A 122,863-nucleotide genomic window follows, 5' to 3' on the forward strand; every position below is an offset into this window, starting at 1 on the left:
GCTGTCACTGTAAAGGAGTCAGGGAATCACACAGCAAAGCTCACATTACCAGTTCAAACTGGAGTAAAGAATGGCCTGGTCTTGAGAGGTAGCAGAACAGCAGTGCAAAGTGCACTGAAATCTGATAAGATTAAGAGAATTCAGCAGCCTCACATGGGTATAGAAAAAATGTAAATGGCAAGCATAAGCTATGCACATGGAGCAGCTTCATGAGTACTCAGAGATAAAGAAAAAACATTAAATGAGCTATTTCTTAAAAATATCAACCTAGCAAAGAATAGAACTCATGCACACTGCAGCCATAATCTGAAGTAAGCATAGATACATTCAAGCTTTGCTTTTCTGGCAGAGACTACAGTGCGGTGTTGGATCACTGTCTGCATTTCCCTGTGGCCATGCTCTAGGGAATCTAACACCGAGCATCTTGCTATGCCCCCTGTGTCTGCATTTGTGTCCTGGAAGGGGCATTAACAAGCCAGCTAAATCTGTTTGAGCCACTGCCCTTTCTCCTCCCTCCCCACTTGCAGGGTCTGGATTGAGGTTGAGGAGACAATAGGCACTTGCCGTTAAGGCTGCCTGGAGGGGGTGGAAGCTGGACCCCCAGCCTCACATTTCAGAGGCGCGACTGCACATGTCAGAGGCTATGCAGTTTGCCTGCCAGACAACATTTGGAACTGATTGGCAGCATGTGAATAGCTAATATGCCATTGGGCCCTTCAGTTTGCAAAAGGGGAGCCTATAGGGGAAGACTTAGAGAGCCACATGTTCTCTGTTCTTTTCCTGACAATCACCCACTTGTTCCTGTCTTCAGGGCAATTAGCTTCTTTCGTCCCAGCAGCATAGTGCTTGGATCTCCATCACAGCAGCGTCTCCCTCTCTCTCACTTCCTCTGATTTGGGATACAACTTTTGGATTATTCCTGCCCTTTGGATTACAAATACAGACTCAGAGCATTGCTTCATCCCACAAAGGTGTTGGTGGTTAACAGCTGGGTGGTTTGTGAGTAGCTCACGCCGATTCACTGCGTATTCCTCAGGGTTATAGCTTGTTCACCTGTTGGTTAGCTCCATGCTGAACCCCAGGGTTCCGTTTCGCTGCCCAGGCAGCACTGCTGATTCTTTTGTGTGTATGAGAAGTTTCCAGTTTGCTCCTCTGTGTTCTCAGTTCTGATTTCTCTAGACTGTTACTCTGCCATTTATTAGCATCCTGTGGTGTGTCATTAACCTCCCATCGACCAGGCCAACGAACCTGGCTCCAACTGGCTCGGGAAGGTAGTTTTTTATATTTAACACATCATATTCACATTTTATCATATTTCCAGCACATCAATTTACTAAAAACTAAATCAGTTTGCCAGGCAGAGAAGGGGGCTGAGTAGTGAGCCGTGGGTCAAAGAACAGGAGTTTCAACCATTTTCAAGGGCTGACTGGTGAGAATCCATCAGGTAACATCTAGTCACAGATATCCTGTATTGCAAAGTCTGCTGAAAAATGCTATGTGGTAGTGAGAAAAGTTCAGTTCTCTCCACACACACAAACCACGGCTAACTCAGTCGGAGAAGCAAAACGGGAAAGGGCTGGATTTACAAGCAGAATGAAATGCAATGAATGTATACACAATATACAGTATTTACAGCATAGACAAAAATATACAGCAAAGAATGTAACACAGAAAACTCCCCCGGATGGAGGAGGGTTCCCCCCCAAGCCCCCTTTCCCCCTTCCCAAAAAGGATTAGAGAGAAAAATGGATATTAAGGGAAATTCTGTTAGTTCAAAGCTGTTGTTAAGGGAAGAAAAGAATCAGTTTCTTATCTCAGTAGTCCAAGGCCAGAACTGCCAGGAAGAGCAGAAAGACAGCAGCTGTCCAGACTGCGACTGAAACAGACAGAACTCAGAGTAAAACCTTAAAGTTACATTCCCACTGATCTACCAATGAAATTCGTTTAGAATTATCTTTGTTTTCCTTTTTACACCAGTGTTCCGCTAGAGGGTTTCAGTAGCTGTCCTTTTCCTTAAAGGCACAGCCTAAAACTGTCACAATGCTATTAAGATATCTGAGATTTGTTTGAAAAGCCACCAGATCTAAAAAACATTCTTCTGGTATGGAGGCTTTCTGGAAGTCTAGGTAGACAGTATCCACAGTCTTTCCCTCACCCAGTACTCAGCTCATCTTCTCACAGAAGATCACCAATCATCTCACTTTCTCTGGCTTCTCCTTCCCCAGGACTCCCACCTCTCTGCCTATGCAGTTAAAAGGACCAATGCAGCTCTCCCATGAAGAGAAGACACTGCTGGAGGGAAGCGGGGGTGGGGGGCATGTTGGTGCTGAAGTAGGTGAGGATAGGCAAGTTCTGTAAGGAGCAGGTAGGAGCTGAGCCTGGATTGTGTCCAGGACAAGGTAAAAATGTGCGGTGGTAAGGTAAAAATGTCCTAGTAAACAGTCTGCTTACTGTCCCACTGGGAGCAGATTTAAATGTAGGTTCGCTTTGCTGTCTCCTCTTTGGCCATGTCTGAATGGTGACTTTGTTTATAGCACTTGTTTTCACATACCACTAGAGCAGCTCATGCAATGTTGAGGCAAGAAAGTGTGAGAGTGATCTTAACTTTGCAGAACCTCTACAAAGAGAAGAAACTATGTCCAATGGTACCACACTGTATCCTGAGGTACCTTTCCTAATCCTGAGAGATGAACTCTGTGGCCACTGTGTTGTACCAGAGCACTACAGGGATAAATAGAGGTTTTGCTGTCTTAGATATGAAGCTTCAGTAGAGTATTCAACTCCTCCTTCCAACCTGTCGCTTCTCTTCCTTAGCTTTGGAACGGTTATGTTGCAGTGCTAAAGGTAATTTTCCCCCCACTTCCCTACTGCCCTCTTGCACTTAATGTTCTGCTGCAACACCTTTAGGAGAACTACAGCATGTTCCTGTGTTCCTTTATCAACAGCTCAGTGACTGCTTGCTGGAGACAGCATGCTTGACTAGGTGGGCCTTTGCCTTTGAGACTTGGCCTCACACCTTCTCACCCTTATCTTAAAATTAAAGAAGACAGAAATACTTTTGCAGGTTAAGTTCCATGTGAACACTGCTGCCTTCAGCACTATATTCTCCCACATGTATGACTCCAGAGCCACATGTGTAGCTCTAAGAGGAACTACTGCCTAGTTGGCTGCTGAAACCTGTGTGATCAGGGAGGCACAGCCACTGAGCAGTGGAATACAAATGCCTCATAGGAGAAGTCAGGGAATTACCCTTCCATTGCTAGTGAAAGTGACGACACTCCTCAGTTACACAACTGCAAGTCAGGAAAAGCAAGCTTGATTGGGGTTGTGGGAAAATTAACCTGACTTTCTCCCAGGCCTCAAGGCATTGTTCCGGGGGCAGAGTAAGGTCTTTGGCAACCTTTTTACTGTGTATTTCAGGATGTTTTAATGCTTTCCTTGCTTCAAAGGTTACTTGCAAAAAAAAAAAAACAGTTTCTGGTTGCTTCTTCCACATATCTGAGGGTTGTTTGAAAACCTCTTGAGTAACAGATCTATAATTAGTCAGATCTTGTTTGCTAAAGAAGTCTGTGCCTAATGGGCAAACAAATAACTTAGATTTCCATCCAACAGTAGCCAACTTTAGCCAAAAAAATCTGTTAATTTCAGAGAGAGATGGAATAATTGACTCAGCTTTAGTCTGCTTTGAAAAACTCAAACAGCTGTTTCAGAACACTGGCAAAGAAAGGAAATTTAATCGGACTCACTGAATTGGGAATTGTTGGTTTCATGTGTGAGATTTCAGAGTTATTTATTCTTTTCCAATATATAGTGGGTTTGGCTTTTTCACCCCTTAATTAACAACTAAGGTGTTTTTAAGTACTTGAAGGAACATGCTTTCAAGATGTGTGTGACAAAGATCATAGCCATCAAGGAAATTAGAAAGTAGTGACCCTATTACCACTGAGATTAAAAAGGAAATGAGGGTGAGGACTTGTATGGCTAGATCTAAGGAGACTGATCCGGCCATGTTCGTACAATCACACAGAAGCAAAATAAGGGTTTCTCGTTGATGCAACTTTCTTTGGCATTTAAATTTGAATGGGTAATGTTTCCCTTTTCCCCCATTGCTATATAATGTATTCAGTTGCTGCTGCCATTAACCTTCAGGCAGACAGAAAATCAGTGCAGACTGATGCGTGATACACTGTTAACTGGAGGTAATTGCCCTTGCCCTCAGCTTCAGATAAAATATTGCAAGACTTTATTTGTTATAATGGGAGTGGGAAATTAATACAGCTCAGAAAAGCCATGTTCTGTCGTCTGATGGTAAACTCCACTTTTTTGGGGGCACAGGTGCCTCACAGTGCAGGGGAAGGAGTTAGAGAGCAATGTCCGGAATGGTATGAGATGCGAAGGGAGCTCTCACCGCGGATGCTGCCGACGCTCTCACCGCATCTCGTGTACCTGCCAGGATTCAAACCCGCTCTGCTGCCGCCCCTTCTTCACCTGTGCTCAGCCACTCCCTTCGCAGGCCTTCCCAGGTCCACCTGAAGGACACTGGGGCGCCCCGGATGACAGTGACCTGGCTACCCGTCCAGGGCCCCTAAGCCCCCCGGCTTAGAAGGGTCTACGCTCCCCTGATGCCCTCTAGCGCGGCGGTGAGAGGAACTGTCCCTCCCGGGTGCGGCCGTGCGCGGCGCACCAGGGCCGCACGCCCCTCAACCCTCACTCACAGCTCCGGCGGAGCCGCTGCCGAGGGTTAGCAGCAGCGAGCGGAGCGGAGCCGAGCCCAGCCGAGCGCTCCGCGCCGCCCCTCCGCACAGCGGCCCCGCAGTGCCGCCGCCCCCCGCCCCCTTCCCTCGAGCCCGCCGCCACAGCTGCCCCCGCCTCGGCCTCCGTCTGCCGCCGCAGCCGCCCCCTGCTCGGCCTCCGCCCGGCGCCGCGCACATGGCCCCGGCCCCGGTAAGTCGGCCGGGGGGAGCGCGACTCCTTTGCGGCCGCCGCAACAAAAGCGAGGCGGCGCCGGGGCAGGCGAGCGGTGCTCCGCCAAGTAAGGGGCTGGGGGCGCCGGGCTCTGCCGAGCCAAAAGCGACATGGCTGAGGCGCCCGAGGGAGCCGGGCTGGGGGAGTAACGGGGTCGGGCATCCGTCTGCGGCCCTCGGGCGGGCAGGTGGCAGCGGACCGCGCCCGCAGGACGCGAGCACGGCCGGTGAGCAGCCGGCGGACACTGCGGAGGCAGCGGCTCCGCCGCCTTCGCTCCCTTCTGCCCCCACCCATCCGGTGGGAGGGAGAGCAGGCGACGAATGGCCCGGGGGCCGCGGCAGGGGGCTGTTGAATCGTGGAGGGCCCGATCGGAGCGATCTGACGAGGAAAACTGCTTGGTGTGCTGAGACCAAATCTGGCAGCCTCGGGCGTCTACCGATTCCAGGTGGGCGGTCGCGACAAGCAGGGCTGCTGCAGGAACTCCCCTGGCGGTGCCTTGTCCCTGGGGCTGGAGGAGCTGTCGTTGCCCACGCAGCTGTAGGGGACCTGAAGCCCTGGTGCCACAGGCAGGGATCTGGCAGCTTTGGCCTTTCTAGGGAGAAGAGAGCGATCTGGTGTGCAAGGGTGAGGCCAGGGCAGCCTGCGTTTGGTCAGGGATCCCGCCCAATAAGGACTGTGCACTGGACAGTCCTTCATGAAAGCAAGCCAACACTCTTGTTCAAAGGTTTGCACATTTCCCACCTGTGATCTACCTTCGGCTTCAGGAAAGATGATGCTTCTCAGGACAAATGGAGAGCCTTCTTCAAAGAAGCTCTTCCTCTAACGACTTACTTCCTTGGATAGAGACAAGCCTACATTTCACTCAGCTGTGTTTGTGTCACTTAACAGGCATCCCCCACCCTCTCCATGGGGAAGTGCCTGCTTGGTGCATCCTTGAGGAGAGCTGCCTTTGGTTCCTTTCTTCTCATAGCTCTCAGTGGAAAAGACTGCAAGAAAGCATGCAGAAAGAGAAGTGAATAGGGGATTCCCCATAGGTCTGAGGTAGCTCTAAACCCATTCTGAATGGAGATTTAGAAAAACAGAGCTGGTCTCTGAAGAGTTCCCACTACTTTGGGCAGCAAGTGCTGGCCCTAAGCAGCTTCACATATATTTAGTTACAGGTATGTCCAGTATAAAAGGAACAGCACTTCAGAGTCTCTGATTTTCTGAGAGACAAGAGGAGGTTCTTAATATGAGGTTTTTAATGTTCTGTATGTTTCACACCATCATTTCAGAAGTAGATGACAACTGTGTGAACACTAATACAAGGAGAACTGCAGAGCAGTAGTTCCCTTGCAGGGTAAGGCCCTCCTGCATGTAGAGAGCAGCCCTGATATGTGTGTGTTGTGTGTATGTTCACATACATACCTCCAAAGGTGACTCTTCCTTTAATGCTCCTGAGTGTAAACACCAGTATTTGATGAAGAAAGGGCAGTGCTCTCACGTGAATGAATGCATTTGCTGACACAACAGACCCCATCTCTCTGCCAGCGACACAGAAGCGGTGGTGGTGGCACAGCCCCAAGTTGGAAAGATGATTGTTTTCCCATCTTGCCTTGCTTATGCATAGCCACCTCCCAGACTAAACACCAATGGATGAATGGTGTGCTTGGGAGAGGACAGTAGCTGTTCAATACAGTTATTTCCAAAAGGATAAACCTTTCTCTTTGAATCCTGAGCACTACCATTGCACATGCCTGGGTTTTCCCATGAACTTGGAAAAGATGGATTTCCCCCTTGTTTCCCACGCTGCTGGCCTGGCCGATCCTCCATTGCTGCTCACATTTCACTGCCCTGGATCAGTGCTGCTTGCTTGCTGAGACACACTTGTATTCTTCAGGGCCACCAGCAGCTTCAGGGCAGCAGCTTGCAAGTCTTCCTCACCTACTCCATCCCCTTCATCAACAGCTGCTGAAGTGTGTGAACTTTGCACAGGAGAGTATCTTGTGGCCTTGGGAGGAGATCCTGGATGTCACTGGTGGGCAGCTGTCCTTGCTGCTGGCCACTGGCTGTAACCTCTTTGGCTATGACAGATACTTCCACTTCAGGGCTGGAGTGGCCTGACTGAGCAGTTGTGGGAGACATGGGGAAAAGGGGCTGGACACTAAGATGTTGGACAACACACCATCACTGCCCATGGTCACTTCATTGAAGGCTTGTTTACTGCTCAGCTTGATTTTTCTCTCTCCTGGGCATACAGTCCTCTGTAGAGAAAACATCCTTCTGTAGAAGCAGTGGGTGTCAGGAGCTGCCTTCTCCTTTCCTTATCAAGTCCCCCCATAAGTCTCTTGTTACTCACAGTTGTCTTTCTCTTTACTTTCCTTCTAGCCTGCATGAATCATCCTTTCTCCTCCTGTAACCTTGTCTCAACTTGGTTGGGAATGGAAACTGGAGATAAAAGCTGAGGTGGTTCTCAGGGGTTCATTTTCTTGATGAATACCTTTTACTAAATCTCTTCTCCAAGTGGATCTATGTAACCTAGTCAGTGTGATTTGAATGCCCCTGGAAGATGGGCTGCCTGTGGCTCTTTACTGTCATCCTTGTGTTTTGGCCTCCTGTTTTCCCACTTCCTCATTTTCAGGAGTCTTCCTTGTGCCTGTTGCCCAGGGTACACCATGGTCGTCAAGGAATAGCTAAGTAGCTCACCTCAATGAAGCACTTTTTCCTAGTACTGTGGTGGAAAGGTGCAGAAGTTGGGGAAGAAAGTTGTTCCTGGCAGTGCAGAGCATATGTGACCTAGGAAAAGGCAAATAAAGACAAAGACTCAGTGATAATTCCAGTGCTGGGGTCCCACTAGCCCTCAGCAATAACCTCACTGTCAACTGACATCCCTCCATGGAAACCCCCTGCTATTTGGGTGCCTCCCAGAACTGCAGCAAGAAACTCCACTGCCTTTTGGTCATCTCCATGACCCAAGCTGTGAGAGGAGGCTGGTCCCAGGGACACATCTGGATGCAGCTAAATGTCAGAGAGGATGCTCATGAGCAGGTGTCTTCTCATCATGGGACTGCTAGGCCTCCTCTTCCCTGCAAGCTCCTAAGTCTGTCTCCTTGCAGTGATCAGGTCCAGAGCTAACTGTGCAGGACTTCCATCTATCAGCCTGTCCTTGGGAATCGTGGTCAGCTTTATCCTCAGGGGTAACTCTGGTTTTCGTGCTCATCCAATCGTTGAACCAGGGTTTCTGGCATCCGCACAGTGTCTGAGGCAGGCAGGCAGTGCTGGCAGGGTGAGCAGCTCAGAGGGACCTGAGGAACTGGTGGAACTCCTGGTCAGAGAGTGGCATTCCCAGCTGCAGGTGTGCAGTGTGCTGGGGATAGTACGTGACTGAGGGACCTTCACCAAAGCTCTGGAGATTGAAATCTGGAACTGGGACAGCCTGTAACAGCCTGAGCCCCTGTGCTGCCAGGAGTGCCCCCTGCACTGCTTTGTCCATCTATTTGTGTCTTTCTCCTGGCCCTTTATGCAGGATATCTGGGGGATGTGACACGGCTGCTGGTGTCACAGACACCCCTCTTCCTTCCTCCCACCCATCCCTCCATCTGCCCCCCCTCCTGCCTACTATTGGGCCACATGCTCCCTGGTGCTGGCTTTCTGCTGGGGAAAGCAGTGGCAACCACCTTCTTGAGGCTGAGTTTGGCCATGGCCCACTTCTGTGGCAGTGGCATCTGCCCCCCTCCTTGCTGTGCCATCAGGTCCAAATTCAGAGAAAGCTTCCATGGAAGATGTTTGGGTTTGGTGGCTTTCTGTTCTCCATGCCTCTCCTGTCTTCCCAAGACCTTTGGTCTCAGTGGTGGCTCACCTGCCCCTGGGCAACTCCTTTGGGGCTGTTGTCTGTGTTGTCACAGGAGCTTGGTGTGACCTGTGGCTTCTCCATGCTACAAGTGATTTCCCTCATTCGGCCTTGTAAGGACTGGGTTAGCTCATCAGCCAGGACACTGCCTAGAGACTCAGCTTTGTCCACATGGCTGCTCTGGAGACCAGTGCCTCATCCATGCTTGGTGCTCAGGTGCTCCCATCTTGCTTAGGCAAAGCTGTTTCCCACCCAGCACACAGCCTGCCTTTCTGCCATGTTGCACAACCTGCCTGTGGCCCTGCACAGCTCCAGGTGCCTTCCTCATCTGCTCTCTGCCTTCTTTCGGTGCTCACTCACCATTTTAGGGTTCGTGTTGACCACGCGTTTGCAGCAGCTTTTGAATGGTAGCAGGAGGGCACCAAACCAAGAGATTTCTGTCCTCCTAAAATCAGCAGGGCTGGTTCAGCAGGGTCAGGCTTGTCTGCAGAGTGGCCCTGCCTCATAGGTGGAGGAGGGGAGCTTAGGGGAAAAGAGACTTCAGCTTTCCTGCCTCTTACGTGGGATCAGAGCCTGCAGCTGCTGCCTGAGGAGTCTCTGCAGCCTCTTCCCCAGGGGGGATGCCCACTGAATTCACTGTGGAGGAGGTGGCAGGGAGCAGGAAGGAGCTGGCTGACTCAAAGCCAGCAAAACCTTAGCTCTCCATTTTTTCAGGGGCCTTCTTTTACCACCATGGTGTTAGGCAGGTGGGGAGATCTTCCTCTCCCTCTACACTCAGGCGGGCCTGGCAACCTACTTCTGTTGTGATCCTCTCCTCTGGTGTGCCACTGAGTAGCCAGCTCAGCTGGTTTCTCATTTTGTAAGAAAGAGATAGTGGCTTAACATCTGTGTTTCTTAGGAACAGCCAGCCATGAGTGGTTGTACAGTTGTTCCTAGCCTCATGGTGGGACTCCCATCTGACCAAAACTGGGCAGCACCATAAACTGCAGAGCTGGCATCACATCTGCAGCCCTTAAGCATTTTCTTTCTGTAACCTGTACATTGCTAGGCCATCACTGAGCCCTCAGCATCTCAGAATGCCTCTATACAAATACCACTGCACAAATGCAGTGCTAAAGCTAACTGGGTGACCTAATTTTCCATCCCCACTCCCACACAGCATGCTTCTGCTCTGAAAAGAGATCCTTGAGAAGGGGACCGCACACTGGCCGTCAGAACTGGCCAAGCTAAACCATGGTGTTCATGCATAAACAGGTCTGTGTGGCTGGCTTCTGCTGCTCACCTCTAAACACCCATCTGGAACATAGGATAGGAAATTCTGCCTTTGGACTGCTACTGTCTACAGTATATGAGCAGACCAAAATCTCTTCTTTCACCCAAACCTGTACATGGCTGACTGGGCCACTGAGAGCAACCAAGCACAATACTCCTGTGGTAAAGGCGAGAAACAGGACTCCAGACAGAGGCAGAGAGCAGCCCTGTTGTGAAGGTAACGTTTTCCCTCTGACTGCAGAACAGAACTGCATTAACTGCATCATGGTCCCATTTAGTTCACTACAAAGAGGAGTGAGGGAGAGAAAATGGTTTGAGGAATTGCTATTTTTCTTACACAAAAATCAGCAGGGGGCATTTTTGGTCTGGGAGTGCAGCAGGAGGGATATGCTTTCCACCACACATGCAGCTGACCCTGCTTTGCTCCAGGAGCTGGCCCTGGTTACTGAAGCCAGACAGCGGTGTGTGTGGCAGAACAGTCTGAGCCTGACTCATGCTGCTGGGTATGATTTTCTCTTGGTCTAGGCTGCGTTTGTCTCCTAAATAATTCTCCTGTAATCTCACTCTATAGCACTGCTACTGCAATGGGTATTTACTACATCTGTTTTCTTTCCTCTAATCAGGAGCTGCAGTCCCTGAGTTGGTTTTAACCTCCTGGATGAAGAGAAACAGTTTTGTGTCCAGAGGAAGCTAAACAGCAAGACAGTAGAGAGATTGCTCACAGGGTGAGAGAATAGTAGAGGCTGTCTGGAAAGGGAGGAGCTGAAAATGTGGTGTGTAGTCTCTACTCATCCTGCCTCCTGTTCTCATATTGTGTGGATTCTGCTTTCAGGAAGGTTCATATGCAGGGTATGATAAAGATCAAAACCACTCCTGGAGTATGTAATACCCTTTCCAAAAGACCCTATCCAGAAGAAAACCAAATCCTGTGTACTTCTCAACAGAGACTATACTTAGAAGGTTATGAGGCATAACCAAAGTGTGGCTTTTTGTTCCTTTCACCCTGACACTATTTCTAGTGGTTTATTGGTTATTTCACTGCCTTGAGGGGCATGCCTTGGGCCAGTGCTGTAACTTTATTTGTACTGCAAATGTTTTTCAGTCCCGAGTGTTTAAAAAAGAACAGCGACTTTGGGACTTGGTGTGGCGGTGTCTGCTGAAATCTGCAGATCACCTGAAACTAAACCTGAGGGCTTACTCCTGCTGCATTCACCTCATGTTCATTGTTAGTACTGTTCACTCTGGAAGGTGACAAGACCATGGGTGACACAAAGGGAAGTCCTGTGAGAGCTGAGCTGCATCAATTTCCCTCCAGAATGCTCATAGGAAGTACCCTTGAGGAAGCTGATCAAAGACAGGACTGCAAGCAGGAGCTAGAGACAGAAAGTGAAGTGGAGACATCTTTAGGAAAGAGCCAGGGAATGGTAATTCCCTGTGAGATGGAAGTCTGGGAGCATGAGGACAGTGGTAGAGCTCACATCAGCAAGGTTCTCTTTGCTGGGGACAAGCCAGACCCACTCACGTATAGGGACAGTGCCATTTGGGTTCAGCAGATGGGAGAGAAAACCTACGAGTGTCCCGAGTGCAGGAAGAGCTTCAGCCGGAGCTCGTATCTGAGCCAGCACCAGAGGATCCACCTGGCAGAGAAGCCCTTCAGCTGCTCCGAGTGTGGGAAGAGTTTCACCCGCAACTCAGACCTCGTCAAACACCAGCGGATCCACACGGGGGAGAAGCCCTACCAGTGCAGCGAGTGCCAGAAGACCTTCAGCCAGAGGTCCAACGTGATCAGGCACCAGCGGACCCACACGGGAGAGAGACACTACCGCTGCAGCGAGTGCGGGAAGAGCTTCAGCCAGAACTCTCATCTCATTGTCCACCAGAGGAGCCACAAGGGGGAGAAACCCTTCAGCTGCCCTAGGTGTGAGAAAAGCTTCAGCGACCGCTCCTCCCTGATCATACACCGGAGAGTCCACACTGGAGAGAAACCCCACGAGTGCCAGGAGTGTGGGAAGCGTTTCCGGGACAGCTCCGCCATCATTCGGCACCAGCGGATCCACACGGGAGAGAAGCCCTACGCCTGCAGCCGGTGTGGGAAGCGCTTCCGGCAGAGCTCCTCGCTGGTGACCCACATGCGGACGCATACGGGCGAGAAGCCCTACAAGTGCCCTGTCTGTGGGAAGGGCTTCAGTCAGAGCTCGGCGCTCACCACACACCGCCGGACCCACAGCGCAAAGGCCTTGCCTGCCTACCGTGGTGGCCTCCTGCCCAGCCCCTACCAGTGCGTTGAGCGTGGCCGGAGGCGCAGTGACCGCTCCACGCTGGCCAGGCACCAGAGCCTGCATGCCGAGGAGCAGCCTCACGTCTGTGTGGAGTGTGGGGACAGCTTCCGACGGAGCTCAGCACTCAGCATGCACCTGAGGATCCACCGTGGGGAGAGACCCTACCAGTGTGAGCAGTGTGGGAAAACATTCAGGCACAGCTCAGCCCTTGCTGCCCACCTGAGGATCCATGCAGGAGCCAAGCCCTATGAGTGCGGCGAGTGTGGGAAGTGCTTCCGCAAGAGCTCGACGCTCACAGTGCATCTCAGAATCCACACAGCAAAGCAGCACTGCAGATGTGCTGTGGGGAGGAGAACGCTCAGCTCCCTCTCACTGCTGCCGTAGGGCTGGAGCAGGTGTTCGCAGCAGGAAACAGAAGCAGTGCTTAGAGGTACCTGGAAAAAGTGAGTGGTAAGAATTATGGTTGGAAGAGACTGACTGGAAACTAGTGTCACGGCTGGGTGCTTAACCCCAGCAGCACAAAAACACTGAGGAGATCTGGAAACAGGAAGCTGAGCCTAAGAGCTAAGCCCTGGGAGTTTAGGAAGTGTACTGAAAGCCAGAGGAACAGGCACCAGTTTCTGGGTGAATCAAGGATAGTGGGTATGTGGTAAAATAACAACTCAGAGAATGAGGCTTGTAAAAGAACTTCTCAACTAAAGTCAAAATAAAAAGTTCCAGGTTGGTTCTGACTCAAAACTTTGTCTTGTTAGACACCGAGTAGTCTAAGGAACTCTTTGTATTATTTCCCCTGATTTTTCATGAATGTAGTGTGTTTACTCAGTGTTTCACAAGGTGCTTACAAATCTTGAGTCTAAGAGTTTGGAGCTGGACTTGAACCTATTTGTATTTCCTTGCTCTTTTCCAAATCTCAAAGGGGACAGTAAGTCCTAGCTCTGCATGCAAAGCCTGAGTGACACGAGAGCTGAGTAATGCAAAACTGCTCTGGCTATTCCCAGGCATTTCCAGTGGGAATGCTGCCCATTACTCGTCTGTGGTAGCTTCTCCCAAACTTGTCCTTGCTGGTTTAAAACATCTATGGGGGCAGGCTGAGAGAGTTGGGGCTGTTCAGCCTGGAGAAAAGGAGGCTCTGGGGAGACCTTAAAGCAGCCTTCCAGTACCTGAAGAGGGCTACAGGAGAGCTGGGGAGGGACTTTTGACAAGGGTTGGGAGTGACAGGACAAGAGGGAATGGAGGGAACTGCAGCTTGAGGAGGGCAAATTTAGACTGGAGATTAGGAAGAAATTCTTGACAGGGTGGTGAGATGCTGGGGTGGGTTGCCCAGGGGGTTTGTGTATGCCCACTCTCTGGAGGTGCTCAGGGCCAGGTTGGATGAGGCCTTGAACAAGCTGGGCTGGTGGGAGATGTCTGTAAAGGTTTAGCGCAAGGGCTAACATGTCTGCTCCCCTAACACAAAAGTGAGGGGAAGAGTGACACACACAGCTTAGGGGTGAGATAAAGAGTTTAATGTAAGATATCAGAAGCACAACACGCAATTACCTTAGCTAATAACCTAATTAATCTAATAATGCAATGCCTGATTACTTTAGCTCAGCCTTTTGCAGAAGCAGCACAGCGAAATACAGGGAAAAAACAAACAGCATAGAACAGAAACCCAAACCTAGAGCTACCCAACTCCCACCCATTCCACTGCCATGCCTGCAGAAAGACAACCCCCCAAGACCCCAGAACCCAGAAGCAGCAGGCAAAACAGGAAGCAGGCATGACTGCAGCATGGTGGGATAACAGCAGCAGGTTCAACTCAGCCCATGACACAGCACGGGGTTTGGAACTGGATGATCTTTGAGGGGCCTTCCTTCCAAAACCATTCTATGACTCTATGAATCTTCCAACTCAGGACATCACCAAAAACATGGGAAAAAATGTGGCCTTACCTGCTTTAACCAAAAACCATTTCCCCGTTAGATGTCCTAGTGTGAACTGATACATGGGGTACTGGTGGTCCAGGGACTGCAGTTTTGCAGTGCTTGGTACAGGAAAGTACCCTGCTTTAGCTCATTCCTGTTTGTAAAGTATAAGCATGCCAAGCTCAGTGTAACAGAATTACTACGCTTGCATTTATTGCTATGCTACCGACCGTGTCTTAGAGGAACATCCTCCACACTGCTCTCATGACCACCTATGTGTTTCCATGCTAAAGAAACGGTTTTTTCCCCTTTTTTCTTTTCTCTCTGTATATTTTTTTTTGTTTTGTATTTTTTTTTTTTTGTTTTTTTTGTTCTGTATGAAGGGAGTGAAATTGTAGAGGGGTTGGCCCCACACTGAGCTTGCTGTGGCAAGGAACTGTGAGGGGCAACCCGACCAGCAAGGGGAGGAGGCTTGGCCTTCTCCATGCCCAAGGCCAATGAATAGGCATGCAGACATCCACCACAGGGCTGCTGGCCCCGAGGCAGCGGTGCAGGCACTGATGCTTCACCGACAGCAACGGAAGAGGAGGAGGGGTTTAGGGAAAGGCACAAGGTGCTGTCAGAGGCAGCACAGCAATACTCGAAGTGACTGCAGAAGACTTGGGTCTGTTCTAGGTGTCGTGCAGAAGTCACACAATCATAAAATCATTTAGGCTGGAAAAGGTATCTAAGATCAAGTCCAACCGTTACCCTAGCCCTGTAAAGTCCACACTAAATCGTGTCACTAAGCACCACGTCTAGAGCCCTTTCAAACGCCTCCGGGGACGGCGACTCCCCTGCGGAACCTCAGCCCATTGACCCAGCCCGGCCAGGCTGCTAGTCGCAAGCAGGTGCCACTGGCACCCCGCTGGGTGTCACGTGCGAACCCACGAGAGGGACGTCAGCAGCGCTAGAGCCCGGGGCGCGCCGCTCCTGACCGCCTCTCACTCCACTCATCACCGCTCCTTGGGCCCTGGGCTCCAGCAAGCTCCTGAGGGCCGCAGCACGGCGCCGTGGCTGGGCGCCCCCGCACTGCTCTGCACGCAGCAGCGCCCAGCTCGCCCGCTCCGTGCCCGCTCCGGGGCCGTGCCGGCCTCACCGCTCCCGGGGACGCCGCAGGCCTTCCGCTCGGCGCCGGCCGTCGCCGGGGCGTCACGGGAAGGGGGCGGGGTGTCACGGGAAGGGGGCGGGGCGTCTCCGGCGCTCGGTTCGAAGCGGGATGGCGGCGGCAGGCGCTGGGGTGGAGGCGCGGCCCGCGGGCGGAGGCCGGTTTCCCTTCCCCTACACGCCCTACCTCATCCAGGAGCGGTTCATGGCGGCGCTGTACAGCGCGCTGGAGGCAGGCTGCGTCGGCATCTTCGAGAGCCCCACGGGCACGGTGAGGCGGCGCGGCGGCAGGACGGGGCTGCCCGGGGCGGTACCCTGGGCAAGGGGCTAGGCCTGGGGCTGATGACGCTCAGGAGGGGCTGGCACCCAGCGGGGGATCCTGCGGCGCGGCTCCGCGGTGTGGGTGACGGCCCCCGGCCCTGCCCGGGCCCTGCCCGGGCCCTGCCCGGGCCCTGCCCCGGCCCTGCCCCGGCCCTGCCCCGGGTCTGCCCCGGGTCTGCCCCCGGCCCTGCCCCGGCCCTGCCCCGGCCCTGCCCCGGCCCTGCCCCGGCCCTGCCCCGGCCCATGCTTTTTGTGTCCTACGGCAGGGAAAGTCGCTGAGTCTCATCTGCGGGGCCCTCTCCTGGCTCCGAGACTTTGAGGAGAGAAAGCGGCAGGAGGAGGCGCGACTTCTGGCGCTGGAGGACAGCGGGCAGGAAGGGAAGAAACAGCTGACCTCGGCGGAGCCAGGACACCCAGACAGCAGAGACACCGCCGGGGAGCCGGACTGGGTCACAGCGTTTGTGCAGAAGAAAGAAGAGCGAGACGTGGTGAACCGGCTGAAGGTTGAGAAACTCTCATATCACAGTCTCACAGTATCACTCAGGTTGGAAAGGACCTCGAGGGTCATCGAGTCCAACCTATCAACACAGACCTCATGACTAGACCATGGCACCAAGTGCCACATCCAATCCCCTCTTGAACGCCTCCAGGGTCGATGACTCAACCACCTCCCTGGGCAGCACATTCCAATGACGAATGACTCGCTCGGTGAAGAACTTCCTCCTCACCTCGAGTCTAAACCTCCCCTGGCGCAGCTTGAGACTGTGTCCTCTTGTTCTGGTGCTGGTTGCCTGGGAGAAGAGGCCAACCCATTCCTGGCTACAACCACCCTTCAGGTAGTTGTAGAGGGCAATGAGGTCTCCCCTGAGCCTCCTCTTCTCCAGGCTAAACAACCCCAGCTCCCTCAGCCTCTCCTCACAGGGCTGTGTTCAAGGCCTCTCCCCAGCCTTGTTGCCCTTCTCTGGACACCTTCAAGTCTCTCAATGTCCTTCCTAAACTGAGGGGCCCAGAACCGGACACAGGACTCAAGGTGTGGCCTAACCAATGCAGAGCACAGGGGCACAATGACTTCCCTGCTCCTGCTGGCCACACTGTTCCTAATGCAGGCCAGGATGCCATTGGCCCTCCTGGCCACCTGGGCACACTGCTGGCTCATATTCAGGTGGCTGTCGATCAGCACCCCCAGGTCCCTCTCTGTTTGGCAGCTCTCAGCCACTCCGACCCCAGCCTGTAGCTCTGCATGGGATTGCCGTAGCCAAAGTGCAGCACCTGGCACTTGGACTTGTTGAATGCCATCCCATTGGACTCTGCCCATCTGTCCAGTCGGTCGAGGTCCCTCTGCAGAGCCCTTCTGCCCTCTAACTGTATGTAGAGGATGGGGAAAATAATAAGGTGTGAGAGAAAGGCTGATATCCTGGATGATGACTGGAGAACACACGAGGCAAACTTGGCTTGTGGCCTTTGTTGTTGACAAGGACTTTGTTTCGGTTAGGAGGGAAGAGGCACTGCCGTGTGGATTGCATAAGGCAGGAACTCCATTGCTCTGATGACAGCAGCATGGCACAGGCCGGCACCGGCAGGAAGGGGCTGGGTAGTGACAGCTTTGCTTCAGAGTTAACTTTTTTCTGTACTCAGGGCATAGGAAAATAATGATCCCCAGGGCTTAGGAGTAGATACACTTCATCCTTTGTTCAATCTCCCCTCATCTAGGAAGAGCAGCTGAAGAGGAAGAGGCGGGAAGCTCACCTGGAGCAGCTTCGCCACAAGGCGCAGTTAAAATACGGGGTGAAGAGGAAGGTGAGGCACCTGTGGGGAGCAGGCCTCCTGCTTCCCTCACCTCCAGCCACGCTCACGCTTGCTTGTGCTGGCAACTTCACACTCAAGCCTCCAGCACATCTGTCTGTGTATTAGGTTGCTGAAATTTGCCATCCAGAGTTTTTGGTCAGATGTTCTTTTTAAAATGCAGCTGTGGCAAACAGTGCACAGAGAATTGTCTGTGGCAGTGTTGGTGTGTGGGTAGCCAAGAGTGGGGGCTGGTTCCCATGGCCTTATAGCCCTCTGCTTGTGGTTTCAAAATTGTAATGCTTGGATTTTTATCGCTCTCTGTTTTTATCTCTCTGTTTTAAGAGCATATTTGAACACTCTACTTCTGGAATAAAATCTACAGAACTGTCATTAAATTTAAGGTCATGCAAACAGAAGTCACCCTCCCCCCAAAACCAAACAGCCAGCTCAGGCTTTGGTTGTACTTTGCTTACCACTGGGGGGGGAAGTACTTTTTGTTTACTTCCATAGCAAAGGTGCTTGTGTTCTTCAGAAATGTACTTCTGTGAAGCTCATAGATATTTTCTCCTGTCCTTAGATGGGTGACTGCTCTCAGTACTCTTGGCTTTGAGAGCTTTTGATTGGTATAAATCAGCTTACTAGAAATACCTGCTTTGGGTCCCCAGACAGGCAGGTTTATTAGGCTAGCAGGCTATTAATTTCTAACGTGCTCTGTCTCAAGTACTGCATTATGTTTTGGTCAGCTCCTGTCAAAAGCATATGGCAGGAATGACAAATTAAAAAGAAGTGGAACAAAGAACTTTTGCCTCTTAAAAAAGGATAAAGCATGTGAAATGAGAAGCACAATAAAGTGCAAGAAAGCAAATGAAAGTAATACTACAGAGATTGGGAACAGCAGCTGATTTCTCTCCTCTGTAGCGCTCACTAACTGCATTTCTTCCTAATGCCATAGTAAAAAACCGCCACTGACACCAGAAGACTTTGTTTCCAGTGCACAAAGTTAGTAAGAAAGCCACTCTTCATCAGTTTAAGGGCATTTCTGTGGAGGGGTAGGGCTGTGTTAGGGTATGAACTGTGCCACAAGACTAAAACAGCAAGAGAGGTGCTCTGCATTCTAAAACAGCTGCTGAGCTTATCCTAGCTTTCAGTTAAGTGTGGGCAGAGTGTATGACTTATGCATGTTTGGCTAGGTTTATCTGCACCCTTTTTTTTCTCAGGCAGACATCTTTCATGGACCACTTTGAGCAAACGATAACATGAATTTTGCCATCAGGGCCTGTTATTTCAGTGGGCCCTTTGCACAGATACATGTTTGTGGACAAGTCTTTGGCAACAGCTGCGTTCTGTGGGGCTGAACAGCCTTAAGCACCCTTGGTGTACTTGCTTGTCCTACTGGGGCTTCACCCAGCAAGCCATTCCCAGTGTGATGTGTGAGAGACTGTGCTGTCTTCTGAGCTCTCTGGCATGAGGCAATGTGCCTGCTGCCTCTCGTGCTGTATGAGAAACGATGTGGTTGTGTGTTCCGTGCAGAGAGCTGAGGAGGATGAGACAAGGCGACTTCTGCAGCTCAGCAGAGAGGTTCTGTCAGAGGGAGCTGGAGTGGATGTGCTGGAGAAGCTGGACCACAATGAGGAGGAGCTGATCCTTGCTGACTATGAGAGCGATGAAGACAAGAAAGTGATACCTGGGTAAGGACAGGGGCTGAGGGGGTTCCGTGCCAAGGAAATGTTTTCTGTATAATTTTTGACTTGTGATTGTGTGGATCTGGAGTTTCTTCCTCATCCTAGCTGGGGAAAGTAATGCTTGTTCTGGGGGTTTGGTGGCTTGGTTTTGTGTTTGGTTTTGTTGTTGTTGTTGTTGTTTGTTTTGTTTTGTTGTTGGGGTTTTGGGTTTTAGTTTTTTAAGCTTTTGTTCTGCTGATTGGAGTGCCCTGAAGTATTCCCTGGCAAAGAGCATCTTTCTTAAATTGTGTGGTGGTGTCCTGCCTTTGTGCACACCCAGTTTCCCAAAGAATGCTTCTGGATGCTGAGTGAATGACTTGAGACCAAGTTCCCTGCATAGGAAAAGCGAAATGGAACTCAGGGCATTGGAGGAAGCTCTGAGTCCTGCAAATTAGCACTGGCATCTTCTGATAATCTACAAGGAGAGATGCTTGTGTTTCTGAAGAGCCAGGTTCAGCAGGAAAAGCCCTTGCAGACTTTTTTCCTCTCCTATGTTTGCTTTCCGCAAGAAGCCAGAAGCCATACTTCAGTGTGAGAAGTCAAATACATTTCAAATACAAATTCACTAATTAGTATCTGGGCAGATCCTTCTGCCTTGAAAACTGCAGACACTTCACTGCATTTATATCTAGCTTATCAAATATTAAACTGCTGTTGCCTTTGATGAACTCTGTCTATGGCAGCTAAATATCTTCCCGAAGCTTTTCTTTATGCGACAGCTTGAGGGTGATAAATTTTCTCTGAAGGGGAAATATTAGAAAAATAAATAAGCTCACCAAGTAATAGTATAGCACTGAATGTGTTATGCACAGGGCTTAGAAGCCCCAGATTTAAGACACAGCCCTGCAGACCTTTTTCTCTTGAAGAGCATGGTTTGCCTTGACCGTGCACACTGACACTATTCTTCAGAAGCTGATTTTTTTCTCTTACTTCCTGAGTTAAGATGTGAAGCTCTTGAGAGGACACAAACAGGAGATGACCGTTTGAGGCTGTGCCTTGAAGAAAGGGACAGTGCTGGGACACTCTGGCTGAATGGTTTGGAATATTAACAAAAACAATCAGATATTCTAAAGGGATTTCATTGGTGGATTGGTAGAATGCAGTTTTAAGTTTTGAGTTCAGTTGGAACTTTCCTCAGGTCGCTCCTTTCCTTCTCCCTTTCCAGCTCCTCTGCTTCTGGGCTCCCTGCCAGAGTGACCCTGAACAGATAAGGCCGACTAACACTCTGCTCTATTAATCTCCTGCCTTTTTCTCTCTTTCTAACCCTCTTTGGGGAAAAAGGGGAGAGAAGGGGGTACAGGGGGGAACCCCCCTCCGGAGGAGGGGATTTCATTCCTGTATTATTGTTATTTTTTACTTTGCTGTATATTGCTGTGTATATGTTGTAAATGCTGTAAATGGTGTACATGTCCTGCACTCTCCAAATTGCTTGTAAATATAGCATTTTATTCCTTTTGCTTCTCCAGCTGGCTAGCTGTGTTTTTTCTTCCTCTTTGTGGGGGAAGAGGAGGCTAGGCCCTTCTCTCCAAACCACCACAAGACCTCTGTCTTGTAGTAAAGCATCATCTGATTCTAACTGCCGGTGACCTACTGAAAAGAAACTGTTTGAACTTTCTCTTTTCCTAGGCTTGAAGATGATGATGATTTGGAAGAGGAGCATGTGACTAAGGTGAGATGAGGAACATGAACAGTGTGGAAATGAGCAGAGTTCTGGCTTCCTTGCACCCTTGTTGTGTTTCAGAGGGGTTTAGGACCTAGCACCCAAGAGCTGACAGGTTTGTTGATAGTAGCAACCAGTTCTGCTGTGCTCCTCTGCTTCTGGGCTACACTCTCTGCCTAAGCAGCTTGCTCTGCCAGCACTGCTGAAGTTTTGCTGTGGCTTGCTGTAGAAACACTGCAAGGAACAGTTTTTTGTTACTCTCCAATGGAAAGCCCCTGTCTTTGTAGGGACCTTGGATAGTTAAACAGAAGCAAAGGCAAATGCATAGGAGAAAGCAAAGATAAGGCTGTTTGCCTCAGCCGTTGTGACACTCAGATGTGCCTTCCCTTGCACTTTTGAAGGCTTGAGCACCCTGCTAAGGTGTTTGACTTCTTCTTTGCAGGATGGGTTGTAGGTAGAGGGTTAGCTTCCATGTTCTTCTTGTCCGCCCTTTGTTCTTCCTCATTGTAGATCTACTACTGCAGCCGCACTCACTCCCAGCTGTCTCAGTTTGTGCACGAGGTGCAAAAGAGTCCTTTTGGCAAAGACACACGGCTGGTCTCCTTGGCATCCAGGCAGGTAGGTGGGGGTGTTCACCCAGAGTGCATGCTAACACAGTGTGAGAGATTGGGAGGAGATGTGTGGATGCAATGCCACAGGGGGTGTCTCTGGGACTGGCTGAATCTCTCATGGTAAATCGAAAGTAGCCAATGTGTTGTGACACAGCTGTGTGGTGCACGTTCTTCTGCCAGCTGTCTTTTGGCCACTCACCCGTATGGTGTAAACACAAAGATCTGTTGGACCTTTTCTGATGTGGAGTAGTACAGATGTCTGAGTCACTGGGCAGGTGTTCCTCTTGGTGCTCATCCAGCTGTTGTGTAGCATTGATCCATCTCAGTGCACCCTTTCTCACGTTTCTTCTCCGCAGTGTGTTTGGAGCACTTTTGTAGCAGTTGGGATAGGCAATATCTAACTGACACATTTGCTGTTTTGGGATCTGACCCAAGATTGCTTTAAAGAAAACATGTTTTACAGCAAAGGCTGTACAGAGGGCACTCAGCTTCTCACTGACCCCTTACTGCTTCCTCTCTCTGCATGTCCAAGAACCTGTGTGTGAATGAGGAGGTGCGGCGCCTGGGGGCTCTCCAGGTCATCAATGATCGCTGCATGGAGATGCAAAAGAACAAACACGGTAGGAACGCTTCCAGCCTGGGAAAGCAGGCACTGATAAAGCTGGTAGCACAGTCTGGAGACAGCCTGCACTGCCATCAGTTCTAGCAAGAGCTTGAAATGGCAATTTAAAGGAGCAGAGCTAGAGATCCTCAGCACTATTACTTGTCTTGACCTTCAGGCTTCGATGCAGAGATCTTTATTTTCTGAGCGTCTGAAATTGGTCAGGACTTCTGCAACGGAAGGATACTTCTCTTTGTAGCTCAGTACTAGGAATGCTGGGAAATGACACGTGGCTAAATACAGCTGGCAAGAGCAGGGAACTGGAAATGGTACTACTGGGTATTTGTAAGATAGATGATAGGTAAAAATCCGCCTGCCTTAAACCCCAGGAGGTTCTGCAAACCGCTTGCTTTAGGCTGTTGTGTGTGTGGCTCATGGCTTTCTCTTGGCTTCTGCTGTTAGAAAGGAAGAGTGATGAGGAGAAGGCAGGGCAGAAGCGCCGTGCCGGCCGCGCCACGTGCCCCTTCTACTCCTACGAGCAGATGCAGTTTCTCCGTGATGAAGTGCTCGCGGAGGTGAAGGACATCGAGCAGTTGGTGGCTCTGGGGAGAGAGACCAAAGCCTGCCCGTACTATGGGAGTCGATTCGCCATTCCTGCTGCTCAGGTGAGGGCTGCATGAATTGTACCAGTGCCAGAATAAACAAACTGGCTGCTCCCTGCAGTTCTTTTACCCAGTATTGTGGGAGCTTGTGCCCAAGCTGTTGCTCTCAGCTGTGGTTTTGCTGAGGAAGCAAAGGAAAATGAGAATGTCCGTTTGCAGTTAACAGGGAGGCTGGGAGCGTGCCTCAGCATTCTGAACTACTTGGAGGGCTCAGCAACTCTGAAGCAATACTGGCACATGAGTGTAACCTTAACTCTTGCCACTGCTCTTAGTCCTTGCTTGGCTCTCTCTCAGAAGAGGTGCTTTCAGTGCTTCAGGGGAGATTTAGGAGGTAACTTGAGCTGATAGGCTGCAGCATAGTAATTTCTCTTCAGCTTACATCACTGCCCCTCTTGAGCCAGTACTCCTGTCTCTTCCTTTCCTGCAGTAGAAGCAACTCTACTGAATTCATAGTATCATAGTCAGGGTTGGAAGGGACCACAAGGATCATCTAGTTCCAACCCCCCTGCCATGGGCAGGGACACCCCACACTAGATCAGGCTGCCCACAGCCTCAGCCAGCCTGGTCTTAAACACCTCCAGGGACAGGGCCCCAACCACCTCCCTGGACAACCCATTCCAGGACTTCACCACTCTCATGGGGAAGAACTTCCTCCTCACCTCCAGCCTGAATCTCCCCACCTCCAGCTTCATTCCATTCCCCCTAGTCCTATCACTCCCTGAGATCCTGAGCAGTCCCTCCCCAGCCTTCCTGTAGCCCCCTTCAGATACTGGAAGGCCACAATGAGGTCACCTGGGAGCCTTCTCTTCTGCAGACTGAACAGCCCCAACTCCTTCAGTCTGTCCTCACAGGAGAGGTGCTCCAGCCCTCTGATCATCCTCGTGGCCCTTCTCTGGACACCTTCCAGCACCTCCAGATCCCTCTTGCAATAGGGGCTCCAGAACTGGACACAGTACTCCAGGTGGGGTCTCACCAGGGCTGAGTAGAGGGGGAGGATCACCTCCCTTGCCCTGCTGGCCACACTTCTCCTGATGCAGCCCAGGATCTGATTGGCTTTCTGGGCTGCAAGTGCACACTGAGAGCTCATGTTGAGCTTTTTGTCCCCCAGCACCCCCAAGTCTCTCTCTTCAGGGCTGCTTTCCAGCCAGTCCCTGCCCAGCCTGGATTTGTGCCTGGGGTTGCCTCGACCCAGATACAGGACCCTGCACCTGGTCTTGTTGAAGCTCATGAGGTTGGCTTGTGCCCACCTCTCCAGCCTGTCCAGGTCCCTCTGGATGGATCCCTTCCCTCCAGCCTGTCTGCTGCACCACACAGCTTGGTGTCATCAGCAAACTTGCTGAGGGTGCACTCAATGCCACTGTCCATGGCACCCACAAAGATGTTGAACAAGCCTGGTCCCAGGACTGATCCCTGAGGGACTCTGCTTGTCCCTGGCCTCCACTGGGACATGGAGCCATGGACAGCCACTCTTTGGGTGCGGCCATCAAGCCAGTTCCTTATCCATCCAGTGGTCACCCCTCACACCCATGTGTCACCAGCCTGGAGACCAGGATGTGGTGTGGGACAGTGTCGAAGGCTTTGCTCAGGTCCAGGCAAACCACATCAGCTGCTCTCCCCTCAGCTATTAATTTTGTCACCTGCTCATAGAAGGCCACCAGGTTGGTTAGGCAGGATTTGCCCTTGGTGAAGCCATGCTGACTGTTCCCAATCACCTTTTCACTATTCTTCTGAGCCAGTAGTGCCTCCAGGAGGATCTGTTCCATGATCTTTCCAGGCACAGAGGTGAGACTGACTGGCCTGGAGTTCCCTGGTTCCTCCTTCTTACCCTTTTTGAAGATGGGGGCAATGTTTCCCCTTTTCCAGTCTGTGGGGACCGCCCCAAACTGCCAGGACTTTTGGAATAGGATAGAGAGGGGTTTAGCAACCTCCTCTGCCAGTTCTCTCAGCACCCGTGGGTGTATCCCATGGGGTCCCATGGACTTGAACACTTTCAGGTTCCTAAGGTGATCACCAACCTGATCTGCACTTACAATGGGCAGTTCTTCCTCCCCATCCCTGCCATTGTCTTCCATAACATCAGGAGTGTGGCTGGAGGCCCTTGCAGTGAAGACTGAGGTAAAGAAGTTATTGAGTACCTCAGCCTTTTCCTCATCACTTGTGACCATGTCACCAGTTTCCTTTCTGAGGGGCCCACACCTTCCCTAGGCTTCTTCTTCCCATTCATATACCTGTAGAAGTTCTTAGTGTTCCCTTTAACCTCCCTGGCTAGATTCAATTCAAACTCTGCTTTGGCTTTCCTAACCAGGACTCTTGCTGCTCAGGCAGCTTCCTTATCTCCCCCCTGTTCTACCTGTCCTTCTCTCCACTGCCTGTAGAGTTTCTTTTTAAGTAATAGTGTGTCCAGCAGCTCCTTGCTCATCCAGGCAGGCCTCCTAGCATTCTTACCTGCTTTTCTCTTTGTTGGTATACAGAGCTCCTGGACACAGAGACATCCCCAAAGACATCCAATATGGGCGTTAGATGTGGTGGGAGGGTGCCCCGAGTTTCTAAGGATGAGAGCTAGATTCAGCAGCGTGTGCTTCTCCTGTTAGCTGGTGGTGCTGCCCTATCAGATGCTCTTGCATGAGCCTACCAGGAGTGCTGCTGGGATCAAGCTGAAGGACCAGGTTGTAATCATTGACGAAGCCCACAACCTCATAGACACCATCACCTGTATCCATAGTGCAGAAGTCAGTGGCTCTCAGGTGAGTCACATCCCAGCTGTTAATCCTGAGCGAGCTGTGCACCTCTTCTTCAGTCCTTTCTGCTGACAGCTCCTCTTTGTTGTTCGTGTAGCTGTGCTGTGCCCACTCCCAGCTGTCGCAGTACGTGGAGCGATACAGGTGAGGCTCGCGCAGGAAAGCAGCGCAGCGGCGGCCGGCGGTGTTGATGCCATGGACTCTCTCATGTCTGCACAGTCTTTCTTGCTTTTCCCTGGTGGAAGGTTATTTGCAGATGAAAAGCCTCTTGCTTTGTTATTTCTATCTGAAATATGTCTAAGCCTGACTCCTGAGGCTGGTATTAAGCAGTGAGAAGGGAGATGCCCTGAGCATTTTGGCTTTCCCTTATGGGCTCAGTTCCTTTCCCAGTACCTCCCTCTAATCACTTTGTGATGCAGAGTTTCAGTCAGTTCAGTCTTTCATGTGCTCACTGGCATGAAGGTCTGAGAAGGAAACTCTGTGTGGGCTTTGGTTTGTAGCAAATCTTGCATCCTGTCACCCCTGCAGTGGCTGATCATTGTGCTCAGTGCTAACAACTGAATCTGTGGGGAATTATTGCGGCAGGGGCTTGAGGCATCGCTGGCATTGTAATACATGGTAGCTGCTGTGTGAGAATGCTGGTGGTAGGCACAGTGCTGGGGTGCTTGAGGGAACGCTCTGGGGTGAATTTGGGCTGGATCTGTGCCTTGTCACAAGAAGGGAGAGCAAGCCTGGAAGAAATGATTCGTGGTTTCTGTTGCCCCCACATGAAAGGAGTTCAAGTGCCTGTTTCTGCAGCTCAGCTGCTTGAGTTGGTTCCTGAGGCCTAATACCTGTCTTGTTTTTCAAGGAAACGTTTGAAGGCAAAGAACTTGATGTACATTAAGCAGATCCTGTATATGCTGGAGCAGTTTGTGGCTGTGCTGGGAGGTAAGCACACCTGTGGATGCTGATAGACTTTGGGCTAGCATTGTCCCCACTCCCTCTTTGCAGAGGCTGTGGTTGCTCATGTCTTCCCATTTCTCACTGTTTTAACATGGGGATATTGACTGGTGCCTGTCTGAACTCCTCTCTCACTTCATTGTCTGAGGAGCAGCAGATGATGCAAAAAGTTCATAGAAGCAGGTCCCCTCTCTCTGTGAGTGCTCTCTGTCATTCTCTCTAAGTACACTTCTCTTTCCCCCTCTGTTCCTGCCCCTCATCCCCACACTGAGGTAAGGGCTTTCATTAGAGAATGCAGTCTGTGTACAGCTTCAGGACTGAGCCTGCAGAATTGAGATGTGAGGTGGCTGTTAAATACCAGGACATGAAACAGGGTGAGTGGCAGCATTTAATACTGTTCTGGCTCTCAGGATCTAGGTGTGGGGCTGTCCTCAGGTTTTGCCCTGTTCACAGTTGCCTGCCAGCTTGCAGCTGCTGCGTTAAGGAGGGGTGAGGAATGCATTGCAGTCCTTGTCCCTTCATCTTTACAGCAGTGACTACATAGTGTGTGAGCATTTGAATGTACCCACACTGCCTGCTGCTTCCTGCTGCAGAAGGAACATAGGTGCTGTTTCTGAGGATGCAGCAGCAAACTTGGCATACAATGTCAATTAAGAGAGAGCAGGAGCCGATGTTCTATCTGTGTAGCGACCTTTTGCAGATGTGTGGTTACCGCTTGGATTTTGTCCTGGTGTAGTGTCCCCTTCAGCTCAGCTGCTTTATTTTAAGGCAGACCTATTGTAAGCCTTCCTTGAATTGGTTTCATGTTTTACAGGTAATGTGAACCAAAATCCAAACTGTCAGGCTGTTCCTCAAGCAGGTGAGAGTGGAGTGAGCGCCTCGGGCACGCAGCCACCCGTCAGGAGGGTGGGAATGGGCAGTAAAGGGCTGCAGGCCCAGCAGCTAATCATTATTTTTTCTCCTTCTCCACTCCCCCCCCTTTTTTTTTGTGTGTGTTTAGGGACAGTGCTAAAATCCATCAATGACTTTCTGTTTCAGAGCCAGATTGACAATATCAACCTCTTCAAGGTAATGCAAATGTAATCTTCTGCTAGGGTGCAGAGGGTGGTGACTTGTTCAGGGTTATCATGAGAGCTGGAAGTAGAGCCAAGGCCCACATGGCAGAATCTGCTTTCTAGCAGATTCTCTCCACTTCCCCAATGTATAAATCTCTTCTGATGCTGTCTGGATAACTGCTTTAAAGCTGGATGGATGATCTTAGGGTAAAGGGAAGCAAGCAATTAAATATCTAGGAGTGCAGAGGCTATCTGTTGGCAAAGCTAAGCTGGAAGGGCTGAGGATGAAGAAACTGTACTGCTCCCATTCCTCCAGCCTCTAAACACAGCACCTTCAGCATGTGCTTGCACTCTGGAAGCAATGCTCTTGCACTGAACATGCTCACAGAGCTGTGTATCCCTCCCCAGGAGCACAGCAAGTGCTGGGAGCAGGAATGCTGAGTTCCAGTTCCTTGTTCTGTCTTCTTCCACCAGGTTCAGCGTTACTGCCAGAAGAGCCTCATCAGCAGGAAGGTACTGCCCTGGGCCTTTGTGGGCAGCAGTCTTCACACAGTTTCACACACTGAGTCTGAAGGAGGTGCAGCAGCTAGGCTGGGAGCCTGTCTTCACCACCCTGCTCTGTAGGCAAAATGGTTCTTGCAAAAAGCACCATATGGGCAGGTTGGCTTTTGCTTGTGCAGAGGAGCAGCACACAACATGGTGCAGCACAGTATTGCAGGGGGTGCTGATTCTGTGTTGCTTGGCCTCAAACCTGCCAGCCTGCTGGGCTCTGCTGCCCTGAAGGAACAAACATCAGATACTTGTTTTGGTTTTGAATAATGGATGGAGGAGTGATGACAGCTCAGGGCTGTGCTGATGGCTTCTGATTGGGCTGACTTACAAACACCTACCAAGGAACTTTATCAGTGGCAGGCCAGCAAACCTGTTCTTGTCATGTCTGATTCCTGCTGTTGCTAGGCTTAGTCTTTTTGGCTTTTGCTTGGCAGCTTTTTGGGTTTGTGGAGCGATATGGAGGCCCTGCCACAGGTGTGAAGACTAACAAGAACCAGAACTTGGCTGGCTTGCAGAGCTTTCTTCTGACCCTCCAGCAGGGATCTGGCAAAGAGGGTGAGTTCAGACATGCTCTGTTTATGCATCTGTGGGCAAGGGGAGGATGTGGAACCTACATCTGTCTGGGTGAGGAAAGGGGAGATCTGAGGAAGAACGGTGTGCAAAAGCTGTCCTGCCAGGATGGTTTGCAATACATCTGCCTAGGGGACCTAGGTAGCTGTACATAGGCTTAGATCTCCTGAGATCCTTTCCAAGTCAAATGATGATGTGATTCCATGATTACACTGCATGCATTCATGCTCTGCACTGCTGTGACCTGCTGCCTCTGTCACCTGAGCTTCTGTGGGTAGCTCTGTTTGGTGGTGCCAGCAGATCCTTGCCCTGCCCTGCCACTGCCTCCCCCACCCAGCAATGAGACAGATTTTGGGCTCTGACCTTTATTGAGTCTTTGTTTTCTGCTGCTATATGCAGATCCTGTGGAAAGGACACATTTGTATTTCATGCTTAGTCCCTGTCTGCAGAAGTGTGACCTGAGCTGCCTGCCTCTCCTTTCTGAGCCAGCAGGTACCCCCCAGAGCCATCCTCCTGTGGAGGCTGAGATGGAGCAGCTCCGAGCTGCCTCTCCACTGATGCAGATCGAAGGATTTCTCTCAGCCCTGACAAATGCAAACCAAGATGGCAGAGTCATTCTCAGCAGGCAAGGTACTGGAGAAGGGTGAGCTGGGGAGAGGTGGTGTGAGTCACAGGCAGAATGCTTTTCTGGCAGTGAGGGAGGAGGTTCTGAGCTGGGGTGAGCCTGCAGCAACACGTGTGCCACGCCTGGTGCAGGGGGCTGGGCTCAGTCCGATGCTTGTGAACCCAAAGGAGCTCTTAAGCGTGAGAATGGAGGCCAGGGTTTGAAGAGCTCTTCTGCCACTTTGGATGTCTGGTTTCATCTTGCAGTTTATTGTGTTTGTTGTACAGCTCCAGGAAGATTAGGAAGCAGAAGTTAACGATGGGTTGGTGTTACCTGCTGCTGCCTTTGGCAGTGCTGAATAGCAAGTCCATGCTTTGGAAGGTGGGGAGCTACCAGAGTGTCCAGAGCAGGAAGGAGAATCTCTTAGAGGAGGAAAATCTGTGTGTCACAGCTAGTTCCTGATGTTGTCTTTCTCCTTTTCCCAGGCACAGTTGGTCAGAGCAGCCTCAAATTCCTCTTGCTGAATCCAGCTGTGCATTTTGCCAAGGTGGTAGAAGAATGCCGTGCTGTGATCATTGCTGGGGGCACCATGCAGCCGGTGAGGGAATGAGGATGCTGTGCTGAGGGCTTGGGAGGGCTCTGGTGGAATCCACCAGCGGGCATGAAAAGCTTGACCCCATGGGATGTGCTCTTTCCATGGCATGTGTGTGGGAAAAGACCTACCTACCCTTTTATCTTCCTGGTATGGTTTTCCTGCATGAGATGGCACTCTGCCTGTTCGTGCACAAAGCTGCAGGTGCAAGGCAAGTCTGCCTGTGTCAGCCTTTCTTCTCAGGACCATGTGGGCTGAGCTCATCACAGTTTGGAACTAGCATGGATAGCAGGCAGAAGAGCTTGGAAAACCATGGGGTTTTCCATGGGGATAGTATCATAGTATCAGTCAGGGTTGGAAGGGACCACAAGGATCATCTAGTTCCAACCCCCCTGCCATGGGCAGGGACACCCCACACTAGATCAGGCTGCCCAGAGCCTCAGCCAGCCTGGGCTTAAACACCTCCAGGGACAGGGCCCAAACCACCTCCCTGCACAACCCATTCCAGGGCTTCACCACTCTCATGGGGAAGAACTTCCTCCTCACCTCCAGCCTGAATCTCCCCACCTCCAGCTTCATTCCATTCCCCCTAGTCCTATCACTGCCTGAGATCCTGAGCAGTCCCTCCCCAGCCTTCCTGTAGCCCCCTTCAGATCCTGGAAGGCCACAATGAGGTCACCTGGGAGCCTTCTCTTCTCCAGACTGAACAGCCCCAACTCCTTCAGTCTGTCCTCACAGGAGAGGTGCTCCAGCCCTCTGCTCATCCTCCTGGCCCTTCTCTGGACACCTTCCAGCACCTCCAGATCCCTCTTGCAATAGGGGCTCCAGAACTGGAGGCAGTACTCCAGGTGGGGTCTCCCCAGAGCTGAGCAGAGGGGGAGGATCACCTCCCTTGCCCTGCTGGCCACACTTCTCCTGATGCAGCCCAGGATCTGGTTGGCTTTCTGGGCTGCAAGTGCACATTGAGAGCTCCTGGTGAGCTTCTCCTCCCCCAGCACCCCCAAGTCTCTCTCCTCAGGGCTGCTTTCCAGCCAGTCCCTGCCCAGCCTGGATTTGTGCCTGGGATTGCCTCCACCCAGCTGCAGGACCCTGCCCTTGGTCTTGTTGAAGCTCATGAGGTTGGCTTGTGCCCACCTCTCCAGCCTGTCCAGGTCCCTCTGGATGGATCCCTTCCCTCCAGCTGTCTGCTGCACCACACAGCTTGGTGTCATCAGCAAACTTGCTGAGGGTGCACTCAGTGCCACTGTCCATGGCACCCACAGAGATGTTGAACAAGCCTGGTCCCAGGACTGATCCCTGAGGGACTCTGCTTGTCCCTGGCCTCCACTGGGACATGGAGCCTTTGACAGCCACTCTTTGGGTGCAGCCATCAAGCCAGTTCCTTATCCATCCAGTGGTCACCCATCACACCCATGTGTCACCAGCCTGGAGCCCAGGATGTGGTGTGGGGCAGTGTCAGGAGGCTTTGCTCAGGATCTTTCAGAAGAATGAATACATAAGTGTGGGTGTGGTGGCAGGCAGCTCTTCATCCTTCTGTTGCTTTAGTGCCTAAGGGATGGTGTGTTTGTGCTGTGCAGGTGTGCTGTGGGGTGTGCCAGGTGTGCTGGTTAGTTACATTTGTCCTCCTCCTGGATGCAAGTCTCCTGAAATTTCCTCTTTGCTCTTCTGGTGACAAGAGAGGCAAGGAGGATGTGAAGTGCAGGGCCTTCTTTTGGAAGGGTAGCTTTGAAGCCTTCAGACTGCTGCCCAGAGGGGAGGATGTGGTTACAGTCCAAGAAATGTGCAGTGGCTGGGAGTCCTGGCAATGGGTTGTGGAGCCTGGGGAAGTCTAAAACCGGAGTGTGTTGGGCCGAGAGGGGCTAGGGGGGGACCACGGACACTGGATGGGTCAGCTGGTAGGTCTGCCCTGGGCGCTGGGTTCCAGGTTTCTTAGAGAGCAGGCAGGGTGGGCCAGGAACCGTCGGGGCCCTCGGCACAGGTCCGAACGCGGCCGCCGGCGAGCGGCGCCTGGGGCAGGCTGGGCCGCCGGCAGGGGGCGCTGCCGCTCCTCGCCGGTGGCGGCGCTCGGAGCCCGCTGGTGGAGCCGGCGGCAGCGGGGCTGCTCTCGGTTCGCAGCGGCTGCAGGCCGTGGCTGCCCTGCCGGCACGTCTGCAGGCCTTTGCCCCTGCCTGCCCAGCACTCCGGCACACCTCCCGGCCCTGGCTTGTGTGCTTAGCGCTCCCATGCCCTCGGTGCTCCGGTCACAGGGGGAGGCCATGTGCCCCAGCTGGAGCTGACCGGCTCGGTGCTCAAGCAGCAGTCGCAGCCTTGCTGAGGTGGCTCTTGGTGCTTCACAGGTGGCTGATTTCCGGGAGCAGCTGCTGTCCTGCGCTGGTGTGGACCCTGCACGTGTTGTGGAGTTCTCCTGTGGTGAGTGCCGGGCCGGCAGGGGCAGGCTGTGGTTTGTCTGCAGGACCTGAGTACTACAGTTTGACTAAAACGCTGTTGTCAGCACTCTGAGCAACACAGCATCTTTCCTAGGAGTCATGGCAGCAAAGGGGCTGCTTCTGCTCTGAGCTTCCTCAGTGGGCTTGGCCAGTGTCAGCAGACACCCACAGGTGCTCCCCAGGGTGACTGGAGGCCAGTAGAGCTCCTCAGCTAGTGGCAGTGTTGCTGACTCTTGTGGCTGTTGTTTTTTGTTTCCAGGGCATGTGATTCCTCCAGAAAACATTTTACCCATAATCCTCTGCAGTGGACCTTCCAACCAGCAGCTGGAGTTCACCTACCAGACAAGAGACCGTCCCCAGATGGTCAGTCTTGCCTTTGGTAGCTTCCTGGGTAGCTCTTTTGCTTCGCACGTTTCTGTCTTGCAGCACAGTGTGCTCTCAGAGGTGGGCTGATCAAAAGCCATGGCAAGGGAAGTCCATAGGATGTGGGGCAGGTGTCTTGCCAAGGAATTGGGAAAGAATAGCAGCCAAAGAAGTTCTGAGCTGCCTGCTCAGAGGTGGCTGTTGGGGATGAAGAGTACTAACAACATCTCTTTGGCTGCACATAGTTCCTCCATTTGTGTGCTGGGCAGCAGCAGATTTCTGACTGCTTCCATCTGGTGGCTGTGGGGCAGGCTGTGGATGTGGTCTGCCTGGACTGCAGCAAGGCCTTTGACACCGTCCCCCACAGCAAACTGCTGACTAAGCTGTCAGCCTGTGGATTGGACCATTACACTCTGTGCTGGGTTAGGAACTGGCTGGAGGGCCGGGCCCAGAGAGTGGTGGTGAATGGTGCCGCATCCAGCTGGCGGCCAGGCACCAGTGGTGTCCCCCAGGGATCAGTGCTGGGTCCTGTCCTCTTCAACATCTTCATCGATGATCTGGATGAGGGGGTAGAGTCAGTCATCAGCAAGTTTGCAGATGACACCAAGTTAGGAGCAGATGTTGGTCAGTTAGAGGGCAGAAGGGCTCTGCAGAGGGACCTCGACCGACTGGACAGATGGGCAGAGTCCAACAGGATGGCATTCAACAAGTCCCAGTGCCAGGGGCTGCACTTTGGCCACAGCAACCCCATGCAGAGCTACAGGCTGGGGTCAGAGTGGCTGAGAGCTGCCAAACAGAGAGGGACCTGGGGGTGCTGATCGACAGCTGCCTGAATATGAGCCAACAGTGTGCCCAGGTGGCCAAGAGGGCCAATGGCATCCTGGCCTGCATCAAGAACAGTGTGGCCAGCAGGAGCAGGGAAGTCATTGTGCCCCTGTACTCAGCACTGGTTAGGCCACACCTTGAGTCCTGTGTCCAGTTCTGGGCCCCTCAGTTTAAGAAGGACATTGAGAGACTTGAGCGTGTCCAGAGAAGGGCAACAAGGCTGGGGAGAGGCCTTGAGCACAGCCCTGTGAGGAGAGGCTGAGGGAGCTGGGGTTGCTTAGCCTGGAAAAGAGGAGGCTCAGGGGAGACCTCATTGCCCTCTACAACTACCTGAAGGGTGGTTGTAGCCAGGAAGGGGTTGGCCTCTTCTCCCAGGCAACCAGCACCAGAACAAGAGGACACAGTCTCAAGCTGCACCAGGGGAGGTTTAGACTCGAGGTGAGGAGAAAGTTCTTCACCAAGCGAGTCGTTCGTCATTGGAACGGGTTGCCCAGGGAGGTGGTTGAGTCGTCGACCCTGGAAGTGTTCAAGAGGGGATTGGATGTGGCACTTGGTGCCATGGTCTAGTCATGGGGTCTGTGTTGATAGGTTGGACTCGATGATCCTCGAGGTCCTTTCCAACCTAAGTGATACTGTGATACTGTGATAGTTTGAAGCCTCAGGGATGGTGGAGCATGGCAGCCCTGCACAGTGCAGCCCAAACCATGGAGGCAGCAGCAGCAGTTTCTGCACTTTTTCCTTCATCCTTTGGTGGGCCCTCAAGAACCCAAGGCCAGACACTGGATCTGCTCTGCCACTGCTGAACATCTACCAGATGTGCTAACTGCCCACATCTGTGTGATAGGTCCTTTCCATGGGGACAGCAGAAAGGAGCCCTCCTTTCCTAAGTGACCACTGCCCCACAGCAGTAACAGCAACCCTGAACTGGGAGGTGAGGCAGAGCAGTGAATCACAGAATCAGAGAATCAATAAGGTTGGAAAAGATCTCAAGGATCATCAAGGCCAACCTATCACCCAACACCTCCTGACAACTAGACCATGGCACCAAGTTTCATAGTTTCATAGTTTCATAGTTTCATTCAGGGTTGGAAGGGACCACAAGGATCATCTAGTTCCAACCCCCCTGCCATGGGCAGGGACACCCCACACTAGATCAGGCTGGACAGAGCCTCATCCAGCCTGCTCTTAAACACCCCCAGGGACGGGGCCTCGACCACCTCCCTGGACAACCCATTCCAGGGTTTCACCACTCTCATGGTGAAGAACCTCCTCCTCACATCTAGCCTGAATCTCCCCACCTCCAGCTTCATTCCATTCCCCCTAGTCCTATCACTACCTGATATCCTGAGAAGTCCTTCCCCAGCCTTCCTGTAGCCCCCTTCAGATACTGGAAGGCCACAATTAGGTCACCTCGGAGCCTTCTCTTCTGCAGACTGAACAGCCCCAACTCCTTCAGTCTGTCCTCATAGGAGAGGTGCTCCAGCCCTCTGATCATCCTTGTGGCCCTTCTCTGGACACCTTCCAGCACCTCCACATCCCTCTTGTAATAGGGGCTCCAGAACTGGACACAGTACTCCAGGTGGGGTCTCACCAGGGCTGAGTAGAGGGGGAGGATCACCTCCCTCGACCTGCTAGCCACACTTCTCCTGATGCAGCCCAGGATCTGATTGGCTTTGCGGGCTGCAAGTGCACACTGAGAGCTCATGTTGAGCTTTTTGTCCACCAGCACCCCCAAGTCTCTCTCCTCAGGGCTACCCTCCAGCCAGTCACTGCCCAGCCTGTATTTGTGCCTGGGATTGCCTCGACCCAGATGCAGGACCCTGCACTTGCTCTTATTGAACTTCATGAGGTTGGCCTGTGCCCACCTCTCCAGCCTGTCAAGGTCCCTCTGGATGGCCTCCCTTCCCTCCAGCGTGTCTGCTGCACCACACAGCTTGGTGTCATCAGCAAACTTGCTGAGGGTGCACTCAATGCCACTGTCCATGGCACCCACAAAGATGTTGAATAAGACAGGTCCCAGGACTGATCCCTGAGGGACTCCACTTGTCCCTGGCCTCCACTGGGACATGGAGCCATTGACAGCCACTCTTTGGGTGCAGCCATCAAGCCAGTTCCTTATCCATCCAGTGGTCACCCATCACACCCATGTGTCACCAGTTTGGAGACCAGGATGTGGTGCGGGACAGTGTTGAAGGCTTTGCTCAGGTCCAGGTAAACGACATCAGTTGCTCGCCCCTCAGCTATTAATTTTGTCACCTGCTCATAGAAGGCCACCAGGTTGGTCAGGCAGGATTTGCCCTTGGCAAAGCCATGCTGACTGTTCCCAATCACCTCTTCACTATTCTTTTGAGCGAGTAGTGACTCCAGGAGGATCTGTTCCATGATCTTTCCAGGCACAGAGGTGAGACTGACTGGCCTGTAGTTCCCTGGTTCCTCCTTCTTGCCCTTTTTGAAGATGGGGGCAATGTTTCCCCTTTTCCAGTCTGTGGGGACTTCACCAGACTGCCAGGACTTTTGAAATATAATAGAGAGGGGTTTAGCAACTTCATCTGCCAGTTCTCTCAGTACCCATGGGTGTATCCCGTCGGGTCCCATGGACTTGAACACTTTCAGGTTCTTCAGATGATCACGAACCTGATCTGCACTTACAAGGGGCAGTTCTTCCTCCCTGTCCCTGGCTTTGACTTCCATAACATCAGGAGTGTGGCTGGAGGCCCTTGCAGTGAAGACTGAGGTAAAGAAGTTATTAAGTACCTCAGCCTTTTCCTCATCACATGTGAAGTGCCACATCCAATCCCCTCTTGAACACCTCCAGGGATGGGGACTCCACCACCTCCCTGGGCAGCACATTCCAATGGCCAACAACTCTCTCTGTGAGGAACTTTCTCCTCACCTCCAGCCCAAACCTCCCCTGGCACAGCTTGAGATTGTGTCCTCCTGTTCTGGTGCTGCTTACCTGGGAGAAGAGACCAACCCCTCCTGGCTACAACCTCCCTTCAGGGAGTTGTAGACAGCAATAAGGTCTCCTCTGAGCCTCCTCTTCTCCAGGCTAAGCAACCCCAGCTCCCTCAGCCTCTCCTCACAGGGCTGTGCTCCAGACCTCTCCCCAGCCTTGTTGCCCTTCTCTGGACACCTTCAAGTGTCTCGATGTCCTTCTTAAACTGAGGGGCCCAGAACTGGACACAGGACTCAAGGTGTGGCCTAACCAGTGCAGTGTACAGGGGCAGAATGATCTCCCTGCTCCTGCTGGCCACACTGTTCCTGATGCAGGCCAGGATGCCATTGGCCTTGGCTGTCTGGGCACACTGCTGGCTCGTGTTCAGCCTACTGAACCGGTACCCCCAGGTGCCTTTCTGCCTGGCTGCTCTCAGCCACTCTGACCCCAGCCTGTAGCTCTGCATGGGGTTGCTGTGGCCAAAGTGCAGCTCCTGGCACTTGGACTTGTTGAATGCCATCCTGCTGGACTCTGCCCATCTGTCCAGCCTGGCAGGGTCCCTCTGCAGAGCTCTCTTACTCTCTAACAGCTCAATTCCTGCCCCCAGCTTGCTGTCATCTGCAAATTTGCTGATGACTGACTGGATCTCCTCATCCAGGTCCTCAATAAAGATATTAAACAGAAGAGCTTTTTGATGCTGTCCAGCTCCTCTGGAGAGTTTTTGTGGACCTGCCATATTTCCAACATTTTTCCTTCTGTAGCACATGTCATAGGGGAAATGTGATGCTGGGATTGAGCATCAGCTGGAGGGCCTGTCAGCAGCAGCACTCTCCTGTGTTCTTGCAGATGGAGGAGACAGGTCGAATCCTCTGCAACCTGTGCAACGTGGTTCCGGGCGGGGTGGTGTGCTTCTTCCCCTCCTACGACTACCAGAAGCAAGTGTATGCACACTGGGAGAAGACAGGGCTGCTCACACGACTGGCAGCCAAGAAGAAGGTAATTGTGCAGCCAGGGGCAGCTAGGGCTTTAAATGGAGGTTTCAAACTCCCAACAGTTCTCTGTCTTTCAGGCCACTCTCACTGAGGCATTCCCAGAGGGGATGCTGACCTAGCCAGTCCCTGCAGGAATGACTGCGTGGTGCCTCCCAGGCAGCTGACCACTGAGCTGGGCTCTGTGAGATTAAATGCAGCTGTGGGTCCTCCAAGTGCAGGGTCTGTGGGGTGCTTCCCACAACCACCAAGCTCATTCTGGTGTGGCTGCAGGGCTGTTCAGGCCCAGCTCTTACAGGGAATTTGTTTTTCCCAGACTGGGCTGTGTGTCCCTTGAACTAAGAGCTAGGCAGTGGGAGCAGACTGCAGGTGACAGAGCAGAGGGAGAGTTTGTTTTCTGGCAGAGGTGCAGAGGTGAGAACTGACAGAGCAGCAGTGCTGACTTCTGTTAAGTGGTGAGAAACATGAAGCAGGAAGCTGACTGTGAATACATCTTTGCAAGGACTTTCAGGGATTTGAAGGTTGGGCGTTGAAGGTCAGGCAGTCCTCCTGTCTCAGGATGGAGAGCAGTGATGTTGGGCATACACATACCCTGGCTGGCACTCTGCTTACCAAAACCCACACAACTTACCCCAAAGAGCAGAACACAGTCCCAGATACCTTACACCTCGGTGCAGGTGTTCTGGCCTGGGCTCTGCTGTAGGTTTTTGTGGTGGAAGCACCGTTGATAGAGCTGTCACTCAGTGCCCTTTGGGTGTGCTCTGTCAGGGTCCCAAGGGTCTACCTGGTACCCCCAGGGCCTTGTGCCACAGTTGTGCAGCTCCCTTTGCCCCTCCACTCTGCTTTGTTCTGGTTTGGCTGTTGCAGTTCCAGCAAAGCAATTTGGTACAGGTGCAGCAAGTGTGGCTTCCAGCTGCCCACACACAGATCAGATCCCGGCAAGGGAAGGTTGGTCCTTCCTGAGGTTGCTGTAGTGAGATCACACTGAGCCTGAATATACATGACACAGGGAAAATGAATGTAAGTCAGAGGATTAAGCAGCTGCTGTTGAATATGTTAAATAGCTTTGGCTCTTATTTGTAACTGCCAGTTACTCTCCTACTGGAAGACTGATTCTGGCTGGTAAACTTTGATAGCATTTCATGCTAACCAGGGGAAAATGCATCCTTCAGGGTCTCTACTGGCAGAAAGACAGATGTTGCACCTCTTGTTCACTGGCAGAACAACCTGTGATTTAGGCCAAGGTGCAGCACCTACCAGACTGCAGGGGCTTTCAGTAAGTAATGAGGCATGCTGGAGGAACAGAAAGAAATGCTGCTTGGTGTGTGAATGTCAGGAAGCTCATTCATTCACTGGGCAGTGGGAGCTGTGACGTGGAATTAATTGGTGATTCCAGCTGATTGGTCCTGTCACTGTCCTCCAGCATCTCGGAGGGTCTTTAATCAGAGGTGCAAGAGGTGCACATTGATTCCCTGCCTTTCAGCTCTGACAGGACTTGTAACTCCTCACAGAATTAGGGAAGTGAGAGCTGAAAAGGCAGGTTGGAAGGGCAGGAACAGCTGCTGCTGCCTCTGTAGCCCAGTTGAGCAGAGCTGCAGTGAGCACACAGTGTGCTTCCAGCATGGAGGGGAAAGGTGCTGCTCCAGGTGGTCTTCCAGGCAGTTTGCCCTTCTCCAGTCTTAGTTCCATGTACTGTTTAATGGCATGGGACTGAAGTGATTTGCTTGCTTCCTGTTGCTGCACTGATCTTCTGCCTGTGACAGGTCTTTCAGGAGCCTAAGAAAGCCAGCCAGGTGGAGCAGGTGCTGGTGGAATATGCCAAGTGCATAAAGGTAAGCTGAGCTGGCAGGCTGCTGCAGGCTTTCACAAGGAAAGGGCTCTAGCCCAGATGTGGAAGTGTTCCTGAGGCACAAACATCTGCCCTGCTCTGCTCTAAGTTGCTGGTCCCTCTCCTGCAGCGCTGCAGCCAGGCAGGAGGACAGATGACAGGGGCCCTGCTGCTTTCTGTGGTTGGAGGTAAAATGAGTGAAGGCATCAACTTCTCTGACGAGCTGGGAAGGTAAGGTGGCTGCTGGCTGCTCCACGGAGGGTGGGCAGAGTGCTGTGGTGCAGGATGGACACGTTGGCACTGCACAGACACAAGTCCCAGGGATTAAACCAAGGGGACCAAGCCTGCTGTGTGCTGTGAGCCCTAGAGGTGCCACTGCTTTGAGCAGTGCAGCTGGGATGTGCTGGCTGAGCCTCCTTCCATCCCAGCCCCTCTGCAGCTTGCGGAAGGCTCAGAACCGCTGCTCACCCTCCCGCGCTCTGCTGCTGCCTCTCAGGGGTGCAGCGACCTCTCCTGTCTCAGTCTGTTGGCATGAGGAGTAATGCAGTCCTTGGCCCTTGCAGGTGTGTGGTTATGGTAGGAATGCCTTACCCCAACATTAAATCTCCAGAGCTCCAGGAAAAAATGGCTTGGCTTGACAAAACCATGGTGAGAGACATTTAAACCTCTGCCTCTTTCACTGCTGCTTTTCAGTGCTGACTTTCCTCTCTGCACAGGAGTCCCCAGGCTGACTTCAAAGGTGATTTTTTAATTCCTTTGAGCCTGCAGGTGGCCCTAAACACAGGACAGCAGCTCAGTGGAGGGAACCACTCTGGAAATCTGAATTCCAAGGGGAGAAAGATCCCTTTGCCCCAGAGGTGGCAGGGTGGTAGAAGCTGCTTGCTAGGTTCACTTCTTTGCTTGGCTCACTTGTTCCTTCTCACTGCCCAATGGAGCTGCTGTTCCTGGGCAGATGGGGACAAGTTTTCTGCCTTCAAGGGATCTTGGGATGGCTCTGGGTGAATGTTCACCATCATGTTCTGACCACAACCTTTTTTTCTGTCCTTCCTCACTCTGTCTGTGGTCTGCTTGGCCCCCTACTCATTCTGCAGGGGTGGAAGCATTTGCTTCACTGTCATTAAGACTCTCTAGTTGGGTTTACATCTGTCTCATGTTCAATTCTGCCTCTGTCTCCTTTCCAGCCCAGAGCTGCTGGCCAGGCACCTAGCAGAGTGCTGATTGAAAACCTGTGCATGAAGGCAGTGAACCAGTCCATAGGTAATCCCTCCTGGGGACACAAAATGTGACTGCACTGAAGCAGGAGGGTGGGCAAGGTCTGCATCCCCAGTCAGTCTGAGTCCAGGTGACAGGAACATGAGCTTCCTTGCCTGAGGACAAGCACTGGAGTGGTGTGGCCATTTGAAGTGTTTGTGCACTCTGCAGGCAGAGCCATTCGCCACCAGAAGGACTTTGCAAGCATCCTGCTGCTGGACCACAGGTATGGAAGCTCTGCCATCCTCAGCAAACTGCCCCAGTGGATCAGGGAGAGAACCCAGGTGAAAGCCACCTTTGGAGCAGCATTTGCAGAGCTAAGGAAGGTTAGAACTTGGATCTTCCCTCATACTACCAAAAGTGTTTCCTTCCCACTGTACTCAGCTGTACCTTTCTCAAACCTCCCCTTGGGAGTAGTGCCAGGGACAAACTCTGCTTCTGTGTCCCCAGTTCCATCGAGGGAAGTGATGTGGAGCAGGTTGCCTCTGAGCTGGAGCCCTGAAGAGCACCTGAAGTTATGCAAGGTCCTGCTTTTCTCTACTAAGGAGTTTGTGAGCCTCTGCCTTTTGCCTTTGGTGGGTGTTTGCTGTTCAGTATCTGAGTGCTACGACGGCAAGACAGCTTTCAGTACCACAGGCAGGAGGGAAGGTGGCTGTAGGTCTGAGGTGGGTGAGAAGGTAGGGGTGTTAACTGTTAAGGCTTTATTTAAATGGATTAAAGTGAAGTGTGGGCAGCAGACTGCACACATCTGCCTTTTCCTACTGACCACCAACTGTGCAAGGCAGACACCAGAGCCTGTCACAAGAATATGACCTGCTGTTAGCTTGTGCCACCTTGGAATGGCACAGTCAGACTGGTCAGACAAGGGGCAGCTGTGGAGAGCATTTCTTGTCCCTTGCTTTCTGCCTGGCTTCAGGCAGCAAATGGATTCAAGGAGTGGTTCCTTCTTTCAAGGGCAATAAAGGGCATGACCGTGGTAGAGCGCAGCACTTCTCCTTTGGTCATGCTCAGGCACAGGCTCTCCTTACTGCTGAGCTCTGAATTCAAAGTCATTTTCTGTGGAAAATGATAAAACCTTTTCTTAATTATTCTTGGGTTTGTTTTAGAGTAACTTTCTTGACTTTTTCCAGGTCACAGGTGGGTGCCAAAGGGCAGCAATACCAACAGGGCTGGCTGTGTAATCCCACACCTCTGTACTCCCCTAGCTGTCCCCTGCTCTCTCTGCCATCCTGAGCAAGTCTTCTAGGAGCTGCTTTGCCTCCTCGGCAGTATCAGCAGCTTCACAAAGCCCCCCTGACAGGCACAGAGGTGGTGCCCACTCTCTACTGCTGATTAGCTCCATGGGGAAAGAAACAGCTGCTGCTGGGAAATGTTCACTGTGAGGCTCCTGCCTCTTTGGTGGGTGCAAATTACAGCCCCTTGTCTGGTGTCAGCTCTGCCTTAACAGCACTGAGTGCAGCAGTGGGAGTGGGGGGTCCCTGCCTGCAGCATCTGGTGCCCTGTGGTGCTCATTCTAAGTGCTCTTGCTCACTGCTGCAGTGCTTGCAGTGGCCACAGGCTCTGTCCATGGGGAATCCCTTCAGGTCTGGAAAGCAGAGCCTGACAGTGTGGGATTAGAATGGGACACTGCTTGTTTGGCTGGCAGAGCAGCTTCAGGAAATCTCCTGTTGTATTTGTTATGGGGTGCTTCAGTGCTGAGCCATGAAATAGGGTGGAAAAGCTGCCAGGCCCCAGCTGGCAGTGATGTCTGGGCTGCCAGGACCCAACAGAATGCTGTGGGAAGGCAATGCCTTCTCTCCATGGTACCTGTTGGGAGGGACAGCCTGAAGGGAGTCACAAAAGAAGACAGACTCAAGAGGGCTCTGGGTGTCCTGAGCCAGCTGGGCTTTCCCTGGACATGCTCTCGCTTCGGTGTGCTTTCCATTCCTGCTGGAGTGAAGGCTGCAGGGACCTGCTCCCTTCAACTTTATTGAAATGTCAGACAGCAACAGGCAAGGAATGACCATGAGCCAGGCAGAGAAGCCACCAAGTGCACAGGCACCAGGAAACAGACCCTCTCCTTCTGCCTTCTAGCACGAAGCAAGCAAGCAGGACCTCAGCAAGCGAAGAGCTAAAGGAGGCAAGTGCTGCTTGCCTGCAAGAGCTGCTCTGACAGTCACCCCCAGGCACAGCAGGACAGGCTCAGGCCCCTTTTGAGTCAGAGGCAATGCTAGTTCTGATCATCTCAGTACAGCCTGCCCCACTGCCTGCCATCTAAGGCAGATGTGTTGTGCCATCATGAGCAGCAGCATTCAAGATGGAATGTGGCATTTGGGGTGGAGAAGAGCAGAGCAGATAAATGCTCCTCACTGAGACTCCTCAGCAGCAGGTAGCACCTGTGGCTCCTCCTCTTCCAAAAGGAATGTCAGGCTCCTCCCAGGCCAGTGCCCACCCTCCAGGAACTATCTCCAGCCTCCCAAAGGTGCTCAGTTTGAGAGTCCTGGGATTCACAGACCAGTGAGCCTATCTATGACTCCCAGTCATCATCATCCTCCTCCCCGCCAGGCTGCTGTGGGGGTGGCAGGGGCGGTATTGAGTCCGACATGCGCGCGAAGGCCCCGGCAGGGCTGCCAGGAAGGTCAGGGTTTCCAGAGGCTCCTGGCCCTTTCCCTGAAATACCTGTGAGGAAAGGAAGAGCAGCAGTGAGTGGCACTTGGGGCCCAGACAACACAGAGCTGCCCTTAGCAAAGGGGAGGGGGGAAACCGTGCCTCATGCCCCTGTTCCCAGCACCCTGGTGCCCCAGGCAGCAGAACAGCCACAAGTGCTGCCACAGCCCTGTGCAGGGCCTCACTAACTGAAGCTCCACCTGAGCAAGGCTGTGCCCTCCCCTGCCTTCTGCAAGGTGCTATTGGCTGACACTAGTCCTGAATGCTTCAGGTACCCTCATGGGGAGGGGCTTAGCTGCCCCAGCACTGAACTAAAAAGAAGCCAGCACTGTCCCTTCCTTACAGGCAGCTCTCAGAGCCTGTCCTCTGCCCTGGATGCAATGCAGGCCTCCATCAGGACTTGCTCCTTCTCTGGCCAGAGGTCCAGCCAGGCTGGGGCATGCTCACTAGGGAAGGGGCCTCTGCTCCTGTCTCTGGGGCTGTGGCTGACACAACTAAGGTACCAGAAAAGGCCCTCCCTCCTCCCTGAGGGGAGGGAGAAGGCCTCCCTTGCAGGACAGTACCTTTGCGCCTCAGCACCAGCTTGTTGAAGAGGTCTGACATCAAGTCTCCACCTTGTCCTGTAGCTCTCACTGAAAGAGAGCAAAAGCCAAGTCAGACCAGCAGCAACACCAGTCCAAACCAGCGCTGGAGTGGAAGCATTCTCCTGCAGTGGATCTTCAGATTAAAGGAAAACAGAACTCTTCCTCCCTCCCACCACAGTCCAGTTTCCAGGTCAGGAAACACCATGGACCACAGGGCAATGGCATCTGCTGGGGAAGTCTCGGAGGGGATTCCTAGAGGGGCTGGCATTGGCAGCTCCATCAACGCCCTCCCCAGCTACCTACACCAATGTGCTGCCCTGGCTTGGTGCTGCCCCTCTTGGCCCCAGCACTTCCTCTGTGCCCCTGTGCAGCAGTGAACCTTCTCTGCTTGTGCCCTAAGACACAGCAGGGCTCCATGAGGAACACACATGCCCTGCTGGCAGCTGAGCTTCAGCAAGCTGACAGAGCTCTGGCCGAATGGACAACACTTGAGATCCACATGAGCCTGTGAGGAGAAAACAGCTTTCTGCCCTGTGCTCACTGCTTCTGCTTTGCCTCCCTCCCTCCAGGGCAGAGAGCAAGGGAGGATTGTTTCTGCCAAAAAGCTTCAGTACCTTGTTCCTGTTCCTTCTGCTTCTTCTTCTCCAGCTTCCTCTCCTTAACGCTGCGGAGCTTGGCCTTCCCAATGCCGCCGGCCTGGCGGATGGACTCCAGCAGACTGGCACGCCCAGTGGAGGGGTTCACCACCTCCTTTGGGGCTCCCTGGACTGAAGCTGCAGGTACAGACAGGACAGGCACCAGCCACAGGTCAGTGCACCAGCCACAGGCCCAGCCAAATCCCCAGGGCCAGGGCTGCTCCAGCACCTTTGCCAGCCTCTGCCCAGGGCTGCCAGCCAGGCCAGGAACCTCTCTGTGATGGACTTATGCCCAGCCGGCAGCAAGTCCCCCAAGGGGGAACTGAAGCAGCTCCCAAGCAAGCAGGACCAGCTTCCTCTCCCACCACAGCTTCCCTCCTCTGCCAGAAGGCTGGGAAGTCACAGGGAACTGACCAAGGATCTTGGGCTGAAGCCAAGGAGTCAGAGTTGGTTCTGCTGGTGAAGCTGTGGAGAGGCCCAGCCCTTACCTGCAGGCACTGCACTGCTGCTCTCTTCACTCGCTGTCCAGGCTGGCTCAGAGGGGGCCGTGGGCTGGGGCAGGGGTGGTGGAGGAGGCACAGTAGCAGGCACAAGAGGAGGGGGTGGTGGAGGGGGTGGTGGAGGCGGCAGCAGGAGCTCAGCATTCTGGATGTCTGCAAGAGGAAAGAAGTTGCAGCTGAAGAGTGCCTGAGGACAGCACATGGAGAGCTTCAGCTCAGAGGAACAGAGCAGAGTCCTCAGCATGCACTGTGCAGCAGGGCACTCCCACCCTGGGTGGGACCTCTTAATAGCAGGCAGGGCTGGGGCAGGGTTTGAGATTGCCCTACTCTGCCTTCCCCCCCCAGCTCTATCCCACTGGGCTTGCCTAACTTGCCCAGGGGCATCCCAGCAGGCTGCCCTGAGGCCAGGCCCTGCACACCACACTCCCTCCTCCCGAGCTATGCAGGGGGTGAGGGAGGTGAAGTGCCCAGAGCCAGCCAGCCCTTGAGCAGGTTGCAGCTTTGACTCGGGCCCAAGTACAAGCCAGAGCTACCTCCGGTATCCATCCTGAGATCTCCACTAAGGGACTTTCTCCACCTTGTCTCCACCATCCCATAACCCTCATCCTGCATCCCAGGGTGCTGGGTGCAGGCACTGGACAGACCTGGCTGCAGAGGTTCCACCGACTCAGTGCTGAAGGTGGGCAGCTCGGGGATAGCAGTGCTAGGGGCAGAGGGTGCAATGCCAGGGCCCAGGTCAGCGCTGTACATGAGGTCTGCAGCGATGCCAGGCAGGTCTGGCAGGTAGGATGGCACATCAATCTCGGGCACCTGGCCCAGATCCGGCACGTAGAAGTAGTTTTCAGCTACCTAAAGGAAAGCCAAAGAGAAAGCTAAGGCAATGACCACCCCCTTGCTTGCCCTTGCAGCACACCTGGGGAGCAGACCAGGCTTGTGTGCCTTGGGACGACAGCTGCTCATCAGCCACCTCTCCAGCTCTGTGCTCTTGTCCTGTACAAGCTCCCCAGAACTAGAGGCTACCCCCTGCAGACAGGGCTTGGAAAAGGCAGGCTGCAGGAGGAGAGGTACAAGACTCTTTCTAGTTTCTTGCACTTGGACTCTCCTCTCCTGAAGGCCTCAGACACCAACTTCTGCAGCTTAGAGAGGGCAGTGCCTTTTCAGAAGAGGATGGAGCCCAAACCATTTCTGAGATGAAGGTGCAGGAGAAGCACAGTCCAGGGGTTAGAGTTTTGGGTTTGTGCTTAACCCAGGCCAAGCAGTACTGAAGGTGCACTGTGAGCAAAGGCCTCTGTTTGCCATACACTCTGCTGTCCCCTCTGCTGCAATCTGGGGAGCAACAGGCTCCCAGGCATCTTTCCGCAGCCACACATACCCCATGTCCCAGCAAAGCTCCAGCTATTGCCACTACAAGGTGCTGGGGACAAGATCAGCCACCTGCTGCAGCAGCTGCCATGGTTCACTGCCTGCCCCATGCCCCCACCAAAAACAACCCTCTGCACTTGCTGGCTGTCCCTCTGCAGCAGCTGGCACCCCTTCCTAGCAGGGCACAGGCCTCCACCCAGGCACTTTCCAGCCATGACACATCAACTTCAGACTGCACAAGGCTCAGGCCTTAGCAGGAGGGACATTCTCTAGTGATGGAGCCTCCAGAATCCTCTAGAACCGCTGGGTCCAGCAGCAAGGTGATTTCCTGTTGTGTTATTCTCCTCACACCAGGGCTTGGGCAGAGAAACCTGCCACAGTTGAGGGGTTTCTGTCACCCATCAAGCCCAACCCAGGACTTCAGGCTCAGAAATGGGCTTGCTAGTGAGACACCCTAAAGCCAAACCAGCAGAGCCCATTCTCCTACCTGCTCTTCCCCCTACACAAGCCCTCTCCCCTCTCAGAGCTGATGTCCTGTAACCACACCTGCTGGTCCAGCTGTCCCCTTTTAGTGATGGAAAGAGGAGCATCAAAAAGCTTCTCTTCTGTCTCTGTTTCCAGAGCCACATGGGTCTTGGTGACTGCCCCAGCCAGCGGATCCAGGAAAACATACTTCTTGTACCTAAGGGTGGAGAACAAGTATTTCAGTGATACCACTTGCAGAGCCAAGGCCAGACGAAGCTGCATACCCAAGAAGGCCTGGGGGGTGGAGATCTCCTGACTCACTTGTACAGGTGGAACATCCTGGGCCTTCCACTTTCCTTCTGGCCCCATTTTCTTGCCTTTCACTCCACAATCAGGAGGGAGTCAGCTCCCCATCCTGCCAGTGCAGCCTCTACATTCATTCTAAAGCAAAGCTCTACTGCACTGCCATCATTACCAAGCTCCCCACCCACCCACTGCCTGACCTGGGACTGTCCTACAGCCCACAGCAGGTCACAAGTCTCTCCTGGTGATTTGTCACTCAAGGGGCAGGAGGAAAGACAGAAGAAAGCTGTGACTCAGGGGAAGAAAGAAGATCCAGCAGCTGAAAGCTCAAGATGAGCTTAAAGCAGCTCTTCAGTAGGGGCAGAAGGAGGGCACAGGAGGCAAAGCCCAATGGGAGGAGAACTACAGTGAGAGGCAGCAGAAACGCTGAAGTGACAACAGTGGCAAAACGCTGCTGTGAGAACCACCAGCAGCAGGAGCAGAACCCAGGCAGGCACACGGAGCAGGGAGGGGCAGGAGTGACAGCAGCTCTCAAGGCTGGAGAGAAATTCTTACAGGGGTATGACACAGAAGACTGAGTCAGGGAAGGGAAATGCACATCTGGGTTGAAAGCAAGTGAGTGGGGTTCAGATGCAGACAAAGCAACTCCTGCTCAAGGGGAAGATGGGGAAGAAACAGCTGATAGCTGGAAGCCCAAAACCAAACCCTGTCCTAGCAGGAGCCTGGTATGCAAGACATGCAGTCACTGCTTCCCCCAGGGCAGGGAAAACTGGGGACAAGCAGGGGCAGAGGAGCACCACAGCACTGCTCCAGCTCTTACAGGTTCTCAGTGGTGTTGAAGAGCAGCAGGGAGCTGAGGGAGCTGATGTTCCTGGGGAGGCTGCCAAGGCCTTCTTCTGCATCATCCTCCTGGTGAATCTTGGTGCTCACACACACAGGGAAGTACTTGAGTTTCTCCTGCAAGAAGACAGGTAACAGGTGCTCAGACTCTAAAACCACAGCTGCTGAGACCACCCAGCCACCACGACCCACTGTGCATGGTCCACTGCATGGCCTGGGAAACTGCTGCTCCCTCTCCAGCTCCCGAGCAGGGGAGCACAGGGACAGCTCCACAGTCCACACTGTGACAAATGGCAGCAGCTCACACTCACAGCACATGACCCACGGGTGGCTCACACTGAACCAGTACTGCTGTGGCCGTGGATCCACCAGAAAGAACCACTCTGGGTCTATAGCCAGAGGCAGGGCAGAGCACAGCAGACTAAGAAGCCTTTGTTACAGTGTCACAGAACTGTCAGGGTTGGAAGGGACCTCAAGGCTCAGCCAGTTCCAACCCCCCTGCCATGGCCAGGTACACCTCACACCAGAGCAGGTTGCTCACAGCCACATCCAGCCTGGCTGCAAACACCTCCAGGCATGAGGCTTCCACCACCTCCCTGGGCAACCTGTGCCAGGCTCTCACCACCCTCATGGGGAACAACTTCTTCCTAACATCCAGTCTGAATTTACCCACTTCTAGTTTTCCTCCACCCCCCCCAGTCCTGTCACTCCCTGACACCCTAAGAAGTCCCTCATGTCTCCATGCAACTACACTCTCCCAAACACCTGCCACCTCCCCTCTGCTGCCTTCAGCTCATGCTGTCAGAGCTGCAATCCCACCAGTGGGGTATGCAGAGGCCAAGGGAAGCTGGAGTGGCTGCACTGGCATGAGCTGGGGCAGCAGACAGGCAGTGGAACACGTGCCAGGTGGTCCTGCAGGGCCCCAGGGATTCGTGAGAGTTGCCAGCTCTGATGAACTGAAGCCTCTGGTTCTACACTTCATGCAAAACACACACAGCTCCCTCTGGGCAGGGACTTGGCACCCCTGAACTGCTTGGCTTTTACACAGCCCAGGCACTGCCAGCCCAAGCCCAGCCCAGCCCAGGCACTGCCAGCCCAGCCCAACATAGCCCAGGCACTGCCAGCTCAGCCCAGGCACTGCCAGCCCAGCCCAACATAGCCCAGGCACTGCCAGCTCAGCCCAGGCACTGCCAGCCCAGCCCAACATAGCCCAGGCACTGCCAGCTCAGCCCAGGCACTGCCAGCCCAGCCCAGCCCAGGCACTGCCAGCTCAGCCCAGGCACTGCCAGCCCAGCCCAGCCCAGGCACTGCCAGCTCAGCCCAGGCACTGCCAGCTCAGCCCAGGCACTGCCAGCCCAGCCCAGGCACCACCAGCTCAGCCCAGGCACTGCCAGCTCAGCCCAGGCACTGCCAGCTCAGCCCAGGCACTGCCAGCCCAGCCCAGGCACCACCAGCTCAGCCCAGGCACCACCAGCTCAGCCCAGGCACCGCCAGCAGCACAGAACCTGCCACCAGCTGCTCGGGGAGGGGTACTGGGGGTGAAGCTCAATGCTCACAGCACTTTGCAGCAGAGAAAGGGCAGGCATCAGTTCACGAGCCCAGGGACAGCCTGGGATGGACAAACCTCCACCCCAGACCCCTCCCCACACCTTTCCTCACCCCCTGCAGAGCTGTGCCCTCTCCCCACAGCACAGGCGGAGCGGCACCTGGAGCTGCGAGCTGCCGAGCGCTCACACCAGAACCAGCCCGAGCACGAACCAGGACAGTTGGTCAGGTTCAGTAACTGGCCACATTCTTGTGGTTTTCTTCTGTCACAAAACCACTTCAAACGCTCTCCACAGCCTCCTACCGCCTCCCTGCTTCCGGCATCCCTGCTCTACCCCACTCTTTGAGTCCTTCTTCCCTCTTTGTACATGGATGGGAATCTGGAAACCGCCACCGGTGCAGTTTTGAGGCCACATCTCGGAAGCATAAGCAGTTCCTGCTGACTGAAATTTCAGGCTTGAATTCGGTAGCCAGAAACGCTGGGAAATAGCTTAGGCACAGCTCAGTTAACCCACTAAGAGTCTGTGTGACGCTCTGTGCACACAAAATGTCCTAAGAAGAGACCCAGGAGGTTTTGATTTGAAGGTGGTTTTCTGCCCCCCCCAGATAGCAGGTTCCAGCTTGTGAAAACCAGACTGAAGTGAAGAGCTTGAGTTTGTACAGCAGCAAGCCAAAAGACAGAGAGTGTGGAAGCAGAGATTCAGAAACAGAGCTGCTCTTGCTCATTAATATTCATTTCCCAACATTTAATTTGTTGAGCATGAGGGAGCACTGATGTGCTTGCTAGTGCTGCTCACACAGCCCTCGAGCCACACCTAGGGGAGGCTTTGCTCTTTGTAGATTTCAATTAGCACAGGAAGGCTATGGATGCAGGAAGAAACCAACCATTACTTAGGTTTACTTTTAAGCCTCATCTAAGGCAGTTCTAAAAGCACTGAGCACCAGTATTGCTCTACAGAAGCCTTAGAATGAAATGCCACCACAGTGCTGGGCCTGAACAAACACCCAGACCTGATCTGAAACTCAACAGCTGCAGCAGCGAACCCCACAAGGTAACATCACACATGAGTTTCCTTGTAGGGACATTCAGCCCTTCAGCTGAAGGCTCAGCAGCACGGACACACTGAAGCCATGGGGTGTGCCCATGCAGCCTGGGATTTGGCACCTGCCAGCATTCCACCCCCTAGGATGCTGCCTTTCCAGGCCTTTCTCTGCAGCAGCCTACACTCTGGCTCTTCAGTTTAATGAAGGATATGCTCTAAGGGAACTGGGCTGCTACACCAGGAATCTCATCCCCTCCATGCCAGTGGCATGCTGAGGCTAGCTGGAAAGGCACTTCAAGGCAAGTGCTAAAGTGCCAGCTCAGCCTCCTGATGCCCGTGCTGGAGGTCAGACTCACAAGGACATGCCAAGGCACCAGCAGTTCTGAAGCCCTGTGAGGTTACTCCAGCAGTGGGCTGAACTTTTGCTTGGAACTCTTCCCAAGCTAAGGCAGACCATGTCACCCACCTCATTTTCCAGCCTCCTGAGGGACACAGACACAGGTCCCACTGCAAAGGCAGTGCCCACCACCCGAGAAACCTCACCGGGCTGCAGCCTCCAGCCTGCCTAGCTGCTACCACCGCGACGTGCAAAGAAGGCAGCTCCCCAGGCTTACCACAAGGACCTCACCTCTGGCAGTTCTGTCCATCTTACCAACCTCAGAGTGTCCTCTCAACAGCTGAGCTTTCACTTGCAAGGGGTGTGGAGGGAAAGATGACTTGCCCCGGAGGGAAGCACTAATAAAGCAGCTAATGCCACACATTTCCAGCCCAGCTGCTTTCCCTCCAGAGCACCAACTCTTCAGCACTGCCACCACTTGCCCTGCAACTGACAGGATCAGAGCTTGCTCTCCTGGTGGGGCATGTGTGTGAGTCAAGCCAGCAAAGAATACTGCAATGCTCCCAGCAAAGAGGCTCTCATTAGAAGTGAAAACAGGCAGCGAGGCTCTGCTGAAAGCCCTGAATAATTGAGGAGAGCATAAATGCAAACATCAGATTTCCCTCTGTCACATTTCGTTACTGCAAGGCACATCAGGCTCTGTGCTCAGCCATGGCCGGGAAGGGGCCTGCTCCCCTGGAGCGTGGTCAGAGCTCAGCCACACCGAGCCCTGCTTAGTGCATCAGCTGCTCCTGGCACAGCTCTCCATCCTCCCATCAGCTGACAGCCACTCAGCAGCACAGAAGCATCCCCCTGCCCCACAGCAGAGCTGCAGGAGCCGCTGCACGTGTGAGCTTCACAAGAGCAGTGTCTGCTGCGTGAGGGCGGGTCAGCAAGCCAGGGAAAGCTCAGCAGCCCCAGGGGAGGATCCAAAAATGGGTCTGGGTCATAGGAGGGGAAGAGCCAAGACAGACATCCCCCAGGGCCTGCACAAAGTCCCTGTGGTTATGGCAGGCCTGACACAAAGGGCAGAACGTGGCAATGGTATGGAAGTTACCTGGGACTAGAAGAGGTGGCCACAGGCAGGGAGGGCTGCAGGGGAGGGCTGCAGGGGAGGGCTGCAGGGGAGGGCTGCAGGGGAGGGCTGCAGGGGAGGGCTGCAGGGGAGGGCTGCAGGGGAGGGCTGCAGGGGAGGGCTGCAGGGGAGGGCTGCAGGGGAGGGCTGCAGGGGAGGGCTGCAGGGGAGGGCTGCAGGGGAGGGCTGCAGGGCAGGCCATGCACAGCCTATTGCAGCCAGCAGGCAGCTGCATGGATCTGCCGTTTGCTCTCCGCAGGACACTGCTTTTCAGCAGCTGTTGCCCTTCTCAGCTCCCTCCTGTGTGGCTGTTCATTGGCATTAGTCCTTCAGGTTAGGAGAGCATCTCCCCTGTCCTCTCACCACCTACCTCTGCCCCCCCTCCATGCTCTGATGGATGGGGCCATAATCAGCCTGCCCTGGCCAGCCAGCAGTGATGCCACACAGCTCTGCCCTCCAGCACTGCCACAGCCAGCAGGAAGCATAAACCCTGCTGGGGTTTGCCAGCTGTCACTGCTTCCCTGGCCTGCCTGAAATATTCATGACCACCTCACCCTGTGAGGTCTCCATCCACTAAAACTCAGGAAAGTTTACCATGATAAATTATTCAGGGGCAGCTTTATTTTTGGGCACACCAGGATGAGGAAGGAAGTCTCTTTAGGGGTCGAGAGCAGGGAACTTGTCAGGTTGATCCCTAACCTGCCCAGAACAGCACATCTGCTGCTGCTGGCACAGCACACACACAGCAACTTCTAAACTTCAAGCACAGCAACTTTTCCTCCTTTTCTTCCAACCCAGGGACACTGAACCAAACTGTTGGAGAACCCTTTGGCAGTGCTTCCTGCCAAATGTACCACCTCTCAGTCCTCCCTAAGAAGCCCCTTTCTGCCCCTCAATCCACAGGCTAAAAGAGAATTCAAGAGTGCAGGACCTCCTTCAACACCACCAGCTGCAGACATCTGTGCTAAAGGTGCACCTGGAAGACCCCTCTGAAGACCTTGCAACCTACAATAGCTGAACACAAGGGAAAGCAGAAGCAGAACACAAACAAAAGATGCAAAGAAGCAAAATGATTTTCCCCTCCAAGATGCAAAACTCCCTGGGAAGCAGGGAGGGCCAATACCTGAGTGCCTTCCTGGGGCTGCAATGTGCTGTGAAGACTCTTTTCTCCTAACACACTCACATGCACTTGCACCTTTCCCTTCTCTCCATCACTTATATTACTTTTCCAAACAACTATGACCCTGGTCCCAGCTGCCTTGCTATGCACAGCCAAAGCCTGAAGCCCAGCCAGAAGCACCACCAGCAAGGCTGTAGGCAACAGGGGTGTGTCAGGAAGTGGAACTGCTGCAGAGGGCTGGTAGCCAGCAGTCACTCAGAGCACTCAATCATCCAGCCAAGGTCTTGTACTCACATAGCCCTCACAGATTGGAAGCTCTGCAAGCTTCTCAGCCTGACCTCACACACTCACACCAACAGATGGAGCTCAAAAGATGTTCTGCTGCTCCAAGCTGCTGTCCTTGTGCTGGTTTAGGCTGGGTGCTGGCCCGGATGCCACTGCACAGACCACACGTGGGAGGTCCCAAGGGGTGGGCCCAGCCCAAGGGGTGGTCACAGGAAACCAGGTACTCCATTCCCATAATGCCCTGCTCCCCTATAATACATCAGCACGGGGTCTTCACTGCCTCTTTCATCCCCCACTGCTGCCTAGGTAAGATGGGGTGAGCTGCCTCCCCTGGGCCTGCCCAGGCCCAAGGCTGGGGGGGGTGGAAGAGCCCTGGGAGGGGATTTTGGTGTACCCCCAGGTGGGGATGGGACATTCTTGGGTATGTTCTGGGCTCTCTCTCTTTGTCACAGTGCTTGTGGTTCTCTGTAAAACTTTCAGTGTTGTTTTTTATCGGTTTTCTATTCAAACTTTCCATCACTTCTGCAATCCCTTTGTCTGAGTCGTTACTTCTGCCTCTAATGGGCTGGGGGTCTGTCTGCACTAACCCATTACAGTCCTAAAGGCCTTGTTTACCTCACCAGAGACTGACAGCCTCACAGCTTTGCTTTGCTTGTTGATCTGCAGGTCTGCTCTCCTGCTTACCTGCAGAGCCTTCTCATCCAGCACTCGGTGTTTGCTCTGGATCTTGTGTCTTGGCCACTTCTGCTTTGCTGGGTCTTCTGCCCCCGCAAAAATGGAACTGTACTCCTGCAGCCGCTCTGGGGCTGGATACTTAGCACTGGAAAACACCTGTGGAGAGACAAGGAGAGACTGAAAAAGCCCAAAACTCAGCAATCCTGCACTGCAGCAACACAGCCTGGTGGGCATGGCCAGCCTGAGAGTCAGCATGGGCTGTCTCTTCAGGAGGTGCCTGCTCTTCTCTCTCTGCACCAGTGCTAGGTCATAGGCTTGCACAGGCAGGAAGAGAACTGAAACTATTAAACTGAGCAAGAATGAGGAAAGAAGAGTTTTCACTAGCTGTACATGGCTCCCCCAGAGTAAGGTGCACTAAGGAGAGGCTCTCTGACACTACCTTCCATTCAAATAGCCCAAGTGGATACGAGCCTGTAGTGGGAGGGTGCTGGGCTTGGCCCAGAACAAGACTTTGCTCTTTATCAGGGAGAACTTATATAGGCTTCACAAAGTCAGGAACTGTGTGGCTCATGGGTCTAAAAATCATCAACTGGATAAGTCAGGAAGGGGATTCTCAACACAGCCCTGCTCAGCAGCAAGGCATGAAGAGGTGAGTGGGCAGCGACTGCTACCGCCTAGCATCTACTCTTGTCCAGAGCTTACGTCAAGGGTAAAGAGAGAAGGTGAGAAGGTGGAGTGAAGAAGGGAAGCCAGGCAGCCTTCACTCAAGTCACTACCTTAATAGCCTTCTTGCTCCCTTTTATCTTCTCAATCTTGGCCTGGGCCAGTGTGACTCTCTCGCTGATGGCTTGCAGCTGCGCCCGGCTGGCCTCCACCCGCTGCGAGATCCTAGGAGCAAAGCATCCTTCATGAGAGCAAGAACCCACAGCCACAGTTTGTGGCAGCAGCAGTGTCTTCCCTGGGGGAAAATGTGAATCTTGCCAGACTGGATTGTTTCATAGGGCAAAACAGTGCTGTTTGAGATATACTTGTCTTGAGAGCTTTAGGTATTCCAGCACAGAGTTAGGCAGGTGACTGCCCCCTGGGAGTCAGCTCTGGGGAGGTCACACCTCGAGGGTTGTCTCCAGTTCTGGGCACCTCAATCCAAGAGAGATGTGGAGGGGATGGAGCCAGGGCAGAGCAGGGCAAGGAAGCTGGGAAGGGCCTGGAGAAGAAATCTGATGGAGAGTGACTGAAGGAGCTGGGGATGGTTAGTGTGAAACAGAGGAGGCTGAGGGGAGACCTCCTGGCTCTCTAGAGCTGCCTGAAAGGAGGTTGTGGAGAGGTTGGTGCTGGTCTCTGCTCACAGGTAATTAGAGATGGAACAAGAGGGAACAGCCTCAAGCTGCAGCAGGGCAGGGTTAGACTGGACAGTAGGAAGAATTTTTTCCCAGCAAGAGTGGTCAGGCCTTGGAATGTGCTGCCCAGGGAGGTGGTGGAGTGCCCAAGCCTGGCTGTGTTTCAAGGTGGTTTGGATGTGGTGCTTGGGGCTACACTTCAGGGGTGACCCTTCTAGAGTAGGGCTCTAGGTTGGCCTTGGTGATCCTGAGGGCCTTTTCCAACCTGAATGTTTCTGTGGTTCTGTGAGGCTGTTAAGTCTGGTCCATGACCTGCAGTACATTCCCAGTGCTGCTTGAGACACAGCACAGAAAGGTGAAGAGCTGCAGCCACAGTCACTAAGCTTCTCTGCAGATCCTGCTGGCAAGAGAGCCACAGCCAGTTAGCCACTGCCAGCAGACTTTTAATGCAAATGCCAGGCAACACAGGCTAGTGAGCAGAGCTCAGGCCTCACAAAGCTTCAAATGTCCTCTGCTACACTTTGTTGCGTGGCTTTTTGCACAGTGCCTGGCAGCTCTGTGATCTGGTTTCCACATCACAGTATCACCAAGGCTGGAAGAGACCTCGAAGATCATCAAGTCCAACCTGTCACCACAGACCTCATGACTAGACCATGGCTCCAAGTGCCACGTCCAATCCCCTCTTGAACACCTCCAGGGATGGGGACTCCACCACCTCCCTGGGCAGCACATTCCAATGACCAATGACTCTCTCAGAGAAGAACTTTCTCCTCACCTCCAGCCTAAACTTCCCCTGGCACAGCTTGAGACCTTGTCCTCTTGTTCTGCTGCTGGGTGCCTGGGAGAAGAGACCAACCCCTTCCCAGCTACAACCTCCCTTCAGGTAGTTGTAGAGAGCAATGAGGTCTCCCCTGAGCCTCCTCTTCTCCAGGCTAAACAACCCCAGCTCCCTCAGCCTCTCCTCACAGGGCTGTGCTCAAGGCCTCTCCCCACCCTTGTTGCCCTTCTCTGGACACCTTCAAGTCTCCAAATGTCCTTCCTAAACTGAGGGGCCCAGAACTGGACACAGGAATCAAGGTGTGGCCTAACCAGTGCTGAGCACAGGGCACAATGACTTCCCTGCTCCTGCTGGCCACACTATTCCTAATGCAGGCCAGGATGCCCTTGGCCTTCTTGGCCACCTGGGCACAGTGCAGGCTCATTTTCAGCCTACTATCAACCAGTACCCCCAGGTGCCTTTCTGCCTGGCTGCTCTCAGCCACTCTGACCCCAGCCTGTAGCTCTGCATGGGGTTGCTGTGGCCAAAGTGCAGCACCTGGCACTTGGACTTGTTGAATGCCATCCTGTTGGACTCTGCCCATCTGTCCAGTCGGTCGAGGTCCCTCTGCAGAGCCCTTCTGCCCTCTAACTGACCAACATCTGCTCCCAGCTTGGTGTCATCTGCAAACTTGCTGATGACTGACTCAATGCCCTCATCCAGATCATCAATGAAGATGTTAAAGAGGATAGGGCGCAGCACTGATCCCTGGGGCACACCACTGGTGCCTGGCTGCCAGCTGGCTGTGGCACCATTCACCACCACTCTCTGGGCTCAGCCTCCAGCCAGTTCCTAACCCAGCTCAGAGTGCTGCTGTCCAAGCCAGGGGCTGACAGCTTGGCCAGGAGTTTGCTGTGGGGGATGGTGTCAAAGGCCTTGCTGAAGTCCAGGCAGACCACATCCACAGCCTGCCCCACATCCCCCAGGCAGTCACCTGATCATAGAAGGCGATCAGGCTGGAGAGGCAGGACCTGCCCGTCCCAGTCCGCTCAGAGCACATGCAGCCACCGCCTCTGCTGGGTTTGGCCAGGGCAGAGTTAACTTCCTTCACAGTGGCTGTGCAGGTAGCTGGAGAGCACACAGCCTGTCTCTGCTTTCTTCCTTTTGGAGTGGGAGATGAGCAAAACTTAACCTCATGAGATTCTCACTCTTCAAACTGTTCTCCATTTCCCCATCCTTCTATTTCAAACACAGCCTAACAGCTTGCACTTTGTACCAGCACTGGGTACAACGCTGTTCACCCTTGCCCTTGCCTTCCCATACCCTCTCTCTTTCCCAGTGGAGTTGAGTTCTGAGAGTAGTTTCTGCTGCTCCTTTCAGTGCCCATTTCCCACCAGCTGTCTGCAGCAAATTTCACGTGTCACAGAGCTGTGCCCTTGCTTTGGTACAGTGTGAGATGCCTCTGAAGGACTTCAGTCTTCCCTAACTGCCCTCCCCAGCACATTTTCCTACCTGACAGTTCACCTCTTTTCTAGATGTTTTATAACTGTATTGATTGTCACTATTTCCAGTGCTGCTCCTGAGGGCATCTGACTATTTTTACCTTCTTCAAAGCTAAAACCCCAGCCCTTTATTTCTGCTTTGCCACTCTCCCTCAAATCAATGATGCAATTTCCCCTCCCACCTGCTAGCAGACTCCTCTCTTAGAAGAGCTCAACAGAGGCTTTCTGAAGCTTCAAATAAAAGCCAAGTGTCAACTGCCTCTTAGCCAGTACCCTGCTGACTCCTAGACCCAGTTCTGAGGGGCTGACAAGGCTCACGTTTCTCTCTCAGGAGGAAGTGCTAAGCAAACACCAGTGCAAGCTCAGGCCTGGGAACCTGCAGCTGCTGTTCTCCTGTCCACTCCATGAGTGTGTGTGGGTCAAGTGGCACAGCCAAACACCTTGCTCACTGCCTTTCCTGACCCACATTATCCCCAATGTGTCCCCAGGCACCAGGATGTTCCTCTCCCTTCCCACACTTTTCACCAGCTGAAGAGATAGATGAGTTTCTGAGCAATCCCACTCACACTTACCTTCCACCTGCAACCACTTCCACATCTAACATTTGTTCCCTCTATGCCCCACCAAACCCAGGCAGCTTCTTGGGACCTCCTGTGGTGTGTGGACAGCATCAGGGGAAGAGCAGAACACAAAGCAACTCTCAGCCCACAGAGCTGTATCCATCTTTCCCATTTAGTGTTTGCTGGATCCTCTCTCAAACAGGAAACACCTCTGCAAGGAGAACATGCCTGGCAGTTGCTGTGCCCTAGCTGCCACAGTAAGGGTGCATCCAGAAGGGAAAGAGGGAAGACATCTACAGCTCCATACATCCCTGCTGCCCACCATCTATAATAGAGACACAATTCAGGAGAGACAGAGAGCTGCTGGAGAGAGTCCAACAGAGAGCCAGGAGGATGCTTAGGGGGGTTGAGCATCTCCCCTGTGAAGAGAGGCTGAGAGCCCTGGGGCTGTTTAGTCTGGAGAAGAGAAGGCTGAGAGGGGATCTGATCAATGTCTATCAATAGCTGAGGGGTGGGTGTCAAGTGAGGGGGCCAAGCTCTTCTGGGTGGTGCACAGCAATGAGACAAGGACCAATGGATACAAACTTGAACAGAGAAGGTTTCAGCTCAAGATGAGGAGAAACTTCTTTGGTGTGAGGGTGCCAGAGCCCTGGAGCAGGCTGCCCAGAGAGGTTGTGCAGTTTCCTTCTCTGGAGCCTTTCCAACCCCACCTGGATGCATTCCTGTGTGGACTGCCCTGGGTGACCCTGCTCTGGCAGGGGGGTTGGACTTGATCTCTGAGGTCCCTTGCAACCTCTAATGTTCTGTGATTCTGTGAGAGTAATTACAGGCACCCACAGAAGGACAGTATCACGCAGACAGCTCTCTCCCAGCACAAGCTGGGGAAGTTGCCCAGTGTCAGCTCAGGTGTTTCAAACCATTATGACTCTTCTCTGAGGCACCCTGCACTGTCTCCTGAGATTCTTACTCTAGGATTTGACAGGTCAAATCCCACTGACCTCAGGGTAACTGCCAAACCCCTTCCCCTGAGGTGGTACAGGTGCAGGCCCCCAGGACAGGAGGAACACACACCAGTCAACAGAATTCAGGTATTTGCTGCTGAGCAAGGTCACTGTGAATAGAATTATTAAACTCCTCAGTCCAACTCATCCAGATCCCTTCACATGCACGGGCTCCTAAAAGTGCATGACCATTATGCATGTGCAGTTCAAGATCCAGTTGCAGATGCTAGTTAAAAGAGACACTAAACCACACTGATAACAAAAACAAACATGGCAACACCCTCTCATGGTCAAATGTCTGCAGCAGCTGCAGCATTTTCACTGCTGGGCAAACTGAAACTGCTCCAAGGGGTCAACTGGTGTTTGCACAGGAAGGAAACATGGATGGAGAGAGCTGTTCCTGAGGGCTCAGGGGCAAAGTGTCTGAAGCAAGGTGACATTCAGATCTCAGCTTTCATTTAAGGAGGAGTGTTACTGACAGCCATTCGTTTAAAGGCAATTGCAGACAGGACAGGGGGGGTAAGTGTTAATTAATGGCCCACTACTGCCCCTCAGAACCCTGTGCTCAGACAGCTGAAAACACCAGCAGCACGTGAACCTACCCTGTCCTATTAGTCACTGCTGTGTTGTTTTGCTCTTGGTGCTCTTTTCTGCTTGAGAAAGCCCTTTGGTTAGATTCAGTGTGACTCTGGAGCTGCAAAGGAGCAGGAGACACACAGCAACAACCCCTCCCTGTGAGGCCAGCTGCAGGGGGCCTGCAGGAGGAAGGCAGACACATCACCTGCCGCCACAGCCTGGGCACTGCCCCACGCCAGCCTTCCCCCCCACTGCTTTTCTTTGGGGAAGTCATACATGTGACAGATTAAATCTACCCAGGGGATTATCTCTTAATCCATACAGACTTTCATTTTTGATCTAAACAGGCATTAAAGCTGCTCTGATCCAAACTTTCACATTCTCTTGTCCCTCTGCACCTTACTTCCAGCTTACATCTCATTTCCACAGCAGGTCCCAGGAACACTTCCTCCTCCCTCGTGTGCCTCCCTCACTGCACCCAAAGCCTCTGTCCCATCTGTAGCCATGAAGCAGATCATGGGAAGTGATTTCCATATAACTCCTCTGATAAATCTCACAGTCAGGCAGCTACTCAAAGACCTCTCTGCTGGGTCTGCTCCCATAGGAAGAAGATTTGAAGCGCCATGAATTTGGCAGCCATGGTCCTGGCAGTGCCTGTCAGGGGCAATAACACTGGATTTCTAAGGGGGTCTCTGAGCACTCAGCATCAGGAAGGAGTTTAAAATCAGAGCAGGTTTCAGGAAAGGTGGCTGGGCAGAGAGAATTCAGCTGCAAGGAAGCATCACAGCAGCAGGAGACCGTTTGCTGTCTCTGCTGAAGGTACACATCACCTCAGAAGAGACAGGGATGACAAAACTTGGGAAGTGGGAGAGGGAAGAGCCATGCTCCACATCAAGGTGAACAAGAAAGGCAAGGCAGCAGAGGCTGGGAGAAAACCTCTCTAGAATACCAAAGAACTTCAATTTCATGTCTCAGGTACAGAAGTGAGCGATCAGCCAAGGAGAGAGGACGTTAGGGAGCAGAATGAGAGATGAATTTGCACAGGAGGACAAGGCAGCCAAAGTAGTAAGTGGCTTTGTCTTTAAATGATGCTGTACACATCACAGCAAGTCAGGCTCCTGCTCTCCTCCCAGCCCAGCACTGCTGCTCTGAATTTCAGGGTGCAAACAGTAAATTTGGTCTCTAAACCCCAGGCTTCTGGCCTAAAAGTCACACTGGGTTTTGTTGGTTGGGTGGGTTTGGGGTTTGTTTCTTTGTTGCTGGAGTTTCTTTCCCTCCACCAAACTCTGATTATGTAAGCACACACACCGCAGGAGAGGTGACCTAGAAGGGATAGAGTCCGTGGTTCTTGTTACTGTATTACATCCCTGGACTGTCCAAGAAGGTGGTGCTGGAGCAGAGGAACCTGGGCAGCCAACAGCGCCGGCTGCTACCCACCCTTCTGCAGGGCTGGTGCCAGACCCAGCATAATGCCACTACTGAGGAGTTAGATACCAATAAACCTCTAGGACAGGTTTCAGTGGGTCTCTGCTCAGAGAGAGCCACTGCTGAGCAGAGAGTACTTCCCAAGAGAGGGGAAACATCATCCCACAAAGGTGGTGGTGCTGAGGGAGATTCATTGCCATCTGTCTTCTCCGGCTGAGCCACTTCTTTCCTGGAGCCCAGAGGCACATCACTGCTCCTTCTATTTGTGTGCTGCAGAGAAGAGGAAAACCTCAAACTTTCTCAAGTTTTAATTTGTCCAAGAATCTTCTTGACAAAAGGCTTTGATGGCTTCTCAGGCCACTGAAGTGATGGGGAAGCATCAGTGCACAGTGCCTGTAACTCAGGAGTGTGAAGCACAGTCACTAAACTGCCTCTGAGCAAGGACAGAAAGTCTGAATGCATTCTGGCAGGGTAACAAAAAGCAATGCTCTGGGAGGCACTGCAGTGTGCTTCACACACACTCTCTCCTCATACAGCTGTTCCCACACCCTGCAGTGGCCAGCTGGGAGCCAGACATGGCCTGTGAGGAGCCGCTCAAAGCAGCTGGCAGCATCACAGGATAGAGACAGTGTCAAGGAAAGGCCGCTGGGACACTCAGGGTTTCCAGTGCTGCGTTTACAGGCAGTTGACAAAGCTGGCTCACCTCAGGAGCTGGAAGGGCAGCAAAGCCAAGGGCCTGCTTTTACAAAAAGCCTAACATGTCCAGCCACTCAGAGAGCAACTTGTTTGCTTTCTGCTCTTCCCATATTTCAGCAGCTTTTAAAGACTTGCTTCATGTCTAAGTGCAATCAGAAAGTGTTGTCAGGTAGCATCTCTGACAGAAAGCACTCCCAAGTGAGACAGTGCAATCAGCCTTCCTTCCTCCATTAAAGGTTTGGATGTGATAGCAATTAATGCTTATCACACTGATTGCTCCTTGAGCCTGATTTCCAGGTGTTTCAGCAGTCACATGTTGCTCTGCTCCCACGATGCCAAGCAGTTCCACAGAGGTGATCAAGGCTGCCAGGTTACCCTCAGCAGGATCTGGCAGACATCACTCTCCACAGGGCATGCTCTCACAAAAGAATAATCCCACCTTGATTCCTACTCTGCCATTTCATTTCATCTTATGTAAAACCTGGACACCTACAATTGTGACCTAGCATCACAGCACTCTCCTCCACTTGCCCCTGAAGCTTGCCCTACTTCCAAGTAAAGCAGCTTAGCTGTGCTTTTCCTCTTTCCCCCTATATGAAATGAAAGGGTCACAAACAAATTCTTCTTTAACCTTTCAACTCTTTTACTTTCCTCCCACCCAGGACTGACCTGGAGGTGGACAGGCTTTCCTTTTTTTAGAAGCAATGTACAACAAGCAGCAAGCCTGTGCTAGCAAACAAACTGCACAGTCAGAGCTTCTGTCTGAGCTCTGCAGGCCACTTTTGCTCAGACTATTCCAACATTAACAGCATTAAGATATATAAACACAAGAGGTTCTCCCATCATGGCAACAGCTTTTGGGAAGGATGCTCTAAAAGCAGTAAAGGCAATGAAACAGTTCTCCTCCCAGCACTGCTGGAGTTTCACAGGTACATTTTGTGTCTTTCCACAGGCAGGGTAAGGGCAGACACTGACCACCACCATGGAGCAGCTTCCCAGATCTGCAGCCACAGCAGTCTTCAGAGGCCAGGCAGCAGATGCTCCAAGTACAGAGCCATCGAATGCCCTAGCAGGGCTGGGGCATCCAGCACCTCTCTGGGCACCCTGGGGCAGTGTTTCAGCACCCTTATTGTAAAACTTTTCTTCCATATGTGTAACTTAAAGCCACCTTCTTTCAGGGTAAAACAATCACCCTTTGTCCTGTGTCACACAGGCCCTGCTCAGAAGATTGTCTTCATCTTCCTTCTAGGCCCCCTTTGAGTACTGGAAGGCAGCACCAAGGTCTCAACAGAGCCTTCCCCAGGCTGAACCACCCCAGCTCCCTCAGCCTTTCTTTATAGGAGAGGTGTAGCAGCAACTGGTACTAGTATAGAAACCAGCAAAAGTTGCCAGCAATGCCCTATGTAATGGGTTGGGGCAGACCCCCTCCCCACCACAGGCAGAAATGACGACTCAGACAAACATTGCAACAGTGATGGGAAGTTTAAATAGAGAGCAGTGAGTGTGTGCAGAGAGCTAGAAACACAGTGACAAGAGAGACCCCAAAACAGACCCAGAGAGATCCCATCCCCACCTGAGGGTGCACCCAAACCTCCAGGGCTCCTCCTCCCCCCCACTGCTAGGCTAGTCTCAGCTGGCCAGATCTGAGACTGCCCATCCCCCCATGGCCTTGGGCCTAACCAGGCCCATGGCCGGGAGATCTCCTCCCCAGGTACTGGGTGGCGAGGAGGAAGGAAAGAGGAAGTGCCAGACCCCGCCGTGAGACTTATAGTGGTGCAAGGGATCATGGCAGGAAATAAACTAATTTCCTGTGTCCACCCACTGGGCTGGACTTCTGGACACAGGAAACACCCCTGCAGCAGAGGGCACCCAGCCCTGACTACGACACCCTAGTAACTGGTTTGTTATCTATAGAGGCTTCCTCCCCCTTGCAAAAGTCTCACAAACTGAGCCTCTTGTGAGCCCCCCAGCCCTCACTTTTGTAGCTCACTTCTGGAAGCAAGGCTAACCCTGTTTGGACAGAATTCTGCAAGCCTGGCAAAAGTACATTTAGTTTCCATGCTGCTTGAAGTTATGGCAGAGAGCTTGAGCAGATGTTTCGGCACCTTGTAACCTTAAATCCATCGACTGTGTACATCAGGTTTCCCTGTCTCCCACCAAAGCTCCTCTCAGAGTAGCCAAAGATGCTGCTCCAGTGTTCCCCATTGAACAGAAAATGTGCATCACCACACACAAGTCACAGGAAACATAAGCAGTGGAGAAATGCCCCTGTGGTGAACCAGAGCATCTGGGGGCAGGGAGAGCGAACATCCTCAAAAAGGTCTCAGACTCCCCTGGATCACTAAATGCAGAAGAACTTCCTTTCCAGTTCTCATTTGAGAGCTGGGTCTGACTCCACCAAACTACACTGCTGGTACACAGCTTGCTCTTTATCAATGGTATGCTCCACCTTGCCTTTCAACAGTACTCACAGGATTAACACATCTGATCAGAGCCTTCTCCCAGATGGAGTTGCAAGACAAAAGCATGAGCCACCTGCCCAAGCTGATGTTTCTCCTGAGATGAGCAGTGATCAGCCCACAGCAGCTGCCCCAGCTCTTTTAGCCTGGGTCTCACTTGAGCCAAAGATGCCTTACTGCACTACTGAATCCAGAATTACCCAGGCTGGAAATGAACTTGAGGTCATCCAGTCCAAGTTATCAACCAACACCATCTGATCAACTAAACCATGGCACCAAGTGCCTCATCCAGGCTCTTCCTGAACACCTCGGGTCCAGCCAGCATGGATTTAGGAAGGGCAGGTCCTGCCTCTGCAGCCTGATCTCCTTCTGTGATCAGGTGACTGCCTGGGGGATGTGGGGCAGGCTGTGGATGTGGTCTGCCTGGACTTCAGCAAGGCCTTTGACACCGTCCCCCACAGCAAACTGCTGGCCAAGCTGTCAGCTCGTGGCTTGGACAGCAGCACTCTGAGCTGGGTTAGGAACTGGCTGGAGGCTGAGCCCAGAGAGTGGTGGTGAATGGTGCCACAGCCAGCTGGCAGCCAGGCACCAGTGGTGTGCCCCAGGGATCAGTGCTGGGCCCTGTGCTCTTTAACATCTTCATTGATGATCTGGATGAGGGGGTCGAGTCAGTCATCAGCAAGTTTGCAGATGACACCAAGTTAGGGGCAGATGTTAGTCAGTTAGAGGGCAGAAGGGCTCTGCAGAGGGACCTCGACCGACTGGACAGATGGGCAGAGTCCAACAGGATGGCATTCAACAAGTCCAAGTGCCAGGGGCTGCACTTTGGCCACAACAACCCCATGCAGAGCTACAGGCTGGGGTCAGAGTGGCTGAGAGCAGCCAGGCAGAGAGGGACCTGGGGGTGCTGATTGACAGCAGGAGAAAGTTCTTCACCAAGAGAGTCATTGGTCATTGGGATGTGCTGCCCAGGGAGGTGGTGGAGTCCCCATCCCTGGAGGTGTTCCAGAGGGGATTGGATGTGGCACTTGGTGCCATGGTCTAGTCCTGAGGTCTGTGGTGCCAGGTTGGACTCAATGATCTTTGAGGTCTCTTCCAACCTTAGTGATACTGTGATACTGTGATACCTCCAGGGATGGGGACTCCACCACCTCCCTGGGCAGCACATTCCAATGCACAATCTCTCTTGCTGGGAAGAACTTCCTCCTAACCTCCAGCCTAAACCTCCCCTGGCACAGCTTGAGACTGTGTCCTCTTGTTCTGGTGCTGGCTGCCTGGGAGAAGAGACCAACCTCTGCCTGTCTACAACCTCCTTTCAGGCAGTTGTAGAGAGCAATAAGATCACCCCTGAGTCTCCTCTTCTCCAGGCTAAACAACCCCAGCTCCCTCAGCCTCTCCTCACAGGGCTGTGCTCAAGGCCTCTCCCCAGCCTTGTTGCCCTTCTCTGGACACCTTCAAGTCTCTCAATGTCCTTCCTAAACTGAGGGGCCCAGAACTGGACACAGGACTCAAGGTGTGGCCTAACCAGTGCTGAGCACAGGGCACAATGACTTCCCTGCTCCTGCTGGCCACACTGTTCCTGATGCAGGCCAGGATGCCATTGGCCTTCTTGGCCACCTGGGCACACTGCAGGCTCATGTTCAGTCTACTATCAACCAGCACCCCCAGGTGCCTTTCTGCCTGGCTGTTCTCAGCCACTCTGACCCCAGCCTGTAGCTCTGCATGGGGTTGTTGTGGCCAAAGTGCAGCCCCTGGCACTTGGACTTGTTGAATGCCATCCTGTAGGACTCTGCCCATCTGTCCAGCCTGGCAAGGTCCCTCTGCAGAGCCCTTCTGCCCTCTAACAATCAACTCCTGCCCCCAGCTTGGTGTCATCTGCAAATTTACTGATGATGGACTCAATCCCTCCTCCAGATCATCGATAAAGATACTGAGCAGCATGGGGACACCACTGGTGCCTGGCTGCCAGCTGGCTGTGGCACCATTCACCACCACTCTCTGGGTTCAGCCTCCAGCCAGTTCCTAACCCAGCTCAGAGTGCTGCTGTCCAAGCCAGGGGCTGACAGCTTGGCCAGGAGTTTGCTGTGGGGGACAGTGTCAAAGGCCTTGCTGCAGTCCAGGCAGACCACATCCACAGCCTGCCCCACATCCACCAGGCAGTCACCTGGGCATGGAAGGAGGTCAGGTTGCTCAGGCAGGACCTGCCCTTCCTAAATCCATGCTGGCTGGGCCTGAGCCCTTGGCCATCCTGTAATTGCTGTGTGATTGCACTCAGGATGACTGTTCCATGATCTTGCCTGGCACTGAGGTCAGGCTGACAGGCCTGGAATTCCCTGGCTCCTCCAACCAACCTTTCTTGTGGATGGGCATCACCTTTGCAGCTTCCAGTCTTCTGGGACCTCTCCAGTGAGCCAGGACTGCTGAAAAATGATGGATAGTGGCTTGGCAGCTCATCTGCCAGCTCTCTCAGCACCCTAGGATGGATCCCATGGACTTGTGGGGATCCAAGCGGAGATCTCTAACTACCTCCTCTTGGAACACAGGGGAACTGTGCTGCTCCCTGGCTCTATCAGCCAGCTCAGGAGGCCACTTGTCCTGCAGACAACCTTTCCTGCTAGTAAAAATTGAGGCAAAGAAGGTGTTAAGTACCTCTGCCTTTTCCTCATCCTTTGTTACAACGTTCCCCTCCATGTCCACCCAAGGAGAGGAGGTTGTCCTTGCCCTCCTCTTGCCATTCATAGATTTGTAGAAGGACTTTTTGTTGTCCTTCACAGCAGTGCCAGGCTAAGCTCTAAATGGGCTTTTGCCTCTCTAATTTTTTTCCTGCATGACCTAGCATCATCCTTAAATATTCCATGGGTCACCTCTCCTTCCTTCCAAAGATGGTATCTCCTCTTTTTTCCCCTTAATTCACTCAGAAGTTCATTGCCCATCCAGGCTGGCTGCCCCGGCAGCTCATTTTCCGGCTCATCGGCACAGCCTGGTCTGAGCCTTCAGGAGTTCTTCCTTGAAGCAGGTCCAGCTCTCCTGGACCCCTTAGTTTTAAAGGGCTGTTTCCCCAGGAACCTTCTGTGTTAGTTCCTTGAGTAATCTCGAGTCTGCTCTCTGGAAGTCCAGAATGGAGGTTTTGTTGCTGCCCCTCTTAGCTTGGCTGCATATTGAACACTCAATTATCTCATGGTCACTGGAGCCCAGACAGCCTCCAGCCATCACATCTCCCACCAGCCCTTCTCTGCTTGTATAAAGAAGGCCAAGCAGAGCCTTACCCCTGGTAGGCTCATGCAGCACCTGGGATAAGAAGCTGTCCTCCATGCACTCTAAGAACCTCCTAGACTGCCTCCTCTCTGCTGTGTTGAGATCCCAGCAGATGTCAGGCAGGTTGAAGTCGCCCATGAGAACAAGGTCTGGTGATCTTGAGACAGCCTTAAACTGCCTATAGAATGCTTCATCAACATCTTCCTCCTGGTTGGGTGGTCTATAACAGACTCCAACCAGCTGCCCAGCCCCCAGCTGCCCAGCCCCCAGCTGCACAGCTGCCCAGCGCCCAGCTGCACAACACCCAGCTGCCCAGCCCCCAAACATGGGAATTCCTTTAGGTTCTACTGTGGGGCTGCTGTAAGGCTGAACGTACTGGGTAGCCTGAGCCCCCTCATTGCTTGGGATGAAGGCTTTTGTAACAGCAGAAAGCAGAAAGGCTGCTGCTGAAACAAGCCAGCGTCCCCAGGAAGAGGAGTGCCGACTGGCACATGCCTGCCCCCACCGCTCGAGATGAGTCCTGGGATAGAAGCTCAAGCTCTAATCATTCTCTGAGAAAAGTGTTGCTGCTCTTCACATGTAATCAAATATCATTAGAGCTTCATAGATTTTCACCCAAGGATCTCAAGGCAATTTCCAAGTGTTAATTAAGTCTGGGTTGCTTGTGAAACCAAGAGTGGAACCATTTGTGCCAGTGGCAAAGGAAATCTGAGGACTTTGACAGTCCAGTCCCAGCTGTGTTTTTCAGTCCCTCATTTACCAATTTGAACAAAGTTTGCTTTCATTCTTTCATTCACAAGATTCAACACCTACATAACTGAGCAGCTGTTTAATTTTCAGTTTTACTGTGCAAGTACTTCTGCACTCCTGAATGCCTCCCCTCTGCAAAACCCATCCCATCGCTGCTCTCTAGAACAAACCACAGCCAGCAAGCACTGATGCAGAACACTGACCATCCCCCCTCCGACACTGCTTCCTTCTCTGAACCCAAAATAAAGCCTCTCTTCATATTTAAGACAATAGTTTTGCATTGACTTTGAGTGTTGCCCGTTTCACAGTAGCTGGTGGCAACCACGTGGAATTTGAGTCACATGCCCTGTGGGTGAAGCGTTCAGTCCTCCCTCTGATGAGAGATGCTGCAGAGCCAGGCTCCTGCAACAGCCACTAACCTTACTGTGCAAAAGCCACTGTCCTGCACAGCTGGGTTTGCCTCTTTAGGAGAAGGAAACCTAACCAAGAAAAAGGACTTGCTACCCTAAAGCAGCCTGGTTTATCAGTTGCAAGGCCCCCAAAGACTACTGCACGCACCTCACCTTTTCTTCTTCTAACTCTGAGCTCCTTTCTGACTTCCATCACATACTGCCTCTGTGGTGTCTCCTCTGTCCTGACCTACTGAGGTTGCCATTGGATGCTTGGTAAGTGACCTAACTAGCTTTTGAAGGATGACCTGAAGCATGCAGGTCCTTTTTACTTCGCTCTTAATGCTGTTTCTGCTCATCACATCCTCTGCAGTGCTCACCGCACTTCCATTGCCTTCCACGAGATACTGCTGCCCGTGTGAGCATTTTCACCCGCTGCTTCTCTTCAGCAAAGATCCTCTCCTCAGGCCCCCGTGAGGACCAGTGCTGATTCTCAAGGTTCTCCCATTTTTCTGCAATGAAAACAAGCCCAACTCACTTTCTCAAAAAGCAATCAGCCCTCCCCTAGTTAAAACCACCTCATTAATCACCACATCCTTCCTCCTCTTCCCCAACCCGTTTGGACAGCTTTCCCATCAGGGTTTTTTTTGCTAATGGAGCTTTTTGCCTCGCAGTATTTGCTCTTCAGAAACAGAGGTTGTTTAGTGTTAGTTTTTCATTCTTCCACAATCAGTTGCAGTCATGCTCAAATTCCCAAGGGCACTTTGCATGACATGCCCATCAACAAGCTAATTTGAGCCTAAGTGCTTCATCAGCAAAGGAGGGGAACTCTTCAGGACACATGAGCCACCTGACACCTTCCAGAGTGCCTGCAGCACTTTGAACCTTCTCAAGGGATTTCTACTTACTTTTTCCAAAAGCAGCTTTGGGCCCAGGGAGGCCTTTTTACAATAGGGTCACAGAGAAGATGTCTGTGCTTGGCCTGACAGATGCTGTCATTTCTGTGAACCAGTCTGAGGCACATCAGACTGTTGGGATCAGACACAGGAGCACTTCTAGACACAGGACTTCATATTCTTTGCTGTGCTTCTAAAACTCATCTTCCCCAAGCAGTGCTTTGCAAACAGTCATTAGGAATGGAAACAGGAGCTTCACAATAAGACCTGAACAAGTGTGTGCAGTGTATGTCACCAACCTCCCTCCCCCAAACTGTACAGTCACAGTCTCACAGTATCACCAAGGTTGGAAGAGACCTCAAAGATCATCGAGTCCAACCTGGCACCACAGACCTCATGACTAGACCATGGCATCAAGTGCCACATCCAATCCCCTCTTGAACACCTCCAGGGATGGGGACTCCACCACCTCCCTGGGCAGCACATTCCAATGACCAATGATTCTCTCAGTGAAGAACTTTCTCCTCACCTCCAGCCTAAACTTCCCCTGGCACAGCTTGAGACTGTGTCCTCTTGTTCTGGTGCTAGATGCTAGAGAGAAGAGACCAACCCCTTCCCAGCTACAGCCACCTTTCAGGTAGTTGTAGAGGGCAATGAGGTCACCCCTGCGCCTCCTCTTCCCCAGGCTAAGCAACCCCAGCTCCCTCAGCCTCTCCTCACAGGGCTGTGCTCAAGGCCTCTCCCCAGCCTTGTTGCCCTTCTCTGGACACCTTCAAGTCTCTCAATGTCCTTCTTAAATTGAGGGGCCCAGAACTGGGCACAGGACTCAAGGTGTGGCCTAACCAATGCAGAGTACAGGGGCACAAGGACTTCCCTGCTCCTGCTGGCCACACTGTTCCTGATGCAGGCCAGGATGCCATTGGCCCTCTTGGCCACCTGGGCACACTGCTGGCTCATGTTTAGGCAGCTGTCAATCAGCACCCCCAGGTCCCTCTCTGTTTGGCAGCTCTCAGCCACTCTGACCCCAGCCTGTAGCTCTGCATGGGGTTGCTGTGGCCACAGTGCAGCACCTGGCACTTGGGCTTGTTGAATGCCATCCTGTTGGACTCTGCCCATCTGTCCAGTCGGTCGAGGTCCCTCTGCAGAGCCCTTCTGCCCTCTAACTGACCAACATCTGCTCCCAGCTTGGTGTCATCTGCAAACTTGCTGATGACTGACTCAATCTCCTCATCCAGATCATCAATGCAGATGTTAAAGAGGATGGGGCCCAGCACTGATCCCTGGGGCACACCACTGGTGCCTGGCTGCCAGCTGGCTGTGGCACCATTCACCACCACTCTCTGGGCTCAGCCTCCAGCCAGTTCCTAACCCAGCTCAGAGTGCTGCTGTCCAAGCCAGGGGCTGACAGCTTAGCCAGCAGTTTGCTGTGGGGGACAGTGTCAAAGGCCTTGCTGAAGTCCAGGCAGACCACATCCACAGCCTGCCCCACAGCCACCAGGCAGTCACCTGATCATAGAAGGAGATCAGGTTGGAGAGGCAGGACCTGCCCTTCCTAAATCCATGCTGGCTGGACCTGAGCCCTTGGCCATCCTTCAGGTGCAGTTATTGCCCCCAGGATAATCTGCTCCATCACTTTCCCTGGCACTGAGGTCAGGCTGCCAGGCCTGGAGTTTCCAGGTGCCTCCATCCGACCCTTCCTGTGGATGGGGACCACATTGGCCAGTTTCAGTCACCTGGGACCTCTCCAGTGAGCCAGGGCTGGAGGAAAATGATGGAGAGCAGCTTGGCAGCTCATCTGCCAGCTCTCTCAGCACCCTAGGATGGATCCCATCCGGCCCCATGGACTTGTGAGTGTCCAAGGGGCTCAGCAGGTCCTGAACTAATTCCTCATGGATTTCCTGGGCACTACACTGCTCCCCGACCCCATCGCCCAGCTCAGGAGGTGTGGCCGGTTGACGTTGCCCCCTTAAGAAAGGGAACATGGTGGACGGAAGTTGGTAAACGGAAGGAATAGTCTAAACTAATTTCATTGGACGAGTGGGAGGAAGCACTTCTGAGCTGGGACTATACTGGACATTTCCAGCACTTCTCAGTCAGTCTTGCTTCCGTCTTTGCTCCGTGCAGCAGCTTTCTGTGCTGGGCTTTCTGCCAAGGCCCCGGCCTTGAAAACCAGATACCAGGCCTGTATACTAACTCCCTTCCAATTAACACGAACTGCTTCTAATTTTTTTTTCCTCTCTTCTCTTTCTCTTTCTATCCCATTCTGGGGAAAGGGGGGGAAGAGAGGGGAGAGCGGAGGTGGGGGACCCCTCTCTGCCGAGGGGGGCACTCTCATTTCTGTGTTACTCTGTTGTATATCTTTGTATATATTGTAGATATTGTAAATTTGTAAATAATCCCCTGCAAACCCTACATTGCTTTGTAAATATAGCTCCACTGCTTTGCTAATTCAGCTTGCGAGTTTTTTTTCTTTTCCCTTCAATTTTTTTTTTTCCTTTTACTTTACAAAGGGGGAAGGGAGGAGGCTTCTTGGCCTTGCCCTTCCACCCACCACATTTTTTTTTATTGGCGTACCCAACGTGCGGCAGATAATTAGTTTAATTTATTATTTGATTGATTTAGTGTTTTCTAGCTGAATTAGCAAACATGAAGGTATTGTGGTTTGTGGAGCGATTGTTCTTTTCAATTTTTGGGGCTCTGGTTTACAGGTATTGTTTGGGTTTGATTCTGGATTACCTGGGTAAATATTTGGTGCGGACAATTTATATGTGGGTTATGTATAGAGTTAAATTATGGTATGGAAAATGTGTTAATTTATTATGGCCAGTGAGATACAGGAATGTTACCTCCACCACTCTCCCAATTGAGATAAAGGGTTTTAAGATTCCGCCTGAGGAGACAGTAACTTTAGGTGATGCCTGGGATCCAAAGGTGATTTATGTGATGTGTATAAATCTGTTGCTGGTGATGGTAATTGCATATTTACTGTTCTCTCTGCGGCGAGAGAGAAAGATATCCAGAGCTTGTTTTGTTATTAAAACTAGATCAAAAAGAAAACGCCGTGGCTCTCGATCAGTCCCAGAGTCATCTAGTGATGAGGACTGTGGAGAACCCGTGTCAGTTAAAAAGAAGGCTAAAAAGTCAATTGGTAAAGCAGCTCTAAATGACTTTTCTGCTGATTCTGGCAAGCAGCCAAGGGCATCGGCTGGTATCAACATAGCACCTACTCCTTCTCCCACTCCTTCTCCTCCTTCTTCTTCTCCGTCGGCCATTAATGGAGCAACGTCACTTCCACCCACTCCCTCGGTGGGACCGGAAGTCACTGCCCCAGCAGCTGATTTATCTCAGGACCTGTCAGCTTCCATTAAGGTGGCTGTAAATTCAAATACAGCTCCAGTCAAGATGGCTCCTTTAAAGACTAGAAGTGGAAAGGCCCAAGATGGAGAAGAAGAGGTGGAGACTGATCCTGGTGAGGGGCCCTCTACTCTAAAAGATCCTGCTCAGGAGGAAGAGAAGGTTTGTTTTAAAGATCTAGCTAACCTAGTGAGATCAAAGCAAGATAGAGATGAAGCTAGGAAAGCAGCTGGCAAAGGTGGTTCTCAGCTTAAAGAGATCCTTAGGAGAATGACAGCAGGATTTTACGGGCAAAGAATTCAGGGAGATGAAGATGAAGATGACATTACAGACTGTTCGTCACCACGGGAGGAATTGAGAAATGTCCGTAAAGATTTCACCAGGGCAGATAAGGAGGCAGTTCTAGCTTGGCTTAGTAGGTGTTATGATACAGGTGCTTCAGCTCTAACAATTGGAGACAAGTCAGCAGCTCAGTTAGGAACTCTCTCAAGGGACAATGGAATAGATAGACATCTAGGCGAAGCTCTTGGTAAGGTTAATCTGTGGATACGCCTTTTAATAGCAGTTGCCCTGAGATACCCTTCCCGAGATGATCTTCCATGGAATCCTAAACCCTGGACTACCATAGATGAGGGAATTAAGCGCTTGAGAGAATTTGCTGTTAGAGAGCTACTCTATGGTGAACATGAAACTCTGAATCCTGATGACGTTCCTGTGGGTATTGGTCTTGCTAAAAAGATCATCAAACTTGCTCCTTCTAATTATGCAAACATTCTGGCAAGCAGAATTGTGTCAAGAAGTTATGGTGGAGCTTCTCCTACGGTTGGCCAATTCAGTGATCAAATGAGACAATTGGAGGATAGCATGACACGTGGTTCTTTGGTTTCAGCCATTGAAACTTTGTCTGGAAAAATAGAGAATTGTATGAAGGATCTGAAAGATTCCATATACCAATTGGCACAAAGGGATAATTTCAATTCTCCCTCCAGATGGGTACAAGTTTCATCTGTGAGGAATACACGTCCTCCAAGGAGGTCATTCCAAAACAGGACATTCCAAAACAGGTCATTCCAAAACAGACCACCAAGGCAATCACGTAGAACTATTTGGATAACTCTGCGTGATCAGTTTGGTGAGAACATGAACCGCTGGGATGGCCAACCAACTTCTAATCTTTTCAGGAGACTGAGGGAATTGCAAAGTGGCAGAACCCGAGGTAGCAATACCAGAAGGGTAGCTGTTACTTCCACAGTTCCCCAGAACAACTCTTATGGCTCCAACAGTGGCTCCAGTTATAACATGCAAAGTTATAACCCTGCACAATATGTGCAATGCACATGTGCGCATGTTCCCCATAACTAGGGGTGCCCTGCCTCCCGCCAGGGGGAGGAGAGGGATAACAGAGATAATAGAATCTATTGGGATGTGTACATCCAGTGGCCTGGCACTTCACAATTTCGGAAGTACAGGGCCTTGGTTGACACAGGAGCTCAGTGCACCATAATACCATCAAATTATCAGGGATCGGAGTCTATAACTATTCTGGGAGTCACTGGTGGATCTCAAGAGTTAAGTAAGGTAGAGGTTAATATAAGTTTAACTGGTAAACAATGGAGGAAGCATACAGTTGTGACCGGACCTGACGCACCTTGTATTTTGGGAATTGATTTTCTGAGAGAAGGGCGTTTCAAAGACCCTAGAGGTTACAAATGGGCTTTTGGAGTAGCTTCAATAGAAATTGACGGACAAAAATTGAAGCTGTCTGCCAGACCTGAACTTTCTGATGAATCTGCAGTTGTGGGACAACATAAGATACAGGACATTAAATTGCCGGTTGCTTCTCAGACTGTGCATCACAGACAATACAGAACCAACCGTGACTCTTTGTTGCCCATTCAGAATCTGATTCGTCAGTTGGAAAGTCAGAAAGTCATCAGCAAAACTCATTCACCTTTCAACAGTCCAGTGTGGCCTGTGCGGAAGCAGAATGGAGACTGGCGTCTGACAGTAGACTACCGAGCCCTAAATGAAGTAACACCACCTATGAGTGCAGCAGTACCAGACATGATGGAACTACAGTATGAGCTGGAATCCAAAGAGGCCAAATGGTATGCTACCATAGACATTGCTAATGCATTTTTCTCTATTCCCATAGCAGAGGAATGCAGGCCTCAGTTTGCTTTCACCTGGAGAGGAATCCAGTACACTTTCAACAGGCTGCCAATGGGCTGGATCCACAGCTCAAGCATCTGTCATGCAGTGATCCACGATGCTCTGGAGAAAGGCGGTGCTCCAGAACACATCCAGTTCATCGATGATATCATTGTCTGGGGTAAAACTGCTGAGGAAGTCTTCGAGAAAGGTAACAAAATTATTGACATTCTTCTGAATGCAGGTTTTGCCATCAAGCGAGATAAGGTGAAAGGGCCTACCACAGAGATTCAATTTCTGGGAGTGAAGTGGCAGGATGGACGCCGACACATTCCAGTGGATGTGGTAAATAGAGTCTCTACCATGGCAAGTCCCACAAACAAGCAAGAGACCCTACGTTTCTTAGGGATAGTGGGATTTTGGAGACTGCACATTCCTGGATACAGTCAGATTGTGAAACCTCTGTATGATGTAACTCGAAAGAGAAACCATTTCCACTGGGGACCTGAACAACAAGCAGCCTTTGACCAGATAAAGCAAGAGGTAATTCAAGCAATGGGTCTGGGACCTGTCCGAGATGGTCCAGACATTAAGAACATTTTGTACACGGCTGCAAGTGACAATGGTCCAACCTGGTGCTTGTGGCAAAAAGCTCCAGGTGAGACACGTGGACGACCTCTTGGTTTCTGGAGTCGAGGTTACAGAGGTTCAGAGGCTAACTATACTCCAACAGAGAAAGAAATCTTAGCTGCCTATGAAGGAGTAAAAGCATCTTCTGAAGTGATTGGAACTGAATCACAACTTCTCTTAGCTCCCAGATTACCAGTTTTGAATTGGATGTTCAAAGGCAAAGGATCCACACCACATCATGCCACAGACTCAACTTGGTCTAAGTGGATGGCTCTGATAACACAGAGAGCTCGAATGGGAAATCTTGAAAGACCTGGTCTAGTGGAGGTGATCTCAAGTTGGCCTGAAGGTATCAACTGTGCTAAACCTCCAGAGGAGAAAGTAACTCGTGCTGAGGAAGCTCCTCCTTACAATGACCTTTCTGATGATGAAAAGAAATATGCTTTGTTCACAGACGGTTCCTGTCGTCTTGTTGGAAACAAGCGAAGGTGGAAGTCTGCAGTGTGGAGTCCAACACGCCGAGTTGCAGAGGCGAAAGATGGAGAAGGAGAATCCAGTCAATTCGCAGAGGTAAAAGCTGTCCAGCTAGCTCTCGACGTGGCTGAACGTGAGAGATGGCCAAAGCTTTATCTCTACACCGACTCATGGATGGTAGCCAATGCTCTATGGGGTTGGCTAAAGAACTGGAAGAAGAGTGGTTGGCAGAGAAAAGGAAAACCCATTTGGGCAGCCAACCTGTGGCAGGACATTGCTGATCGAATCGAGAGAATTCCAGTGAAAGTGAGACACATCGATGCTCACATTCCTAAGAGCAAAGCTACTGAGGAACAGCAACACAACCATCAGGCAGATCTAGCTGCAAGAGTTTCTCAAGTAGACATGGACTCTAATCTTGATCTCGACTGGAAACACCGAGGTGAGATATTCTTAGCTCGGTGGGCTCACGATTCGTCAGGACATCAAGGCAGAGATGCAACATACCAATGGGCTCGTGACAGATCCATAGACATTTCCATGGATGCTATCACACAAGTCATCCATGACTGTGACATTTGTGCTGCTATTAAGCAGGCAAAACGACTTAAGCCCTTGTGGTATGGTGACAGATGGTCCAAGTACAAGTATGGTGAAGCTTGGCAGATTGACTACATCACTCTACCACGTTCTCGTTCTGGTAAGCAATACGTGCTTACTATGGTAGAGGCAAACACTGGATGGTTGGAAACTTATCCAGTTCCACATGCAACTGCACGCAACACCATTCTCGGTCTGGAGAGACAGATCCTGTGGAGACATGGAACTCCAGAGAGGATTGAGTCAGACAACGGAACTCATTTCAAGAACAACCTTGTAAAGAGTTGGGCAAAAGAGCACGGTATTGAGTGGATATTCCACATTCCCTACTATGCACCAGCTTCAGGGAAGATTGAACGCTACAACGGTTTGTTGAAGACCACTCTCAAAGCCATGGGAGGTGGATCTTTGAAAAACTGGGAAAAACATTTAGCACAAGCAACCTGGCTGGTAAATAGTAGAGGTTCAGTGAACCGAGCTGGACCTGCACATTCAGATTTGTTACGGAAAGTAGAAGGTGATAGAGTTCCTGTTGTTAGAGAAAAGAATCTGTTAGGTAAAACTGTTTGGGTATTTTCACCCTCAGGAGAGGCTAAACCTGTCCGAGGGGTGGTTTCAGCTGAAGGTCCGGGTCACACTTATTGGGTAATGCAAGAGAATGGTGAAATTCAGTGTATTCCACAAAGAAACTTAACTTTAGCTGAAAGAGGTTAACTTTGAACTGTTGTACAGCTACATCGCGTCCAGAGGAAGAATCAACGAGGAATCTACGGTGAACGAACCCTGAGATCCTTGAGAGCCCTGAGTCAACTAAGAGACCCTGAGAAATCCCTGTTTCCCTTTTCTTCGCTTCGTCGGCGAGGAAATGAACTGTTTTCCATTTTTCTCATTTTCTGATTTTCTTGGACTTTTGAATCATCTACATCTGAGCATAGCCGGAATGGACTATGAACTTTACTTACGAACTGTAAATATCGTTTTGGATTGGATGGACAGTATGAACAGCCAATGAAATTGTTTAGAAGGGGTGGACTGTGGCCGGTTGACGTTGCCCCCTTAAGAAAGGGAACATGGTGGACGGAAGTTGGTAAACGGAAGGAATAGTCTAAACTAATTTCATTGGACGAGTGGGAGGAAGCACTTCTGAGCTGGGACTATACTGGACATTTCCAGCACTTCTCAGTCAGTCTTGCTTCCGTCTTTGCTCCGTGCAGCAGCTTTCTGTGCTGGGCTTTCTGCCAAGGCCCCGGCCTTGAAAACCAGATACCAGGCCTGTATACTAACTCCCTTCCAATTAACACGAACTGCTTCTAATTTTTTTTTCCTCTCTTCTCTTTCTCTTTCTATCCCATTCTGGGGAAAGGGGGGGGAGAGAGGGGAGAGCGGAGGTGGGGGACCCCTCTCTGCCGAGGGGGGCACTCTCATTTCTGTGTTACTCTGTTGTATATCTTTGTATATATTGTAGATATTGTAAATTTGTAAATAATCCCCTGCAAACCCTACATTGCTTTGTAAATATAGCTCCACTGCTTTGCTAATTCAGCTTGCGAGTTTTTTTTCTTTTCCCTTCAATTTTTTTTTTTCCTTTTACTTTACAAAGGGGGAAGGGAGTAGGCTTCTTGGCCTTGCCCTTCCACCCACCACAGGAGGCCACTCCTCCTGAACTCCTCCTGCCTTGCTGTTAAACACTGAGGCAAAGAAGGTGTTCAGGACCAAGGTGTTCATACATTTTAATAGCCTAATTGCTCACGCTGTGATGCATCCACACAGTAAATACTCTCCAGCAGCAGGGGAAGCCCTCATTCCAACTAAGAGCAAGCATGAAGCATAATAAAGGGCATCATTTGGGCTGCAGAGTTGTTTGGGATGTTTTTTCCCCCGCTAGGTCACCCCTGTGCTAGAAAGATGACCCTGTCTGGCACTCAGCAACCCAGTGGAAGTTGGGAGCTTCTCACCTTCCCTCCCTCAAAAAAGTCACAAAGTCCAAATATGTTCTGGAAGCAACAAAACCCAGGATGCTACTTTTGTAAGGGTTGCTGCTAAAGCAAAACCAGAGACACCCAATCATTAGGCCAGAGACAGGGAAGTGCACTGGGGCAACCAGCCCCTTCCTGATTTCCTGGTGCTGAGTTACTGGAGAGTCTGGCATGTTACACAGCTTTCCTAGGCAATCAGAAAGGATAGCTGTGCTGCTCTACCACAGAGCAGAAGTGCAACAGCTTTACTCCTTTTCTGAAAGGAATGTCCTCTTCTGCCTCTCAAGCCCATTGAGAGTGACCTCTATTCACCTTTAATGGGCAGTCTAAAATGAAGGTTCCAGCAGTGCCATCAGAGCAGAACTGTATTCTTGGATAAATAATGGCATCCAGCTCAGGAAACACTAAATTACCCAGCTGGGCTTTCTCTTGAACACACTTCACCACCCAGATCCTTCATACCTGCCTCCAAAAGTAATTTTTCTCTTTCTCTGCCTATTGGCACAGCATGGTGGATTCTCTCAATAAAATGACTGTGTGGAGGACTCAGGCAGAGGAAACCCAAGAACTCCTTCATTAGTGTCTATAAATGGATCTGCTGTCTCCCAGAGCGCTGCTCTGCCTCACCTCTTAGCTGCATTTATGCCCAAACACCAAACTGCCTCCCTGGTAAAAAGCCAGTGACAGCACCACAGTAGTCAGAAAGAAGGATGGTGAAAAGAGAACTTAATTCCCCAGTCAAGTGTGAAGAACAGACCTCTGGCACTGGTGTTTCCTGCCGCAGCTCTCCTCTCACCACGCACTCCAACACTTGCACGGGGGCAATCTGTACCACACATCTCAAGCCACTCTCTAATTTTCCAGACAGGTTTCTCCACACGAGACCCCTGATGGAAGTCATGCCTGTAAAACAAAGTGACTTGTTTGCATCTCTTCCTGCAGGGCTGACTGAGCAGACACAACTCATCCATCGGAGCAGAAATGACTCCGGCAGATGTGTGAGAGCCCAGCGCTGGAAGCTGGCTAAGGCGGCAGAGCTCCCACCTCGTGCACGCCCGGTGTGCCAGGAGTGCCTAACCTGCAGGCCAAGGAACTAGCAAAAAGGGAATGTTTCTTTTGCTGTGAGGCACACATTGACTTGTCATGGTCTGCTTCTCCCTGCTTATTTCCTGCTTAGGTTAAGGGGCTGAGGAAGGAAGGGAATGTCTCTCTTGATGGGGAAGTTCATCAGATCTTTGCTAATTAATAGCCACACCTTGCCTAGTAGTTTATAGATGTGACATCGCTGGGCAAAATCCCAAGCACTGCATCTCCCAGGTGGATCTGGATCCTTCCAACCTACAGCCATCCAGAGTGCCTCAAGCAAAGGAAGTTTACACAGCTGCACAATGAGTAGAGTTTCAGAGTTCTGGAGAACTTTCTCAGGGCAGACACTAAAGACACTAAAGGAAACACACAACACTCCATACTGAAGGGCTACAGCCAGGAGACCTTTCTGCATTAGGCACTCCCAAGTGTAGCTGGGTCCTCAGTCCCACACCTGCTCTCCAGTCAGTCCAATGCCCAGGTCACTGCCTGGACCATGAATTAATGTTGACATCCCACTAAGCTATGAGGAATCGTCACCAGGGCTGTCAGCAACACAGACAGACACATGAGCATGTCTTCTTGGCAGGTGATAATGAGGACAGATCACAACCACTTCCTTCCCATGCAATGCTGGGTTTGCTTTTCTCAAAGGGCTCTCCCTGTGCAGTGTGGAAATCCCTTCTCACACAGCTTTAACCCATTACAGACACAAGACCACCAGTGTTGTTTCAGGATATGTTACTCTCATGCTTTAGGATATTACAGCTTTCAGCCATTTAAAACCTCACTGCATGAATGCACCAGGCAGCTGTGACTGAAGAGGAGGAAAAGGCTGAGGTCCTGAACACCTTCTTTGCCTCAGTGTTTAACAGCAAGGCAGGAGGAGTTCAGGAGGAGTGGCCTCCTGAGCTGGGCGATGGGGTCGGGGAGCAGTGTAATGCCCCAGAAATCCATGAGGAATTAGTTCAGGACCTGCTGAGCCACTTGGACACTCACAAGTCCATGGGACCAGATGGGATCCATCCTAGGGTGCTGAGAGAGCTGGCAGATGAGCTGCCAAGCTGCTCTCCATCATTTTCCTCCAGCCCTGGCTCACTGGAGAGGTCCCAGGTGACTGAAACTGGCCAATGTGGTCCCCATCCACAGGAAGGGTTGGATGGAGGCACCTGGAAACTCCATGCCGGTCAGCCTGACCTCAGTGCCAGGGAAAGTGATGGAGCAGATTATCCTGGGGGCAATAACTGCACACCTGAAGGATGGCCAAGGGCTCAGGTCCAGCCAGCATGGATTTAGGAAGGGCAGGTCCTGCCTCTCCAACCTGATCTCCTTCTATGATCAGGTGACTGCCTGGTGGATGTGGGGCAGGCTGTGGATGTGGTCTGCCTGGACTGCAGCAAGGCCTTTGACACTGTCCCCCACAGCAAACTGCTGGCCAAGCTGTCAGCCCCTGGCTTGGACAGCAGCACTCTGAGCTGGGTTAGGAACTGGCTGGAGGCTGAGCCCAGAGAGTGGGGGTGAATGGTGCCACAGCCAGCTGGCAGCCAGGCACCAGTGGTGTGCCCCAGGGATCAGTGCTGGGCCCAATCCTCTTTAACATCTTCATTGATTATCTGGATGAGGGGATTGAGTCAGTCATCAGCAAGTCTGCAGATGACACCAAGCTGGGAGCAGATGTTGGTCAGTGAGAGGGCAGAAGGGCTCTGCAGAGGGACCTCGACCGACTGGACAGATGGGCAGAGTCCAACAGGATGGCATTCAACAAGTCCAAGTGCCAGGGGCTGCACTTTGGCCACAGCAACCCCATGCAGAGCTACAGGCTGGGGTCAGAGTGGCTGAGAGCTGCCAAACAGAGAGGGACCTGGGGGTGCTGATTGACAGATGCCTAAACATGAGCCAGCAGTGTGCCCAGGCAGCCAAGAAGGCCAATGGCATCCTGGCCTGCATTAGGAATAGTGTGGCCAGCAGGAGCAGGGAAGTCATTGTGCCCTGTGCTCTGCATTGGTTAGGCCACACCTTGAGTCCTGTGTCCAGTTCTGGGCCCTTCAGTTTAAGAAGGACATTGAGAGACTTGAAGGTGTCCAGAGAAGGGCAACAAGGCTGGGGAGAGGCCTGGAGCACAGCCCTGTGAGGAGAGGCTGAGGGAGCTGGGGTTGCTTAGCCTGGAGAGGAGGAGACTCAGGGGTGATCTTATTGCTCTCTACAACTCCCCGAAGGGAGGTTGTAACCAGGTGGGGGTTGGTCTCTTCTCCCAGGCACCCAGCACCAGAACAAGAGGACACAGTCTCAAGCTGTGCCAGGGGAGGTTTAGGCTGCAGGTGAGGAGAAAATTCTTCCCAGAGAGAGTCATTGGTCATTGGAATGTGCTGCCCAGGGAGGTGGTGGAGTCCCCATCCCTGGAGGTGTTCAAGAGGGGATTGGATGTGGCACTTGGTGCCATGGTCTAGTCATGAGGTCTGTGGTGACAGGTTGGACTCAATGATCCTCAAGGTCTCTTCCAACCTTGGCAATACTGTGATACTGTGATTTCTGAACTCCATAAGCCTCCACAAGCACCACCTGGGTGAGACCCTGCTGCACTCAGCTCCAACGAAGGTTATTTCACTGCAGTTGCATGGTGCTTGGCATCCAGGCTATTACACACACTACTTTTTCATTGCAGAAAGCAATGCAAGCAAAGTTACATCTTGCCCATAGCAGAGAGGCCTTGGCCTTTCCCTTCTTGAAGCAGTCAAAGCAGGTATAATTGTAACTCATAACTGTAGCTCATAAAAGTTGAAAGCCACTGATAGCAGCAGGGGGTATACACATGACCCATCCTCCAACTTAGGCACAGCTCTAGCCTCAAACTGACTGTGCTTTAAAACAATTAAAGGTGAAAGAAGATAATGTTTATCAAGATAATTACTTCTCACCTCCACAAATTGATCTAGCATTTGTTTGTTTTGCCTCTTGCTGCTGCAGGCTTTCTTTCCACAGGTGGTTTTGAAACTGGCTTTATCTGTTCTGGAATGCTGCCTTTGTACCACGAACAGCAGCTACTCCTGTGGCATTTCTTGTGTGAAAATCACAGGTCTTGAGATGCTTGAGAAATGTTTTGCTGAGCCAGAGGAAATCTAGAGATGGTGGCAAATTGATTTCAGCCTACAGATCTATGACAATGTGAATACAAAGCAAAGTGTCAGAAAGGCCCTGTGGACTGCATGTGACAGGAACAAATGCAGGGGGGGGTTATTAATTATTTTCTTCTAGACTGTTTCTAGGTAAGGCTCTGCTGCATGAACAGAGTCTGTACAGCAAGAAGTTCCTGTGCTACCAATAACTCATTTTTATTAGGCTTTAAGAGTTGTTACAGGGTCTTCTGGGACACCTCTTACCAGAAATCCAGCTCTCAGGGTTGTAGATAACGATGTTAATAACAATCAGGTCACCAGAACCAATCCCCTAGAACCTAAGGTGAGATTTCCTCTTGCTCATGACCCAAGAAAGTAAACCCTTGAAGCAAAGCTCTCCTTCACTGAAAAAGGAACCTTGCCTCCCTTTGTCCTCTTTTGGTGTCACTCCTTTACCCTCTGAGGAGCTGCAGATTCTCCTTCTGAGAATGGACCTGATCTCCTCAGAGATACAAAAGGAAAGCAGTCCAGAGAGGAACAGATTCAGGCCTTGGGATAGTCAGGCCAAAATGCATATCCTGCTGGATATACTTCCATCAGCTGCATCTTACACTTCCTCCTATTTCCAAATCTCTTATCTGCTTTCTCAGGGAGTCTGTCTTGTCCTGTCTCGCAAGGAGCAGGGACAGAATTAGCTCACAAGAACCTGGAAGCTGCAATTCAGTATTGACACACATCATGAACAAGAGGCTACCCTGCCAGCCCCACAAGCTGAAATACAGCAAACAACTATATGTACCAAAGCTACCCCCGTTTCTCCCTCCTCTTTGCCTTCCCTCTTGCACCTGCCCTCTGTTTCGGTCAAACCGTCCTGCGGCTCCATTCGACGCTCCACTTACCAGGAAAGCCTCTGTAAGAGCAGAGAGAAGGGCAACGAAGCTGGGGAGGGGGCTGGAGCACAGCCCTGGGAGGAGAGGCTGAGGGAGCTGGGGTTGCTTAGCCTGGAGAAGAGGAGGCTCAGGGGAGACCTTCTTGCTCTCTACAACTCCCTGAAGGGAGGTTGTAGCCAGGTGGGGGTTGGTCTCTTCTCCCAGGCACCCAGCACCAGAACAAGAGGACACAGTCTCAAGCTGTGCCAGGGGAGGTTTAGGCTGGATGTTAGGAAGGAGTTCTTCATAGAAAGAGAGATTGGCCATTGGAATGTGCTGCCCAGGGAGGTGGTGGAGTCCCCATCCCTGGAGGTGTTTAGGAGGAGACTGGATGGGGAGCTTGGTGCCATGGGTTAGTTGATTAGGTGATGTTGGATGATGGGCTAGACACAGTGATCTCGAAGGTCTCTTCCAACCTGGTTTATTCTATTCTATCTGAAACAGTTACCTCTCTCCTTTTGCTGAGCACCCTTGACACCAATTCCAGAATTGGGAGAACACCTCCACCATAACCTTTGCACCTTACTTCACTTCCTCACTCCTTACAGCAGGCTACAGTATCAGCAGCTCAGCAAGACTGTACCTGAACCACTGGGTTTGAGTGCCTGAGGATATGGGCAAGGCTTGTGCTTGCTTTGTGCTCCTGGATGGCCACTTTGGCACCCTGGACACAATACTCCATCACTCTCTTTTCATGTGTAGCATTAAGCACCTTTTCTCCCCACAGAATGTTTTCTGCAGCTAATGCAAACTCACCCTGTGCTTTGAGAAACATTTTGTGTTAGAGTCTGCACTGAGTCTTTTAGTTAGCCATTAAAACGCAGCACTACTTGCTGCACCCCCTGCTATTAGGGGTGAGAAGTTTAAGTCTACTGGCAGGAGGATAGTGAAGGTGAAGCACTTCAGTAATTTCTTTAAATGGCTCATTAAAAAAACTGCTGAAGGCCTCGTTCTACTTAGAGTCCAGAAGGCTATGTACAGCTCTCTTACCACCTTCCAGCCTGCCTTTCAACCACTTAAGGCAGAACAGGTTGTCACCCTCCTTGGGAAGGAATGGGATTAAAAGATAAACAGAATGCTAGTGAAAGCAAGTGATGTCAAAGAGCTGCTGTTAGATTCAGAGCAGAGGCTTAAGTAACCATCACTACATTTCAATGACAATGCCGTCAAAAACCTCCTGCTTGAAGAACAAATTTAACATTCTGTTGCTCTGCTTCAAAAGACATATTTAATCTCTGAAGTCCAAAAGACACAGCACTTTGAGAGGAGCAAGAATCCTGTCTTGCTCACTTCCCACCATCTTTGTTTCACTTTGAAGGAATAATCTTGTAATGACTTAACACCATTCAGTTTCCTTTTACCTGCTATTCCCACTTCATTTCAAGCAGTGACAGCTCTATCTATGCCCCTTCCTACCCACTGCCCCACTCCATGGGCTGTCAAGGAATCAGGATTAAGCCTGTATCTGAGATCCTGCAAGACTTTAATCTCAGGGATTTTAGCAGCATCCAGAAAGAGCTTCAATCAGGACTCCCACAGAACAGTCCTTCACCTCTTTTGGAGGGCACGGAATACTTGCTGCTATGAGCCTTCACCAACCTCCCAGGCATGCTGACCTAACCCTAAGGTCACCTCCTAAACTCTTTCCAATAGTCTGGGTAAGAGTTTCTTACAAAGTGTGTGCTAAAGATAAAACAAACCCAAAACAAACCCAGATGACTTGGTCATGACTCTGCAAGAAGGATGAACACCTGCAAGCAAAATTCCTCCCTGTCTTTTCCATGCTCCCTATCTTCACATCTGCAGGATCACTCCTTTAACTGCTTCTGCTTAAGCTTCCTGGCAGTGAATGACTCCTCCTACAGAGCCTTAAGTGAGTGAATGACTCCTCCTACAGAGCCTTAAGTGAGTGAATGACTCCTCCTACAGAGCCTTAAGTGAGTGAATGACTCCTCCTACAGAGCCTTAAGTGAGTGAATGACTCCTCCTACAGAGCCTTAAGTGAGTGAATGACTCCTCCTACAGAGCCTTAAGTGAGTGAATGACTCCTCCTACAGAGCCTTAAGTGAGTGAATGACTCCTCCTACAGAGCCTTAAGTGAGTGAATGACTCCTCCTACAGAGCCTTAAGTGAGTGAATGACTCCTCCTACAGAGCCTTAAGTGAGTGAATGACTCCTCCTACAGAGCCTTAAGTCAGTGAATGACTCCTCCTACAGAGCCTTAAGTCAGTGAATGACTCCTCCTACAGAGCCTTAAGTGAGTGAATGACTCCTCCTACAGAGCCTTAAGTGAGTGAATGACTCCTCCTACAGAGCCTTAAGTGAGTGAATGACTCCTCCTACAGAGCCTTAAGTGAGTGAATGACTCCTCCTACAGAGCCTTAAGTCAGTGAATGACTCCTCCTACAGAGCCTTAAGTCAGTGAATGACTCCTCCTACAGAGCCTTAAGTCAGTGAATGACTCCTCCTACAGAGCCTTAAGTCAGTGAATGACTCCTCCTACAGAGCCTTAAGTGGGGTATTTAAAACTAAACTAGACCGAGCATCCTTTCTAGATGACCTGCAGGATAACTTCCAAGTACCAGGAGGTGGCTTGTTGCTTATCAAGAGCTGTATGATTCTCAAAATGACTGCAGAAAAACGGATTCCTTGGGTTCCAGGCAGCCTCCTAGGGTAAACTCACCTGAACCCATCATGAGGGAGATCTCATGGCAGCCCTCCTCCTGGCAAGAGCAAACACAGCCAGCAGAACAGCTAAAATGCAGGTCTAAGCTGCACCCCAGAGCCTCAACAAACAACAGAGTACAGCCTGCAGCAAGACCTTCCTTTGCAGCTCTCCTGGAACATTTACTAATCCATTCCGCAGACCTTCTAGATCCATGTTCTTATGGATACATTCTGGTATCCATGGTCCTTACTGGTCCTCAGGAGCAAAACCTTTAAACCAAGGAGTGGTGGGGAAAGACCTAAGTGCATCTCATGGTTAAGGTTTTACCTTGTTTTCAATTTCAGGAGTACAGGTATCTCAACTCTGTTCCTCTTCCAAACACTCCTTAAGGCTCCACTCTCAGCAAGCCACTCCTTTATCACACTTTGGAACTTCCTGGCTCACTTGCTCACCAGACCTCCTCACCACATTGAACAGCACCTCCACAGTGCTGCTGTTTCCCAACGACCACTTTCAGAAGTGTGGCTTTTAGTTACACCACTTTTTAATATGGAACTACTCTTAAAATATTTAACATGAAATGAATTTAAATCCAAAAGAGAACAGAGTGGATAGACCTGTTTAGCAAAATACTGCTCCAGAGAAGTCAAAGATGCTGAATAAGTAACTTGGAAAAGATCAACCCTGAAATTCTTCCATAAACCGAAAGAAAAAGCAGCAGGAGGATGAGAAATTTTGGATGCTGGACAACTTGTGGTCAGAGCACAGGCAAAGGAGACCAGGACCTTGACAACAGCCTTCCAGCCCCAAGGATTTGTTTTCTTTCTGCTGCTGTAACACTCCATGAGGCAAGATGCTAAGGCAGTTTCTCACACATGGGCTGTACAAAGGTGTACACTGACTCATGAATGGGCAGGGATTATTAACATCTGGCAACAAAAACTCTCTTCAGAAACTGAGAAAAGCCCACAGGGCAAGCCTGGCTAACCATGGGGGCATCTGGGGAAAGCTAAACTCATCACTATCTGAAGTACTTACCATAAGCACACTCCCCAAGCTCTTGCCCAGAAAATGCTGGTAATGAGGAAACAAGGAGGTGATGGCTAACCCAGTATTTAATTTGCTCATTCTGTCTCCTGTGACCTCTATCAAAAGACCTCCTTCAAAGTCTAGGAGTTAAACTTGTACAGATATCATGTCAAATTGGCTATGATAGAACATTGGTGCTTTAAGCTGTAATGACATGTGTTAAACATCAGTAGCTACAGGCAATGAATCTGCTCTCTGCTGCAGCTTCTGCAGCTGATCAATTACATGGATTCAGTTAACATAGGTTAAAACTTCATTGCTCCAAAACATAAACCTGGTAAGTACATGCAGCCTCTTAATCTCCTCACAGCACTGATACCAGCACCAAGAGGATAGAATTTCCTAAGAGGAGAAGCCTGTGGACAGTATCACCCTAAGACACCAACCTGTACTGCTCAGCAGACAAGATCTTCCCCAGGTCGGTGCTCTCCCTCTGCAGGATGTAGTACTTTGCCATTCTGCACGTGGAAGAGGCTGGGTGAGTCCCTGCTCCCAAGAGAGGGATGCTGAGCTACCCCCTGCACTTAGTGATTCCAGATTGCAGTCCTGGTGCACTACTAGCAGAGTTAGAGGGCATTTAGCTGCTCTGGGTTGCTCAACCTGCTCTCCAAGGCTGTTATCAGTGGCTCTGCTTTGGGTCTCAGTCATAGTTTACCTGGTTTTTTGTACCTGTACATCCCTTGATTCTCCCCAAACTAATCAGCTCTGCAAAGTGCCTCTTTTGCCCTGTGAAACCTAACAGCAAGTCAACTTGTTTGAGAGCCTCTGCAAAGAAGACAGCTCGGTAGAGTCTTGTCTCATGGCTTATTACCCAGGTCCCTCAGGCCAGGGGAAGGGGAGGAAAGCTGCCTCACTTCTTTTGCCCAACTCTCTAAATACAAAGGTGTCTCTTGTGTTCCCTTGAGAGGACAGAAAGCAAAGGCATTTTTCACCATTGCTGCATCTGCACAGACACTAACTGGCCCAGGGAGTACTTCTTCCTCAACCACAACAGTACCAGTTTCCAAAGAGAGAAAAACCTCACCTGCCTTGCAGAATGGACACTCATTGTAAGAGTTCCTACTCAACTTGTCACATCAGCAACAACTCAAAGCAGCTTTGATCAGCTAACATAGGGAAAACAATTCAGCTGTGCAAAGATTGCTCTCTCCACAGAGAGTATGAGAGACTCTTTCACTCCACCTTCACATATTACAAATCAGCTTGCCGCTCTCCAAAGCACCGTGCCTATCCAACTGTTCCCACAAACCCACCCCACAACATCTGCATCTTTGTAGCACTCAAGTAGTGAGTTTGACACACTCAGACTGAACAGGTCTCCTCTCCATCAACACTGCAAGCAGCTGCTGTTGTAGATGGGAACGGGCAGCTTCCTGCAAACAGACAGCAGGGCTGCCTTATCTCAGGAAAGGAAGACAAAAGGTCACTCTTCACTAAGTGGCAATATTCTCATCTTGAAAGGTTTGCCCCTTGATTGGCACAGAACAATCAAGGTCATGGAACTTTTAATCAGACACATGCATAATTACTAAATCATTACCAATCATATCAGAGCCAAGACCTCAGAGGAAAGGAAAAGGAAACAAACAGCCCAGAGAAGCCTCCTCTGTTGTTGGAAAAACTTGGTAATTAAAAGTCACGAGCGCACCAGGGAGCGAGGGAACAGCATCAGAGTCACTGCTCAGCATCAGGAGTGACTTGCATACAAACCAGCAGGCCTCTTTCCTTGGGGAAATCACAGAGCACTGCCTTACAAAGCAGTCAGCAGCAGAGAAGAGAGGAAACAGTAAGAAGAGACAGAGAAAGCAGCACCCCCATTTTATCAACAGCTTGATTTGCCCCCAGACAGTGCCAGCACTGCAAACCAGTTTCAAGTCCAAGAGGTGCCTTCCACATGTTTCTGCCAGCTCTAGAAAGCTTTCTCCCAGCCTTTTATCATGAAGGGTTCCCACACTGTGAAGTGCACAAAAGAACAAGACCTTGTGTTCAACTTCTTCCAGCCTACACACAACACTTGCCCAAACAAAGCCTAATCCAATGAAAAGCCTTTATTCCCTCAGTGACCTGAGCTCAGCTTTAGTGACACCACTGCCCCTCAAAGGATCACTGTCACAAATCAAAGAACTTCAAACTGCCCTAAAAAAACAACCAACCAACCAATCAAATCCCAGAAGAGATCAGTTTAGCTGGATGATGAGACTGGAGTGAGAAGAACAGACACTCTAACGCACTCAACCCTCCCAACATACAAAAAAGGAAGTGCAAAACACCAGGAACCCAAAGAGAGTGGTTTGTAAGTCCCAGAGATCAGAGCAAAGAGACATTTTATACTCCACTGGTCCGAGTACAGTGAGTCCAACAGACACATCTTCAAGACACTCTAAACGAGGAAGTGTCCCATTTAAAACATGAGTGAGGAGGAAAAGAGAACTGCAGCAGAAGCAGCAATGTCACTTGTGGAAGCCTGGCACTGCATAAAAGATTACTAAGACAACCTCTGGCTAACTGCAATCATCTCATTGCATTTAACTTTGGCAGACCTGCCTCCAATAAACTTTTAGTGACGTGCATCTGCTCCTTCTTCACCCACTTCTGAGCTGCCCTTGCCCTTTCTCTGCTGCCACCTTCCCACAGCGCTGTCAGTGACTGCTGAAGGCCAAGGCCCCAGCCCCATACCTGCTGAAGATATCCCCCGAGACCTTCTGCAGGTACTGGAGAGTGTCTGCCACCTGCTGCACGGCCTCCTCCCGCCGCAAGTCCTGCTGGATCAAGGGGACCGCGTACGTCTGCCCTTCCAGAAAGCGCTTCTGGGCTACTGCAGCCATGGTGCCTGAAGGAAAGAGCAAACAGATCATCACAAGAAATGCACTTCCACTTTACCATAGCTTTCATTCAGGGACTTCCACCCTCGGCTCCCCTGACTGCTTCAGGGAAGTGTCTGCAAGAGAAGGCTGGAGCGGAGCGGTCGAGCCGTTCGGTGGTGAATCGACCCGAGGCAGCCGCGGTGAGCAGCAGGCTCTCGCTCTTCTGAACCTTGGGAACCAGAATTGCATTGTGAGCATGACACCTACAAACTCTCTGCTCCATACTGTGCTGAGAACAAGACTGTACTTTGGGATACAGGCGGTTTGGGGTAGCAGCAAGACTCATCAGGAATCCCCCTCTCCTTTCTTCCCATCTTCCCATTCCAGATGGATCTATTTGAGGTCTCTCAACCCCGTTAGCAGAATGGAGTGTTTCATCTTACGCCTCTGCTCCATGAGGCACAGCTGCTGCTCCCCTCCAAGCAGAGCAGCTATAAGAATACAGGGCATGCACACACGCCCTGGTTCCAAGTAGGTTAATGAGAGTTCTTCCATCCTGAGGCTCTCAGGAGCTGCACACTGTTTCTGCTGATTGGATTTTTCCCCAGGAACTATCTCACAAGAAGCCTCCTTGTTTCCAGATCCCCTCACATGTAACATCCAAACAGTGACTGAGATCCTTCAGTCGTGTTCCACATAAGCAGCAGAGCGCTCTGCACGCTCCTGGATGTGGCTGGGCCAGCACCACTGCTCTATGGTTCACACATCACCCATGTGTCCCATCTCTCAGCCTTGCTCACCTCTCCCTCAGCAATTCCCCTTGGTTTTACTCAGCAAAACAAAAACCATGGAGGGGATGTACAGAGAGGAGATGCATTTCTCTGAGCACACTGGAAACAGTAACTGCACAGACACAGGATTGTGATTAATAAACAATGTGCCTGTACAGCTTTCTAACCCAAACTCTGCTGCCAGGCCTACACAACTCCCTTCCAACTTGCTGCCTCTGTGTCCTGCTCATTCAGGCTGTGAAGGCCTAGAGTCTACAGCTGCTTGTTAGAAGGTTCCATCAGGCAGAGTACTGTACACCAGTGTAAGACAATGTTTCAGCTGAAGAGAACACAGGAAGGTCAAAAAGCAAGGTATCAGAAGCAAATAGAGGTATCTCTGGACCCAGTGAGTGTTAGCTGGAACCAGCCCAGGGGGCACTGCTGTGTGCTGTTTCCCAGCCTGTATAGCAGAGCAGGCTCAGAGCAACATAGAAACAGCCCATGCTGGAGAAAGTGACTTGAGATAGCTAGGGCACAGAACAGCTCAAGAGGTGACAACCAGAGGAATCCTCATGCATTCTTCACATTCCTGATCTTGCCTCACAAAATGAATGCCTCCAGCCATTCCTGGACACCTAAGAAACACCTCCCCAAAGCTGTGCCTTCTGACCTAGCACAGCTGGCTAGGAAAGGCTTGCTGGTTAAGGTCTTTTATTTGGAGAGTGGGGCTGGTTTGGTTTGGGTTTGTTTCACTCTGGGGGGAGATGAGGCTGTTTAGTAACCAATCATAGGAGAGGCAGAAGGAGGAGAAGATCTAGGGCCCTTTCCAAAGGGAGAGATTTGCAAACTCAAGCCCCAGCCATCCACAGGCCTGGCTGTGCTGCAGCGAGTCTAGCCTTACTCTGTCTCACTTCAGGCATCCCCGCCAGCCAGATCCTGTATTCACACTCTTCAGCAGCAGTGTTTGCACACTGATTAGTCCTCTTCACTGGGCATACGATGCAGCAGGCAGGAAATTATTATTTAGAGCTGTAAAGCTAATCTGAGAGGAGTACAGCTAATTTCAAGATGGCATTTTATGATCTGCTGACAGCAACCAAGCCTGAGCCCTTCTGCTTTCAAATCCACTCTGACTGACAATGCAGAAGGAGAAGCCCAGGTAACACAGCCAGGGGGCATTCAGGGGGCACTTTGGCTCTGGCAGCAAAACTCCCTGCCACTGATCACAACTCTTCTGTTTACATCAAGGCTGCTGATGGCTGGGCTGCCTATTTTTAACTCAGATCAGTTCAATGACCCAATTTACCACCACCAGATAAACAGCTGGAATTACCCAGCCACAGAGCACAGCAGGAAGCAGGGCAAGGAGGAGACGTCTTACACTTGCTTCACTATGCACACCATTACCATCCTGCCACGCAGGGTGAGCAGGCCAAGTTCCTCACCTCTTGAGATGACAGAGTCCCAGCATGATTTCCCAGACTCTCATCAATCCTATTTCTTCCAGCTCATGCCCACAAGCAGCGCTCCCCTGGCTGCTGCCAAAGTGCTTCCTCACACTCGGAAGCCACAGGCTGCTCCTCAGAAAACCCACTGCTCATGTTTTCACAGTTCAGCTGCCAGTGAACTTTGGCTCCACAAGTCCTCAACACAGCCTCTCACCAGAGTTCCAGACTCACCTTTCCTAAAAAAACATGTTAGAGAAACACAGCAGACTGTGGAAACAGCTATCAGAGACAGATACCAGACACAACTCTTTTGAACAAGAAATGTGTATCAAGAAAGAGGACACCCAGCAACAGCCTCCTGCATCACTAGACTCCAGCAGCAGCCCGTGCTACAGCTGCTGTCCATCACTTCTTGTGACTAAACTGAGAATCAAGCCAGTTTTACAAATACTTTGAGTAAAGGCCTGACCACGTGCTTGGAATAAAAGCAGAATTGCTTCCCATAACAGACTGCAGGGGCAGGGAAGATTTTCACAGGGAAAACTCAAAGCATTTCCAACAAAAGTCAGGAAGGAAAGTAAAGAATGAATATCACTCAGCAAGTATGACTCAGGAGAGCAGATGAGAGATCATCTGGATGAGGGCATTGAGTCCATCAGCAGTAAATTTGCTGACAACACCAAGCTGGGGGCAGGAGTTGATCTGCTGGAGGGTAGAGAGGCTCTGCAGAGGGACCTCGACAGGCTGGACAGATGGGCAGAGGCCAAGGGCAGGAGATTGAACACATCCAAGTGCCAGGTGCTGTACATTGGCCACAACAACCCCAGGCAGTGCTACAGGCTGGGGTCAGAGTGGCTGAGAACAGCCAGGCAGAGAGGGACCTGGGGGTGCTGGTTGATGGTAGGCTGAACATGAGCCTGCAGTGTGCCCAGACAGCCAAAAAGGCCAATGGCATCCTGGCCTGCATCAGGAACAGTGTGGCCAGCAGGAGCAGGGAGGTCATTCTGCCCCTGTACACTGCACTGGTTAGGCCACACCTCGAGTCCTGTGTCCAGTTCTGGGCTCCTCAGTTTAGGAAGGAGGTTGACTTGCTGGAACAAGTCCAGAGAAGGGCAACAAAGTTGGTGAGGGGCTTGGAACACAGCCCTGTGAGGAGAGGCTGAGGGAGCTGGGGTTGCTTAGCCTGGAGAGGAGAAGACTCAGGGGAGACCTCATTGCTCTCTACAACTACCTGAAGGGAGGTTGTAGACAGGCAGAGGTTGGTCTCTTCTCCCAGGCAGCCAGCACCAGAACAAGAGGACACAGTCTCAGGCTGTGCCAGGGAAGGTTTAGGCTGGAGGTTAGGAAGAAGTTCTACACAGAGAGAGTGACTGCCCATTGGAATGGGCTGCCTGGGGAGGTGGTGGAGTCACCATCACTGGAATTGTTTAAAGACTGGATGAGGCCCTTGGTGCCATGGGTTAGTTGATCAGATGGTGTTGGGTGATAGGTTGGACTTGATGATCTCTAAGGTCTTTTCCAACCTGGTTAATTCTGGGATTCTGCACAGGCTTCCCACAGAATTTCTAATCATGACCAAATCTGCTGGCCTAGTCAAGGCATAGCTTGGCTGTACTTGGAGCTTGCCTAGAGGCCATTTCAACAAAGCATCTGAATGAACTTCTCCAAGGCAAAAATAATAGCAAAAAAAAATTATGCCCTTTTCCTCCCCAGATAAAACAGACACCTGTGAGGTCAGCAGGCAACGAGCCAGGAACTACTGCTGGACAAGCAGGCCAAGGCACTGTGAATGCTCCTCCTGGGAAGGGGCAGCAGGAGGCTGTGTGTGCACAGGAGCCCCCAGAGGGGCATGCAACCCAAATCAAAGCTACAAGTGGCTTATGCTGCGCTGGCAGACGCAACACCAGAGCCCAGATGCGAGTCCTGTTTTACTGTGCAGCAAAAGATGGTTCTGCCCTGCACTGACATTCACTGCAGGAGCTGAAATGTAGTTCTGCAGCAGTGCACACCAGGGGTAGCTCCCTTGGGCAGGAGAGGGGATGCATTCCCAGCAGCGAGGCAAGAGGCTCACCACAGTCTCCCTGCTAAGCCAGCTTGGTCGTTTCTGAGGCAGGGGGGCAGAGAGGGGCAGGGGGGAGGAGAGAAGCACTTTGGGAAAGTTAAGAGGATGAAAAGTCTATTTATATTTTTTAATTAACCATCTTCTACAGTGTTATTAAGCAGCAATCAAAGATGCAGATGGTACTGATTTGATTGGCAAGAGGTGCACTGTGCTGAATATTAAGGAACTCTGCCCCTATAAATAGGTCTAATCATCATCTGAAGGCTGGAAGGCAGTGATGAAAGCAAGCATTAACGAGGCTGTACTTAAGCCCCGTACAGGCTCTACTCCACCAGGGTGCTCATGTTTCCAGGCAGCTCTTACAGCAGCATCCTCAAACTGTTGTAGACAGTCCTGCTCTGAGTTGTGAGACTTCCAGTAGCTACTTTAGACAAAGCTGTGGAGAGTGGGGTTTCTCCATCGTTGGAGGGCCTGGCATCAGTTAGAGTTTTACTTCCCAGTATCATTTCTGGAGCAAGAGGGTTCTCCATTCCAGCTGTTCGACCCTGCCCATTCTCAATGGGTGAAGTAAACTGGGTAGCTGGAGCTGCCATGCATAGAGGGGTACAGGAAAGGGAGCAGCTCTATAAGCTGCTGCTCTCATTGCCCCCCAGAGCAGCAGGAGCATGTCATGGCCACACCTACATCACAAAGTTAACCTAGCCACAGCTGTGAAAGCTCCAGAAAGAGATGCTCAGTCTCACAGAACCCCAGAACACATCCCGTTGGAAGAGACCTCCAAGATCACCCAGTCCAAGCCTCAACCCAGCAGCTGAAAGGTTAACACTAAGCCATGTCCCTAAGCACCAGGTCCACACACCCTCAGGGATAGTGGCTCCAGCACTGCCCTGGGCAGACCATTCCAGTCTTTGAGAACCCTTTCAGTAAAGAAATATTTCCTGACTTTCAGCCTGGACCTCCCCTGGTGCAGCTTGGGACCATTAGGGGCTGCCTTCTGGAAAGCAGCTCCATGAAAAGACCTGGGAGTCCTGGTGGACAGCAATGTGCCCTTGCAGCCAAGGGAGTAATGGGATCCTGGGGTGCAGCAAGAAGAGTGTGGCCAGCAGGGCTGGGGAGGTTCTTCTCCCCCTCTGCTCTGCCCTGCTGAGACCACACCTGCAATACTATGTCCAGTTTTGGACTCCCCAGTTCAAGAGACAGAGAGCTGCTGGAGAGAGTCCAACAGAGAGCCAGGAGGATGCTTAGGGGGTTTGAGCATCTCCCCTGTGAAGAGAGACTGAGAGCCCTGGGGCTGTTTAGCCTGGAGAAGAGAAGGCTGAGAGGGATCTGATCAATGTCTATCAATAGCTGAGGGGTGGGTGTCAAGTGGAGGGGGCCAAGCTCTTCTGGGTGGTGCACAGCAATAAGACAAGGACCAATGGATACAAACTTCAAGAGAGAAGGTTTCAGCTCAACATGAGGAGAAACTTCTTTGGTGTGAGGGTGCCAGAGCCCTGGAGCAGGCTGCGGAGTCTCCTCTAGAGACTTTCCAAACCCACCTGGATGCATTTTTGTGTGGACTGCCCTGGGTGATGCAGCTTTGGCAATCCTACAAAGCATCTCCTGCTACAGGCCAATACTTCCCAAAGTCCCTCATTCATGTAGGATTGCTTGAACAGCCAGGGTCTTTTCAAGAGGAATCAGTCTCCCACGTCATGCCCAGCAGAAACAGCAGAGCACTGAGCAGCTTGATCTACTCCTGTGACCGTTTTAGGCTGTGCCCCTGAGACAGCTACTGAGCCACTCTGGCTGAATGCTTTGGTGTAACAAGGAAAACAAAGACATTCTAAACGAATCCCATTGGTAGATTGGGAGAAGGCAACCTTACATTTTAGTTCAGTTTGAGGCTCAGGCAGTTCTCTCCGTTCCAGTCTGCCTCAGCAGCTGCTGTCTTTCCTCTGTGCTGTCCTTGAGCTAAGGAGCTGAGAGAAGAAACTAAATTCTTGCTTAGCACACTCTTTAACTAACAGAATTTCCTCCCTCTCTCTCACCCTTTTTGGGAGAAAAGGGAGGAAGGGGGAGAAGGGAGTTTATTGAATAGAATAGACCAGGTTGGAAGAGACCTTCAAGTTCATTGTGTCCAACCTATCACCCAGCACCATCTAAACAACTAACCCATGGCACCAAGCACCCCATCAAGTCTCCTCCTGAACACCTCCAGTGCTGGTGACTCCACCACCTCCCTGGGCAGCCCATTCCAATGGGCAATCACTCTCTCTGTGTAGAGCTTCCTCCTAACCTCCAGCCTAAATCTCCCCTGGCACAGCTTGAGACTGTGTCCTCTTGTTCTGGTGCTGGCTGCCTGGGAGAAGAGACCAACCTCTGCCTGTCTACAACCTCCCTTCAGGTAGTTGTAGGGAGCAATAAGGTCACCCCTGAGTCTCCTCCTCTCCAGGCTAAGCAACCCCAGCTCCCTCAGCCTCTCCTCACAGGGCTGTGTTCCAAGCCCCTCACCAACTCTGGGGGGACCCTCCTCTCTGGAGGAGGGCAGGATTTCTGTGTTCTTTGCTGTGTGTTTCTTTTGTCTCTCTTGTAAATCCTGTCTATTGTGTATAGATTCACTGCACTTTCTCCTGCTTGTAAACACAGCTCTTAGCCATTTTGCTTCTCCCACTGAGTTAGCTGTGGTGAGAACTGAACTTTCTCTCACCACCACAATTTCACACACTGCACATCCTGGCCTTGCTAGCCAACATCCTGTGTGACAATGAGGATTCCATCACTGAGTAAGTGTCACCTCCTCTGCCCTAGCAGCAGCTGTGAGAAGAGGAAAAGCTTTTTCTGCTGCACTGGTCAGCAGTCACTGACATAGTATCATAGTATCAGTCAGGGTTGGAAGGGACCACAAGGATCAGCTAGTTCCAACCCCCCTGCCATGGGCAGGGACACCCCACACTAGATCAGCCTGGCCAGAGCCTCATCCAGCCTGGGCTTAAACACCTCCAGGGACATGGCACCACTCAGTTTCCCATATCCAAATGGTGTGGAGTTACTGGCAGTCCCCACATGCACAGGTTCCAGAAGAACATGGTGGTGCCCCACAGCATCAGCTCCAGTGCCAGGTGCCTCTCTGTTAGCTGCAGCTACCTGCTACTGACAGCTGGGCAGTACCTTGGCACCTGAAGGAAAGGCACCCCAGATCCCTTCCACTTGAAGTGTGCATTTCTCTCAACCTCCTGACTACCAACAGTGTCCTAGAAAAAGGTATTATGGTAATGCTGTGAGGATACTCACTTTTGGAAGCAGCAAAGAGACTCTGCTCTGCAGCTGCATTCAAAACCTCTACATCTGATTAGTCTCTTTAACTGTTTTTTTCACTTAATCCCCTGAGCTGCAGAGGGACCAAACAATTAGTCTGCTTTGCAGGAAAAGAGCAGCTTACTGACACTTTCTGTAGCCCAAGTGCCGGACAGGGACACATCTCCCTGGAGCATGGGCTGTGTCAGAGAGCAACACACACTCACTGCTACTGCAGTGCTGGCTCCATCCTGCTGCTCCCGGAACAGACCACCACTGGCACTCAATTCTTCCTGAGTACCACCAGAGCAAAGCACTGGCCTGTCAGAAACCTGCTTCTGAAAGTGTGAGCCCAGCACTCAGGGCAGCCCCTTCTCAAGAAGTCTGGGCCTGTTAATACCCATTCTTTCTGAATGACACAGCAGTTACCACAGCCACTGCAGACAGCTGAAACCTATGAGCAATATGGCAGCAAGGCAAGGACAATGTTGAGAGGTCACTAAATGCACATGGACTGCAAGAGCTGGTCTCCTGCCAGCACCAGTATCTCTCAGATCAAATAAACATGGGTCTGAGCCAATACTTGGTGATCAGTCTCAAATGGAGAGCCTCCCTTTCCCTGGAAGCCCCTCAGAGCCGCCCATGTATGATGGTTTGTCACATACTCTGCTGCCCTGCTCCACCTAGGCTACAGAATCAGCACTTCAGATCTCAGAGCCAGGTTTATAACAGCATATGGCAACTCCCCAGCAAACCACAAACCACATACCAGTCCAAAGATGGATCATGCACAATCAAATCAGTTCAACTCAGCAGCAGACGTGATAGAATAGAATAAACCAGGTTGGAAGAGACCTTCAAGATCATAGTGTCCAACCTATCATCCAACACCACCTAAACAACTAACCCATGGCACCAAGCACCCCAGCAAGTCTCCTCCTGAACACCTCCACTGATGGTGACTCCACCACCTCCCCAGGCAGCCCATTCCAATGGGCAATCACTCTCTCTGTGTAAAACTTCCTCCTGACCTCCAGCCTGAACTTCCCCTGGCGCAGCCTGAGACTGTGTCCTCTTGTTCTGGTGCTGGCTGCCTGGGAGAAGAGACCAACCTCTGCCTGTTTACAACCTCCCTTCAGGTAGTTGTAGAGAGCAATAAGGTCACCCCTGAGTCTCCTCCTCTCCAGGCTAAGCAGCCCCAGCTGCAATTGTATTAAATTGGTTTTCAAAGAGAATCTGAAGGTTTGAGACTTAAAAGAACTTAGAGATACACTTCACTCTGCTCAGCTCCACAAGCTGAGATGGCCTCTCAGCCACTACTGTCTTCAAGACAACCTTTGAACACAGAGCTCTGCTCGGCAAAGCACAGACAGCAGGCAGGGATCTGCAGGCTGCACGGCGTGCTGAGGGAGCCCTGCCCTCTAAGCACAGGCTGAAAGATTCCCTTCAGCTGGATGGATACACAGCTCATTTGAGGGAAAGGTGTTGAAGTTAATCAGACACCCCACTCTGCAACTGTCACCTTTGGCTCTCACCATTAATGGAGACAGTCAGGTGCTCTAATGAACAATTGACTGACTCTAAGGCAGCTGTCTACAACTGCCCAAAAGCACTGTGCTAATTACCTGCCTTCCCTTCCTCTCACTAGTTACACAAAGGAAACCTAAGCAACTACCTTAGTTACACCTACCACACAGGCAGCAGAAGCAAGGTTGAAAGTCCCAGCTCACACACCCAGGCAGAGCTCTTAGTTCGATTTCTTAAAGGGAAGCTCTTTCGTTTTGCATGCCTGAAGCACACGGAGGCCACCGGCTCTGCCCCAAGGCCCTCGGAGGGGCACTTCCCCGCAGGGAGCTCTCTTAAACACTCGGGTTTTGAAAGGCCAGCTGAAATGCTGCTGTAGAGCAGAACATGTGGTTCAGAAAGACGAGGAGCTGCTCAATCCCACCGTCAGACCACAGCAAAAACACACACTGCCAAACCACTGCACACTCCCCCTCACCCCCCCCCCCAAAATCCAGTTAACCTTTCCTGCTAATCTTCTGAAGCAAAATCAGCACCAGCCTCCTGCAGAGTGAACTTAGCTGCAGATCCAACCACTGCCACAAACTCTCACTAGTAAAGTCCTATTTTCCACCTCCACATCGAGCAGCCTCTGCTCCAAAGCTCTGGAGTTTCACAGCACCCATACCGACCAGCCCCCGAGCTGTACAGACCCTGATGCATTTCATGGAGGCAACCACCAAAGCAAATTGGCAGCCAAGGCAGCTCCTGCCCATCCTGCACTTTGCAAAGCAAAGGGAACGCCTGCATTCCTGCAGGACGACAGGGAGGGGCCTCACTCACTGTGAGGAAGCATCTTCAAGCCTGCTCACACTTGCTAGAAGGACGATCCCTACAGGTTAGCCTGGATGACAGGAACTGACAAACAGCTGGGTCAAAACCATGACACTTGGGGAATCAACAACCCACTGAACACACTGCTGGGTGGACTGTTCTCTGGCAAAGGCTGTCTTGGGAAAGGGTCTAAGCACAGCTGATTAGCTACAGAAAATGCTTTTTGAGTGACAAAACTGCTTCCCCTTAAGCTCAGCCAGCACAGCCACAGCAAACATTGCCACTTCAGACATAACCTTCTTCTTCCTCTGCACACTACCTTTAATCTGAAACAACCCCACAAACAAAAACCCCAACACCCACCAACCACAGCTGCCTTGCTTTCAGGCTCAGCTCAGCACCACTTTTCCCTAGCCCTCAATTTCGACCACTCTCTTTCACCGCCCAGGCTGAGCCTGCAGTGAGACTACAGCTCCCTGCTCTTCCCAGAAGCCAGACTGCAGAACAGCTCCCAGGGATTGCAGTTTTCTTGCCAGTCAACCCCTGAGCTGAGAGAAGACAACAATGCATTTTATCTGAAGGAAGGAAGATTAAAAGCTCAGTTTAGATACCCAGAGTGACAGCAGGACAGACGCCAAGGCTGTGCTACCTGGGAGCGCCTCAGGCATTTTTCTGCCCGAGGGCTCTTCGGAGGTGTGGCTGTTTCCCCCCGACAAAGCACCCCAGAAACACAGAGCTTTACTACTCAGACAAGACAAATGTAATGAAATACCAGGAGGATTTATTAGACCCTAGCTAAGCTTCCTAAAACAAAGTCTAAGCATAGGACACTTGACTGGAGTACCTCCAATTCTGAAAGACAGAAAGCCTCTACAAGGACATGCCAAAGTCACGACACTTCCAGCCCTTGCTCCTGGCAAGAGCAGCCCTACTCACCCTGCTTCCTCTCAGGGCTCAAGGAGGGTTCCACATTTCAGAGGCCTGGCAAGAAACAGGGGCAGCTTTAGCTTCTGCTTCATCTACTCCAGGACAGGTCAGCCCAGTCTGCAAATCCCTGCCAACAACACCCACTGCACAACCGACAGGAAATAAATAGGTCACCTCCAGCAGAACAGAACAGAATAAACCAGGTTGGAAGAGACCTTCGAGATCACTGTGTCCAACCCATCACCCAGCACCACCTAATCAACTAAACCATAGCACCAAGCTCCCCATCAAGTCTCCTCCAGAACACCTCCAGGGATGGGGAATCCACCACCTCACTGCACAGCACATTCCAATGGGCAGTCTCTCTTTCTGTGAAGAATTTCTTCCTCACATCCAGCCTAAACCTGGCACAGCCTGAGACTGTGTCCTCTTGTTCTGGTACTGGCTGCCTGGGAGAAGAGACCAACCCCAACCTGGCTACAACCTCCCTTCAGGTAGTTGTAGAGGGCAATGAGGTCTCCCCTGAGCCTTCTCTTCTCCAGGCTAAGCAACCCCAGCTCCCTCAGCCTCTCCTCACAGGGCTGTGTTCCAAACCCCTCCCCAGCTTTGTTGCCCTTCTCTGGACACCTTCCAGCAGCTCAACCTCCTTCCTAAACTGAGGGGCCCAGAACTGGACACAGGACTCAAGGTGTGGCCTAACCAGTGCAGTGTACAGGGGCAGAATGACCTCCCTGCTCCTGCTGGCTACACTGTTCCTGATGCAGGCCAGGATGCCATTGGCCCTCTTGGCTGTCTGGGCACACTGCTGGCTCATGTTCAGCCTACTATCAACCACAACCCCCAGGTCCCTCTCTGCCTGGCTGCTCTCAGCCACTCTGACCCCAGCCTGTAGCACTGCATGGGGTTGCTGTGGCCAATGTGCAAACCTGGCACTTGGATGTGTTCAATCTCCTGCCCTTGGACTCTGCCCATCTGTCCAGCCTGTCGAGGTCCCTCTGCAGAGCCTCTCTACCCTCCAGCAGATCAACTCCTGCCCCCAGCTTGGTGTCATGTGCAAACTAACTGATGATGGACTCAATGCCCTCCTCTAGATCATCAATAAAGATACTGAACAGGATGGGGCCCAGCACTGATCCCTGGGGCACACCACTAGTGCCTGGCTGCCAGCTGGCTGTGGCACCATTCACCACCACTCTCTGGGCTCAGCCTCCAGCCAGTTCCTAACCCAGCTCAGAGTGCTGCTGTCCAAGCCATGGGCTGACAGCTTGGCCAGGAGTTTGCTATGGGGGACGGTGTCAAAGGCCTTGCTGCAGTCCAGGCAGACCACATCCACAGCCTGCCCCACAGCCACCAGGCAGTCACCTGGGCAAGGAAGGAGCTCAGGTTGGTCAGGCCGGACCTGCCCTTCCTAAATCCATGCTGGCTGGGCCTGATCCCTTGGCCATCCTGTAAGTGCTGTGTGATTGCACTCAGGATGACTGTTCCATGATCTTGCCTGGCACTGAGGTCAGGCTGACAGGCCTGGAATTCCCTGGCTCCTCCAACCAACCCTTCTTGTGGATGGGTATCACCTTGGCAGCTTCCAGTCTTCTGGGACCTCTCCAGTGAGCCAGGACTGCTGAAAAATGATGGAGAGTGGCTTGGCCAGCTCATCTGCCAACTCTCTCAGCACCCTAGGATGGATCCCATCCGGTCCCATGGACTTGTGGGGGTCCAAGCAGCTGACGAGATCTCTAACCACTTCCTCCCTGAACACAGGGGAACTATACTGCTCCCTCCAGCTCTGCAGGCCAGCTGTCTGGAAGACATTCTGTCCTGCTAGTAAAATGTGAGGCAAAGAAGGTGTTAAGTACTTCTGCCTCCTCCTCACCTTTTGTTACACTCCTAGTGGACATTTGCCTGAATCACAGCAAAGGCTACAACCAGAGCTGGCACTGTCTCATGCTCCTTGCTGGGAGCTGCACTGCAGAAGTGTGCAGTGTGCAGAACCACAGAAACATTCAGGTTGAGAAAGGCTCTCGGGATCATCAAGTCCAACCATTAACCCCAAACCATATCCCTCAGCACCACATCCAACCACCTCGAAACACAGCCAGGCTTGGGGACTCCACCACCTCCCTGGGCAGCACATTCCAAGGCCTGACCACTCTTGCTGGGAACAAATTCTTCCTACTGTCCAGTCTGACCCTGCCCTGCTGCAGCTTGAGGCTGTTCCCTCTTCTTCCATCACTAATTCCCTGGGAGAAGAGACCAGCACCAACCTCTCCACAACCTCCTTTCAGGCAGCTGTAGAGAGCCAGGAGGTCTTCCCTCAGCCTCCTCTGTTTCACACTAACCATCCCCAGCTCCTTCAGTCACTCTCCATCAGATTTCTTCTCCAGGCCCTTCACAGCTTCCTTGCCCTGCTCTGCCCTGGCTCCAGCACCTCCACATCTCTCTTGGACTGAGGTGCCCAGAACTGGACCCAACATTCCAGGTGTTTTGAAACAGGCCTCTGGGAGACTCCAGGTGCTGTCTGACCACTCAAAATTTGAACCACACCATTTAAAAGTAAGATTAAATGAAAAGGAATAGGGACACTTCACCACACCAGGTGATGGCTGTGCTGCCTCTGTCAATTGCTAAACAAGCACTGGCAGTGACCCCCCTGTGGGCTCACAGCTTTCACTGCATCCACCAGCAGCCTTTCCTCCATGTGCACAGCTAGGTATCACAGTATCACAGTATAACTGAGGTTGGAAAGGACCTCGAGGATCATCGAGTCCAACCTATCAACACAGACCCCATGACTAGACCATGGCACCAAGTGCCACATCCAATCCCCTCTTGAACACCTCCAGGGACGGTGACTCCACCACCTCCCTGGGCAGCACATCCCAATGACGAATAGGGTGTCTTTCCACTGCTGGCTGAGGTGTTGTTTGCTTCGAATATGGCAATAGTAACACAGTAAAAGCATTTATGAGCTGCATAGCACAACCCCTCCACAACTCTATTTCAAGCCATTAACCACGCTTCAGAGGAAAAACTACAGAGCCCCTTGGCCGAGCCCCCTGTCTTGAGCATCTTCACCGTGACTCCCTCCAGGCTGCAGCCTCTATCCCTCCGTCCCTGCAAGGTGCCTAACCGACGTGGAGAGAGGGCACTGCCGCTCCCGGTTCCGTAAGTGTGAAATCCCGGGGCGCCACCAGCAGCCTGCCAGCCCGTGTCACAGCAGCACCGAGCCGCCCTGGAAGTGCAACTCAAGAGCCTCCGAACCCGTCACGGCCCCCGAGCAGGTGCTGTGTTACTCCCCTCCCGCACCAGCAGCCTGGCGCTGCGGCCCCCGGGAGCGTTCGGCCAGCCGAGGGCAGGGGCGGACTCCGCGGCAGCCCCTCGCAGGATGCTGCCGGGGCTTACTGCCCCGCTCAGGCTCAAAGGGCAGGCTCCTTCCTCGGGCCCCGGCTTCTCGCCGCCGGGCCCAGCCGAAGCTCTCTCCACGCTGCGCCGCGGGGACGCTCCCCGCCCAGGCCCTCCTCGGGGGCCTGCGCCGGCACGGCCGAGCCCCGGCACCTCCCCGGGCCCCGCCGGGGGAGCACAGCACAGCCCGGCCCGGCCCCGCCTGCCGCCCGGCCCCGCGCGCGCTCCCGGCCGCGCCGCGCCGCGCCGGGCCCCTCACCTGCCGCGAGCCGGCCCCGCCCCGGCGCCCAGCGGGAAGCGCCGCCCCGCCACACTTCCGCCCCTAGTTGTCCGTCACTTCCGCCCGGTTAGGGCGCCCCTGCGTGTCGCGGGAGGCCCTTCCGCCAGACCGATGGTGTGCGAGCGCATGCGCGTGGTGCAAGGTGGGGCGCGGGGCGTGGGGCGCCCTCTGGCGGCGGGCTGCCGTTGCGCGCCCTTTACCGCCGTGCCGCGCCGGGCGGTGCGTTCTCTGCGCCGTCGCAGCTTCGCCACTGTCCCTTGTGCCACAGGCTCTGTGCCGGCTTGAGTCGGCAGTGGGCAGTCGGAGCCCGGGAACCCGGCTGCGGCGCCTGGGACCACTGCTCGGATGCCGTGGGAGGGATGTGACGGCCTCCAGCAGGGCTCCGCCGCTGGCTGCCCCGTCAGAGCTCAGCAGCTTGCGAGCCCTGCCCCGGCGGGAGGGAGGGGAGTGCCGGCCCCGCGCCCGGCCCCGCGCCCAGCCCCGTGCCTGCCCCGCGCCCAGCCCCGTGCCTGCCCCTGTGCTGCAGCCGTCTGAGAGAAGCCCACAGGTGCTGGGTTCTGTCGACACTTTCAGCCCTGTTTCTGAGGCTGCCTTCACCTTGCAGAGGTCTGGCGAAGGGGGCCTCTGGCTGGGGCGCTTGCTGGCTTTGCTCCGGCGCGCATGCCTGCAGCTGGGCAATTCACAGCCTGGCTGAACAGCCATTCTTGCTTCGTCTCAAGCAGGTTCTGCTCTTCCAGGCTTGCATTGGCTTTAGTCTCCCCTGTGTGCACACACTCGGGTAAACCAAGGTCTTCCAGCACCAATTCCTCTGGAAACAGGGCATGTGCAAATGTTAACTCCCCCTGCCCGTCCACTTTAGGTTTGGAAACTGTCTCAAAGTGATGCAAACAGTCACTGCGCCCTGCTGAGACCACAGCCGGAGCTCTGCCTCCAGTTTCATAGTTTCATAGTTTCATTCAGGGTTGGAAGGGACCACAAGGATCATCTAGTTCCAACCCCCCTGCCACGGGCAGGGACATCCCACACTAGATCAGCCTGGCCACAGCCTCATCCAGCCTGGGCTTAAACACCCCCAGGGACAGGGCCCCAACCACCTCCCTGGACAACCCATTCCAGGGCTTCACCACTCTCATGGGGAAGAACTTCCTCCTCCCCTCCAGCCTCAATCTCCCCACCTCCAGCTTCATTCCATTCCCCCTAGTCCTATCACTCCCTGAGATCCTGAGCAGTCCCTCCCCAGCCTTCCTGTAGCCCCCTTCAGATACTGGAAGGCCACAATGAGGTCACCTGGGAGCCTTCTCTTCTCCAGACTGAACAGCCCCAACTCCTTCAGTCTGTCCTCACAGGAGAGGTGCTCCAGCCCTCTGCTCATCCTCCTGGCCCTGCTCTGGACACCTTCCAGCACCTCCAGATCCCTCTTGTAACAGAGGCTCCAGAACTGGAGGCAGTACTCCAGGTGGGGTCTCACCAGGGCTGAGTAGAGGGGGAGAATCACCTCCCTTGCCCTGCTGGCCACACTTCTCCTGATACAGCCCAGGCTCTGATTGGCTTTGCGGAGCTTCTGTTACAGGAAGGACCTGGAGGTGCTGGAAGGTGTCCAGAGCAGGGCCAGGAGGATGAGCAGAGGGCTGGAGCTGCTCTGCTGTGAGGACATACTGAGAGAGTTGGGGCTGTTCAGTCTGGAGAAGACTCCCAGGAGACCTTCTTGTTGCTTTCCAGTATCTGAAGGGGGCTACAAGGAAGCTGGGGAGGGACTTTTGAGGGTGTCAGGGAGTGATAGGACTGGGGGGAATGGATCCAAGCTAGAGGAGGTGAGGTTAGACCTTAGGAAGAAGTTGTTCCCCATGAGGGTGGTGAGAGCCTGGCACAGGTTGCCCAGGGAGGTGGTGGAAGCCTCATCCCTGGAAGTTTTGAAGGCCAGACTGCATGTGGCTGTGAGCAATCTGCTCCAGTGTGAGATGTCCCTGCCCATGGCAGGGGAATTGGAACTGGATGAGCCTTGAGGTCCCTTCCAACCCTGACAGTTCTGTGATTCTGTGAACTTAACACTTTGAGCATCAATGCCACTTGTTGGATGCACACAGGAGGCATTTGTGATTGATACACAGCATTAAAAACAGTGCACAGGAGGAAAGATGAAGTGAGCCCCTTCAAACTGTGAGTGCACTTGAAGACATCAAGACCCACTCATGCATATTCAGCTTGGAGTAAATGGATAAATCCATTACATAAATTACCTGTGGCAGGTTCTTTGCTTGGTTTCACTCTTTTGCAGTGGGAAGTGCTGACTGAAGAAGGGGAGTGACATTAAACGTGGTTGAGTGGCAAGGGAGATTAGAAGCCAGCAGCAGTACTTCCCTGCTTCAGAGCAAGGTGCAGTGCTTGCCCCTCTGATGTTTAATGATGAGCCTGGTACGACCTATCAGCGTGGAGAGTCTAAAGGCACAAGGCCTAAGGGTTAAAGACCAGGGTGAGAGCTACTGAAACTCTGTCAGGGAAGAAGGTTGTAAGGAATGAAAAATCCTGCCAAAAGACTCAAAGCAGACAAAAATAATAGCAGATCTAGCCAAGTCTGAGCAAGGAGCATGTGTGTGGGTGTCAGGACCTGTCAAAAACAAACCAGGGAAGCGGATGTAAGAAGCAACAATCCAATCTATTCTGGTCCATTTTGATTGATCTACTGCTGATGGAAAGCTCTGCAAACGTATTCTGCTGCTCAGATAAACATCCAGTCCAATGCATTTATACAATTCAACAGAAAGCAAGAGGTGATGGCAGACTGTCTCAGCCCCTTTCCATGCCCTGGCAGACTGTCTCAGCCCCTTTCCATGTTCTTGCCCAGCTACCCTGAGGAAAAGGAGCCAGCAGGTATGCAAAGGCCATCAGTAAAAGGCAAAAAGAAAGCTAATAAAGAGAGAAGGGAAGAGTGCACTTTAGGCCAGGCAGAAAGGCAGTGGAGCAGCAGGGGTACAGCAAAGCCTCACAGAAGAAGCAAGAGCAGGGAGGCAGTGGACTGGGCAAAACACCAGGAAGGTCCTGGTAGTTGCTGAGAGGCTGTAAGTTGTAGTGAACTTCTGTGTAGCCTTGTCGTATACCAGCCTGTGCAGCCAAGACCTATCCAACTGGGAACAAATAGTTGTGAACAACAGCACAAAAAGGATCTGGAGGAAAATCAAGAGAGCAGCTGCTTAGCACAGTGCTTAACTCAGCTGCAGAGGCACTAGTCTCTGGCTGGCTGCACATTTCAAGCCCACACAGCTGGCTGGTGGAGACCAAGCAACACTGTTCCCAGCCACTGGAATAATGGACACCATGTCTTCTCTCTGCAGAACTTCACTGGCTCATTTTCAGTGGTCCTGAGAAGAGGATCCTCTTACTGAATCAAGGGCTGTTCTTTGGGGGCTCACCCTGCCACTGCTGTGCACTGACAAGTTCCAGCCAACAGAAGCAAAGTCACACTCAGCATTCTTCTCCCCTAACCGAGGGAGCAGAGCGCCGTGCTGTTGCCCAGGTGTGGGAAGGTTCAGCCAGAGGCCCTGCTGCTCCTGCAGTCAGTAGGACATCATTTTTCACAGGGTGCAAAAAGCAAGGCCTTGAGGGCTGCCAAGTCATGCGTGACAGCAGCTTTGTGTTTAGGAAATGCACTAAGTACCGGTTTGGAAAATGCCTTCTGGCGTTCCCAGGGCCATTGCCCAAGTCAATACCAGTGGGAAACACTGGTTAGGGGCAGGGTGTGTGTGTGTGTGCTGCAAAGGCATCCTGCTCGTGCATAGGAGCACTGCCACTTGCAGTCATGTTCTTCTGCAGGGGCAAGATAGTAACCTGCCCCCCACTCCATGGCAGAACCTGCATTTTCCCTAGGCCTGGTGAACAAATGAAGCCAGAAGTTCCCACCAGTCTTCTTGCAGGCTGCACAGTAGCTTTGTGTGCTCTGCTTTGCTGTCAGCTGCCAGCAGAATCCTCACTGTGAGGCTGATCCAGAGCAGCTCAGGGCACCTCAGGTTCTCTGTGGTTTTGCATGCTCACTCTGGCTCACTGTCTAGAGTGCTTATTCTAGCTGTTGGCTTTTCCATCACTGAATATTCAAGTGCTTGCACCATGTCCAGAGCTCTTGCATAAAGACCTTTTTTTTTTCCTGTAGGCTAGACTCATTGCAATGATCTGTGCACAAACCAATCATTCAACAACCCCATGCAGTGCTACAGGCTGGGGTCAGAGTGGCTGAGAGCAGCCAGGCAGAGAGGGACCTGGGGGTACTGGTCGATGGCAGGCTGAACATGAGCCTGCAGTGTGCCCAGGCAGCCAAGAGGGCCAATGGCATCCTGGCCTGCATCAGGAACAGTGTGGCCAGCAGGAGCAGGGAGGTCATTCTGCCCCTGTACACTGCACTGGTTAGGCCACACCTTGAGTCCTGTGTCCAGTTCTGGGCCCCTCAGTTTAGGAAGGAGGTTGACTTGCTGGAACGAGTCCAGAGAAGGGCAACAAAGTTGGTGAGGGGCTTGGAGCACAGCCCTGTGAGGAGAGGCTGAGGGAGCTGGGGTTGCTTAGCCTGCAGAGGAGGAGACTCAGGGGAGACCTTATCACTCTCTACAACTACCTGAAGGGAGGTTGTAGACAGGCAGATGATGGTCTCCTCTCCCAGGCAGCCAGTACCAGAACAAGAGGACACAGTCTCAGGCTGCGCCAGGGGAGGTTCAGGTTGGATGTTAGGAAGAAGTTCTATGCAGAAAGAGTGATTGCCCATTGGAATGGGCTGCCCGGGGAGGTGGTGGAGTCGCCGTCATTGAAGGTGTTCAGGAGGAGACTTGATGGGGTGCTTGGTGCCATGGGTTAGCTGTTTGGGTGGGTTGGATTGGTTGATGGGTTGGACACGATGATCTTGAAGGTCTCTTCCAACCTGGTTTGGTTTATTCTAATAAATAAAGGTTTATTCTAATCTGTTGTGTGTCACAGCCACAGATTCATGTGCAAGAGCCAACCCTTTTAGATTCACATTCTACTGGAACTCATGCTCCCTTTTCTGAAATTGCCTTTTCCCACCAGAGTGATTTTTCCTGAGGACAAAATAAAAAAAGGCAAACCAACAAACCTAAACTTCAAAACATTAAATTAATTTGCACTCTGCTGTATCTTGTACTGAGCAAAGTCACTTTGGGCAAATAATTAGTGCCTCATTGTCCTCACTAGAAAAATGGAAACAACAATGTTTTTCTATCTGTGATATCTTTAGGATAGAAAATGTCACTCCTTATTATTCATTGTAGTGTTTAACACCAAAATGTAATCACATAAAACTCAGAAGCTGAAGCAAAAACTGTAACAAGTGCAGGTGAAGAGAGTACAAAATGCTGCTGTGGGCCTGGGTTTGGAAGGTGCTGGAAAGTTCTGGAAGTCTTTTGAGCAGCTGTTGCCAAACATTCGGGCACAGCTGGTTGGGGCACTTTTGCACAGGGTCAGAAGACAGATCACAGATTACTGGAGATCTTGCAGTCCAACCCTCTGCCAGAGCAGGACCATAGAATCCAGCACAGCTCACACAGGAACACATCCAGACAGGGATGGAAAGGCTCCAGAGAAGGAGACTCCACAACCTCTCTGGGCAGCCTGCTCCAGGGCTCTGCGACCCTCACAGTGCAGAAGTTCTGCCTCATGTTGAGGTGGAACCTCCTGTGCTGGAGTTTCCATCCATTGCCCCTTGTCCTATCAGAACCCACTCCAGACATCCCTCTTGTGCCATTTGTTCAGATCTGAGAAATGTTTTACTATTGCAGTTGGATGTAGGGTTGAAGAAGATTTAGAAGTGTTTGAACCTCAGGTTTTGCTTCAGGTCTGACCCCAATAGTTTGCTCATAGCCAGAATCATCCTACTGACAATCAGCACCTCGAGTAGACACAGTATATGCTCACACAACCCTGAAACTAGACAGAGTTAAACAATGTTCTGCCATTTGGGAGACAAAAGTAATACGCTAAGCACTGGGTTTTTCCCCCCAGAGGTACAGATGCTCTAAGTATAACATTAATGTCTGTATTGCCTCTGAGGTGTTCTTACTGCAGAGGGATAAAACAAGGGCCAGCTACCCCTGCCTGTCCTTCTGCACAAGCTTCCTTCTGACTCAGATTTGTGGAGACACTTTTCTCACACACTTCCCCCCAGCCACGTGGCCTTCCTCTTGCCCTGGTAATGGGGCTTTGGGTTCAGATGCAGTGGAGGGGAACAAAGTAGAGGCCGAGGCTGACAGAGTTGCTATATTTGTCGGCCTTTGCCTTTCTGTTGCTCTTGTCAAAGTCCTCTCCTCAACCCTTTCTGGCTTTAGACTTCCCTCCCTATCCTCCAAGCCTCCTCCTCAGCCTCGGACTCACAGCTGTAAACATCACTCTCCAGCATCACATTGCTTATTCTTCATGAGTGCCAGAGCCCTTTGGCAGCCTGTGCCTGCACTGCTCATCAAACTAAGATCTCCAGGGCATGATGTGCTGCAGTGGCTTTGCACAGGGCTCAGGCTGTGGCTGGTTCTCAGGCAGTGCTGGAGAAAAGCCCCACATGTGCTTCTTCAATGCACATGGCTATCAAGTGACCTCTGTAGCACAAGTTAAAATGCTACCTTTTTGTAGCACCTTGAACTGCTCTGGAAGGGAAGGCTGCATTGCAAAGGCTCCAGCCTAAGCACCATTAGGAAGCCTCCTAGCTATGGCTTCCATAATGCCATCCTTAAGCATTGCATCCAGAGTGTTGCATGCTCACAGTAATTGCCTTTGTTGACTTAGATAAATAAATATATAACCCCCAAAAAAAACTCAACCCCTTCTGCCCCCATGTTTATGAAAGAGATATGGTACATATGAAGGCAAAACTGTAACAACAAATAGATAATAAGAGAATAGGAACTCCCTGGAGTGCAGCACAAATGAGGACATTCGTGCACATTCTTTAATGCTGTGGCTCCTTTCCAGCTTCCCAGAGCAGCCCCAAGTCTGTGAGCAGCGCTGGCCTGGCTGCACACGTGAGACCTGAGGAGAGCACAGCACACAGCAGTATGGCTGCAGGCTAATGCTTTTATTTTGTAACCACGTATTTCTAAGAGCATGCTAACAGGAGCTAGGGATCAAATCCCTGCCTCTTGCATAACTGAGCAAGACTACCTGGCAAGAGATCAAACATCCCATACCAGGCCTGCAAGAAAAATGAAGTGAGAAATATGAGGAACAGCCATGGCCAGAAGAGAAAAGCAACAAGTGTCCTACAGCATCCATTCCATTCAGCCACGCTCCTAGCAGGCACAGATCACTCATTTAGTTTTCAAGGCAACACACACAAGACTGACAGAATCAGAATGCTCTCAGGCACCCAGCTGTTTCCCATTCAATCCCACTTACCACTGCACATTCTCCACTTAGTTTCAGGCATGTTCCCATTGCTGCCCATTCTTCTACTGGCTCATGCCCCTCTATACCATGTGAAGAGGACACTAACCCAACAAAGCAGCCAGCTACAGCTACTGCCTACCATATTAGAAAGTCATGGTATCATAGTTTCATAGTTTCATTCAGGGTTGGAAGGGACCACAAGGATCATCTAGTTCCAACCCCCCTGCCATGGGCAGGGACACCCCACACTAGATCAGGCTGCCCACAGCCTCATCCAGCCTGGGCTTAAACACCTCCAGGGACAGGGCCCCAACCACCTCCCTGGACAACCCATTCCAGGGCTTCACCACTCTCATGGTGAAGAACCTCCTCCTCACCTCCAGCCTGAATCTCCCCACCTCCAGCTTCATTCCATTCCCCCTAGTCCTATCACTACCTGAGATCCTGAGCAGTCCCTCCCCAGCCTTCCTGTAGGCCCCTTTCAGATACTGGAAGGCCACAATTAGGTCACCTCGGAGCCTTCTCTTCTGCAGACTGAACAACCCCAACTCCTTCAGTCTGTCCTCATAGGAGAGGTGCTCCAGCCCTCTGCTCATCCTCCTGGCCCTTCTCTGGACACGTTCCAGCACCTCCACATCCCTCTTGTAATAGGGGCTCCGTATTAGAGAGTGATTGCCCATTGGAATGGGCTGCCAGTGGAGGTGGTGGAGTCACCATCATTGGAGGTGTTGAGGAGGAGACTGGATGGGGTGCTTGGTGCCATGGGTTAGTTGATTAGGTGGTGTTGGATGATAGGTTGGACACAATGATCTTGAAGGTCTCTTCTAACCTGGTCTATTCTATTCTATTCTTACTTTGATTCTGACTACCTCCAGTAAGTACCTTTAGAACTCTCCCTCTCTGGAGATATTCAAAACCCTCCTGGGGTTCCTGTGTGACCTGCTCTAGGTGCTCCTGCTCTGGCAGGGGGAGTTGGACTGGATGAGCTTTCCCGGTCCCTTCTGGTCCCTAACAGTCTGTGATTCTGTGAACTTGGGTGCTAAATATCAGACCTTACTTCCAAAAGCCCTGAAGTTTAATTCTCTTTTTTGGCCATTCTGAAAAAGCTTAGATAAATGTCAGCATGGCCATGAAAATTCAGGCACTCCCCACCCAGCTTGGGATGTGCCTTGTTTTACTTTTTATTTAATCTTCTGAACCTTTAATTCCTGAAGGCAGAAGAAAAAAAAGAACACAAATAACTGCAAAACCATTTTCCCTTCTTGTAAAAAGAGGTCTTTTAAAATCTATTTCTCACATCAGGTATATTTAAAGCAGGAGCTTTTAATAGCATTTTACCAGTCCCCTACTTTAGCTTCAGTATTTTTAAATGTACATTTTAATGCCTCAAGACATAATTCATTGCTGGATACAAATTAGGGGATTTCTGAATATATCTGGAAAGCTAATAAGAGGAGAAGCATGAAAAGAGAGACAAGACCCTACCCTAAAGATAAGAGTTAAATATAACTGGGGAGAGAGAGCATTTTTTCTGTTAAAAGCCTATTAAAAACATTAATGTATATTCAAAAGCTAATGACAAATGCTTGTCCAGATAGTGACAGCAGGACACTCGAGATGTTTTAGGACAGTCTGTTTCCAAATAGAATAATAAGGAGTAGGGGAAGGGAAAAAAAAAAGGCTTAAGCAGCTTTCATTAAATAATTCATTTTAATTATCATTGCCATCAATTAGGATTCAGTTCTGCACCATATTTAATTGCACTTTTGACATGGTGTCCTAGAATTTATACCTCAGAAAATGAAATAAATGTGTTAGAGGAAAATGTGCACAGAAAATGTCCTTTCCTAGCAGTTGTTCCTGCAGAATTAGTTTCAGGCTGGAAACAATTTTTCATGTTTTCAGACATAAAAATCATTTGAAACAAACATTTGAAATCAATATTGCCTGGGAGAGAGACTTGCTGCTGTGAGAAGTTCGTACAAACCCTGTGCTGTCAGTGGCAAGCTCCTGTTTTGGGGCTGAAGTGGGGGGAAATGGTTGGGTTTGGTGAGTAATTTGATTCGGTTCTTGAACCAAAATATTAAACTCTGTTGGTTTTTCTTGTCTGGTGTCAGCCCCAAAACACTACTCTATCTTGCAGAAATAATCAAACCTCCATCACCCTAGGGGAGGTGACACAATATTGGTTTGGTTGGGACCCACACTATTTCTGCCATTTTTTACCAGGTACATGCAATAGAAGCAAAGGCTAAGATCCCTAGCAGAGCCTACGTGCAGCAGAGGCAGAGGAGAGATCCCTAGCAGAGCCTACGTGCAGCAGAGGCAGAGGTGAGATCCCTAGCAGAGCCTATGTGCAGCAGAGGCAGAGGTGAGATCCCTAGCAGAGCCTATGTGCTGCAGAGGCAGAGGTGAGATCCCTAGCAGAGCCTATGTGCTGCAGAGGCAGAGGTGAGATCCCTAGCAGAGCCTATGTGCAGCAGAGGCAGAGGTGAGATCCCTAGCAGAGCCCTGGGCCACATCTTCAGAGATGTTTTTCCAGTTTCTACTGGGCTGGAGATCTGTTGAGCAGTTGGAATTCTTGGCTGATTGTGTTTCCTCTCTGGATGAGTAGTGCAGGAGATGCCAGACGTTTCCAGTCACCTCCCTGCTCCGGCATTTCAAGCTTTCAAACGCTCTCTGCTGCTGCTAAGCCTTCACATCAAGTGATTGAATTCCAATGCTCACCATCTCAGGCTGTTACAATTCCTCTGTGCTGCAGGCCAAATTTCCTGGTGCTCCTTAAAATGAAATCACATGGACTGCCTTGTCACAGAGTGTGTACCAAGGTACCATGTTAGTGTCACCAGACTTTTCTCTGGAGACGGGAGTTGATTTTGCACCTGTATCATAACATCAGGTCCCTACTTCATTCTGTTGCCCAGACCTACAGCTATAACATGTTTTTCAGTGACCAAGCAGTAGCATATAGCCTCATGGACTCATAGACTCATAGAATCATGGTCTGAGCTGGAAGGGACCTCCAAAGGTCATCTAGTCACAGAATTGGAAGGGTTGGAAGGGACCTCAAGGATCATCCAGTTCCACCCCCCCTGCCAAGGGCAGGGACACTTCACACTAGATCAGTTTTCAAACTTGAGGGACTGGCCTTCCACCACCTCCCTGGACAAGCTGTACCAGTGTCTCACCACCCTCATGGTGGAGAACTATTTTCATTCTTTCAAGTGATGTCACTCTGCTGACATTCACAGAAGAGAACCTTCATTTTTACAGGTCTCCAATTAAGGTTCAAAATGTCTGTGCCACAGTTCCTATGGCCATGGAAACATGGCTGGGCAGAGGAAATAATCTAGTTCATCTGCTGACTCCAGCAGCATCACTCAAGGTATCTCTGTTTAAACTAAGTGATTCACAGTGTGGCAATAAAAACTTGCCATTTTAGCCTTTAATTCTCCCCTCCATCATGGAGATGTTGTATAGGTAAAAATAATATTGCATGCAACGAAACATCCATGCTGACAGGATCTTTGTGCTATTTGTTTCCTTCTGTGTGTCAGCCGCACAGCTGCAGAGCTCATTCTTTACCAGTACAGGTAAGCAGCAATCAATAAGCACTACAGGTTTTATCCTTTCTTTTGTGCCTGGGAGAAGACAAAGGGCTTAGAAAAAAACCCCAAACACCCTCAGAACACACAAGATGGGGGAGCTTCATACCACCTGGAGTGCAGGAAGGGGCAAGATCCAACGTTAAAGCTTCTTACCTGATGTAGTGGTTTGAGCCTTAACTGAGAGTTAAAAGCTCAAATGGGGAAAAGGCTGAGAATCTCTTCCCCGCTCCCCCCCACCTCCTCCCTCCAAACAGGGAGAGGAGGAAAAAAAAAGGGTAAGGAGCAAATCCACTAAGCAACAATCTGGAGTCAGCTTGGAAACAGAGAGGCAAATAATTTTTTTTCTTCAAATTATATATATAACAGTAACAGGGAAGAAAAAAAAAAAGGTTCACAAGGGCAAGGAACAAGAAGGAGGGGGACAGAAAAGAATAATACAAAACCAGTCTTTCTCTGAGGAGGCGCAGAGGCAGCAGGGAGAAGGATCAGGTCCGGCCACGTGGCTGAGGAGCAGGAGAGCAGCTGCAGTAGCTGAGGCAGGAGCCAAAAAGGAGCTCCAACAGCTATGATGTCCTGCTTTTTATACCCTTGCTGGCCAGGGAGGGGGAAGTGGAACAGACTCAGCTTTCCCAGGGGAAACGCCCTGCAGGGAGTGTAAAGTACCCGCAAGCCCTCCCCCTGCTTTCTTCTTTTGTTTTCAGAAAGAGGCGTTAACCCACCACACCTGAGAACTGGGCTGTATCTGTGCCAGGTGGTGTGGCATCGTGCTGTCATGATCCATGTGAGCATCCTGAGCAGGAGAGTAATGGTGATGGTGTAAGATTCCCCTCTGTCCTCATCACCTTATGACTTCACCATGTGCTGGAATGTGTCCAGAGAAGGACAATGAAGCTGGTGAAAGGCCTGCAGAACAAGGCTGAGATTATTTAGTCTGGAGAAGAGGAGGCTGAGGGGAGGCCTTATTGCTTACTATAGTTACCTGAAAGGAGGTTGGAGTGAGGTGGGTGTGGGTCTCTTCTCCCAAGTAACCAGTGTCAGAATGAGAGGAAATGGCCTCAAGTTACACCAGGGGAGGCTTAGATGAGGTATTAAGGGAAAATTCTTTACTCCAAGAGTGGTCAGGCTGCCCAGGGAGGTGGTGGAGTCACCATCCCTGGAGGTGTTAAAAAACCCAAAAGTGCAGATATGGCACTTTGGGACATAGTTTAGTAGGCATGGTGGTGCCGTCTCAAACTCACAACTGATTTTGCATTGACTGGGCATTTGTTTTGGCAAAACATTTCTGACAAACAATTCACTGCATATATTTCAATGTGGCCTGAGGCAGTAGGTGAGCACACTGACTAACATCAACCAAGAACCAAGAATTTTCCTCAGGAAGGAAGGCAGGAGCACAGCCAAGCTCTTAACCTCTCTGCTCAGACTGAGCTTCCATCAGCAATGCAAGACTTGTTTGACATCTATACAGGTCACTGGAATGTGCTTGATTTGCCCACTGAATGCAGACAGTCGGAGCTGAGCCCAGCAGCTCATCTGAGGGGGTTTCTCTGTCTGCTTTTGTCCAAATACATTGCTGAGAGGCAGGGGTGCTGAGCTGGATTGCTAAAGACAAGCTGCATCCTGCTCTGACAGCAGAGTGTCCTCTGCCTGCAAAGCCGTGGGGTGTTCCTGCCTTTCAAGCAGGCAATTGTGGCCATGTCTATGTATGGTGCAAGGCAAGGGCCTTTCTGGCAGGCATGGAAATAGGCTGCAGGCAGAGAAGCCAGGACAGGGGAGTCCAACAGGATTAGGAGCAAGAAGCTGGCTTGTAAGGAAAAGAGTCAGAGGACTCAGGACATGCAAAATACAGCTGCCATGGGTGGGAAAGAAGATCCGAAAGGATCCAAATACATAAACACAAAGGGAAAGGGTTATTGTTTGGGAGTACATCAAAATGAGTAAGTAGGACTTATCCAAAGGCAAAGGAAAATATAAAGCAGCTATAAGAACGTTCCTTAACACCCAGACTGGCCTGGCAGGGAGCACACAGCCTCCAGTGAGGAGCAGGGGCAGCTCCTACTTCTTACTGCACTGATTGGTACTTACAGTTGAGAGCTCCTGATTTCCTTCTGCACCTCATTCCTTATGGTCATGCAAACTGTGGCACAATACTGCACCTTGCCCCTGCCACTGAAAGCACTTCAGACTCACCACGGCCTCAGGACCACAGAAAAGTAATGCAGAAGGCATATGGGGTGGAGTCTTGGCTGCTGCTGAAGTCAATGGAACTTTTCCTCTCCATCTCTGAAAGCTTGTATTGAATCTTTGCCTTTATCCCTGCAGAGCTGGACTCTTACTCAAGGGCTTTAGTTTTTCAGGAGCCCATTAAACAAACAGTCTGCTGGGTACAGCACAGCTGTTTAAGCAGAACAAGTTCCAGTCAGGGCTACCTATCCATGCAGCTGAAGCAGCAGTGACACCAATGGAAGTGCCAGCATGGATGAAGAGGGTTAATTAGCATGTTGGGTGGTTTACAATGCTAGCAGCTGCCAGGACATCTCCACCTGGGCTGTCTCAGCAACCCCCTGGGTTTATTCTGAGCCAGAACTAGCAGTGATAAGGAAGCTTTTGCTCCTGTTCCTCTTTGAAGATCCATCCAGGACAGGAAGGCTGTCACACGATGAGTTCCTCCTTGTGCTCTTTGAAAACAGTTGTCAGGAACTTGGCCTTGAGTATGCACCATTACCTTCAGAGAAGGGAAGGAAATACCAACAAGTGAAGGCCAAACCAATACTGTTTCAGTGGGTGAGTGCTGGGCCTGCTTTGCTCAGTTTATGTCCTGAAACCCATATGGTGAAACATGCAGAGTGTTAGGCAAGCATTCCCACTGCTTCTGCAACCTCAGCCTTCCACTTTCCAGAAGCTCAGGGCTACACACCCTTCACTTTTTGAAATGACTGGCTTCAATCTGCAGCCATCAAAGAGCAAGTACTCTGTCACACTGTTTCATGACATAAGAGTTCATGCCCTATCAACAGAGCTGAAGGATTGGCAGAAGGAGGTAAATAGTTACTGCAGGACGATGCTCTGGCTAGACAGATTTTTGTGCTTGGCTTGAACCCACTGCTTTCAAAATGAAGCCTCATGCACCTGCTTGCCTGGAGCAGCTTATAGGATTGGGGTCAGAACTGCAGCTACCAGAGGAAGCCTCTCCCTCAACCCTGCCTCCAGTTTTTGCTTACCATCGTCATGCTTCTATCATCTTTAGCAGCATTAATGCAGCCTGATCTCTAAAGTATGTCACACCGGTAGAAGGAGGGGAAAAATGCTGCTGTGCTCTCTGCTTCTTTGTCCTCTCCCTCTTTAAAAACAAAATAAAAATGGTCAGGTATGGTGACCTCTGTCAGAGTGGCAGATTTATTTTTGCAGATCTGGCTGCTAATTCCTGCCTACTAGGACTGAGAGACATGATCTGAATTTGAGCTGTGTCTATTAATAATCTGCTTGTTATCTTAATAAGTATTGGTGAATTGCTTATCTGACACAGATGACATGGTTATTATTACTGGTCCTGATTCATGTTGGTCTCTACTTTTGGCCTGATTTCATTTCTCTGTAGGCAGCTCATGCCAGTGGGTGAAAATTAGAGGGAAGAGCAGCAGGGCAGGCATCCCGGTTGGAGTCTGTTATAGGCCACCCAACCAGGAGGAAGATGTTGATGAAACATTCTATAGGCAGCTTAAGGCTGTCTCAGGATCACCTGACCTTGTTCTCATGGGCGACTTCAACCTGCCTGATACCTGCTGGGATCTCAGCACAGCAGAGAGGAGGCAGTCTAGGAGGTTCTTAGAGTGCATGGAGGACAGCTTCTTATCCCAGGTGCTGCGAGAGCCTACCAGGGGTAAGGCTACACTTGACCTCCTCTTCACCAACAGGGAAGGGCTGGTGAGTGATGTGGTGGTCGGAGGGTGTTTAGGGGCCATGACCTCCTCTTCACCAACAGGGAAGGGCTGGTGGGTGATGTGGTGATCAGAGGGTGTTTGGGGTCCAGTGACCACAAGATAATTGAATTTCCAGTATTCAGTCAAGCTAAAAGGGGCAGCAAGAAGACCTCCACTCTGGACTGCCAGAGGGCAGACTTCAGGTTACTCAAGGAACTGACTCAAGGTTCCTTGGGATAAAGCCCTTAAAATTAAAGGGGTCCAGGAGAGCTGGACCTGCTTCAAGGAAGAACTCTGGAAGGCACAGGAGCAGGCTATGCCAATGTGCCAGAAGATGAGCCCTGGGGCAGCCAGCCAGCCTGGATGGGTAATGAACTCTTAATAGAACTAAGGGAAAAAAAGAGGGTGTATCATCTTTGGAAGAAAGGTGAGGCAACCCATAGAATGTTTAAGGATGTTGCTAGGTCTTGTAGGAAGAAAATTAGGGTGGCAAAAGCCCATTTAGAGCTCAGACTGGCCTCTGCTGTGAAGGACAACAAAAATCCTTCTATAAATACATTAATAGCAAGAGGAGGGCAAGGACAAGCTCCACTCCTTGGCTGACATGGAGGGGACCGTTGTAACAAAGGATGAGGAAAAGGCAGAGGTACTTAACACCTTCTTTGCCTCAATTTTTACTAGCAGGACAGAATGTCTTCCAGACAGCTGGCCTGCAGAGCTGGCAGATGGAGCCAGGGGGCAGTGTAGTTTTCCTCTGTTCCAGGAGCAGGTAGTTAGAGATCTCGTCAGCCGCTTGGATCCCCATAAGTCCATGGGAGCGGATGGGATCCATCCTAGGGTGCTGAGAGAGCTGGCCAAGCCACTCTCCATCATTTACGACTGGTGCTGGCTCACTGGAGAGGTCCCAGATGACAGAAAGCTGCCAAGGTGATACTCATCCACAAGAAGGGCCAGAAGGAGGAGCCAGGGAATTCCAGGCTTGTCAGCCTGACCTCAGTGCCAGGCAAGATTGTGGAACAGGTCATCCTGAGTGCAATCACACAGCACTTACAGGATGGCCAAGGGATCAGGCCCAGCCAGCATGGATTTAGGAAGGGCAGGTCCTGCCTGACCAACCTGATCCCCTTCTATGCCCAGGTGACTGCCTGGTGGATGTAGTCTGCCTGGACTGCAGCAAGGCCTTTGACACTGTCGCCCACAGCAAACTCCTGGCCAAGCTGTCAGCCCATGGCTTGGGCAGGAGCACACTGCATTGGGTTAGGAACTCGCTGGAGGCAAAGCCCAGAGAGTGGTGGTGAATGGTGCCACAGCCAGCTGGCAGCCAGGCACCAGTGGTGTGCCCCAGGGATCAGTGCTGGGCCCTGTGCTCTTTAACATCTTCATTGATGATCTGGATGAGGGCATTGAGTCCATCATCAGTAAATTTGCAGACGACACCAAGCTTGGGGCAGGAGTTGATCTGCTGGAGGGTAGAGAGGCTCTGCAGAGGGACCTGGACAGGCTGGACAGATGGGCAGAGGCCAAGGGCAGGAGATGGAACACATCCAAGTGCCAGGCGCTGCACATTGGCCACAACAACCCCATGTAAAGCTACAGGCTGGGGTCAGAGTGGCTGAGAGCTCCCAAACAGAGAGGGACCTGGGGCTGCTGGTCGATGGTAGGCTGAACATGAGCCTGCAGTGTGCCCAGGCAGCCAGGAGGGCCAATGGCATCCTGGCCTGCATCAGGAACAGTGTGGCCAGCAGGAGCAGGGAGGTCATTCTGCCCCTGTACACTGCACTGGTTAGGCCACACCTTGAGTCCTGTGTCCAGTTCTGGGCCCCTCAGTTTAGGAAGGAGGTTGACTTGCTGGAATGAGTCCAGAGAAGGGCAACAAAGTTGGTGAGGGGCTTGGAACACAGCCCTGTGAGGAGAGGCTGAGGGAGCTGGGGTTGCTTCGCCTGGAGAAGAGGAGACTCAGGGGTGACCTTATTGCACCCTACAACTACCTTAAGGGAAGTTGTAGACAGGCAGAGGTTGGTCTCTTCTCCCAGGCAAACAGCACCAGAACAAGAGGACACAGTCTCAGGCTGTGCCAGGGGAGGTTTAGGGTGGAGGTGAGGAGGAAGTTCTACACAGAGAGAGTGATTGCCCATTGGAATGGGCTGCCTGGGGAGGTGGTGGAGTCACCATCACTGGAGGTGTTCAGGAGGAGACTTGATGGGGTGCTTGGTGCCATGGGTTAGTTGATTAGGTGGTGTTGGATGATAGGTTGGACACGATAATCTTGAAGGTCTCTTCCACCCTGGTCTATTCTATTCTATTCTATTCTATTCTATTCTATTCTATTCTATTCTATTCTATTCTATTCTATTCTATTCTATTCTAATTCTATTCTATTCTATTCTATTCTATTCTATTCTATTCTATTCTATTCTATTCTATTCTATTCTATTCTATTCTAATTCTATTCTATTCTATTCTATTCTATTCTATTCTATATATCCTGTCAGAGTTGGTTGTGTTTTGCCTTTTGTGCTGATCTCTTTTAAAAAGACAGCAGACAAAAAATTTACAAACAATGAGGCTGTTTCCACACTCATCAGTCTACCACATCCATCCAGCAGTAATTTAAATGTTTATGAAACAGTACAAACAGATGGGAAGCTTTCAAACAAATCACTTAAGGCATTGGCAAAGCACTCTGGCTGCTTTAGCATCCAGGTTTCAAACTAAGACAGAGGCAGTGGAAGGACTGGGGGTATCTCATGACCAGGTCCCAGGTACTTCTGTGCTCCTGCCTGGTGACAGCTTTGGAAGGAGGACTGTTTGCTCATGTGGCCTTGATCTCTCGTTCAGGTGTGTAGTGCTATCCTTGTTCCTCAGCAGTGCCTGGCAAGAGTGTTAGGTAAATGTAGCCGGACAAAGGCTTGATGCTCCCTGCTGCGGGGTGCTGTGAATGCTGACACATCCAGACAGATTCAAGGTGAGAGCAGACAGACTGATAAAAGAGACAACTGCTGAGGGTTTTGTTAAATGCCAAGGTATCACCTCTGGCTCAGGAAAGGATACACTGTGCTGGGTCCTCTGTCATTCTCTTTCCTAGGCATCTGATTTTTGTTATCTTTA

General features: G+C 51.6%; 3 protein-coding genes across 9 annotated transcripts; 2 read left to right on the plus strand and 1 right to left on the minus strand.

The window, feature by feature from the left end:
* The first annotated feature begins 4,905 nt into the window (after window positions 1–4,905).
* Window positions 4,906–13,071, plus strand: LOC137442786 (zinc finger and SCAN domain-containing protein 2-like). The gene is made up of 2 exons (XM_068141768.1): window positions 4,906–4,944; window positions 10,690–13,071. Exon 2 carries the CDS (start codon window positions 11,326–11,328, stop codon window positions 12,727–12,729), a length of 1,404 nt encoding a protein of 467 aa, XP_067997869.1. The 5' UTR covers window positions 4,906–4,944; window positions 10,690–11,325; the 3' UTR covers window positions 12,730–13,071.
* Window positions 13,072–15,484: 2,413 nt separating this feature from the next.
* On the plus strand, window positions 15,485–42,297 carry DDX11 (DEAD/H-box helicase 11). 2 transcript variants are annotated; one of them, XM_068141759.1, is made up of 26 exons: window positions 15,485–15,669; window positions 15,986–16,222; window positions 17,430–17,516; window positions 19,035–19,192; window positions 20,852–20,894; window positions 21,396–21,503; window positions 22,029–22,116; window positions 22,560–22,762; window positions 25,351–25,503; window positions 25,595–25,641; window positions 26,348–26,427; window positions 27,254–27,298; window positions 27,440–27,507; window positions 27,969–28,007; window positions 28,481–28,601; window positions 29,106–29,246; window positions 29,706–29,818; window positions 32,149–32,221; window positions 32,498–32,601; window positions 37,208–37,357; window positions 39,114–39,182; window positions 39,309–39,409; window positions 39,742–39,826; window positions 40,360–40,435; window positions 40,601–40,755; window positions 40,880–42,297. In XM_068141759.1, the coding sequence occupies exons 1-26, from the start codon at window positions 15,511–15,513 to the stop codon at window positions 40,895–40,897; spliced, it is 2,721 nt and encodes a 906-aa protein (XP_067997860.1). In that variant the 5' UTR covers window positions 15,485–15,510; the 3' UTR covers window positions 40,898–42,297. The 2 variants fall into 2 exon arrangements, with proteins under 2 accessions (XP_067997860.1, XP_067997861.1); XM_068141760.1 differs by having other exon boundaries at window positions 29,109–29,246.
* Window positions 42,298–42,379: 82 nt separating this feature from the next.
* WASHC1 (WASH complex subunit 1) lies at window positions 42,380–105,089 on the minus strand. 6 transcript variants are annotated; one of them, XM_068141765.1, is made up of 11 exons: window positions 104,839–105,089; window positions 90,233–90,386; window positions 54,660–54,771; window positions 53,893–54,039; window positions 47,745–47,881; window positions 46,703–46,838; window positions 45,439–45,643; window positions 44,783–44,947; window positions 44,274–44,432; window positions 43,639–43,707; window positions 42,380–43,087 (listed from the first exon to the last, which is right to left on the minus strand). In XM_068141765.1, exons 2-11 carry the CDS (start codon window positions 90,379–90,381, stop codon window positions 42,936–42,938), a joined length of 1,431 nt encoding a protein of 476 aa, XP_067997866.1. In that variant the 5' UTR covers window positions 90,382–90,386; window positions 104,839–105,089; the 3' UTR covers window positions 42,380–42,935. The 6 variants fall into 6 exon arrangements, with proteins under 6 accessions (XP_067997866.1, XP_067997867.1, XP_067997864.1 ...); XM_068141766.1 differs by lacking the exon at window positions 104,839–105,089 and adding an exon at window positions 101,190–101,563; XM_068141763.1 differs by lacking the exon at window positions 104,839–105,089 and adding an exon at window positions 92,032–93,225.
* Between the last annotated feature and the right edge of the window lie 17,774 nt (window positions 105,090–122,863).

This window comes from Melanerpes formicivorus, unplaced genomic scaffold, assembly GCF_026170545.1.
Source record: "Melanerpes formicivorus ecotype bairdi unplaced genomic scaffold, bMelFor1.0.p_v2 SCAF_8, whole genome shotgun sequence".
Lineage (NCBI taxonomy): Eukaryota > Metazoa > Chordata > Aves > Piciformes > Picidae > Melanerpes > Melanerpes formicivorus.

What these genes read in the sequence shown, in the direction of transcription:
- LOC137442786 (XM_068141768.1), top strand. Translation starts at nt 11,326, where the DNA reads ATGGGTGACACAAAGGGAAGTCCTGTGAGAGCTGAGCTGCATCAATTT.
- DDX11 (XM_068141759.1), top strand. Translation starts at nt 15,511, where the DNA reads ATGGCGGCGGCAGGCGCTGGGGTGGAGGCGCGGCCCGCGGGCGGAGGC. An exon ending in TCTCCTTGGCATCCAGGCAG is followed by an intron (nt 21,504 to 22,028) that starts GTAGGTGGGGGT and finishes TGCATGTCCAAG; the next exon opens with AACCTGTGTGTGAATGAGGA. An exon ending in AATATGCCAAGTGCATAAAG is followed by an intron (nt 39,183 to 39,308) that starts GTAAGCTGAGCT and finishes CCTCTCCTGCAG; the next exon opens with CGCTGCAGCCAGGCAGGAGG.
- WASHC1 (XM_068141762.1), bottom strand. Translation starts at nt 90,411, where the DNA reads ATGATCTGTTTGCTCTTTCCTTCAGGCACCATGGCTGCAGTAGCCCAG. An exon ending in TCGGGGGATATCTTCAGCAG is followed by an intron (nt 54,772 to 90,232) that starts GTATGGGGCTGG and finishes CTTTGCTCCTAG; the next exon opens with GATCTCGCAGCGGGTGGAGG. An exon ending in TGGATGAGAAGGCTCTGCAG is followed by an intron (nt 47,882 to 53,892) that starts GTAAGCAGGAGA and finishes GTCTTCTTGCAG; the next exon opens with GAGAAACTCAAGTACTTCCC.